Source organism: Emys orbicularis, chromosome 3 (assembly GCF_028017835.1).
Source record: "Emys orbicularis isolate rEmyOrb1 chromosome 3, rEmyOrb1.hap1, whole genome shotgun sequence".
Taxonomy (NCBI): domain Eukaryota; kingdom Metazoa; phylum Chordata; order Testudines; family Emydidae; genus Emys; species Emys orbicularis.
This window is the reverse complement of record NC_088685.1, coordinates 77,700,343-77,844,521: the sequence shown is the minus strand read 5'-3', so window position 1 is coordinate 77,844,521 and position 144,179 is coordinate 77,700,343. Positions and strand designations below refer to the sequence as shown.

The following is a 144,179-nucleotide window of genomic DNA, read 5'->3' as shown; positions in this document are numbered from 1 at the left end:
CGATCGCCAGCGACCTTTTAAACGGCCAAATGCACATTCTACCACCATTCTGCACTTGCTCAGCCTGTAGTTAAACAGCTCCTGACTCCTGTCCAGGCTGCCTGTGTATGGCTTCATGAGCCATGGCATTAAGGGGTAGGCTGGGTCTCCAAGAATAACTATTGGCATTTCAACATCCCCAACGGTCATTTTCTGGTCCGGGAAGTAAGTCCCTTGCTGCAGCCCTTTAAACAGAGTAGTGTTCCTGAAGACACGAGCATCATGAACCCTTCCCGGCCAGCCCGCGTTGATGTTGGTGAAACGTCCCTTGTGATCCACAAGTGCTTGCAGCACCATTGAAAAGTACCCCTTGCGGTTTATGTACTGGGTACCCTGGTGCTCCGGTGCCAAGATAGGGATGTGGGTTCCCTCTATCGCCCCACCACAGTTAGGGAATCCCATTGCAGCAAAGCCATCCACTATGACCTGCACATCTCCCAGAGTCACTAGCTTTTGTAGCAGCACCTCAGTGATTGCTTTGGCTACTTGCATCACAGCAGCCCCCACAGTAGATTTGCCCACTCCAAATTGATTCCCGACTGACCGGTAGCTGTCTGGCGTTGCAAGCTTCCACAGGGCTATTGCCACTCACTTCTCAACTGTGAGGGCTGCTCTCATCTTGGTATTCTGGCGCTTCAGGGCAGGGGAAAGCAAGTCACAAAGTTCCATGAAAGTGCCCTTACGCATGCGAAAGTTCCGCAGCCACTGGGAATCGTCCCACACCTGCAACACTTTGCAGTCCCACCAGTCTGTGCTTGTTTCCCGGGCCCAGAATCGGCGTTCCATGCCTATAACCTGCCCCATTAACAGCATGATCTCCAAAGCACCGGGTCCCGCGGTTCGATAGAATTCCATGTCTATATCCTCATCACTCTCGTCGCTGCGCTGCTGTAGCCTGCTCCTCGCCGCCTGGTTTTCCAGGTTCTTGTTCAGCATAAACTGCACAATAAGGCGCGAGGTATTTACAATGTTCATGACTGCTGTCTTGAGCTGAGCGGGCTCCATGCTTGCCGTGGTATGGCGTCTGCACTGTTCACCCAGGAAAAAGGCGCGAAACGGTTGTCTGCCGTTGCTTCCTGGAGAGGGGGGAGGATATACCCAGAACCACCCGCGACAATGTTTTTGGCCCCATCAGGCATTGGGATCTCAACCCAGAATTCCAATGGGCGGAGGAGACTGCGGGAACTATGGGATAGCTATGGGATAGCTACCCACAGTGCAACGCTCCAGAAATCGACGCTAGCCCCGGTACATGGACGCACACTGCCGAATTAATGTGCTTAGTGTGGCCGCATACAATCAAATTTATACAATCTGTTTACCAAATTCAAATGATATAAATTCAGATTAATCCCGTAGTGTAGACATACCCTTATTGACCTTCAAATGTCTGATTTTAGACTAGAAGTAAACTAGTTTGGAGGGAGCTAGCTGAACATGGAAAAAAACACTGATTGTGACCATTTGTTTTTCCCTGACAGAAACACAGGATTTACTGTACTGAATCAGATCCTTCAACATCTGTCCTGCAACTGGGTGTTAGCTATGGAGACAACAGATAGAAAAGGCAGGTTATACATGTATGACTGGGTTGTTCTTTTTCTCTAATACATATTAATGAAAAACCTTAAAAAAATACAAACAGGAGATAGCTGTGAAGTGTAGCAATAACATTCTTAATTTGTAGGTGTTGACGATGAGATGGGGTCATCTAAAAGATAATGCAATTGATTTATACATTTCCCAAAAATTTCTATGGCTATATACAAACATTCTCAGGGAACTGGAAAGGAGGCTTTATACAAAGGTGTTTTTTTGGCTTTCTTCAGGATGGTATCCTAGAACTGGCTATAGAAATGGCTCTGTATGATAAGTTCCTCATTTTATTCCCACACATGTGGAATTGAACAGCTAATTGACTATAATTTATAATGAATCTTTCAGGAAGAATCCAAAGAGAAGATGGAATGTTCAGAGTCCTACTCAGAAAATTGACAATATAGTCATGTAGTGATTTTTTTAAGGAGTTTGTTTCTATTTTGACCATGAGAGTCACATATCTACACACACAAAATAGAGCAAGATCACTAAGCAAGCAATTTGTGAACTCTGCCTGTGTTGGTAAGGAGCTGAATCCAAATTCAAACTAGAGCCAAATGAAATATTTATGAGTATGAGTAGACAGATATTTACACAGAGAGACATGGATGTGGACAAATTCAGATATCTGGGAGTTTTTTCTATGATCAGAATCTTCCTGGATTTCTCACTTTAGATATATTTTAAATGGTTTATATTTATATTCATGGTTTTATATTTATGTTCTTGCTGGTTTAGATAGATTTTAAAATATCATCTTGAAATTTCACATAGCCTGATAAAGTCAGATGGCAAACTCTTCCCAATAAAATGACATGTTGTATAACATTGTAAAGGGCTATAGAGCTATCTCTTAACTTCTTTAACTTCATAATTGTGTGCACAGTGTTGTTTTCTTTGATTCTTAGGAGCAGGTTCTCTTAAAGACACCACCACCATTTCTGAACCCTAAAATATATTCAATTGTTATTTAGAACCTAGTTACCAAGAGAATCTCAGTGAGATGAAGATACCTCAGACCAAATCCTCTACTAGTGTTTTAAATGGGTGCAGCTCTAGTGACTTCAGTGGAGCTGTGCCAGTTTATACAAGCAGAGAATTTGGCCTCTTTTCTCTTTGTGCATTCAGATTACAGAGATTTACCGAATTTATACTTCAAATTTTAGCATGCAGGGGAGAAAAGGAGAGTGAAAATAGTGAAAGAAAAGACAGCACTTACCCCCTTTGACTTTGTACCCTCCTTTTTTTAAAATAATGTTTTATTGATTTTCCCCCCCAGTAATAAACAAAGAAGCCAAGCACATTATAGAACATGTCCAGTATACAAGAAAAACAAATATGGATATATGTAGTGAGGAGGCATGGCCACCCTCAGAGGCTGACACGGAGGGAACACCGCAAGCCTCCTGGTGAGCAGAACCGGAAGCAGAGGGGCGGGACAGGAAGGAGAAGTTTAAAAGGCCGGCCCAGCAGCTCAGTTGGAGGAGAGCTGCTGAGGGAGACATATGCTTCTTCTCCACTGTTGGAGCAGGATGCTGAGGAGAACTGTGGCTGCCCAGAGGATCTGCCTCAGCTTCCAAAGGGCCCTGCCACTCCCGACGCTGAGGAGCTGCTACCATTACCCTTGGCAGTGTATCCCAGAGAGACTGAGGATGACCCCTGGATGCAGGTAAACCTGAGGGGGAGACTAGAAAGGAGCCCAAGGGAACCAGACTACTCTCTGGCTGTGGTGCCACTGGAAACATGGTCAGCATGTTGCAGAGTAATACATTTATACAAATAGGATGACCATACTCAGTAGATTATAAGCTTTTTAATGATACCTTACAAGAGACCTTTTGCATGAAGCATATTCCAGTTACATTATATTCACACTCATTAGCATATTTTCATAAAATCATATAGAGTGCAAGGTTACAGTCATGACCAGAACTGTTCCCACACTAGAGACAAGGGCAGCTCCTGTGGCCACTGATGCCGTATCCTTACCCTCACTGGCCTCCTTGGAATCCCTGGGAAGTCCCTCATTTGGCTAAATCCTGGTCGTCTGCTTGCCTGCCTCTCCCATAGTCTCCCCATGAGAACCAGCAGTCCTTCGGCCACAGGCAGAGGGTGCTCCCTCTGTATTAGAGTATCCTGAACCCTTGGGACTGTTGGAAGTGATACCACAGGAAATCCCTTTGGTTCCACCACCAACATTCTCCTCCTCCCCAGACAATGCTGCAGTGCCAGATTCCTCCTATCCAGTACCAGAAGATTTCAAATCATATAGGACATTCTAAGATAGATGGCCTCAGCCTTGGGGATCCAGGCCAAGTTTGTTCAGGAGAACATTCATAAGTTCGTGGATATCCTGCAACTGTCAGCTCCTGGGAAAGTTGCTCTCCCTGGAAACAAGGTGATAGAGACTGCCTCATTAATGCCTATGACAAAATACATGGACAAAAGACACCATGTGTCTATGTAGAGTTTCAAATGCTTTTTCTCTCATCCACCCCAGAATTCCCTGGTTGTCATGACAGCAAATGAGAAAGTGAGGCAGGGCAGATATAAATCTACACCTAAGGACAAAGAGTTGAAAAGGCTAGATCAGATGGTGAAGAAAGCTGACTCCAACTCTCCCTTGCAGATGCACATTGCTAATGAGCAAGCACTAAATATGGCTTTGTGAACTGGGATGCTATGTCCAAATTTGTTGATAAGTTACCAGAATCCTCCAGGGAAGAGTTCAAGGTTTTTGTGGCAGAAGGCTGCAAGAGGCCAAGATGTTGTTACAGTCAGCTCTGGATATAGTGGTTGTTTCATCCAGGCTCATGGCCTCAGCCATTATGATGAGAAGGATCTCATGGTTGCAAAACTCTGGCATAGCTCCTGAGATCCAGCAGAGCATAGAGGACTTGCCATTTGAAGTTGCCTTTTGTTCTCTGAGAAAACTGACAAGAAAACTGACATTGCATTCCTCTATTGATTCCCTGAGCCACCCTGTGCTCCTTGGGGATTTATATCCAGGCTACAAGGGGGGAAAAAAAGTCTCATTCAATTACATCATGTAATGGGAGACAGCTAAAAAGTGACAAGTTTTTAAAGTGCTTATAAACCAATGCTAGAAGTCTAAATAATAAAATGGGTGTGCCTCATATTAAATGAGGATATTGATATAATTGGCATCACAGAAACTTGGTGGAATGAGGATAATCAATGGGACACAGTAATACCAGAACACAAAATATATCGGAAGGACAGATCAGGTCAAGCTGGTGGGGGAGTGGCACTATATGTGAAAGAAAGTGTAGAATCAAATGAAGTAAAAATCTAAAATGAACCAAACTGTTCCATAGAATCTCTATGGACAGTAATTCCATGCTCGAATAATAAGAATATAGCAGGAGGGATATATTATCCACCACTTGACCAGGATGGTAATAGTGACTGTGAAATGCTCATGGAGATTAGAGAGGCTATTAAAATAAAAAACTCAATAATAATGTGGGATTTCAACTATTCCCATATTGACTGGGTACATATCACCTCAGGATGGGATGCAGAGATAAAGTTTCTTGACACCTTAAATGACTGCTTCTTGGAGCAGCTAGTCCTGGAACCCACAAGAGGAGAGGCAATTCTTGATTTAGTCCTAAGTGGAGCACAGGATCTGGTCCAAGAGGTGAATATAGCTGGACTGCTTGGTAAGAGTGATTATAATATAATTCAATTTAACATCCCTGTAGTGGGGAAAACATCATGGTGGCCCAACACTGTAGCATTTAATTTTGGAAAGGGGAACTACACAAAAATGAGGAGGTTAGTGAAAGAGAAATTAAAAGGTACAGCACCAAAAGTAAAATCCCTGCAAGCTGCATGGAAACTTTTTAAAGACACCATAATAGAGGCTCAACTTAAATGTATACCCCAAATTAAAAAACATAGTAAGAGAACCAAAAAAGAGCCACCATGGCTAAACAAAAAAGTAAAAGAAGCAGTGAGAGGCAAAAAGGCATCCTTTAAAAAGTGGAAGTTAAATCCTAGTGAGGAAAATAGAAAGGACCATAAACTCTGGGAAATGAAGTGAACAAATAGAATTAGGAAGAATTAGGCCAAAATTAGAATTTGAAGAACAGCTAGCCAAAGACTCAAAAAGTAATAACAAAAAAAAATTTAAATACATTGGAAGCAGGAAGCCTGCTAAACAACCAGTGGGGCCACTGGATGATCGAGATGCTAAAGGAGCAGTCAAGGATGATACGGCCATTGCAGAGAAACTAAATGAATTCTTTGCATTGGTCTTCATGGTTGAGGACGTGAGGGAGATTCCCAAACCTGAGCCATTCTTTTTAGGTGACAGATCTGAGGAACTGTCCCAGATTGAGGTGTCATTGGAGGAGGTTTTGGAACAAATTGATAAACTAAACAGTAATAAGTCACCAGGATCAGATGGTATTCACCCAAGAGTTCTGAATGAACTCCAATGTGAAATTGCAGAACTACTAACTGTAGTCTGTAACCTATCATTTAAATCAGCTCCTGTACCAAATGTCTGGAGGATAGCTAATGTGACGCCAATTTTTAAAAAGGGCTCCAGAGGTGACCCCGGCAATCACAGGCCGATAAGGGAAAGGTCATGAGTTCCCCTACATATACTGCTAGGCAAAATTCTCTGGCTTTGGTGTGCTGGGTGCGCACACACCTGAGTGGCATGCTGTCTGCACCCATATCTTGAAGAAAAATAGTTATGATATAGGTAAGTCATATTATTTTACATTTTTCCCACTTTTTAGCCCCACTGGATTATGCTGCATTATAACAATGAAGTTACAGGTAAATCTGGGGTCTGTGATATCAACGCTTTGGCTCCTATTGTGGAGCCCAGTCATCTAAGCAGACCGTGGTGTAGTTCCGTGTTTCCCAACCAGTATGCCATGCCACACTGGTGTGCTGTCAGGCCCAAACAGGTGTGCCATGGAATTTTTTGAAAAACCATGTGCAGGGTGGGGGAGGGGGTATGAAGGAGGAAAGCTGCCTTCTGATTGGCCATCTGCCTCACTGTCCCACCTCATCCAGGAGCAGAGCAAGCAATTGGAGCTCAATCTCTCTCTCCTTCCCACTCTACTCCTGTGAGCAATGGGTGAGCTCCTCTGCCCCTCCCTATCCCTCCTGCAGCCGCCAGCTGGGGGCAGGGGAAGCATCTGGAAGGGGAGCGGGGACTCTGCTGCAGCCCCCAGGGTTGGGAGGAGCAAAGAACCTCAGGAGAAGCAGAGGTGAGGGGGGGCTGAATGTGAAGTGGGGGAACTGGAGGGACAGAACTGGTGGGGCATGGGGGGAAGAACTGGTGTGAGGTGGGGGCTGGACTGGTGGAGGGTGAGGACAGAACTGATGGAGGCTGGGGCAGGAGTGCCATTTAGTGAGGGCAGAGGCTAGGTGGTGGGGGGGCAGATTTCTGCCTTCCATTTGGCCCTGCTACATGCCGTGTGGGGACTTGGGCTGGCCAGAGCTTCCTAGGGGCACGCAGAGAACGTGCCTGGGGGATCAAGCGGTGACATCAGGTACTCTGTGCGTCTAGGTCACTTTCCCCATGTCGGCTTGGTAACAACCGCTGCACGCTCCAGTCTCAGGTATGTAGTCCTTGGTTCCTGCAAAGCACTGGGTGCTGGTGGCCACAGTGACCGTGTAGGACAGCATGGCCCGGTCTGGCCCAGCGCCCACACAGTCACAAGTAGTGGATCTGCCCCCACTATGCCAACTAGGGAGCGTGCACACAGCCAGGCCCCGTAGCAGCAGCACCCCACACAGCTACTGCCTGCACCCTGAGCTACACCGCTCCCAGCACACAGCCCCTAGCTACCCCCTCCCTGAACCCTGAGCTACCCCTGTCTTGGTAATTTTAGCCTGTGAATGTGAAGCTTCAAAACATGAATATCAACTAGGCCATTGACAATTTTGCCAACATGAAACCATGGTGTCATCCATTGTTTTAGCTTATATCTGGAGTGTGTTTTGTTTGTTTTCATTAATTTATTTACCTTTAAACATTCCTGGAATAAATTAACTGTCCCTTATTTTGACAGTTTGGAACATAAGACATTTAAAAAACAACAATTGCAGAGGTAAGCAGATTTTATTTTTATTTATCTCTATAAAGTATCAAACTTGTGTTTCTGATATCTGCGTTAAGGCTCCAAAACTGATACCTCAAGGCTTGGGATTGGGAATATCTTGCTGTATTATCTCCTGATTGTTCTAAATGTACATATAAGTTTAAAATATGGCTTTAATTGGTGTTTGTATATTTTTTTCTTTCTTAGGATAGGAATTAGATACAGTGCTCCTGTCAGCTAATTTCTAAGTTAATATCAGCAAAAAACTAGAGTTTTGAGGTACTTAAGTAGCCCCTGGAATCACGGTTAAAGTTGCCCCTCCCCCTCCTTACCAAAATCTGAAATGGTGCCCCTGGCCAGGGTGCAGGGGCAGAAGAATTGATTTGGAGACTGGAGGAACAGGATTGATTTGGAGGTTGGGGGCCAGAATTCATTGCTGGGCAGGGGATTGACAGATTTGAGGGTGAGCACTCTTGCAGCAGGGGCCAAAATCCTCATACCCAATACATTTGGCAGCATGGGCAGCACTAACACTGCCTCTCTCTGGGGTTGGGCAGGGGCAGTTCACCAATCATAGACAAACTGAAAAAACAATATAATCTCCACGTTTGGGGGGGCAATCTCCTGATTTGTTGGGGTCTGACTCATCTATTTTTTGACCTCTTGAGGTTGGCAATACTCTGAGTGGAACTTAATTAATTATATTGCATTTAAAAACAGCAGAGAAAGTTGCACACACTTGGGAAGACTATTTTGGGAATGAGAAGAAATGATTATTACTTGCTTGTCATCCCAAAATATTATTCTCCAGTGCATGTCCTTTTTTCCACTGAGCATGCTTTTGTCCAGAGTTCTCATTTAGCTTTAATGTTAGCTTTCACTGTTTAAAATGTTAATTCTGGAACAAAAGATCATGATCTAACATTCGCCGCCATGGTTGTTTTGATTTCAACTCTACTAGCTTTGGTCTGGATTGGCTTATGAATATTCATGAGTTCATTTGGAGACAATATGGTGCTGTGCCTCAAAATAATTAAAGGTATCAAGGTGTGCAGTGGCAGAGAACAGGTTGGGAACCACAGGTGTAGTTCCCGATCAATTTTGGCTAGAGAAAGTTGAGAAGGGTAGTTGATGTACAATAGTGAGAAAACTTCCAAAGTTGTCATGAGAGCCTTAGGTTTCAGATGTATTTCATGCATATGAATTCTATGGCTGAATGTTTTCCTATTGCATTTATATTATGGTTTTCATTTTCACTATACACATTGATTTTAAGTATTTTTAAACACATCTACATATTAAAGTAACACATCAGTGAGTATAACTTAGAGGAGTGAGTGTAACTTATGCTAATTTAGATTCCCTGATGAATTTATCTGATTATGTGTTGTAAGTAGAAATGTTCACTATATTCAAACTACATTAAGAAACATAAAAGCAGCTTTCTGATAAAGATAGAAGGACATGTCTCTTATACATAACACTCTATTTGCTAGGTAAAAATGACAGTTTCCTTCTCAGCATTTAAGATGTGCAACAAGACAAAGAGGTGTTAAAAATACAAAATCCACTTGACCCTCCAGAAAAGAATGAGGTGGAGTATTACATTTTGTGGTGCCTAGGCTGTATGCTGGCCCTCTGCAGAGGATGAATTTTACCCTTGAAGAGAATTCAATACTAATGAGGAAATCAAGAAACTCAGCTTCTTTAAAATGTCTGTTATTTGAAGTTGTATGTCTTAGACCACGTGTGAGAGGCTGTGTCTTGTGGTTAAGGCACTGGATTGACACTCAGGAGATGTAGGTTAAAATTTTGTCTGCCACTGTGACCCTGGGCAAATAATACATGTCTCTGTATTTCAGTTCCCTATCTTAAAAAATGGGTTAACATTTCCTTTCTCACACCCTCTATCTTATCTAGTTACATTGTAAACTGTGTTAGACTCTTTTACTATGTGCATGTACACCACCTAGAATAATGGGGCCCTAATCTCACTTGGAGATTGGGCACTATGGTAGTACTAGTAAATAATATGGCAGGCTCCCTGCTGCACCCGTTCTAGGCATAAATACAGGATTTTCCATTACAATCAGTCTAGTGCCTTTTAGGAGCACTATGGTATGTTCATTCTAAAATATATATAAGAGGTCTGTTTCAAGAAGTTTTCCACAATTTGCTTAAATACAGAGCTTTATTTATTGTGCTTGTTCTCTATAATATGCACAGTGTTGGAACTGCTATCTGTAATCTCTTTGTTGATTTTGATTCTCCTGAAAAGAATTTTTTTTATAATGAAAAATAACCAATAGGGCTTTCATTCAAGAAAATATGACAGGCATTTGAAAGTTTGGTATACGTAGGAGTAATATCCTTTTGTACTGCTGTGTTTAGAGCAAATTGCATTTAACTCTTTTCTTGCTGTATAATAATCTTGAACTAAATGTGGTAGACACTACGGGTCAAATTAGAGATGCAGCATCTTGATGCACTGTGGGAAGAAGGTGCCTATCCACACCCCTCCAGTGCTCCCACAAAGAGGCAGCCATTATAGAGCTGCCTGCTTTCCCAAAGTGTATGGGGGTGAGGCTATTAATAAGCAGTGCTGAGACAGCAGTGCTCAGTGCCCCTGAAGAGACATGGCTAAGTGGAGTGAGAACCTCTTCATAGAATCATAGAAGATTAGGGTTGGAAGAGACCTCAGGAGGTCATCTAGTCCAACTCCCTGCTCAAAGCAGGACCAACACCAACGAAATCATCCCAGCCAGGGCTTTGTCAAGCCGGGCCTTAAAAACCTCTAAGGATGGCGATTCCACCACCTCCCTAGGTAATCCATTCCAGTGCTTCACCACCTTCCTATGAAATAATGTTTCCTAATATCCAACCCCACTGCAACTTGAGATCATTGCTCCTTGTTCTGTCATCTGCCACCACTGAGAACAACTGAGCTCCACCCTCTTTGGAACCCCCCCTTCAGGTAGTTGAAGGCTGCTATCAGGGCCGTAGCAACAAAGAACGTGGCCCCCTCCGAACGGTGGCCCCTTACAATGCAGAAACTGGAATGCGGTATTTATTTTGCCACTTTTAGGGACCCCCTTCCTTGCGGGGCCCCCTCCGGTCGGAGGGTATGGAGGGCGCTCGCTACGCCTCTGGCTGCTATCAAATCCCCCCTCACTCTTCACTTCTGCAGACTAAACAAGCCCAGTTCCCTCAGCCTCTCCTCGTAAGTCATGTTCCCCAGCCCCTTGATCATTTTGGTTGCCCGCTGCTGGACTCTCTCCAATTTGTCCACATCCTTTCTGTAGTGGGGGGCCCAAAACTGGACACAATACTCCAGATGTGGCCTCACCAGTGCCGAATAGAAGGGAATAATCACTTCCCTCGATCTGCTGGCAATGCTCCTACTAATGCAGCCCAATATGCCATTAGCCTTCTTGGCAACAAGGGCACACTGCTGACTCATATCCAGCTTCTCATTACTGTAATTCCCAGATCCTTTTCTGCTGAACTTTTCTGCTAAGCCAGTCGGTCCCCAGCCTGTAGCGGTGCATGGGATTCTTCCATCCTAAGTGCAGGACTCTGCACTTGTCCTTGTTGAACCTCATCAGATTTCTTTTGGCCCAATCCTCCAATTTGTCTAGGTCACTCTGGACCCTATCCCTACCCTCCAGCATATCAACCTCTCCCCCCAGCTTAGTGTCATCTGCGAACTTGCTGAGGGTACAATCCATCCCATCATCCAGATCATTAATAAAGATATTGAACAAAACTGGCCCCAGGACCAAGCCCAGGGGCACTCCGCTTGATACCAGCTGCCAACTAGACATCGAGCTGTTGATCACTACCTGCTGAGCCCGACAATCTAGCCAGATTTCTATCCACTTTATAGTCCATTCATCCAATCCATACTTTTTTAACTTGCTGGCAAGAATACTGTGGGAGACCGTATCAAAAGCTTTGCTAAAGTCAAGATATATCACGTCCACTGCTTTCCCCATATCCAGAGAGCCAGTTATCCCATCATAGAAGGCAATCAAGTTGGTCAGGCATGACTTGCCCTTGGTGAATCCATGTTGACTGTTCCTGATCACCTTCCTCTCCTCCAAGTGCTTCAAAATGGTTTCCTTGAGGACCTGCTCCATGATTTTTCCAGGGACTGAGGTGAGGTTGACCAGTCTGTAGTTCCTCAGGTTTGCCGTCTTCCCTTTTTTAAAGATGGGCAGTATATTTGCCTTTTTCCAATCATCCAGGACCTCCCCCGATCACCACGAGTTTTCAAAGATAATGGCCAATGGCTCTGCAATCACATCAGCCAATTCCTTCAGCACCCTCGGATGCATTAGATCTGGACCCATGGACTTGTGCATGTCCAGCTTTTCTAAATAGTCCTTAACCTTTTCTTTCACCACTGAGGGCTCCTCCCCATACTGCGTTGCCCAGGACAGCAGTGTGGGAGCTGACCTTGTCTGTGAAGACTGAGGCAAAAAAAGCATTGAGTACTTCAGCTTTTTCCACATCATCTGTCACTAGGTTGCCTCCCCCATTCATTAAGGGTCCCACACTTTCCCTGACCTTTTTCTTGTTGCTAACGTACCTGTAGAAACCCTTTTTGTTACCCTTCCCATCCCTTGCTAGCTGCAACTCCGGTTGTGTTTTGGCCTTCCTTATTACACCCCTGCATGCACGAGCAATATTTTTATACTCCTCCTTAGTCATCTGTCCAAGTTTCCGCTTCTTGTAAGCTTCCTTTTTGTGTTTAAGCTCACTGAAGATTTCACTGTTAAGCCAAGCTGGTCGCCTGCCATATTTGCTATTCTTTTTGCACATCAGGATGGTTTGTTCCTGTGCCCTCAATAAGGCTTTTTTAAAATACAGCCAGCTTTCCTGAACTCCTTTCCCCCTCTTCCCTGCACAATAGCTTGTGCTATTGGGAACATGTGGTACCCAGCTTTTCCAAAGGCATAGCAAGGACAGCCTCTGTGAAACTGGGAAGCCTTTGCAGGCATGGAGGTCCAGCTCCTCAACTGCTTCATATCAATCTAGCTTCATTGATGCCAGCCGAGAATCTGGCTCAATGTCTCCAGTAACTTTCTTCATAATACATCAGCTCTCCATCCTTTCCAGCACAGTCCTAAATCTAAGAGGTTTACCAGAGTCCTAAATCTAAAAGTTTTAGAAGGAATGGGACACTGGGCCATTAAAGAAGATAAACAATAGGGTGACTCTGTGCCACCTTTATACATTCTTTATTCTGGCTACTCTATGGGCCATCATGCCCTCCAATCTAATTTAGAGCCATCTCAGGGGCTGTTCTAATGTATGACAGCCTTGCATGCTGCTTATAGTCTTCAGCCCAGGATAGCCATAACACTGTGAACATCAGCCCACATTCTCCCAGCCCTGATCCACAATGTCCCGCCTCCGCTTCACCCCTTGCATGCCCCTACACTGGAGGCTGCACAGAAGGGTCGCATAGGACTGCCTACATCAGCCTTAATCATCCTTGTGCTTGGGAAGTTCCCCAGGACTCACTGCAGCCTCTTTACCTGCCAGAGTGATGTCAAGGGGCAACAGTAGGGACCAGAATTTGGCCCATCATCAGAAAGAGTTAACTGAGTTAACTGAGGGATGTACCATGAAGGAGTCAGACAAAGTCTTTCATATAGGGTTTCTTTCCACTAGAATTCAGTAGTTTATTCCAAAAATAGAGGTATTTTAGTATTTATTTATTAAAAGCACACTTTCAAATTTTTTTACATCTAAAATCATGAATCCCTTCCTGGATTTCAGCAAGGATGAGTTCTGTAGTATGGTCCTCAGACTTTCAGACTCATACAAGGACAGATTTCCCATTTCCAATCAAATCCCCAACAACAAAACCGTTATGGCTTGCTTAAACAAAGAGAAGGTGCGGTTTTTAAATTGTCACTGTGTCTCAGACCATAAGACATGGTAGCTTGTTTATAGCAAGGTGGCAAATCACTTTCCAGTGCCTCTGGCCATAAACATGTATCATTTGCAAAAAAACCTCCCATCTTGATTTGGAAAAGTTTGTTTCCTATGTGAGTCACAATCTCCTGTTTTCTCACTTCCTGTGGGTAAATCTCACCAAAGAGGTCATTTGAATAGCCTGAGGGTCTAGAAAACTGAGAATTAGTCAACACACTCACTGTATTCAGTACTCTGAGTGCTTTCTGGAGAAACTAAATGTATTGCTACAGGAGAACCAGAATGTTCAAGAAAATGTTATACTGAAAAAATAACCTTTATTTTAAAAGGTGAGTATCAGACAAATAGCTGGAAGCACAGTAAGGTAAGTGATAGACCAATTTGAGCTTCATAAATTCTCTAGCACCATTGCAAACTATGACCTTCCTCCAGTTAAGATCAAACAGAATACAATGACAAATGTCTTGCTTTTGGGAGTAGAAAAATAAAAGGAAGTTACTAATTTTATAGTTTCAGAGAGCTGCTTTCTAAATAAAGATCAGTTTATTGACCTAAAAATTGACTCACCTTAACATTCATCTCACAGCACGCAGTAGCTCATGTCTTTAAAGCCTCAACCAGTTCTTGCAGCACACTGCATGTGTGTATATGTATGTGTGTAATAGACAAATAGACTGATATATGTGTCCCATATCATAATAGGAGATTGTCAGACAGATCCATTCTAATGAAACTTTGTCATTCACCCTAATTGGGAGTTTTTATATTATACCTGAAATTTAATTTCATTAAATTCTCCTAATCACTTTGGGAAAAGATTGCACATAAGATACTGTGGTGTAGTTTGTGACAACTAAAGGTGAAATGTAATGTATTGACCATATGACATTTAATGCTTTGAACACACCTTGGGTGAAATCCTGACCCCACTGGACGCAATGTGTTGTACATGCTGGCAATAAGGTTTCCTGTGAAATCTGCTACATTGTAGAACATTCTGCCTATGTGTACAAGGCTCTACGAGTGTCACTTTCTGGAAATACATCTAACATCCATAAGACACTGAAAAGATAATAGGCCATATTTTGCCATCAGTTTTTCAGTAACCTTCCCAATGAAATCAATAGAATGGAGAATACTGCTTAAAAATTAAGGATAAATATGGCACATTTCACCTTAAAAATGAAATGTATGCCAAACTTGTTCAGTAGTTTGTACTATAGCATATTACATATCCCAAACAAACATCTTTAAATGGGAAACAGGGTTTTTGGATATCAGTATATGATAAAATTACATGCTGGATATCATTACAGCTTCATTAAAATGCAGCTTGAAAGAGCTTGAATTAAATTCTTTAAAAATGGCAGTTCTGATATGGCAGTTTTAGGGTACTTTGCAAATCTAGTTTAATTAACTGATTTCACTACAGATATTATAACTGCAAGTAAAACACGTTTACAAAAAGCTGTTGTCTTTAGAATTTTAAATCTACTGCTAAAAACCTTGCCAGATCTTTGGAAAATAAAAAGTTGCATTTTCTTATATAGCATGAGTGTTAATTGGATTTTTCTTGACATGATTAAAAGTAATAGCAGAAACTGATCTAAAACAGCTCCTTACAATGCACCTTACTGGTACATTGATATGACACTTTCACTACTACTGCTGGCCTGATTTACTCTTTTCACTAGGTTTGCATAGTACTGCTATGTTTATCTGTTGCAGAAACAAAGACCAATGATAAATAATGCAGGAAGTGTCCTAATTATTAGGGGAAAATACTGACGGAATTTTAAATATTATTTTTCCAATGGAGTGTAGCCATGTTAAAGTGAGGAGATGTAATTGCTTGATGAACTAAATTATGTAGTCTAAGCAGAACATAGTGAGCTGGATGAATAACATACAAGTTATTTGAATAAATAAATATTGTTCAGTGACTAAAACTTCAGAGACTAATGGCAAGTAGAAACAATGATTATTTTATTTAAAAGGTATTACAAATACCTGACTTTTAGTCTCTACCAGAACAGAATGGAATGTAACAAAATGCTATAAAAATTAGTTTATATAGCTACATTTTTACAGCTGGAAAATTGAATTCAGCCAAGGAAAATGAGTTTGGTTTCATCCTAATCATTTAAAGTTGTTTGCCTGTAGCTGTAAGGGATCACGGGCCTTAAACCTGAGCCCTTAGATCCCCAGGCCACCACTGCCATCCAGCAGCTCACTTGGGTAACTAGGGAAGGGTTAGCTCACAGAGGGCCCCACCCCTAAAGCTCTCAACTGGGGGAAACATCCAGCCCCCTGATTAGCTGAGGGACTCTATCTAAACCAGAAAGTTACAGGAAGTTGGCCGAGCAACTAGAGGAATCCCTGGCTGGCTGTTACTGTGACCCCCTCCTACTTACATGACTCCTGAGCCCTGCACTTCTGTCTGCTCCAGGTTTCTGCTTTCCCACCTGCTCCTGGCTTCTGTCCCAGGCTCCTGTCTACTCCCAATTCCTGCTGTCCTGCCCTTCTCCAGGTCTCTGCTCCTCCACCTTACCTCTGATGCTGTCTCTGGCTCTGACCTTTGACTTGGTACCTGATGCTGTCTTTGGTTTTGACCCTTGGCTCTGACCACTAGGACCAACTCTGGATCTGACCACTAGGCCCGACTGCCCATGCCTCGGTCATCACAGTAACACTTAACTACACATTTTGACACAACTGTTTGTGTTTGCCGAGGAGAATCCTAGGAATGGAGCAGACAGACAGTTCATAGTATGCCAATGATGTAGTGCACTGGCAAAATTTGTGAGTACTGTAATCCATTCCTGGAGGGAACCTTAAACTGTGCACTAGTTCTAAACTTGAGCTAAATGGGAAGCTCAGATGGTGAGACCATCGCACATTTCTCCCACTTTAACAGAATGTCTGACTCTCACTGCATAAGCACACAGCTGCTTCAGTGCAGTGTGAACTTAGAATATGTACTGTACAATCTACAAGCAGCAACTTTCAGTGGAAAGAAGCTTATCGTGGCTCTTACTTGACTGGCCAGAAGGAAGCTCTCTCCTCGTTCACTTGCTGCCTTAGAACAATGCTGGTACTTGTTGGTGTCCAAACTGTGGTAACCTAGTCTAGGATGTACATAGTGTGAGTCCAGCCATGGGATGAAGTACTCTAATTGATTGTCATCTCTAACATCTGCCCTCAAGGTAATAGAAGCAACATTTATAGTTGCAACAGGCAAGTATTAAGTAGCTATGGAATGTAATCATCACAAGGATGTTCAAAATTCAAACTGTGAATTGAACACTAGTGTCCAGGGTCTGTCCCTGAAGGCATTTAAACAGACTGTCCTGGAATCCAAAAAGCAGTAGTAACCCTATATGATCTAAAATAGAATCTCTGTTAGCCACGTTGCAGCTATGAACAGCTATCTTGTTTTAGGTCACTGGAAAGTGAGACTACCACAGGCTGTGGGAAATGTGTGCAGCACTTGGTCATATTACATGTGGCTCCAGCCAGTTCTGTTTTTCCCCTCAGTTCTATAAACATCAGACTGCACTAGAATTTTAAAATATATATCTACCAAATCTGAGTGTTAATGGGATTTCTGCATCTCATGTTGGGCCTGACAAGCCAAAGAATGAAATGAAAAACAGTCTATGTAGTCTTGGAGCTGCTACAGAGTAGACAAGGTGGCAGGATTAAAAAAAAAAATGAACAAGGTTTAACCTGAATGGTCTTAACTGTGTGGGAAATAGCAATGGAAAGATTTTAAAAGGCTAGCTTTTAGCTAAGTGATTTATACCAGTGGTTCTCAAACTAGGGCCGCCGCTTGTTGAGGGAAAGCCTCTGGTGGGCTGGGCCAGTTTGTTTACCTGCCGCGTCTGCAGGTTCGGCCAATCGTGGCTCCCACTGGCCGCGGTTCGCCGCTTCAGGCCAATGGGGGCTGCAGGAAGTGGCGTGCTGGCCGCTCTTCCTGCAGCCCCCATTGGCCTGGAGCGGCAAATTGCGGCCAGTGGGAGCCGCAATGGGCCAAATCTGCGGACGCAGCAGGTAAACAAACCGGCCTGGCTCACCAGGGGCTTTCCCTGAACAAGCAGCAGCCCTAGTTTGAGAACCACTGATTTACACAACTCGGTCCAGTTTTCAAATAGAGACAACTAAAATATACAATCTCTGTGGGTGTTTTAATTGGCAATTATCTATGGGTATGTAAATCTGATGTACCATTTGGGCTTCCTATTAGGGCACCTATGTTGAAAAGCAAGCTCTGAGTATTTGCATTATCTCTCGATAATTAATAGATTTTACATTTTAAGAAATGTCCTTTTTGCATTACAAGTAACACCTATTTTTAGCTCTTTTCATGTGCACTGAGGGCCCGTTACACTATGGAAGGTAAGTAATTTATGCTCACTTTAAGGTCCCTTTACACTGTCAGATTGGTGTAGCGAGACCATAGTGTAAATGAGAATCAGGACCACATTGTTTTATTTCCGCATGAACCTCAGGGTACCAAGATTTTTTTGGTCAGTTTGAGATGGTTGCTATTGTTGCCCCTTTTACCCAGCTCATCACTTTGTGTATAATTTGAAAGTGAAGCAATATAAGAAACGGTTACTAACCTGTTCTGTAACTGTTGTTCTTAGAGATGTAGTGCACACATCCATTCCACTGTAGGTGTGTGCTCGCGTAGTGCACAGTTGTCAGACTTTCCCCTCAGCAGTACCCGTCAGGGCAGCGTGAGCACCTTCTGCTGCCTTGCAGCACCATGTGTAGGCTGCCCCTGACTACCCCTCAGTTCCTTCTTCCAGAATAGACTCTGATATAGAGGGGAAGGAGAGTGGGTTGTGAAATGACATATGCAACACATCTAAAAGAACAAATAGTTACAGAATAGATTAATAACCATTTCTTCTTCAAGTGATTGCACATGTCCATTTCACAGTAGGTGACTCACAAGCAGTTTAAAATGGAAACAGACTCATGGTCTAGTTGAATAAGGATTGGAGGACCACACGACCAAATCTGGCATCATCTCTGGATTGCTGAGAAATGGCATAGTGGGAGGCAAAGGTACAGACTCATGACCAAGTTCCTGCCCTGCTAATGTCCAAGATGGGCATGTGAGTCAGAAAGAAGCCGCATGAGATCTGGTTGCATAGGCTAATATCCTACTTGAAGGTGTTACTTTAGCCAACTGGTAACACAAATGAATACAGACAGAAATCCATGAAGAGATTGTTTGGGAGGACACACGACTGCCCTTCATTCTGTCTGCAATTGCAATGAGCAGCTGTGAGGTTGACCTAAACAGCTCAGTCTGATCCAGGTAAAAAGCCAGAGCCCTTCTAACATCCAGAGTATGGAGCTTTTTCTCATCTTTGTGTATGAAACTTTGGAAAGAAAGTCTGTAAGTTATTTGATTTAGTATGAAAATTGGAACCCGCTTCATAAGGAACTTTGGGTGAGGGCGAAGGTAAACTTTGTCCTTATAGAAAACCGTGTAGAGAAATTCTGCTGCCAGAGCCTGTAACTCCCACACTGCCCTATTTAAGGTAATGGCTACCAAAAAGGCTACCTTCATTGCAAGGTGTAGCAACAAACAGGATGCCAGCGGCTCAAAGAGGGGACCCAGCTTTCTTAGCACTAGATTCAAGTCCCATGGGGGAATAGGCTCTTCCACCTGTGGGTACAACCTGTCTTGTAAATCCAATAGATACTGGAGTGGAAAACAGAAAGCGGTTATCCACTGAAGAGTGAAAAGCCAAAATCACTTCCTGATGAACCCTGATGGAACTAATGGCTAACCCATGTTTCAGAATTAACCGATAGTCCAAAACATGATGGCTAGGAGCCTGGGGCAGGGAAACACCTTTCTGATGGGACCAGGTGGAGAACCTTTTCCATTTTGCCAGGTAAGTGCTCCTAGCAGAAGGCTCTCTATTTAGAAATATTTCCTGCACCTCCCTTGAACAACCCCTTTCCAAAGAGGTTAGCCGTGAAGCATCCACACTATCAGATGGAGGACCTGCTGGTTGGAAGAGAGAAGGTATCCATGGTCCTGGGAGATCACATCTGAATCTAGGGGGAGAAATAGTGGAGGTTTGACCAATAGGACCATCAATGCCAAAAACCAGTGTTGTCAAGGCCACGCTAGGGCTATTAGCGTGAGATGAGCCTTGTCTTGGTTCAACAAGACTCTGGGTTGGATCGGGATTGGAGGGAAGGCATATAGGAGGTTGGTCAACCAGAGAAGGAAGGCATCTGTCAATGAACTGGCCTGTGACCCCTTCGGGAAAAAACGGATGGCATTTTCTGTTGACTCTTGTTGCAAACAGATCTACTTGGGGAGTCCCCCAGGGCTGGAAGATGTATCTGGCCACATCCAGACAAAGAGACTACTTGTGGTGATTGATGCATGACCTGCTCAACTGATCTGCCAGGGTAATCTGCACTCCTAGAAGATATGCAGCTCTCAAGTGAATGGAATTGGTTATGCGGAAACCACAGGAGAATTGCCTCTTGGCACAATCGAGAGGACTAGGCTCCTTTTCCCATCTGTTCACATAGAACATAACTACTGTAATATCCATGATATGGAAGGAAGGCCAAACAAGCTAGATGGATAGCTTGCAACTTCCTGATGATTATATGTGTTTTCAAATGTTGAACAGACCAAAGACTTTGAGTCTGGAGAGATCCCAGGTTGGCTCCCCAACCTAGGGCCAATGCATCTGTAACTAAGGTAAGGTTTAGCTGTGGGGAAGCAAAAGGGAGCCCCATGCAGACATTCACAGGTCTGTCTATCAGTCCAAGGAGAACAAAACTTGCTCTGATACTTAAACCACCATAACTAGAGGGTGACAGCTCAGGAAATACTACCCATCCTTGAAGTTTTCTGAGGTGCAGTCTGGCGAGTTCAACTACGTACATGCATGCCATCACATCCCCCAGAAGTCTGAGGCAGTTGCACACTGTGGTGACAGGATGTGCCTTCAGGAATCTCAGCTGTGGTAAGAAGGCTTTGGTCTTTGTAAAGTCTAGAACCTCTCTGATGAATTCTATTTTCTGCACAGGCATCAACATTGATTTGTCCATGCTGATTAGAAGTCCTAGAGTATCAAAGTTGACTGGATAAAGGCCACATTGGACAGTACTTGAGACCTGGAACAGCCTCTAACCAACCATTTGTCCAGGTAAGGGAACATGTGGACTCCTGACTTTCTCAGGAATGCTGCTACCACTTCCATGCATTTTGTAAATATGTAAGGTGCTGCTGACAGCCCAAATAGTAGCCCTGTGAATTGATAATGGGACCTGTGGATTACAAACCTGAGGAACATCTGGGGGCTCTGATGGATTGCCACATGGAAATGCATGTCTTTTAAGTTGAGGACAGCATACCAGTCCCCTGAGTCCAGAAAAGGAATAATGGAAGCTAGAGTTACAATCTGAAATTTTATTTTTTCCAGTGATTTGTTTAACTCCTTTAGATCTAAAATAAGTCTGAGACCCTCTTTTGCTTTTGGGATGAGGAAGTAGCAGAAATAAAAACCTTTCCCCTTAGATATCGGGGAACTTCCTCTGTGTCCCCCACATGAAGGAGAGATTGGTCCTATTGCATTAGCACTAACTTGTGAGAGTGGTCCTTGAAGAGGGATGGGGAACCAGGATGGGAATGGGGAACAGACAAACTGAAGGGGTATCCCCGTTCCACTGTGCTTAAGATCCACTGATCCAAGGTGATGTGGGACCAAGCACTTAGGAAGTGGGATAAACGGTTAGCAAATAAAAGGGAAGGAGAAGATGGTACTCTCAGGACTGATAGTCTGTCCTCAATCAACACATCAAAATGTTTGCTTAGACACGCTAGCTTGTCTAGCTGAACTGGTAGCTACAGAAAAGGAAGATGGTGGTCGTTGTCTCCTGTAACATCTGCTTTTTTCCTTGGATAGGTCTTGAGAATGAGGAATAGACCCTGGGTACCATTGCAACTGTTGCAGTCAACACTGCTTCCTTTTTGTCGCCTGCATATAGATACCCAGCGACTTAAGCATCACCCTTGAGTCTTTAAGGCTATGCAGGCTATTATCCATCTTCTCTGAAAGAGTGATGGACCCTCAAATGAGAGGTCTTGGATGGTCTGCTTGACCTCTTACTCCTGACAGAATTCTGCACCCCTGCGGGAGCACAGAATTCATATGGCCCGCATATTTTTGTGCCCCCCGCACAGAAAAAAGCAAAAGAAAGCTGCAGGGGGACACGCACCTCTTCCCAAGCAGCCCATGCAGCGTGCCTGGAGTAGCCTCAGAGACGCAAATCACTGTAGGGGGAGTGGGTCTGGGCGTGTGTGCCTGCAGGGGAGACATTGATCACCGTCAGGGGGGCGGGGCAGGGCGGGGCATGCGTGCCTGCCAATAAGTGAGAGAGACCCTGTCCCTCTCGCTTGCTACTGCGGCTCTCCGGGGGGCCGTGGAGGGTTAGGTCTTTTTATTATGCATGAGACAGGCTCTGTCCCCCAAACATAAATGTAGCAGCCTGCCTGCATAGTAACATTGTTAATGTTGCTATTGTTAGTTAACTGTTCCCATTCTCAGTCAATTCCCCCAGGAGCATAAACCCTGTAAAAGTTTTAAGGCCCCTACATTGCCAGAGTGATGTAAAGCCTTATAAATGACAGTAAGGGAATCATCTAGGAAGATCTATGTGCTTTCTCACTTTTTTCCTGTGCCAAAGTGGCACAATGGGGTTAGATTACAGCTCAGGATTTATTTTACTTACCCATTTTTAAAAAAAGACTTTGAGGGCAAATAAAACATTTACCAAACAGTCAATAAAATGTCAGGACAATCAGAAACAAGCACTTCCCAAAGTACCCAGCCAGGTCCAGGACAATGATTAGCAAAACTGTATGACTTTCATGTGTGAAAGTCTGAGCAATTTATAATGAAATTATACTTTTTTTTTTTAGTTTTGCTGTTTGGTGTTCTGTAATGTAATTTAAATGAAAATCCAGGATTATAACTGGAACGCAGGGTATTAGTTGCCAAGTGTTTGTAACTTAACTTTCATATGTTTAGGAAATGCTGAATAGTTATTGTGACTTTTTTCTGTATTGTAGTTTAAATAAATTACCAAAACAATTGAAATTAGTATGATTATATTGCATTATTTTGACAAATAAAATATGCAGAATTTTGCAGAATTTTTAATTTTTTGGTGCATAATCCCCCCAGGAGTAACCAATGTAGGGAGACTGGATGACTGCAGCCAGGAACACTGCTACATAGTAATGGCCAATGCCATGTCACAGGCTGCAGAGACCACTGCATCCAAACTGGCCTGGAAAGCTGTTCTGGCCACTAGTCTGCCGTCCTATACCACAGCAGCAAATTCCAGCCTCACCTCATCCATTAGCCTGTCCATGAATTTAAAAACATTATCTCACAGGGTATAGTTGTACCAACCCAGCAGAGCCTGCTAGTTTGCAATTCTAAGTAGTAACCCTCCTGTGGAATAAAGCTTCCTTCAAAATAAGGCCAGCTTTGTTGATTCCTTCCACTTCGGCATCGACGTCTGGTGACCCTATCTCTCTCTCTCTCTTGTTAGCCATTGAGACCACTAAGGAGCTCCGAGAGAGATAACTATATAGGTGTTCAAATCCCTGAGAGGGGATGTAGAACTTCTGTTTTACTGTCTTTGCGGTAGGCAGAAGGGAAAACAGGGTCTGCCACAACACCTTGACAGGCTCAAAGATAGCCTCATTGTTTGGGAGAGCTACTCTGGAGGGTCCTGCTGTGGCTAATATATCTACCAGCCTATGTGACTTTTCACAGACCTCTTCCACTTGAATATCGAGCACCACAGCCATCCTTTTCAACACCACTGATTTAGTCTTATAGTCATTGGGTGTGGGAGAAGTACTGTTCACTATCACTCACATCAGGTAAGGAGGAAGAAGAAGCCAAAGGCTGTTGAGAAGTAGCCTCCCCTAATTCCTCGATGGATGGACCTCTTGGGGGAACTTCCTCTGGACTGGTATTGGTCTTGGTACCCAGAGCAGGCAGCTGCTGACTCTGGCTTGGATGCTTCTGATGCCTATCCCAAGAGGCAGATGGTGGGGGTTTGGGGGATGAACTGCATTCAGTGGGAATCCCTAATTCAGAAAGGCCACTAGTATGGTACTGGGATCCAATTATGCTTAGGCCACTGCTCTTTGTGCAATTGGCAATTTGTGGCTCCAATGTGTACATAGGCACCTGGCCTGAAGGCATGGCCAGAACCACATGGTGTATCAAAGCCAGAATATTAGGCATCAAAAAGGTAGATACCAGGCATGAAGCACTCTGAATGGCTGGGGAAACCAGTACCAAAAGGTTTAGAAGTTCTCATGGCACTGCATATGCCTCCAGCATTGATGGTACCAGGATCAAGTCCTGCACCAGTGGTTGGACATTTAATGCTGCTGCCATCCCTTCAGGGCTCAATCTCAATGGTCCCAGCTTAGGCTCTGGAGTCAATGACCCTTCCTTGATCCAAGACCTGCCTCAAGGAGTGCATCTTCTTTCAGTGCACTCCAGTGCCCTTGTCTCTACTAGATCTTGGTGCTGAAGATTTTGAAGATTCTGGTACCTAGTCCCTGAAAGACATGTAGTGTCACTTCAGCATCACTGGGGACACAGAATGGCCTCTTCGCTCCGTTAAAACAGGGGAAGCACTCCTCACCAACTCGGACTTGCTTGATGCTCTGTCTGCAAGAAGGCCCTGGAGGTGGATGAAGAGCCACTAACATGAAAAAAATGTTTGGGCCTGGTTGTTCTGTCTTTTTTAGAACAGGGATTAACACCACTACAGATGTGACATCTATCACTCATATGAGATTTCCCCAGGCATTTGAGAAAGCTGGGGTGTGGGTCACTCACAGGTATAGGCTTAATGCAAGAGTGGCAAGACTTGAAACCCAAAGACCTATGCATGATCATAGTACTGGCACTGGTACCCATGCAGGAACCAGAGAAGTCACAATCTTAAAAGCTAACCGATCTAATCTATTATACTAATCTAAAAGAGACAAAACAACAAATGGGTACTATATACCCAGACAAACAGGGAAAGGCTTTCAAAGGCAAGAACACATGCTACAACAACTGTCATAGGTGGTAAGAAGGAACTGAGTGGAGTGGGGGTCACTAAGCCCTTTATACCTGTGCAAATTGGCATGAGGTAGCAGAGGCTGCTCACACTGCCCCAACGGGTACCACTGGTGGAAAAACCAACAACAACTGTGCACTAGGTGTGGCCACCTAGAGTGGCATGGACAAGTGCAGTCACTCAAAGAAGAAATTTCTTAAGCTGGGAGAAAAATATCTCCCTTTCTGTTGACTATTTCTTTGCAGCTAAGAGATGTATACAATGTGCAATTTAATCCTGTTTAATCAATCTTTGTTACAATTAAGATATTTGTTACATTTAAGATAATATTTTCAGACACATACGTGCACAAACAATACCACAGTGAAAAGGAAACACATTCATACATAGTATGATATCCATAGTATATGTGCATACATTGCACCAATTCAACTTTATTAAAACTTTCTAAATTATACATGACGGAATGGGTGTAAAAAGGTGAAAACAGGAACTCCTGCTTGCCCAGTGCTATGCATCTGGCAATGCACTGACATCATGCCTATTGCCATGCACTATAGAAGATTATAGGGTATAATTGTTGCTTGCTCATTTGACTGAACTCCAAAACTATATCAAATAGCACTTAATTATACATATAAATACCATTACAGAAGAGAACTCACACTTGAACCGCTCAGTGTAAGCAAGGACATTTAATAATTATATTACTGCTGTAGGTGCAAACAGATAAGTTGCTGCTGTTAATTAGTCTGGAGTTTTATGCTTGTGATATCAGAAGTAGATCTGACAAAAATTTGTTTGGAGTTTGAGTATGTAATTTTACTCTAGCTCCATCTGGTCCATGCCCTCTGATTACCCAGAACATTGGCTGGCAGTTTGAGGGACACATTTGATAACTGGCCAAGTTTAAAGGTCTACTGGAGGTAAAACAATGCCCACCCTTTTACAAGAGGATCATTGTTGCTTAACAAAAAAGCTCTCTAGCTTATTTGAATGTCAACAATTCAGAAAAGTTGATGTTTGGAGCCATCAAATAAAATGTTTTTGTGAAACAGTTTATTATTTCAGTGGTAATTATTTGAATCATTCATGGTAAAGGATGTTTGCTAATGAGAGCTTGGCTGCTGTAAATTCCAGGGAGACTGAATGCTCTTTGTGCTGACAAAAAGGCCCAAATCACTGGAGAGCGACTGACTGGACAAATCATTCATCTATGCAAATGCCAGCTGAAATGGTCAGATGCATTTATTACCCTGCTCATTATAGTAAACAAGGCAGGAATCGTGACTGGCAGTTATCAACTTGCCCTGAAGTATGATTTGTTCTCCTACCACTATTTAAATGAGAAGAAAAAAGGCATGCCACCAGGGACTTTGTCGGTTTATAAAAGAGTAAATGTCACATAGCCCAGTGCTTAAAGACTTTTGATTGACAAATGTTTTATTTGACATATCAAACAATGATGGTTTTTATATCTAATAGTCCATATTTGTTAGCAAAAGCTTAACCCTTTGAGGAGTGACAACTGACTTCTCACGATGCTCCAACACTGGAATCTAGATAAAAAGTTAAAGTACAAGTAAAATTAAATAACTCTGCACCTAATGTGAAAGCAACTAAAAATACTCTGCAGCTGGTGACAGGAATGACTCAATGTTTTATCACAACACATACACAGTACTGTAAAAAGTTGTTCTTAACAGAGGCATCAAATAAACTGTTGACCTACTTTAGTAAGTATTGACAGGTTTCAGAGTAGCAGCCGTGTTAGTCTGTATCCTGTTTTTTTAGTAAGTATACTACTGGTGTTCATGCCAGAAAAGCTAAATAGCATATGTCATAGTGAAATGTAAAACAGCTGATCTTTTTTCCTAAAAGAAAAAGATATAAAAGCATTATTTGTTCAATAGTATATAGTTAGATGATTAATAAATTATCTATAATTTACTCTCCTAACAAACAAATATTTTCCATAGTTAAATTCAAAGGGGTCTAGACTGTTCTAAATAGGCCCTATTCTGTCCTCAAACTGCATAAGAAACTCTACTAATACCATTGGGAATTGTATGCATTTACCAAGGGCAGTATATAGCCCAATGTGTGTAGGGAATTTGTGTTTCTTCAGTGACTACTTATAGGTGTTACTGTAAAAAAATTAAAAATAACGAATGGAACACTAGAAATCAAGGAGTATAGAAACCACTAAATAAAAGAGGTCTTGAATTCTCAATATTAGACTCATTTGTTGATTACTATATGTTGTGTACTCAAGTCTCTGCAATGAGAGCATCACATAGTGCACAAGCCAACACACTACATGCTACTGTGTTGGTGATTTGTCATTGTATTTTGGCCCCTTTATTACATGAGTGGTTTGAAGATAATTTTTATGCTTCTCAGACCCTTTTACATGTTTCCAAACTGATACGTCCCATGTTATTAAATGGGAATGAAATGACATGTAAGTAAATGACGTACAGCATATCATTCAGTTACATGATATTCACCCATTGTATATGGCACAATGGTCATGTGGGGAACACTCTGTACCTCTGCACCGCCATTTAGCAGGCTGGTGCTTACTTCCCATGCTGAGGGTGTGGAAAAGTTTGCATACTACATCCCTGAGAGGAAAGAAACCTTTCATCAATTCAGAAGTGGTATGACAGACTCCAAAGAGAACCCGTCCAAGTGATATACATGCCCGAAGTCAAACAGGAAAATTGGCAGAGCCAGGAATTAGCACCCAGATCTTCTGATTCCCAGTTACATGCTCAGTTCACTAGAGCATCCTAGGACCATTCTGTCCTCTACTTTCAGAGAGTTTGCTACATACTGAACATGGCTCATCCAGGGCCGGCTCTAACTTTTTTGCCGCCCCGGGCAAAAAAGAAGAGCGCCGCCCCGCCGTACCCCCCCCGTCCCCGAGAGCGCCGCCGAAATCCCTGCCCCTCCAGCACCACGCCACCTGAAGCCCCGCCCCCTCCAAGCGCCGTGCCGCCCGAGCACCACGCTGCCCGAAGCCCCCCCCAAGCGCCGCGCCGCCCGAAGCCCCTGCCCCGCCCTCCGAGCACCACGCCGCCTGAAGCCCCGCCCCCCGAGCACCGCCCGAAGCCCCGCCCCCTCCGAGCACCACGCCGCCCGAAGCCCCTGCCCCCCCTCCGAGCACCGCCCGAAGCCCCCGCCCCCCCTCCGAGCGCCGCCCGAAGCCCCCGCCCCCCTCCGAGCGCCGTGCCGCCGAATTAAAATAAATAAATAAATAAATAAATAAATAATCGAGCGCTGCCCTGCCCCAAGGTGCCGCCCCAAGCACGTGCTTGGTCGGCTGGTGCCTGGAGCCGGCCCTGGGCTCATCATAGCATCTAGATGTTACTATTTATCTATTTTGGGCCCAATTTCTGTTGGTGAGAGAAACAAGCGTTTGCGCTTACACTGAACTCTTCCTTAGGCCTGGGATGCACTCAGAGAGGATGTCAGCACTACAATTAAAAACGCTTGGCTGGCCTGTGCAAGATGGCTTGGGCTTGGGGAGCTGTTTAATTGTAATGCAGGGGTCGGCAACGTTTGGCACGCGGCTTGCCAGGGTAAGCACCCTGGCGGGCCGGGCCAGTTTATTTACCTGCTGACGCAGCAGGTTCGGCCGATCGCGGCCCCCACTGGCCGCGGTTCGCCGCTCCGGGCCAATGGGGGGAGGGGGGGGGCGGGAAACGGCGCTGGCCAGGGATGTACTGGCCGCGGCTTCCCACCACCCCCATTGGCCCGGGACGGCGAACCGCAGCCAGTGGGGGCCGCGATCGGCCGAACCTGCCGCGTCAGCAGGTAAATAAACTGGCCCGGCCCGCCAGGATGCTTACCCTGGCAAGCCGCGTGCCAAACGTTGCCAACCCCTGTTGTAATGTATACATTTAGACTCAGGCTGGAGCCTGTGCTGAAGGACCCTGCAAGGTGAGAGGGTCCCAGAGCTCATGCTACAGTCCAAGCCTGAACGTCTGCACTGCAATTAAACAGCCCTTTAGTTCAAGCCCTGCCGTAAGCCCAAGTCAGCTGGCACTGGGCCATCTGCAGGTGTCTAAGTGCAGTGTAGACATATCCAGAATGTCACAGCTAAATACAAGGTGGAACAGATTGTTTAGCATAAGTAGTTAACATATTTCAAGGGACCATTCAAGGTGAGGTGGCCCATTAACACCCCTCCAGTCATGGGGGGAAGGAAAAAAATATTTATCTATTTTAGTTAAGTACTGGAATAGGTTACCAAGGAAGATGTGGAATCCCTGTCATTGGATGTTTTTAAGAAGGTTAGAAAAACATCTGTCGGGGATGGTCTAGGTATACTTGGTCCTGCCTCAGTGGGGGTGGGGAGGTTGGACTAGATGATCTCTTGAGATCCCTTCCAGCCCTACATTTCTATGATTCTATGCTGTCATCATTTGAAGGCCCGTTACCATAACAGAAAGGATTTTTTTGCCATGTTAGCTATCATCATTATTGTTTGGAATATAGGATTTGCTATTCCAGACTGAACCAGTTTTCCATCAAATCTAGTATTCTCTTTCCAGAGATGGCTAGTCCTGATGCTTCAGAGGACAATCCTAGTAACCTACTTGGCCAGTCAAGCAATACTGCATTGTACGTGGGAGGAAACAATTCCTTCCTGAACTCTGCAGCAATCAGCACACATTCTGAAGCATTACATCTGATTATACCCATCTTAGTATATAGAACTACAAATGTTCTCACTGGTCATAAAAAAAACCCAGCTGCAGTATTTTGCTTTCTAACCTCCTGAAGTAGTGAATTTTGGAGGCTGACTACTACCAGTGCGAAAAAGGATTTCCCTGCATTGGTTTTTAATGTAGCTCCCATTTACTTCAAGTGACTTCTTGTTGTGCTATGGGGTCCCTTGATCTCATATCATCATCTCTTGTTTATTGGTGTACCTAGAATATCCCTTTAAATTCTCAACAAACCATTTATTTACAGGAGTTCCTTCATCCCCCAACTTATTCCCCTCTTGCCATCATCCTGTGCTCCATTTTCCTCTATCTTTCAAAAACAGGCAGTGTTTAAATATCTCCATCTGTCCATCCCTGCTGGATGCCCTCAATCTGCTTCAGACCTGCCACATCATTCTAGAGCTGCAGCTTCTACAAGTTTTGAGGTGCTATCATAGGTTGCTGATTTAATAGAGTGGGAAAGGCAGACAAATGGTGGTTAGCAGCAGAGGTAGGACAAGCCAACAGAGCCCTGTAAAAACTATAAATAGCATTCTTGGCATCAAGGATTTTAAAAAGGAAAAGGAAAGGTACTAATGAGCCTGGGAGGACCACCTGCTCTTCAGTGACACTGCTGGCCTCCACCTTCTTCACTGGAAAGAAAGTTAAAGGAGCTGATTATTATAATTCAGGAAGGTTTCAGGATTAATTTTCAGGAATGTGAAGTAATTAAAATTTTCTCAAGGAGTTAGTATGTTCAGTCAATAACAATGCCACCTTCAAGACTAATTGTGTGCCCTGAATAAGTGCTAATCAACAAGTCAGGGACGGAACAGCCACTCTTATACAGGATTATGGTATGGGGGTGGGGGAACTCAGCTATCAGGCTAGTGATGAATACTTTTTTAAAATTAGTTTTGTGGCTAATTGCAGACAGTAAAGAATCAGGGCCTTTGTTGGTTAAGTGGAATGTCTTGGTGGTCCTTTTATGAAGGAGGAAGCCTGAGTTCAGATACAGGTAGGCAAGCAGTCCATTTTGGATCCTGATTCAGCTCTGCTCATGCAGGGACTGCAGAAGCTATTGCATCTCTAGGGCTGCAGTCACTCTTATGTATGTCGTCCTAATGAAAAGAAAGAAAATGTCTTTGCTTAGGAAACACTACTATAGCGCAACCCAGCGAGACACAAAAAAAACCCCCATTCCTTTAGTCTTTTGGTAAATTAATGTCAAAACCCTAAAAACGAGGCCTCTAAAAATAAATTGTAATAAACTTTGAATGGAAAATTCTTTGGCTTGTTTTGCGTATTAACTAATTAATCGTAGCATTAGCAAAAGTACCTGACTTTTGAGTCTCAGGCATGTAACATGTTTTGCGAGATGGGGAAAATTAAAGGAAGAACTGACTTGACTATGATCTTGCTTACACAAATTTTACATTTGTGTAATGCCCATCACTTCAGAGGGGTTATTTCTAATTTAGATGGGTATAAATTAGATAAAAATCAGTTCCAGTATTTTCTCTGTGTGGGGGAACCAAGTAAAATGTTAAAACTCGTCATGATTATGTGAAATCCTTGGCAAAAGTGTTGAATAGCCTATAACTAATGGTTTAGGACTTGTTACTTTGAGCACTAAGATTTAGTTTTTTGAGGTGTTGTATCAAAGTAACATGTCCCAGCCATGAGTTAATCATGAAAATTATACATAGGTCTTCCTGAACTTGCCAAGAATCAATCCACAGATGATGAAATCATCGAATACACAGATTTATAGGTGCATGACTCTGTCCTACTTAACTCATTCTGAACACATCAGTATCTTTAAAGTTTCACAAGAATGGTAGTTTTATAGATAGGACACAACCACCACCAAGTCCCCCTTCCAAAATGATGATGATGTATTCTAAGATTAGATGGAAATATGATATTCAGATTTTATAACCAAAGTAGAAAACTCCAGTGTAATTAAAAGTGATAAAGTAACAAAACAAGGTACTCTATAGTTTTTAAAATGGCATGGTTCCTTGGCATTTATGGTCCATTTTTTTAAATGCGTGCAAATTAGCTGTAGGGCATGCAAATTAGCTGTAGAGCAAGGGTGGTGATTGGTTGAGTTACCTCTGATATCACAGTAGTCTAGGAGGCTTGGCATGCCATAGATACATGCCTTACAAATGTAATTTTGTAAAGTCAAAATGGCTGAGAACTTAAAAACAGGATGGTAACAGACTGTGAAACCCAGTGATGATTCAACCTGGTCATATTCGGAAGAAAAAGAGCCCTCAACCATGCTTGTAGCTCTTTCCGTCACTTCACACTGACTTTACTGCCATACTAGGTCATACTAGGCTCCAGTATCAGGGGGTAGCCATGTTAGTCTGTATCCACAAAAACAACAAGGAGTGGGGAGGACGAGGGGCTCTGTCCTTCTCTCCCTGCGCTGCTCCCTCAACACGTTTGGCCGCTCTCCCTGGCAGCCGAGTGGGGAATGTGACAGAGCCACTTCTGCCTGAGAGAGCCTGGCTGGGAGGTGAGTGTGTGTGTGTATGTGAGAGTGAACCTCCCAGGCAGGTTCTCTCAGGCAGAAGTGGCTGCCAGGGAGAGTGGCCAGATGTGCAGAGGGGGAAGCGTAGGGAGAGAAGGACAAAGAGCCCTCCCTCGTTCCCCCCTCCCCTGCGGGTAACATGGGGTGGGGACAGTGCTGCGGCCCAGGGCTGGGTGCAGGGCGGGAGGGGTCACTGGGCAGGGGAGATACATGGGGTGGTCACTGTCCTCCCCTTTAGCTTGTGCCCCCTCCAGTATGGGGAGGTACCAGTCGTCTATGCTATCCCCCAGATCTCTTTTTACAGTACTACTGCCTAGGGAGTTATTTTCCTCATTTTATAGTTGTGCATTTGGTTTTTCCTTCCTAAGTGCAGTACCTGTCTTTATTGATTTTCATCTTATTGATTTCAGACTAATTATTCAATTTAATCAAAATCATTTTGAGTTGTAATCCTGTCCTCAAAAGTGCTTGCAAACACCCTCCCAGTTCAGTGTTATCCTCAAGTTTTATAAATGCACTGTCCACTCCATTGTCCAAATCATTAATAAAAATATTGAATAGTACTGGACCCAGGACAGACCCCTGTGGAACGCCACAGATTCTTCCCCCCCAGTTTGACAGCAAACCATTTATGAAAAACCAAACTCAAAGAGTAGTTTAACCAGTTTTGCACCCACTTTATAGTAATTTCATCTAGCCCCTATTTCCATAGTTTGCTTATGAGAATGTCAAGGGAGACTATGTCAAAAGTCTTACTAAACTCAAGATATATAATGTCTACAGCTTCCCTCCTATCCACTAGGCTGGTTACCCTGTCACAGAAGGAAATTTGGTTGGTTTGGAATGATTTGTTCTTGACAAATCCATTTTTGCATTACTTATCCCCCTATAATCCTGTACATTTGAACAAATTGATTGTTTAATGATTTATTCCAGTTTTCTTCCAGGTACTGAAATTAGACTGACTGGTCTATATTTCCCCAGGTCCTTCTTTTTCCCACATTTTGAGGCTAGGTACTTTATTTGCCCTTTTCTAGTTCTCTGGGTCCTTTCCTGTCCTCCATGAGTTCTCAAAGACAATCACTAATGGTTCAGAGACTGCTTCAGCTAATTCCGTAAGTATTCTAGGGTGAATTTCACCAGGCTCTGCCAGCTTGAATACATCTCTTATCAAAATATACCTTAACCAATTCTTTCCCGAGATCCTCCACCCTTGTTAATAGTGTGTTAAGCATCTGCTGACAATTAACCTTTTTAATGAAGATTGAAGGGAAAAAAAGACATTCAACACTTCACCCTTCTCTGTCATCTGTTACTTGCTCTCCTTTCCATTAAGTAATAGACCTACACTTCCCTTATCTTTCTCTTACTTCTAATGTATTTATAGAACCTCTTTTTAATGCCTTTTATGTCCCTTGCTAAGTGTAACTCATTTTGTGCCTCAATCTTTCTGTTTTCATCCCTATATGCTTGCATTATTCTTTTGTACTTCTCTTTAGCAATTTGTCCAAGTCTCCATTTTTTGTAGGATTCATTTTTCAATTTCAGGTCATTAAAGAGCTCCTGATGAGCTATGTTGGTCTCTTACTATTCTTCCTCATTCCTTTGGATTGTGATAATTTGCTCTTGGGCGTTTAATATTTGTGCTTCCGCTGTTGTGCCTAATAATATTTATGTATTTACACCATGTACAGTAAAAGCTGTTTTATCCAGCATGTTGGAGGAATGGGGGGTGCCGGTAATTGAAAAATGCCAGTTAACTAAGAGGGAGGGAGTTTGGGTGTGTGTGTGTGGAACTGCAGGGTGAGGCGCAGGAGGGGGTATAGGGTGTGGGCTCTCGGAGGGTGCTTGGGGTGCCAGATCCGGGGAGGCACTCACCTTGGGCGGCTCCCCGCAAGTGGCAACCTGTCCTGGCTGCTCCTAGGTGGAGGCACAGCAGGCGGCTCTGCGCACTGCCCCTGCCCCACCATGAGCGCTGGCTCCGCTGGCCGGTAACTGCAGCCAATGGGAGCTGCAGGGGTGGCACTTGCGGGCGGAGGCAGCATGAAGAACTGCCCGCCGCGCCTCTGCCTCGGAGCAGCCGGGACAGGTCGCTGTTTACAGGGAGCTGCCCAAGGTGAGCGACCCCCGGATCCTGCACCCCCTCCCGTGCCCCAACCTGCTGCACCGAGGCCCCTCTCACACCCAAACTCCCTCCCAGACCCCGTGCACCGCACCTCCTCCCGCGCCCCAACCCCCTGCTGGCCACATGCCAACTAAACTGGGCTTTCGATGAAGATCAGAAATGCCGGTTTATAGAGCTTTACGGTTGGTGAAGTGCAGGATAAAACAGCTTTTACTGTACATAAATCCTGTTTCATTGAATAGGGTGGTAACAAATGACAACATAGGCCACTCCCTTTTACACAAACCTTAGGTAAGGCAACTATGCCCTGTGCCCAGAAGCAGCTGTCTTGTGTACTTCTCTTTCCTCTAGGCCTCACACAAGTCTCACTGCTTCACAAGCAGTTTTCTCTTTCTGCCCCCATCCCTGAGTTTTAGATCGACTGATTTTATACAGACCACAGAACAGCCATCTGATGAGGAAAAAAGGAAATTTTGGTCTTTTACTATCATTGGTTGAATTTGAGACAGCAACCTGGATATGAAAGTTCTGTAACACATTAGCAATCCCCTGATCCATCCAGTACTTCTTTTAAAAAATACTAGTTACATCTTAGTTTTAAAATCATACCTATAGATTGACAACCATCATGAATACTGGTAAAGTGAGTTCTGTACCTGGTATAGCATGGTAAACATTTGTGTGTGTGTAATACTAGCAATCCAGATGTTTGGCAATGATACACTATTTATATGAAGGTACTGAGGAAATGACTTGCGTCTTTCAGTCTTTTATTCAGAAACTGGTGTTTGAACAAATCCACATATTACAGAAATCATAGTTATCAATGGAAATAACTTTGTTGCTTAACAGATTATTCGAGCATTGCAGTGAGTTACTCTGATTCTTGCTCTTTTCTCCCCCTACCTCTAGGCTTCCTTTTTCTTCAGGCTATTAAAAGACGAGGGACCCAATTCAGAGGGGAATCTAAGGTAATGTAACTTACACTTTCTACCAGCATGTAACTTACATCAATTTAGACTCTTACTCCCTTAGACTCATCTCTGATTTTGCCCAAATATTCTGACATTCTCCCAAAGTAATCTAATGTTCAACACCACCACTAACAGGCTTTCGTCTGTTCAAACAGAGAAAGAAGAAAAGCAGGGTGCTGAGAATCAGTGGCAACACTCACACCAGATTCAGTTCAGTAACAGCATCTGCAGAAGATTAAAGAGATGGTAAATATTTTGTCCTTTCTATCAAGAGTTTAACATGTTTTGCAAGATATTATATAAATATTATGTTGTGCCAAGTTATGCTATAAGAGTACAACAAATATACATTGATTTTATGTTATGAAAGTGAACCCAAATTTTGTATACTGTTTATATATAGTAAGTGTCCTAGTTTACTGGCAACTGAAATTCTAGGATGCTTTAAATACATTTCAAAACTCTTTGGTACAATCTTTATCTTTCTACATAAGTATGGTATTGAGAACTGTTTCAAAATGTAGGTACTAATATTTTCTCAATATTATGAGATCCTCATTTCATTAGTTAGCCAGACAATAAAAATATCAAATTAAATTATGCAAAAAATACTTTTTAAAATATAAGTTTAGGGTTTCATTTCTACTTCCAAGTTATATGCACAATCTTATTTCAACCTCAAATATATGTCCTCTATCTCCCTTAGATCCTTGTACATATTTGGGAGTTCTATAATTGATTTCAATGGGAGCTTAGCTCTTGTCTGCAGCCAACCAGCCAACCTCCCCTCCCTCTGTGAATGGTCATGTAATCAACTGCAAATAAAGTATAGCTTTGCTGGACAATGCAGGGGAAGCTGGGCTGTGGCTCTGTCCTCTCCCCACCCAACCTTCTTTGGACAGTCTAACAAAACTATCTGCACTAGACTGCCCCAGTCCTCATGAGCCACCTGTACAGGGGATGAAAAGATCAGGGGGAAGGCTCCTTACAGCCTCCTCTCTCACACATCGATCCGCACAGGGCTTGGCACAAACTAGATCTTCATATGTAGATGCTTTTTTAAGTAAGAGAAGAAATGTTGCTATCAACAGTAACCTCAAAACCTCATCAAGGAGAAATCAATTCCTCATTATAGGTTCTGTGGAATCACTGGTAGTAAGTTAATAAGCTGCCAAACTGTAAAGATAAACTTCATTCCTTATGGGGTTCTCTATATCTCTTTTCTAGTAAGTTCGTGCTGCCGCAACAGAGGAAGCACAAAGTTGACCAATAAAACTTATTCTTAGAATTATGAAGGCTTCGCTGATCTTTTTTTTTTTTTCAGACTAGGGAAACTACAATTAACTGTGATTCATGTTGGCTTGTTTCCCCATAAGAATTAGAGGAGGACTTTTGCCGAATGGAAAAAGATAACATCAGTAGGGAAAGAAATATTTTTAAAGCATCCAAGAAGGTATTACAAATAATATAATAACCACCTCCCCAAAAGTACAAACTATGGCCCTGATCCTGCAATTTGTTACATCAGTGGGTTCTCTGCTAAAGAAGCGGTCTGCCCATACACAATGAATTTCAGGATTGGGACTTATAAAGATACTTGGCAGTATTCTTTATGGAGATATTCCAATTTCTGAGGTAAAATAATATATTAAAATACTTTGGCCATTTTTTGTTTATTTTAACCTTTGTTTGAAGAAACCACTCTTATTAGGTTAAGAGACAGACAATTCATGCTAGATTTATGTACAATTATGTAAGGGAAAAAGAGAACTGCACCTTTGTTCTTTTTACCTTCCTTGTATTAGATATAGGTTTGAATACCTTACACCTCCTGACTCAGCAGTTGTCCCTAGAGATCGAGTGGAGTACTTCTGTTAACATTATTTTAAACCTTAGGTCTAATTTTCCACTATCTTGTATGTGAAATGGGTCTAAAATGTCATTAAATAAGAATTCTCCATTCACACTAATGGTAATGTTTTATGCCCACTTTGCACAGGTGCAAGTAACTACACAAACTGCAAGGCATAAAAGAATCAGACCCCTTATATTTTCACCCTTTACAACTCTTGCATGAAATTTCCAGTTGCTGGGATGCTTGAAATACACAATGAAAGTAACATATAAAAGGAGACATGAAGGTTCAGCACCTGTTAGGAACATGTGAGGATGTTGTTGGCATTTATTTACTTCTAGGCACTTTTAGCAATGCTCTATACCCACACTTGTAACTAGGATCTGGGGACTAGAAACCATATCTGCAGAGTCTGGGGCAACTGACATTCTCACTCGGGGGCTATGCAGAGGCACAACCAGGAACACTGTGGAGAGTATGTGCCGCAAGAAGTACTGCCCAAGAGACCCAGAGTGACAGTACCCTGCAGCCCTCTGATTGGCCAAGTGCCCCTGCTTAGCCCAGGAAGTTGTCTGGCCAACCACACAGATTTTGGCCTACTGTAACACCAGATTTCACCTTGTCTCCTCATCTCTGATTCCAACCTGACTTTGACCCTGATTCTTGCCTTTTGATTCTAACCTGATATGGTTCTGGTCCCCGACCTGACTCTTGTTTAGGGTTACCATATTTCAGGTTCCCAGAAAGAGGACACTACCGGGTGGGGAAGGACTGGGAACTGGAGTGGGTATTTGGGGGGTGCTGGAGGGGTGTGGGTGTACTGAGGGAGTACCTGGGGGTTGCTGAAGGGGGTACCTGTGGCCTCATTCTTCAGGTAGGGGGCAGTGTCGCTCCCTGTCATGGTGGCAGAGTGGCTGGAGCAAGCCCAGGACACAGCAAGAGCTGTCAGTCAGTGCCTCCCTGCGGGATCCCCTCCCAGGGCTGGGAGCTGGATGGGCAGGATCCAGCATCTGTGTCTGCAAGGGAATGGACCAATCAGCTGCGGATACAGGGGAGGGACCAATTGGGAAGTGGACCAATCAGGGCTCTTTCTGAGCTACAGCATCTGCTCTGCAAAAATCCAGGACATTTCCTATTATTTGAAAAATCCCCCAGGACAGAGGATGAAGGTGCAAAAAAAAAAAAAAAAAAAGGGAGGGACCGAGGAATGTGCTGGCCGCTGCTTCCCGCAGCCCCCATTGGCCTGGAGTGGCGAACTGTGGCCAGTGGGAGCCGCAATCGGCCGAAGCTGCGGATGTGGCAGGTAAACAAACTGGCCCGGCCCGCCAGGGTGCTTACCCTGGCAGGCCATGTGCCAAAGGCTGTCAATCCCTGTCATAGAAAACCAGGACATAGACTAACCATACTCTTGTTAACAGGATCTGGCCTTGCTATTCCTCCAACTCCTGGCTGGTGACTCCTGTCTTTGGTGGGCAGACAACAGCCCAGCTGTCACTGCTAGGCCTGACTGCCAGCAACCTGGTTCCTTATAACACTGCTGCAAACTAAAACTGAAAACAGCTTACTCAAGTTATTTAGATTTTTTAAAAAATCTTCAAAATGGCTGTAACATGGACCTAAATATGGTTCTGTGAGTTTGTTCAAGAGCTCTTGTAAAAAAATAAAAAACATTCTCTAACTAAATTATTACAAAAATAAATCTGTTTATTTAGAAGTACGACAAGAAATAAGTTACTCCCATAGGCTCATTAGTCAGTGGTCAGAACTTTGAGAAGTGTACACTAGATAATAGATCTCTAAGTCCAAAACTGTCCTAAATTCTGATTGCTATAATACTAAGAGCCAGATTCCCTAGTGTACCAAAGCAGCACTCAACACATCTGGAAACAGGAGGGAAACGTGTGGCTTTCCAAAACTCTTCTCTGACCTCCTCATGAAAGTTGGAGCAGCCTCAGGAAGGCAGTCCATGGCTGGTAGTGTGATCTGGAGGAATGATCACAAAGTAGAGACTACGAAGATCTTGGCCGTGGGCAAGTTCCTTCATCTTTTGGTCTTTTTTCCCATCTGTAAAATGAGGATAATGGTACATACCCACCTATCTCAGAGTCGCAGTAGATGTTATGGGGATTAAGTAGTTAAGAAACATAAGAATGGCCATACTGGGTCACACCAATGGTCCATCTAGCTTAGTATCCTGTCTTCTGACAGTGGCCAATGCCAGGTGCTTCTGAGACAATGAACAGAACAGGTAATCATCAAGTGATCCATCCCGTGTCGCTCATTCCCAGATTCTGGCAAACAGAAGCTAGGGACACTTCAGAGCATGGCTTTACATCCCTGCCCATCCTGGCTAATAGCCATTGATGGACCTATCCTCCATGAACTTATCTAGTTCTTTTTTGAACCTTGTTATAATCTTGGCCTTCACAACACCCTCTGGCAAAGAGTTCCACAGGTTTACTGTGTGTTGTGTGAAGCAATACTTCCTTTTGTTTGTTTTAAACCTGCTGCCTATTAATTTCATTTGATCCCAGTCTTGTGTTATGAGGAATAAATACTTGTTTTACTTTCTCCACACCAGTCATGATTGTATAGACCTCTAACATATCAGCCCTTAGTCGTCTTTTTTCCAAGCTAAAAAGTCCCAGTCTTATTAATCTCTCCTCAGATGGAAGCTATTCCAAATCCCTAATCATTTTTGTTGCCTTTTCTGTACCTTTTCCAATTCCAATACAACTTTTTTGAGATGGGGCGACCACATCTGCACGCAGTATTCAGGATGTGGGTGTACCATCGATTTATATAGAGGCAATATGATATTTTCTGTCTTATTATCTATCCCTTTCCTAATGATTCCCACCATTGTTAGCTTTTTTGACTACCGCTGCATATTGAGTGGATGTTTTCAGAGAACTATCCACAATGACTCCAAGCTCTTTTTTGAGTGGTAACAGCTAATTTATACCCCATCATTTTATATGTATAGTTGGGATTAAGTTTTCCAATATGCATTACTTTGCACTTAGCAACATCGAATTTCATCTGCCATTTTGTTGCCCAGTCGCCCAGTTTTGTGAGATCCCTTTGTAACTCTTTGCAATCTGCTTTGGACTTAACTATCTGGAGTAGTTTTGTATCATCAGCCAATTTTGCCACCTCACTGTTTACCCCTTTTTCCAGATCATTTATGAATATGTCGAACAGTAGCGGTCCCAGTACAGACCGCTGGGGGAAACCAGTATTTATCTCTCACCATTCTGAAAACTGACCATTTATTCCTAGCCATTTTTTCCTATCTTTTAACCAGTTACTGATCCATGAGAGGACCTTTCCTCTTATCCCATGACAACTTACTTTGCTTAAGTGACTTTGGTGAGCAACCTTGTCAAAGGTTTGCTGAAAATCTAAATACACTATATCCACTGGATCACCCTTGTCAACATACTTGTTGATCCTCTCAAATAATTCTAGATTGGTGAAGCATGATTTCCCTTTACAAAAACCATGTTGACTCTTCCCCAACAAATTATGTTCATCTATGTGTCCAATAATTCTGTCCTTTACTATAGTTTCAACCATTTTGCCCGGTACTGAAGTTAGGCTTACCGGTCTGTAATTACTGGGATCTCCTCTGGAGCCCTTTTTTAAAATGGTATCACATTAGCTGTACGAGTCATCTGGTACAGAAGCTGATTTAAATGATAGATTACATACCAGTTAGTAGTTAATTCATATACACAACTTTGAATATACTGTGTTATATAAAAGATATTGTTCTTGCTTTTCGGAGACTACTGAAGTTGAAATATGCTCTCCTGTATTTAAAGAAACACAGTGGAAGATTAACATGCAGGTGATTAATAAATTTCATCCTGAACAAATTTTCCCTAAGGGTGTCTCTGTCCTTGTCCTCACAACCTTTAATCTTCAGGTTATTTTTACCTTTGCAAAAATCACCATATAGCTTCCTCAAAAAATTATCCAATGGTCCTTTTTATGGTGGACTGGATGGCATGCTGTCCCACAGGTGGAGTCATCATAGATGTGACAAAGTCAGAGTTTATATCCATAAGTATGCTGGGGAATTGTTGGGAAGATGGCACAAATAGTTCAGAGTAAGGGGACCTCAACCGCCCCTCCCCCTCCCCCTCTGACTGCTATGGAATAACCTCATATTTTCCTTTCTGTAACTCCCAAACCAATCACTTTCTTTTCCTTGCCCCAAAATCCTTTCATATTTTAAAAATATATTAAGTAAAATGAATATGTACCTTTGAAATTACACATTTCCTATAATTATATATGGCAACTATTTATATTCAGGTTTCCTCAAGTAGAAAACTTTATGGGCTGGGCCCTATATATATGTATAAATTGAACTGTCTTGATCATAATGTGTGCAGATGTTCCAGCGGGTGCTGATAGGTGGCTGCTTGCTTCTTGCTAGGTCCCACTAATTGGTGTTTGCTCCAAATGTTTTCAGTTTTTACATGTTACCAGTCAAAAGCATGTTAATAGATATTGGCTCAGAAATCAGTTTTAGAGCAATGACACCCAACTTCATATATTCTACCATAATTTCTTAGGTCTCAATCCTGTAAACTGCTATGGCCACAAAGAGCCCAGTGCAGTCAGTGCTGTACCTTTCCCTCTGAGGATGATTTTAGGGGTCTCAAAATATGCCTCACAGAAGTCCAGATCTACCTAGGAATTAACTAAAACTGAATCTCAGCAAGATTAAAATTATGTTGATTGGTTTGTGTAGAAAATATGAGAGCAGTATTTCACTTGGCCTCTCATAGTATCACTTCAGGTGACTCATGCAGGTCACAGTCTAGACACTGATCAGAACTGATATTACACAGGATTTGCAGGTAGTCACAGCTGCTTATGATCATCTTCAGAATATTAAACTATCTGTTTCTCTTATACACTAATACAATGACTGTGGTGTATGCCTTTGTAACACTTGTGTTGGACTACTACAGTATACTGTAGGCTATAAAAGTAGGTTGATTAGATGCTACAGCAGAATATGGCAACTTGATTATTCGGAGGAACAGGAAGGAGTGAGAGGAGAGTGCCAAGAAGCTTCTGTATTCACATCACTTGCCTATTTGGACCCAGAATGTGTTCAAATGTTGGCTTTAAATTTTAAAAATGGATTGGGACCCAGCTGTCTCACAGGGCTTCTGACTCCCAGCATATCATTTCAACAGCTAAACTGCACAGGGATGGGGCTGCTGGATGGGTTTTTTGGCCATGCAAGAGGGCATATTGTATTTTTGCTGCTGCAATCCCAAGACTATAGGATATCTTCATGTTCCACCTAAACAGGCAGAACTGCAGATGTAGCAGCACCTTTTAGTTCAGATTTAAAAATCTTATGTTTTAAAATATTTTATATGGTGCTGTGATATAAATATGATTGTATATTGCTTTTATTTAGTTGTTTTAAGTTGTGTAATGTACTGGTGCTTTTGCAGACAAGCAATAAATAAAATTAAGAATAAAAACTTGCTTCCTCACTTATTAAAGCTCTCTTTTCATCACCTGTTCAAAACAGAATAGGTTATCGGTCTCTTTTCTAACATGTCTGACCTCAAAGCAATTGGGCAACTGCTTGTTTCTACACCTTTGCATTACATTTCTTCACCTGATTTTCAGTTGTCCATTTGTGCTAGTCACTTACATATGAAATGAACATGCTTGTTCACATTCAAAAAAGGACTGATCAGTTAAATGGATAACAAGTATAGCCAGTTATAATAGTAAAGATGTTTTAATTTTTTTTTTTTTTTAGAATGTAGACTCCCAAGCTTCGCTGCACAAGCCAATCTACAGTAGGGGTCAGGAGGAAACTTCCCTGCGGGCAAGTTGTCCCATAACTGCAGGCTCTCAGGTACCTTCCTCTCAAGTATCAAATGGCCACTGTTGGAAACTAGATATTGGTCTAAATGGTCACTGGCCTGATCCCACATGGTAATTTCTATGATCTCTCCTTCACAACTTAGAATTAGCAACAGCAGTTCAGAAGGAAAAGAGACACATGCTTGGTATGCTACCAAATTCAAGCAGAGGGGAAGCAAACCATGACATTTATTATGCAACTGCCACACTGAGACCTAAGAGAGGCACATCCAGTCATTGGTGCATTTACTCATCTTCATGAGTTCAAATCAGGGCGGGCCTTATGACCCCCGGGGCCACTAAGCAGCAAGATAAAACAGGCCCAGGAGGGCCTTTGAGCCGATCGCGCCCAATGAATCCCGCTTTGACGAGATTTGGGAAACCACGCCGGGGCTGCTAGAGACACGCAGGGTCCCGACAGTTCACCCTGTTGCAAACCTCCCTAACGTTGTCACTGATCTCGCAGGGTTTGGGGCTTCCCTGGGCGCTTGGCCCCGGAGTCAGGTCACCCCACCAGAGTCCCGCCTGCTCCCAAGAGCTTCCGCCTCACCGCGGGGCAGAGAAAACCAGGAGCACGTGACCCAGCCCCAACGGCAAATAACGGGACGTGTTGGGGCCGGGGCAGGTCGCTGAGCGCTGCGAGGGGTGGGGGCAAGAGCCTCACACGCCCCGCCCGCTGCTCTGGCTCAGAACGAAAGCAGAGAGCAAGCTTGAGCGGACCCACGTCATCACTGGCGTGGGCAACCAATCAACGGGCTACCCCTCCCTACGGGCCCGATGGCCCCAGAGCCACGGGAACGCGGCTGCCCCTCCTTGAGTAGAGCTCCCGCCTGTCCTGGGGTGGGCCGGGGTTGTTCCTCGTCGGCTTCCGTCGCGCCCCTCTTTCCATCTGCAGCGGCAGCAGGGTTCTCCGTGAGAGCGGGCGGCGGGTCGCGCCCACCCAGATAGAGAGCCCCGCCCACGCCACCTAAACAACAGTCGAGTGCCCCCCCCCGCGCTCTGGCCACGCCCTTTGGGTCCCCCCTTCCCACCACGCAGAACGTACTGATATCATGTCATGGCCCCGCCCACCACGCTCTCCCCTCCCCCCCTGCTAGAGCGTGATCACTCGTGTCCCGCGGCGCCTTCTGCCCGGTGGGAGCCCCGCCTTCGCCCTGCGGCTGCCTCGCCCCTGCTGCCCGGGACGCTCGTGTGGCTGGTGTCAGCGCGCGGCGCAGGCCGCTCCGCCCTGCGGACGGGTACGGTGACTTCTATTCTCAGGCAGGGGCGGAGGGCTCGGGCGCGGCCTGCTCGGCTGCCGGTCCCGGCCGTTGCGTGTCTGTTCGGGGCCTTGCCCTCCCTGTGCCCGGGCCTCGTAGTCAGTGCCACGCTCGGCCTCTGCCAGCCGGGACCCCGCGCCCCCCTGGCTTAGCCCTGCCCCGCCCGGCCCACTGACACCACCACGACTCCGTCCTAAGGTTGCCTGCGATGGGCCCGGCCTGGCCCTCCGCTTTGCCAGCGATGAGTCCCGTATCTTCAGCCTGGCTGTGCCCCTTGCTCCGGAACAGGCCCTGCCACGCTGACCCCTGCCCGAGGTCCATCAGTGATGGGTCCACCCTCACACCATGCACTGGCTATCTCAGCTGCCAAACCCGCCTACTCCCAGTGCCAAACTCCTACCCGCCCCCCACACCCCTGCTCCTTCCAGCTGCCCAACCCACCTAGCTCTCTTCCCCGCCCCTTCCTTCCAGCTGCTGAACTAGGGTTGCCAACTTTGGTTGGATGAATTCCTGGAGATTTCATCACATGACATAATCTTTAATTAAAAATTAATCTTTAGTTCCTGGAGATTTGGCAACCCTGCCTGTCCCTCCCAGTGCCAAACTCTTACCCTGCCTCCTGGGTCCTTCCAGTTGCCAAATCCACCTCCCCCACCCCAAGTGTTGAACACCTTCTCCTCCCGCTCCTTCAAGCCACCAAAACCATCTGCCCTTCCCAGTACTAAACATCTACTCCCCGAGGCTCTTTCCAGCTGCCAAACCCAGCTGCCCCTCCCACTCCCCTACTGCTGAACATCTATCCCACCCTGGCTCTTTCCAGTCACCAAACATTTCCAGTCACTGCACATTCCAGTGCTGAACACCTGCCTACCCACCCAAGTTCTTGTCATCTGCCAAATCCATCATCCCAGTGCTGAACCCGAACCTACCCAAGTTCTATCCGCCTGCCATATTTACCCACACCAGTGACAGTGCTCATCACAATAACTCCATCTTTTTCTTAGGGAAAGCTAATCCTTGCATTACCAGTACAGTACATAGTCAAACCTAATGTGCTTTCTTCTCCTGATGTGATGCATCATTTTAGCAGGCATGTGTATGTTTCATGCTGTTAATGAAAGTAGATCACTGTTCCATAACAGACTCCATGGAGAACTAACATATGGCAAAATGCACATTGTGTTACTAGTGTTCCAGTGAATGCTAGAATTTCATAGATCTTCACACAACAGCTGTGGGCAGTAGCAAAATGGTTAACCTGATTGCTCAGAGTTTTGTTTTTGTTTTTTATATATATTACATTGATGCCCAGAGGCCCCAGTTGGACCCACACTGTTCAGGGGTACAAACAGGCAGTGAAAGACAGTCTCTGCTCCAAAGAGCTTGTAAGCTAAGATGGGACAAGGGGGTATGGAACACAACAGAGGGAGGGGAGGTTAGGCAGAAGATGAGTTTGACAGTAAAAGGGATACAAGATTGTACATATTCTTAGCAATGTGTAGAACTTGGAAGCTTCACATTTTTTAATGGCTGTAAAAAGACTGTAGGGCTTCCAGATTTTTATGTCATGGCCCCCCTTACCCGTAATGGAATCTATCCGTGTCCCTGCCCCCCGCTCAGGGGCTGTGGCCGGGAATTGGGCTGTGGTTGAGGCCGGACCTGAAGCTGGGGCTGCGTCCAGAGTCAGGCCTGTGAGTGGAGCTGTGTTGGGGCCGAGACAGGAACTGGGGGTGGGGCTGGGTGGCAGTCCCTCCCCGTCCCCTGTGGGGGCTAGCCCGGGCCCAGCCATGCCCCTCCAAGCTTTCCTCCGTGCCTCCCTAGGGGGCATGCCCCACAGTTTGGGGACCACTGCTGTATATTTTGAAGTATTTGCTTTTTGCTAATGTAATTAATATAAAAAAGGATTTATCCAGTGTAGGTGGTTAGTTGACTGTGTATAGGTTTTTAAAAATAGCTAAGTCACTTTTTATATAGTTGTGTACTTCACTTTATGTGAATTATTATTTCTTATTTAAAGGTCTGTTGGTCTACATGTTGCTGAATGGACAGTTCCCAAGAGCAGGGAGTCTGCCCCTGAGAGCTAACAATCCATGAACCGTGCAAATACAATGCTACTGAGCAACAGGTAAAAATATCCAAAACATTAATTCACAAACTAACTATTAAAGAAAAGCAATGCAATAACTGGAAGAAAAGGTGAGGACATAATTGTGCTAGGGTTACTAGTTAAAAGAAGTATTGAACCAGGTGTGTGTGTGTGTGTCTTCCCCCCCCGCGTCCGAGAGGGAGATTTTGGTTTGCAGTGACTGGGAGGATATTCAAAAATGAAGGGTGGTGGTGTATAGGTAGCCTTTTAGGTCTTGTTGAGGATAGCCTAAAAAGCTTTTATCCTAGTGTAGACAGGGCAAGTTGTATTTTAACACATTAGGTAGTTGAGGTAAACATTAGGAAACAGGCTTGGGTTCACCTTGACCAGATAACACATGTTAAAATACAACTTGTCCTATCTATACTTGAGTGTTAAAACATATTTATTTTTATTTTAATTTATTTATTTAATGTCAACTCTCGCCTTAACGGGAGGAGAGAGTCAACCAATACAGAGGTTTGAAAAGAGGGATGTGATAGAAGTTATACATTCTGAACAGTTTGACACTACAAATAGTAACCCACACACTTCTGAATAGTTCTTGTGATGTTACATTTAGGATTTTAAATAGTTAAGATTGTCATAATATTGAATGTTAAAATAGTTTTTAGGATGTGTGAAACAGCTGCCTTTTTATGCCAGAACACAGTATATGAAATTACACAAATGATGTCTGACTTTGAAGTATTTAGTATGAATCTGTTATACACAGTTTTTTATTTCAATATGTTACATTTAGATGTTCCTGGAATCTGTAATTAACATTAGGTGATGCTAATCTGTGGTAGGAATTTAGTATGGAAGGATTTAGTGTCCCCTCTGTGCATCCATGTGTAATGATAATTAACAGATTTCCCCTTTGCCATCTTTTATCTAAGGTGTACATATTAAGTTCCATTAATCTTCCTTCATAGGTCATGCCCTCCATTCCTTTTGTCATCTATATATTCCTTGTAATTTATCAGTGTTGGTAGGGGTATTTTATAGCGAGCAGAACAAAACCCTGCATAGTACTCCCAAGTGTGGTATTAGCAAGGCTGGTGTAAAGAGGAGTTATTACTTCTCTGGCCTTAAAAAAAAAAAAAAAAAAAAAAAAAAAGTTTTCCCCCACTACATGTACATACTAGTATATATAGTATTCACTTTTCTTGCGATAGCATCATCCCTCAAGCTCATGTCTAGGAAATACACTGTAGGGAGCAATCCTGCCCTGGCATGGGGATGAACTAGATGACCTCATATCTTTTCAGACTCTAATTTCTGTGATTTGTTGTATGCTATCACTCCAGATCCTTCACTTTACTGCTCTCAAAGCAACAATATTCAATTTTTTTCTTTTGCGTGGTGTTCTGATGGGTCAGTGACTCATGTTGCACTCATATGACCTATTTTCCCCTTGTACATCAAAAATGATTTGAAGGACTGGTAAACTGACTTTGAAAGATTAAGTGAATTAAGTAGATAAATTGGTCACTGATATGGGAGGTCAGTCAGAGGCCAGAAAATAACTGTGTATATGTAAACCCCAAAGAAGGGGCTAAAATTGTCCAAAGGAGTGTAACTAAACATAATCTTACCTGGTGTGAAGACTGGATGAAAATTATTATCGTGCAGCAGTGACTTATTTTCTCTTGAATGCTGGGTGTATAAAGTTTCTGGAGTACATCTATTCTGTCTGACTAAGGGAAACAATAAATTCCAGATTGAAATGGCATTCCCTGCAGAGAATTCTGACCTTACTATCTCGCTTATACAGAATGATTTTATAACAACATGTAATTGTTCAAATTACTTAATATTAACACAAACATTTAGAAAATAAAGGATTTTGCATAGAAATTGTATTTCACATACTGTTTGACTAGTAAAGATTAGGAGAACCAATAAAATCAATAGATTGTAACATGTTACCTCTGTCAACCTGAGTGGTTAACCAACAATTTGGGGTCTTGCAGGTTGTTCCAGTTAGGAGGAGAAATGGGTGATGAAGTCAAGTATTTCTTTGATGCAACTCTGTCTACTTACAAAGAATGTGCAAAGATCTTGTTTCCCTGAGTACAGTAGGAATCGAAACTTCGTATTGTGTTTTGCTTACAGTTCTAAGCTTCTTTCAGCCAGCACTGAGCTGAGAAAGCTTTCTCTCTTGGTTTTTTCTAAGGGCACGTCTTCACTACCCGCCGGATCGGCGGGTAGCAATCGGTCTATCGGGGATCGACTTATCGCGTCTAGTGAAGACGCGATAAAATCGATCCCTGATCGCTCTGCCGTCGACTCCGGAAATCCACCGCGGCAAGAGGCGGCAGCGGAGTCGACGGCGGCGCGGCAGCAGTCGACTTGCCGCCGTCCTCACAGCCAGGTAAGTCGACCTAAAATACGCCACTTCAGCTGCGCTATTCACGTAGCTGAAGTTGCGTATCTTAGGTCGACCCCCCGCTGTAGTGTAGTCCTAGCCTAAGGGCCATGCTCCCAGTGCTTTTGCAGTGTTCTTGGCTTTCTGCTCCTTCTCTGGTGTTTGTCTATCTGTCACAGACATACAAATCCGCACAAAACAATAACCAGCAAAACCCCTCAATGCACACACAACTTGCCTGTGCCTTTGTTTTGGGTGGTGACATGTACCTGTGTTTTTGGTGGAGGTTGCTATTGTTTGTTATCTTGTTCCATAAAGATGCTTAATGGCTGCTTACAACTGTCTTTAACTGAAGGGCAGTGATTATGCCTAACCCATAACAATATTTTGCAATAATACAGCATCTCTCATTTGGGGATTTCAAAATACTTTACAAGGGGAATTGACTCTCAAGCATCTACAGTAGAATCTCAGTTACAAACACCTCAGGAATGGAAGTTGTTTGTAACTCTGAACAAAACATTATGGTTGTTCTTTCAAAAGTTTACAACTGAACATTGACTTAATACAGCTTTGAAACGTTACTATGCAGAAGAAAAATGCTGATTTTAACCGTCTTAATTTAAATGAAACAAGCACAGAAACAGTTTCCTTATCTTGTAAAATCTTTTTTTAAACTTTCCCTTTATTTTTTTTAGTAGTTTACCTTTAACACATTACTGTACTGTATTTTCCTTTTTTTGTCTCTGCTGCTGCCTGATTGCGTACTTCTGGTTCCAGATGAGGTGTGTGATTGGCCGATCAGTTCGTAACTCTGAAGTTCTACTGGATTCTAATCCAGGAGTCTTGACGTCAGTTTCTTGCTCTAACTACTAACTAACGCTTTATCTCCACAGAAGCATAGAACTTCCCCATTAACAGAGTCTTTCTCTTAAGATCCTGTTCCAAAATTTTAAAATGCGTATTTCACTAATGTTTTCAGGGTTGCCCTAGGCAATCTACGAGAAGGACTTTATAGGGCACATGCTCTACATTGCTGTTGTATCTGATATTACTAAATTCTGTATTTTTGCTGTATCCTCTACAGTGTTTCCAGTGTCTTTCTAATCTGGTGTTATAGGAGAGGGCTACAAAATTGGTTCCAAGTAGGCAATGACAAGTTAGGACAAAGGCAGTAGGACAAAGTAAAAGCTGACACATAGGCAGGGATGGATTTACACAGAATCTTAAAAGTGGGAATGAAACTTACTGTCGAGAGCAAGAGGAAGCCAATTGTAGGAACTGAAGAGAAGTGTGTTGTTTCAAAGCAGTGGAAGGGGAAGATGTATTTTAGCAGCAGTATTTTATACAGGCTGGGCTCGGGCAAGAGGAGATGCTGGCAGGCCAAAGATGAGGAGACTGTTAATACTTGAAATGACAGATGACATGTGTGAGCAAGGATTTGGAATGGAGAAAAAGTTCAAGGAAAAAACAGAAGGATTTGGTGACCACCTGAATGCAGGGTGGGGAAAGGAGTTAGAAGTCTAATATGAAATTGAGGTTGCAAATCTGGATGATGTGAAGGATGGTGAAAGAATTTTGGAGAAAGGATACCCAAAGTGTACCCATAGGGATGGTTTAGGAGAAACATATGAAATTCACTGACTTAAGGGGTATCAGGCAGGACAGTTGCCCACCATGCTACAGGGGTCCCCGCAAAGCTAAGTTGCTCAGGCTTCGGCTTCAGCCCCAGGTGGCAGGGCTGGGAGCCCCGGGCTTCAGCCCAACATAGCAGGGCTTCAGTTTTCTGGCCTGGGCCCCAGCAAGTCTAACACTGACCCTGCTTGGCGGCCCCCCTGAAACCTGCTCGCGGCCCTCAGGGGGCCCCGTCCCCCCAGTTGAGAACCGCTGTTGCACATGACACATTTTCTCTGGGGAGTTGTCTTTCCCATTAGTGATCATTTTTGTTAAATCATCCTATTTCATGGGGTTGATAGCACCCTTGAATAATTGCCTGACAGCCCTGTTTTTGATTGGTTTTTGATGGTCCAAATGAATAAATCTGTCAGCAGCCACTCAGACTGCTTCAGTAGGAAGATGTGATGATGTACATGCATGACAAACTGAAAACTTATGCAGATTAAACTGACATTTTATAAATAAAGATAAGTAGTCAGAAAAGTTTATTTTAAGAAGTTAACTTTTACTCAACAGATCTGTTCTCATTGTATATTCTGAATCACACAGTTTCTTCTGTTGATAATACTTACTGCTTTTTACTCCTGTTAGCTTTCCAGAGCTAATACAGTAATGGGTGAATGGCTAGATTATTTCTAGCTTACACATTAACAGAATTGTTAATGAAGTTCCACTTGCAGAATCTTTATTGGGGATTAGCCAGAAAGAACACGGGTTAACATTCAGATCATGGACTCAATTTGCAAAGTTGGCAGTTTAAAAAAAAAGTGTCTTTGTACTTAAACTGAAGTGGGCATAATTGAGGGAGGGAAGGTACCCTAATATACCATTTTACAAATAATTTTTCATAGCATACCACATTTTAAGGGGTTATTGCCTGATAATCAACCAATCGGGCTCTAGTGCTTGTGGCCCCCAGTTAATCAATCAGGCTTCTGTGCACCTGGCCCCCATCATTCTGATTACTTTTGCCTCCAGCCTCCATCAGTCATACACAGGATCTCCATTATAATACAAATAATGTCTACAGTTGACCCTATATCCAGCATTTGCCCCAGATCTCTTACGGTTTGTCTCTTTACTGTCTGATGTATCTCTTTTAAAAGATACCAGTCAACAACAAAAAGTAGGACTGAGAAGGAAAATTTTCAACCAGAGCCCAGATTCAAAGGCTTTTATTCAAAAATTTAAAGTTTATTAAGAAAAACAAAGCAAAAACGACATTGAAAATTCAGAGGACATAAAAGCTTAACCTGTGTGAAATTTGGCCACCAAGTTCTTGAGAAAAATCAGGAATTTATTTTAAGCGCATTTTAGAATAAACCCCTACCTATCGTGCTTCCAAAAATATTCTCTTCGGGTCCTTATATCGTACTACTTTTATCTCCTTTAAAAATGTAAATTATTCAGCTGATTTTTGATAGGGGAATGAAAGCTGTGCCACGTTTCTGGAGACGTTATAGCCAAACATCTACCAGAACACACATACTGTCAATGTTACAAATACAGTCACAACTATGGTTTTGCAATCCGTTTGTAACCTCTTATATAAAAGATTAACTCAATCTTTCTTTCTTTTTGGTACCGTATATACTCGTTCATAAGGTGAATTTTTTTGGTAAAAAAGTGAAGCATTAAAGAGCGGGGGTCGGCTTATCAACGGGTCTACACCAATATTTGACGATTTTAAGTTCTATTGAATTGAATATCTAATACACTGTAGTTTTGTTTACTTGGAGCGTTCGCAGGCACGGAGCCCCTCAGCTCCCAGTGGCTGTGGTTCGCCGTTCTCAGCCAATGGGAGCTGCGGGAAGTGGTGGCCAGCATGTCCCTCGGCCCACGTCGCTTCCCACAGCTCCCATTGGCTGGGAGCACAAACCGCGGCCACTGGGAGCTGAGGGGCTCCATGCCTGTGAATGCTCCAGGTAAACAAAACGTCCCGACTTGCCAGCAGTTTATCCTGACGGACCGGGAGCCAAAGTTTGCCAACTCCTGAAATATAGGGTCAGCTTATGAAAGCATCATACAGTTTTTGCCATTTTTACCTATCCATCTTGGGGGGTCGGCTTATAAACGAATGGGTTAATGAACGAGTATATACGGTATGTCCACTCTGCAGTCTTTCTGTGGCTGAACCATTTGCATGCTATACCCACCATGCTACCTAATTTTGTTTATATCAGTTAATTCTGGGAAAATCTCGACAGTTATTCCATACCGCCGAGTGACCAGATAGCGCACACATTGATGAGCATGGATCCACCAGCGTCTGGTAAATTCACTCTTGGGTGTCCTACTGCACAGAGAGCAGGACGGAAAGAGGAGCAGTCAAATTTTTTTGTGGATGTTTTTCTAAGAGATATGCTCTAGGGTTATTTTGGGGAAGTTTTGTGGCCCATTGTAGAGAACATCTAGATCAGTGGTTTTTAAACTGCGGGTCGCGACCCAGTACTGGGTCGTGGAATGTAAGGCACTGGGTTGTTGCAGCTCTGGTCAGCACCGCCGACCGGGCCATTAAAAGTCCTGTCGGCAGTGCTGCCCGGCTAAGGCAGGCTAGTCCCTACCTGTTCCAACACCGTGCTGTGCCCCAGAAGCAGCCAGCAGCAGTTCCGGATCCTGGGGAGGGGGGGCCCACGGGGCTCCGCGTGCTGCCTCCTCCCGAGCACCGGCTCCGCACGTCCATTGGCTGGTTCCCGGCCAATGAGAGTTGGGGGGGCCGTGCTTGTGGGTGAGAGCCGCGTGGAGCCGCTTGTGCGTCTCCGCCTAGGAGCCCGACCTGCTGCTGGCCACTTCCGGGATGCAGCACGGTCTGCGGTGCCAGGACAGGCGGGAAGCCTGCCTCTGCACCCCGACTGTGCCGCTGACTGGGAGGTGCTGTAGATAAGCCTGCGCCCCAACCCCCTGCTCCAGCCCTGAGCCCCCCCAAACCCAGAGCCCCCTCCTGCACCCCACCCCTCATCCCTGGCCCCATCCAGAGTCCTGACCCCCCTCCTGCACTCCACCCCCTTGCCCCAGCCCAGAGCCCCCTCCCAGACCCTGAACCCCTCATTCCTGTCCCCACAGCCCTCACCCCTGCACCCCAACCCTCTGCCCCAGCCCTGAGCTGCTCCCACATCCCAAACCCCTCATCCCCAGCTCCATTGGGTCGCGGGCATCAACAATTTTCTTCAACTGGGTCGCCATAAGTTACTGATCTAGATTATCATAATGGTCCCTTCTGGTCTTGGAAATCTATGAAATCAGTTACACAGCCATGATTACAAAACTGTTTTGAAAAAGAAATAAAACTTTATATATATGCATATGAGTGACCCATTGATCAGCCTCAAATGAAAGTCCACTTACATATATTATAATTTGCTAGTGTAATGTAATTTAATAGGAAAATTGTGTATACAACATTATCATGAAGTAGTAATTATAAATACTTAACAAAACATTCTGTTTGATAAATGGGAATTATTACCAATAAGTACATTTAAAAATTCTTTTAAAAAAAAATACCTAGGTACAGAAATTGAGATAACAAATGCATATAAAAACCCAACAGTCCATTGAAAAGTTGATGTGATGAAATACTAATTTTTTTTATAAGTGATAAGGATGTTTGTTTACTATTGGTATTGTAAAAACTTAGTTAACTGTTAATTTGCTTGGGGTTTTGTAAATTACATAAATAGTAAAGTACTTTGGTGCTTAGCAACCAAAATTTGTTGGGTGAAGCAAAGATTTTTTTGTAATTTTGGTATGCTCATTTATTTTTGTACTTGTCTAAAAAAGAAAAAATATAAAAATATTTAATTGAATCCAAACTGAAGACATTATCTTTTATCTGAGGTTTACTGACTGGCGCACAAGAGAAACTGCACTCTAAGGCCTTGGCTACACTTGCGAGTTACAGTGCAATAAAGCTGCCCAGAGCGCTGTACCTCACTCCCCGTCCCCACTGGCAAGGCATGTACAGCGCTGTATCTCCCTGGCCACAGCGCTGCAGGTATTCCACTTCCCCGAGAGGAATAAAAGATGCAGTGCAGTGGCTACAACTCCCGGGTGTCAGTGTGAACGAGGCGTTAATTTGCTGCGCTGTGATAATCCCCTTATCAAGTGGCCACTCTTCTCATTGTTGTGATCAGCTCCAGGAAGCTTTCGTGGGCTAGAACCCACTTCATCAAATGAATGAAGTGAAAAATACAGGAGCAGATATAAATACATGAAAGGATGGGGGTTGCTTTACCAAATGTGAGGTCAGTCTAACGAGATAAATCAATTAACAGCAGGATACTAAGGGAGGAAAAATAACTTTTGAAGTGGTAAGAGAGTGGCCCATTACAGACAGTTGACAAGAAGGTGTGAGTAACCATAGGGAGAAATTAGTATTGGGGAATTAAGTTTAGGTTTTGTAATGACCCAACCACTCCCAGTCTTTATTCAGGCCTATTCTGATGGTATCCAGTTTGCAAATTAATTAAAGTTCTGCAGCTTCACGTTGGAGTGAAGAGTGAACAGTTCATCAACACACGTTTTCTCACTGCCAAATATAGGAGCAGAGGCTGCAGCCTGCCTTTATCTTACAAAACCTGCGCTGTCAATTGCTAATAGTATTCCAACAAAAAGGGGGCTCAGTGGATGCTACCCATATATGTATGGGGGTTGTTTTTTGGGTTGTTTTGGTGGTTTGTTTTTGAGGTGGGAGAGAAGTGAGTTACTCCAGAAAAACAAAGATTTTATGACTAAATAAAGTACAGTATTGTCCCAACTGCGACCTATTTCAAATGGTAAATGTGCAGTTGGCCTGCTAGAACAGCAGAGGCATTAGGTTAATGATTTGTCCTGAAGTAGAAATGCAGCCACTGTCAGCCCCAGTGATTAATAAAGTACACGCCCAGTAAATGTCTGCTGCAGAAACACTTCATCTATTTTAGGAGATTCTTAGTCATCCTTGCTCTGGACTCCAACACTGCTCTTCTCTCTTTGCCATTGAGCAACAGTTAAACAAGATTTCAGTGGAGCAACAAAGTTAGTTGTATTTTTTATCAGGGTGGGGAGATTAATTTTGGTATATCTTGCTTCTTGATAAGCTGTAAGGAAATATTTTGTTTGTTACTAATAGAAGACTGTGATTATATTGGTAAATCTAACAGTTTTTGCCTTATAGTTGTTTTGTGCCTGCTAACTACGCAGTGGGGTTTGTAAGGTAATCTTTACTTGTAGGAAATCTAATATGGACATGCCCATTTCCTTAAAGTGACAGATTAAAAATTAAATGTTTTCAAACCGATTTATTTACCTGTGTTGATAGTATACCTTAGATTAGTAAACTGAAGAATTTTTAAAACCTAACTCTTCTACCAATTGTACTAATTGTTTACTTTTTGCATGCCACTCAGTCTGGACAGTGAAAACATACTCCACTTTTCTAGTTATTGTCAGATTTTAGTCACCTGAACTTTATGGTTCTTGTGTACTAGTTCAGTGTTTTATTGTTTGGATTACAGGGGAATATTTTTTGTTAAATAAACAAAACAATTTCCCACTGCAATAATTTTTTTAAAAAATCATTGAAGCATTTCTCTTCATCTCATGCTCTCTTGTTAAAGCTTACTTTTCTAGGATATATGTTATTTGATCAGAAAGTAATCCAGAATAAGCATACAGTTTACATAAAGTACGCTCTAGTGTAACTGCTGAAATGTGGTTTTGTTTGACAGATTAGACTATTGCTGTAGGTATTATACTTGTTTTTTGTCAGTTCTAGTTAGCAGAAATAGTTTTCATGGCTGCAACGTCCAGGTTTAGCAAATTTTGAATCTAATACAGTAAATATATGAACCAAAATGTCTTCTTTTTTCAGATATACAACACCGTGCATATAGACTTCTGCTTCTGACACCGTCACAGAACCCTGAATACCTACCTTGTGTCATGGCTGTATAGAAGACCTCCAGCTGACATTATTAATGGACTCCAATGAACATCCTTTTGGAGTCCACTGACTTTTATATCAGGGATGCATGCTGTCATGGACAACATGAAAGGGTAGTGCTGAAGGTTATACATTGACAACAAAATTTTTGTTACTACTGCAGGCTGGTGATCTAACATGGAAAATAGTTAATTTAGTTTTTGGCTCAATTTAACTTCCAGATAACTGCCTTTTTTAATTCAGTGGCCCTAAGGAAACTACTTGATTTTAGATTTTTAATGACAGCGTTGTCTTAAGATGACAAATTAGAATGAGTAAAAGCAAATTGGTTTCCTTCTGGAAAAATTTTCTCTGTTGACCATGTTTAACCGTTCTGTTTTATTCAGCTATTTTTTTTAAACATCCCCCAAAGAGTTAATGCACCTTATATAGGACACCTGACCTTTTGCAGCTTCATAATTCATATCTAGATGTCACCGGTGTTTCCCATGTTAACAGTTCTCAGCATGTTTTACTATATCTGCCTTCGGCGCCGAGCCAGGACAGCTACAAGGGGAGAAATGATGAACAGCCGGAGAGCTATTGAATCAAACAGCCGAGCCTTACCTATCAATGTTGAAGTAGTCCAGTATGCCAAAGAAGTGTTGGATTTCAGTTCTCATTACGGTAGTGAAAACAGCATGTCCTATACAATGTGGAATTTGGCAGGTATTCCAAATGTGTACCCCAGTTCTGGTGACTTCACTCAGACTGCTGTGTTTCGAACTTATGGAACTTGGTGGGATCAGTGTCCTAGTGCCCAGTTGCCATTCAAGAGGACTCCACCTAACTTCTATAGCCAGGACTACGTAGAGCTTGCTTTTGAGGAGCCAGTTTATCCCACAGCAGTGCATGTTCTGGAAACATATCACCCTGGGGCTGTAATTAGGATTTTGGCTTGTTCTGCAAATCCCTATTCCCAAAATACACCAGCTGAAGTAAGGTAAACTTTTACTGAGTATCTCTCTCTAACTTACTAAATAGTACAACCACAAAAGAACTTTTAAGTTGGGTTTCAGTCTTTATTCTCAATGTTGGAGTACTTTATATCAGACCCACAAATACTTTGTTTACTTCAGTATATGTTTAAAGCAGTTTTATTTAGGGTACATGTGTTTTGGTTTCCAACATTGTTTAATATCAATATTGTAGTTATAGATTATTTATTGAGACCATTTTAGGGTCAAAGCTCATTCAGGTTTCATTTGTATAATAATAGTTCTTCTAACAGGCCAAACCTCCAAATAATCTATATGGAACTTTTGATAAAAAATAGTTACTATGCATTTACAGTAACTTGTTAATTAAATGACGCTTCTCTGGAATTTTTACTTTCCCCCAAATAATGAGGGCAAATTGTTTATACAGTGTTCCATTTTGCAGTGAAGATTTTTGGATTTACTGTGTTGTAAGGCAAAATGCGCCTATTGCTCAAAATTTATTTTTAATTTTTGAATGTAATCCTTATTTGCCAAAACAACCTAAACTAAATTTGAGTACAAACAAAATAAAAGTTTGCGTGTGAGGTGAACCTTTGTATGCTATGTTTTATCTTAGAGTGACTATTTAGGCTAAAATAATATGTTCCTGAAAATAGCTTATAATGGAAATGCAGGAATAAGTATGTCCAACTACCGAGTATTAGCACTAGCCAGTTCCGCCAACATTTTCATATCTCATGATATTAAAAACTTTCATAGATGTGTACGTACTTCCTTATATTTAAGATCTTGAGCTAATTACCGGTAAATAAGTAGAAACTGCATGATTCTAAGTGAGGGCAGCATTTGGTCCTTAATTTGTATTTTATAGCCCTTATTCAGTTTTTTAATCATTCTCAGTATCTTGTGTAATCATGTTGTATTCAGGGACATCTCTGTAGACAAAGTAATACCTGTAAGCTATGGACATTAAATAAGGCCTAGTGGCTGCTTTCAAGGTATTGAGTTTAGATTCTGTGGAGTTACAATCTTCTTAAGCATTTCTGGTAACTCTTTTGCATTAATGTTGTTACAGATGTTTATTCTTTACCATTCAGTGTGGCTCACTAGATGGGGCATTGGACTGGGACTTGGGAAACTTGGGTTCTGTTCCTGGCCATTTGACTGGTCTCTGTGGTGATCTTGATTAAATCACGTAGTTGCTGTGCCTTCTGTTTCCCCATCTATAAAGTGGGGATGATACATAGCTCCTTTATGGATGAAAAGTGCTATCTAAAAGCTGAGTGGTGAGGGTGGTAATATTATATAGCAAGAATGAAAAGGAAGAAATGCTGTGTTTCACATGCAAGCTTAAAAAAGAACATATCAGCCGTATGAAGATGCAGGGCTAGATTTTCTCTAGTGTCAAGAACCATTTGGCACAAGGGTGGGAGTGGGACACTGGATGGTCAGTTATATTTCCCTAATTTTTAAACTGTAGCTTCTTCAGCTCTGGCATAAATTAGAGCAGCCTTGTGGAGCACAGCTATGCCGATGAGCATAGCCTGATTGGGAGATGGTTGGCACAGGAGCCAGCTCAACTGGCTTTATACTAGCTAAGAGTCTCTCTACTTTTCTGAAGTAATTTTCAGAGAGTCAATTATGACCAGATTCTAGCACTTTTGAGCCACCTGGGACTGCAGTAGAGAATCTGGCCTCCAACCATCTCTAAAAGCAGCCATGTTAGAAAAATATTAGCCATTTACAAGTCTTGGAAAAATCCACTCCCTGTCGTGTACAGAGCAAGAAGCTTTCCTGGGCAAGTGCCATCAGCTTCTGTAGAACTGAAACTTTAATGTTTTTGGGGAAAAAAACCCTTAACCTCTAATACACTGTGATTGCAAAGATAACTTTCCAAATGTGAACCTAGTGCAAACTGATGCAGTCTGTTGTTCCTAAATGTTCAGACAGATAGTTTGTGTCTCTGCTGCTATTTATAGCTTTGTCAAACACAGCAGAGTGAAAACTAACCGGAATCTTGTCAGTTTTCACTTCCACTATTAGGAACTCTGGGCAACAATGAAACTTACATTCTGCTTCTGGAACTTGTAAAAGCTATGTGTGATAGTAGAATCGGCACAATGGCCCTTGGGTGGACCCAAAAATAGAGAGTAGGATGGGATGGATTAGGTGTGTGTTTGGAGGGTGTGGGGTCACCACTCGTCTCTATTTTTGGGTTCACTCCCCAGTGAAGAGATACAGCGCCTGATTCTGCAGTTGTTCATAGTTTTTAAAAACTGCAGAAACAGAATAAAACTGACCTGATTTTTGCAGATTCACTGCTGCACTCAGAGTTCTCAATTACAAAAACTAAGGTGGTGTGAGAGATTAAAGGGGAACAGTAAGAGAAACAAAAAAATATAGGGGAGGAAGTAAAGCACACACTTTAGGTGAAAATAGGTGTAAAGGGCTACAGGAGGCGAGAAAGATAGGAGGAAGAAAGTGCTGAAAACAACATGGGGCAAAGCTATATAATGATCAGTGTAGGAAAGAGAAAAAGTGGAGTTGGGCCAGGACCGGAAAGAAGATTTAACAAAAGCAACAGAGATACTGTAGTAAGTTCATTTTAAAAATGCATTAAATTTAAAATAATACATTACAGTCTAGTATATTACACAGTAAATAGTACACAAATATTTTATACGCTGTACCTCTAAATTGAGGACTTTGGAGGGGCCTGGCTGTGCAGGTAGTCCTTGGGTTAGTAGGTTTTTATGTCCTGGCTACTTAAGTGATTTAGTTAACCAGTACATTTTGGGGGCTAATTGGTTCCCCATCCTCCCTAATTAAGACTTTTTATGTGGGTGCATAAACCGAAAAAGGTAGATAGGGGTGTGTGTGTGTGTGTGTCATGATGTGTTCAACTGTCACAATTTATTTTGTGTTGTTATATCAGTGTGTTGATGCAATTCTGTTCAGTTGTTTGTTTACATTTTCCCCATTTATTGAATAAATATCTGTATACTTAAAAAGTAAGAAATTTGAGTTCAAAGAACAGCAATAGTCCAAACAGTTAACATTTAATTCACTACCTTTCTAATCATGAAATAAGAAAACTCAAAGCATTGTAACATGCAAACCATTTGTGGGTGGGTACACTGAAAAATCAGCTATCAGTCTTTGTGAATTTGGGATCCAGACTAGAAGCCATTCATGGTCTATCAGTTTGTGTTAAAATATTTTCAGTTGTCTGACTATGCACTGCTGATGTTTACAAAAATAGATTTTTTCTTTATTTCTCTTTGTTTTAACTACTCATATATGTCACCCCGAAATTGGTTTACTAATTTGTTTGGCAATATTGTGCTATAATAATATTATCTAGGATAGTAATGAAAGGATTGAAAGGAAATAATGATAGTGTTTTTATTGATATATAAACTAATGGTATTTTACCAAAGCATCTAAACTTTGAATCCATTTAATTCCTTTGCTCATAAGAAATAATATGCCTTTTAATTTTAAAAAATATTTTTAAAAAATTCCCTCTTGAAAACCTATTCCTTGATCAGATTGATCTTGGCTGAATAAGCTAGTTACTGAGGTAGACTGACATAAAAGGAATGAAAGTTGCCTACTAAACTAAAGGAAGCTATAAAAGGAGAAAAAAATAGTGAAAATAATTTACTCAAACAGAGCAAACATTTAATGATAGGTACCACTTTCCTCTTGAGTTTATGGCATATTCAGCAGTTACTTCAGTTTGGTAAATTAGGGTGACTGAGGAGCGATTTTCCCCCCCCCCCTTTTTTTTTTCCTGAAAAGCCTTTCAGATGGGATCTCAACAAAAATAATTCTTCCAGTTTTCTCTGAGACAAACCAATCCAGGCCTGTTTACTCCAGAGGAGTCAGAATTAAAATACATTTATTTTTATTGAAAATCATAATGTAAATCATAATGAAATGTGTTTGTTTAAAAAGGTAGAATGGATTATGGATTGTGCCTAGTTACTTCATTAACTATAGATAATTATTGGACAAATGTAAACGTTTATAAAGTTGAAACATTGTTCACTGAGGTAGGAAAATAAGGGTCTGATCCTGCAAGCGCTTGCTATCAAGTGTAGTGCTTGTTTTCAGTGAGACTACTCAAGCAGATAATCTATGAATTTTTTTTTAAGATACAGACACACCCACAACCTGATGAAATGCCTCAAGTACTGCTAATTGAGGAAATTATAGCAAAAGAGCTTTCAGGTACTAAGCTCAATTTTTTTCCCCAAGAACTTAATTGGTCAGCATTCATTTGTGCAAAGCCAAAACCAAGAGTAGCAAAGTGTTGTCCGGATTGGACCTTAAGTTTTGCTGTGTTTTATATGATTTATCTTCCCCAGATTTACATAAAATGCATTTTGTCCTGTGTGGGTATTCATTGTTCTCTGACTACTATCGCTGGACCAGTTTCCCCATCTGAAAGGAGATAATGATACATACCTCATTGGTAATGCACTTTGATATCTCTGAATGAAAAGCTCTGTACAAAAGTTAAATATTATTTCTGTTGGAAATTCCCTTCTTGGAAGTAAACAGAAGATCCCTCTTCTGATATATTTGTTTTTAAATCAAGCTGCTTTTTGGCTCCACTTCTGGCATGTTTGAGATACTGCAGTCACATTGACAACCTAATCTTTTGCCTCTGTGCAAAGCCGATGAAGATTCCTCAGGATTTTGTGGCCCTCTGTTTTTTCAGGCAGGAATCTCCTGGGTTTTGGCTTCCTCCAACCTAGCAGCAGTTTGGTAACTAGAGGGTAAGTCCTTCTTTAGGATATCATAGGAACTAGAGAATTTCCTTGTTTTAGAATTCCTTACAGCTAGCAGCAGCAGACGGAAGGAGGCAGGGCACTAAAATCACAGAAATGTGGGGCTGGATCTCAAGGTCGTCTAATCCAGCCTCTTGCACTGAGGCAAGACCAGGTATACTTAGACCATCCTTGACAAGTGTTTGTTTAAGCTGCTCTTGAAAACCTCCAGTGATAGGGATTCCACAACCTCCCTTGGAAGCCTATTCCAGAGCTTAACTATCTTTATAGTTAAAGAGTTTCTCTAATATCTGACCTAAATCTCCCTTGCTGCAGATTAAGCCTATTACTTCTTGTCCTACCTTCGGTGGACATGGAGAATATTTGATCAGTGGCCTCTCTATAACAGTCCTTAACATATTTGAAGACTGTTATCAGATCCCCCCTCAGTCTTCTTTTCAAGACTAAACATGCCCAGTTTCTTTAACCTTCCGTCATAGGTCAGGTTTTTTAAACCTTTTATCATTTTTATTGCTTTCCTCTGGACTCTCTCCAATTTGTCCACATTTTTGTTAGTGTGACACCCAGAATTGGACACATTATTCCAGCTGAGGCCTCACCAATGTCAAGAAAAGAGGAAAATTACCTTCTGTGTCATATATACGACACTCATGTTAATATACGTCAGAATGATATTAGCCTTTTTCCCAACTGCATGACCAAGTCTTCAATTTGTCAAGGTAGTTTTGAATTCTAATCCTGTCCTCCGGCCTCTCCCAGCTTGGTGTCATCTGCAGATTTTATAAGCATACACTGCACTCCATTATTCAAGGCAGTTAATGAAAATATTGAATAGTAGTGGAACCAGGACAGACTCTTGGAACTCCACTAGATACTTTCCCCCCAGTTTGACAGCAAACCATTGATAATTATTCTTTGAGTATGGTCTTTCAACCAGTTGTGCACCCACCTTATAATAATTGTATCTAGACCACAGTTCCCTAGTTTGCTTATGAGAATGTCATGTGGGACTGTGTCAAAAGCCTTACTAAAATCAAGATACATCACGTCTACAGCTTCTCCAGTATCTACTAGGCCAATAACAGATAAAAGTGATCTGGGCTGTGTCTCCACTATTCAGCAGTCTCACTGAAAATGGTTGTCGGGGCGATTTGGGGTCTCTTACATAAGCAGGCCCTGGCTTTTCAGATGTACACAGCCAGTTTATCACCTGCTTTCTTTTAAATGAGACTAAACATGACTGCCAGAATTAAAGAACAGATCAGTGAGAGGGGAAATAATGCTAAAGGTATGGGCTCCCACCCAACTGCTACTTACGTAAGCTTTTTTTGCCCGAACTGTACAAGGGAGGATGAAAATCTCTGTAGTTTGGTCTATCTTCTGCTCAGAATCTCAGACCCATGCTGTCTCTCTTGATTAGTTTTCAAAGATGTCAACTAAGGTTTCTCTTTCTAGGAGCAGTGCTGTTAGGCATCCATCCCTAAAGCCTCAGATTATTCTATTATTTAATTGAACCTATTGAGCCCCATCCCATACTCTTAGACAAAATAGTTTGTCTCAATTCCTCATAGGAAAAAAGAAGGCCCTTCTTCTCCCCGACCCTGCCCTGTGAAGCTCCTTAGGCATCCAGATCTTGTGACTTACAAGTGTTCCTGGCTGCTTTGTTTTTCATTAGTTATCCTGGATCTCCTTCTTTCCAAGTACCATCATAAGAAGGGAGGAATTACAAAAGTTCCAACCAGCCTCTTATCTGAGCAGTTGTCCAACTATCACAAGCATTTGCCCAAGTTATCAGTGGTGAAGAATGAACTGTCCATGTCATACTTGGACCTATCCAGGTGAGGAGGGTTGCCTTTTTGTGCAGAATAAGGTGGATGAGCTGATGAATCTAATTTTCTCTTCCCTATACTTTTCCCCAGATCCCATTTGGTTAGAACCCTTCCAAGATGTAAAGATGGAAGATAGTTTCTTTTGACTTTCTTATACCAGAGTCTCTGGAGAAGACTGTGCACTCTGAATGGCCAAATCCAGAGTAAAAAAGATCTACCCAGAGAACGACTCAAAAATGCTATACTAAGGGCAGGTCTACACTTACTTCCTGGTCCGGCCGTAAGCAATCGATCTTCTGGGATTGATTTATCGCGTCTTGTCTAGACGCGATAAATCGATCCCGGATCGATCCCGGAAGTGCTCGCCGTCGACGCCGGTACTCCAGCTCGGCAAGAGGAGTACGCGGCATCGACGGGGGAGCCTGCCTGCCGCGTCTGGACCCGCGGTAAGTTCGAACTAAGGTACTTCGAATTCAGCTACGTTATTAACGTAGCTGAATTTGCGTACCTTAGTTCGAAGTGGGGGGTTAGTGTGGACCAGGCCTAAGTGTAGCTAGGCCAAATGAGTAATTTTTTCCGCCTCTTCACTTTTAACACCACCTTCCTTCAGTTTCTCCAGGACCACTCTCTGCACTGAACTTTCTAAACCCAAGGTCCCTTAAGGATTTTGTGGACCAAAAGATTAACAGTTTATTCAAGAGAGGCTTTGTGAACATAGGAACATCCATGCCCTGAGTAGTTTCCCCTCATGTGGCTCTGTAATCACTTCGTGCTTCATGCACCACTAAGAAGTCCTGTAGTTGTCTAGAGAGAGGTTCTCATCCATGACCTTGGAACCTCATTCTGCTCTTTACAGTACTACCCATATTGAATCCCTGCAGGAGGTATTGTTATACTTCCTATCCATTAGAGTAGGCTTCCCAATAGCTACTAGCTCCAGTCACTTGAGGTTTTTTTATTGAAGGTTGGGAGTTTTCTCTAATGAGATCTGGCATTGTATTTTTAATTCAGACAGGTAGTCTTTACTCCTGTCATAGCATTCATTCCTTAAATAAATTCAAGAAATATTCCTCCTTTGGTTAAGCATCAAACTCCAGTCCTTAAGAGCACTGACAATCTTAGAGTAGAGTCTTCTGTAGTGAGATCTGCTAGGTGGTCATTAGTTCACCAAATTCTGAATGTTGGTTATCCAGTCTTAGACAATGCCATTTCTTTTCTTTTGGCTGTCTTCTCCAGGCCATAGTGTCCAGGGGAAGATAAAGATAGTTATATGTAATTGACATTTCAGGGTGCAATTCAGACCAGTCAACCTGGGCTCCTCACAAACAGCCAGACAACATGCTGGTTACACCCCCCCCCCCCCCCAAAAGTGTGTTCTGCACTGTCCAACTCTCTTCTGAACAGTCCAGATACATTAGGTCCATTGCCTCTCAATGTACAACAGTTTGCTACCATAAATGGAGTTACCCACACATTTCCCAATACTGGATTAGTTTTTATTAGGGCTGTTGATTGATCGCAGTTAACTCACACGATTAGCTCAAAAAAATTAATAATGATTAAAAAAATTAATCGTAATTAATCACAGTTTTAATTGTGATTTAATTAAACAATAGAATACCAATTGAAACTTATTAAATATTTTGAATATTTTTCTACATTTTCATATATATTGTATTCTGTGTTGTAATTGAAATCAAAGTGTATCTCTTTTTTTACAAGTATTTGCACTGTAAAAATGATAAACAAAAGAAATAGGAATTTTCAATTCACCTCATACAAGTACAGTAGTACAATCTTTGTCATGAAAGTGCAACTTACAAATATAGATTTTTTTTTTTTGTTATATAACTGCACTCAAACAAAACAATGTAAAACTTTAGAGCCTACAAGTCCACTCAGTCCTACTTCTTTTTTAGCCAACCACTAAGACAAACAAGTTTGTTTACATTTATAGGGGATAATGCTGCCCTCTTCTTATTTACAAGGTCACCAGAAAGTGAGAACAGGCATTTGCATGGCACTTTCGTAGCTGGTATTGCAAGGTATTTATGTGCCAGATATGCTAAATGTTCATATGCCCCTTCATGCTTCAGCCACCATTCCAGAGGATATGCTTCCATGCTGATGACACTCGTTCAAAAAAATAATGCATTAATTAAATTTGTGACTGAACTCCTTGGGGAAGGATTGTATGTCCCCTGCTCCGTTTTACCTGCGTTCTGCCATATATTTCATGTTATAGCAGTCTCAGATAATGACCCAGCACATGTTGTTCATTTTAAGAACACTTTCACTGCAGATTTCACAAAACGCAAAGAAGGTACCAATGTGAGATTTCTAAAGATAGCTATAGCACTCCACCCAAGGTTTAAGAATCTGAAGTGCCTTCCAAAATCTGAGAGGTATGAGGAGTGGAGCATGCTTTCAGAAGTCTTAAACGAGCAACACTCCTATGCGGAAACTACAGAACCCGAACCACCAAAAAAGAACTTCTGCTGGTAATATCTGACTCAGATGATAAAAATGAACATGCATCAGTTCACATGGCTTTGGATTATTATAGAGCAGAACCCGTCATCAGCATGGACACATGTCCCCTGGAATTGTGGTTGAAACATGAAGGGACATATGAATCTTTAGCGCATCTGGCACGTAAATATCTTGTGACGCCAGCTACAACAGTGCCATGCAAACGTCTGTTCTTACTTTCAGGTTACATTGTAAACAAGAAGCGGGCAGCATTATCTCCTGCAAATGTAAACAAACTTGTTTGAGCGAGTGGCTGAACAAGAAGTAGAGCTGAGTGGATTTGCAGGCTCTAAAATTTTACATTGTTTTATTCTTGAAGGCAGGTTTTTTTGTACGTAATTCTACATTTGTAAGTTCAACTTTCATGATAAAGAGATTGCACTACAGTACTTGTATTAGATTAATTGAAAACTACTATTTGTTTTTTACAGTGCAAATACTTGTAATCAAAAGCAAATATAAAGTGAGCACTGTACACTTTGTATTCTGTTGTAATTGAAATCAATATATTTGAAAATGTAGAAAAAATCCAAAAATATTTAAATAAATGGTATTCTATTAGTGTTTAACAGTGTGATTAATTGCGATTTATTTTTTTAATCACTTGACAGCCCTAGTTTTTATTAATGAATAAAATATGTTTATTTAACTACAAAGAGATATTTAAAGTGAGTACAGTTATAAGGCATTAAAGTCAGAAATGGTTACAAGAGAGAAAAATAAAATGCTTTCTAAATTTAACAAGCTAGACTTGGTTCAAGGTGAAGTTCTTACCACAGCTTCCCAGAAACATTTCTGACCAAATGCTCAGGCCAGAATCTGCTAGCAAAATCCAAACGCTGTTTCTTTTGTTGTTTTAGGTGAAAAAGAGAGAGATGAAGAGGGAGAGAGAACTTGGGGTGTTTTTGCCCTTCACTGTTCTAGTTCAGTCACTCTGGGAAATGCATTTAACTTTCCTAGTTAAAGTTCATTCAAACAGTAAAGAAGGCAACATGGTGTCTGGTGGTGAAAGAGTGTGCATGCTGTTTCTTCTCCCATCTGCTGAAATGCACGTTTTCCTTGTCCCCTGTCTTAGCCTGTCTTAGGACCCTGTTTACAACTTTTATTAAATTGAGATGCACACACTTCTGTGTTTAGGACTTTTTCTGGTGCAGGGCTCTGATTTTTGATCATGAGCTAGTAATATCATACAGGGGGATTTTATAACTTAACACATAATGTTGCTACATACTTTTTATCATGATATTATTGACCAGCAAGTTAATAGTTTTCAAATGATACATTACCAGGGATATTTTGTACAAAGATTATTACAATGGTGTGTAGGGTGTGAATACAAGGATGCATTCAATCACAATAATCCAGCATGTTTTAGATGTCCATATTTAAAGAATGCTGCTGCTTTCCATCCTGGAGGCACACTGATATGAAAATCCTGTTGTGACAGCTCTGTGGACCTTAGCATGAAGGAGAATAGAAGAATTTATCCATGTTTATCTGAAAATTTCCCTTTGAGTAATAAAATCCATAGACACAGCCCACCTTGAAGACAAATGGATCATTCAGAATAGAGATGGAAATTGGCATCCAAGGATTTGGATTTGTTGTCATTAGGTAGAATTTACCATACTCTGCGGTAGGAGAAATTGTATATTTAACACAATCTGTAATTTTAAAAAGTAGATTTGAATGAACCTGGCTGGAGTAGTAATGACAATTACAATGTCATCGTCAGGAAGTGGGGAATTCCCCCACTGCCAGTTACTGACAGGTCTAGTTCTGCCGCCAAGCTGAAAGCAGGCTGTAGTAACCATTGTAACAGATCTGTTGACCTTATTATTGAAGTAAGGAAATTTTCTGGTAAGCATGGATATATGTTCCTATGCTGGATTTTAATTTTGTCAAGTGAAATGTCCAGGCCTTATTTGCACTGAGTTATTTTTTTTTAGTGGAAACATTGCTTACGTTTTATTTTCTGTTTAACAGGACAAGTTAATTGTCCAGTATTGGTATGAGTAAACAATGTTTTGATTTGTCTAAATATTCAGAAGTAGTTTTATCATCAGCATACACTTGTTACAGATTCAGAGTGCTGATAGCTTCTATCAGAAAGGGAGCCCAATTACTGCAGAATCAGTGTCAGGTCTCTGAGATCAGTGTGACAAAGGATAGCCAAGCTGTGTGAGATCTTTGAAGGCAGGACAAGGATAGTCGGAGTGCGGAGGGAGCTACAACTGGTGAAAGTTCACTGGGTTTGTATATAGGGTGCTGAGAATGCTGCGGATACGATGCCATAGGAAACAGCAGCAGTAGCTGTTGTAGGTTTCCTTCCCTGTCATCAATCTACCTGGTCAAGGAAGCAGAAGGAGTGGGAGCAGTGTGAAGTAGCAGCTGTGACTGGAGCACCTGCAAAACCCCTCCCTTTGGCCTGGAGTATGCAGAATACATTTAAAGAGCAGACCTCTCTCCATTCCCAGGCCTGTCTACAAGGCTGGGGAGCACTGCAGGCTTGGTGAGGATGGGGCTTTTCTTCTTTCTCTAGACTACTCCATGTGTGGTTTGCTGCTGGTGACTCTGCCATTCACTGAAGGAGGTGCATCAGAGAGGATGTATGAATGGGAATTCATGCATGTCCTGGGAATCCTGCCATTGGGTCCATGTACAGCCAGGGAGGATAAAAATGTTCAAAAAATGCTTGTTACCAAAAGAAAAAAAATCAAGAAATTTACAAATGATCAAAGATGACTTGAAGTTTGTTTGTTTTTAAATTCTTATCCATAACATTGCACTAATGAGTAGGGCTCTGCCAAATTCATGGATGTGAAAAATATGTCACAGACTGTGAAATCTGATCTTTTGTGTGCTTTTACCCTATACTATTCAAATTTCATGGGAGGGGGGAGTCCAGTGTTTCTCAAACTGGGGGTCCTGACCCAGAAGGGGGTTGCTACCTTCAGAACTGGGTGGCTGGAGAGCAGCGGCTGCTGGCCAAGGACCCAGCTCTGAAGGCAGCAGCACAGAAGTAAGGGTAGCATGGTATGGTATTGCCACCCTTCTGCGCAGCTACTGGCGGGGTGCTGCCTTTAGAGCTGGGCGCCCAGCCAGCTGCCATCGCTTTCTGGCTGCCCAGCTCTGAAAGCAGAACCATCGCCAGCAGCAACGCAAAAGTAAGGGTGGCAATACCGCAACTTCCCTAAAATAACCTTGTGATCCCCCCACAGCCCCTTTTTGGGTCCAGACCCCTACAGTTACACCACCATGACATTTCAGATTTCAATATCTGAAATCCATGAAATTTACTTTTAAAAAAATCTATGACCGTGAAATTGACCAAAATGGACCATGAATTTGGTAGGTCCCTACTAAAGAGGCATTTCACAATGAATGACTTAGAAGAGAAATTCTTGCTTAACTGCTCAAAAGTCAACAAAATAGAACTTAGACACTTTAAAAATTGTCATTATTAACTGGATTATTAACTATTCCTATTTTAATGACTTTGTTATAATATTTAATATATAGTTTTTTTGTTAAAAAGGTGCTTGTGGGGAGGGGAATTAGAAAGAAGTTTTGGCTAAGTATTTGTATGGTTCTTCATGTGACCCTCTGTTCTCTATTTAGTATATTTGCACTAAAATATGAAGTTTAATATACAAGCTTATTCTCCTTTTTGCCACACTTGCATAAATTGTGATATGTTACAAGGATTTGTACGTTTGTGTTAGTAAAAGAGCACATTTGTATGTTCATGAGCACACATCCTGTTCTATCAGTAGTGCAAAGGAAGTACAGTAATTGTATAATCCTAATATGTGATGAGCCTGTTAATTTTTTTCTTTTTCAGATATTTATTGAAGTCTGGGGAAATAAAGCAATCTTAACTGACCTCTTAGCCATGTTCCTAACTTACTAAATACTTGTACTTTTGCCAGAGTAGCACATTGTGCGCAAGTTCAGAGCTTACAATAGTAACTCATCTTTTTGTATTAATCACTGTATTATATGTGCAATTTTTCTTTTGTAGGTGGGAAATCCTTTGGTCAGAAGCACCTACCAAGGTGAATTCTCCTCAGGCTCGCCAGTTCACACCTTGTATTAAACAGATTGACTTTCCCACAAATCTAATTCGATTGGAAGTAAATAGTTCCCTTCAGGACTATTACGCTGAATTAGATGCAGTAGTACTACATGGTGTGAAAGAGAGACCTGTACTTTCGCTTAAGACTTCGATGATAGATATGAATGATTTGGATGAAGATGATGATGAAGAAAAGAATGGCTGTGAAATGGATAGTCTTAATAAACAGTTCAGTGTTGCAGCCCTCAGGGAATGGACAACTAATGGGTATTTTGATAAACTGCCTTATGAGGTAAGGAAAAAATGCTTATTATACTAAAATGGAATTGTCTCAACCAGAGGGCAGAAATGCTGTATAGTTACTCATCCAAAGCTATATTTTTTTCCTCACTGGTTATGCAATTCCTTGCATTCTGGTTGTGGGTGTCTGATTTACATAATCATTGTCTAGTTATTTCTCAATGGTCATATAATAAGTGACTCTGTATACTTTTGGTGATTGTTATTGGCCAATCAATGTTCAGGTAACCAGACTCTGAGCATGTATATTTCAACTTAGCTACTACAATCCCTCAGTTCTGCCTCTTGAACTCAGAATTTTTCATCTGTTTCCCAGAACATGCACGCTGTGGCTTTTCATTCCTTTCATTTGAAAAATTCCAGACTTTACAGTACATGAAAGAGAAGGAAAATTACTAAAAATCAAACTACTGAAATAGAAATCATTTTTAAAATAGTTTAAGCCCTTCATCTTTTCCATTGTCCCTGTCTACATAGGGCATCAGGACTCTTGTCCCTAAAATAATTACCATACAGCATATTTGTATTTATTGTTTGTATTGGGGAAAATCTCGGCATCTTCCACCCAATTCAGTGTTGAAACACAACACAAAATACACTAAAGCAGCGATCTCCAAACTTTTGCATATTATTTTGAAAAAGTCAAGAGGTCACAATCAGATTCACTGTCCTATTCTAGAGCCTTTGCAGATCCTCTCCTTTGCAACACGGAAGACGCCGGAACCACCTGTAAGTTCCATGGGAAGAATACACTCAGCATGGGGGAGTCACCAATGGCTTTAGGGCCAGCATAGACAGCTCCTCTCCCTTCCTCCCTGTAGTCCCCAATGCAGAGGGTATATTGGCAGTGGGGATTGGCTGGAGTACACTGTGTTGGGGACTATAGCCTTCTGCTCAGATTATAGCCATCTGTAGGCTTCTCTAATCTGTAGTAAGGGAGAGAATTGGGGAACCATAACTGATATTGGTTCTCAGCTTTTCCTTTTACTCACCTCTTTGGATGCCCTAGCTGGTTGTGTGGGGAGGAAAAGGAGCCTTCCTTTGCTAGGCATTCCCCCGGGACCCAGGGAAGCTCTCCTTGGGGTTCCCAGACCCTAGCAAGGAAGAAGGCAATAGAACAGGCAGTTACATTCTCCTTCCCCTACAGTGCAACAGCAGCTACTGAGAGTGCGCCTAGCTGGAATCGGAGCTGCTATTGGGGCTAAAGGAGAAATGCTGGGAGGTGGTGGTCTCTTCTATCACCTCCCCAAGTGTTGGAGCTGGTTCAGTCACTTTCCATTTTAAAATTGCAGGGCATGGCTCAGGGAACAAATTTTCAACTCAGAATCAATTACAAAGGTTTTTTTTTCTTAATACAGTCACCTCTGAGGGCCAATGTTTAGAATCTAAAGGACCAAGCTGGGCACCAGTGCATTATAGCTCTTCTGCGAAGAACCTGGCTGAAGGGAATGAGTGGGGAGAGAGAGGGAGATAAGAGCGAGGATGTAAGAGGAAAGTAGTGGAGATTCTGGGAAGGGGAGCAAGGAGGAGGGGCCAAAAGGGTTGAACTTTTAAAAGAAAATAGTTTTCCTCTCAGCTCACTTTGGTTTTTGTAGTTTTTCTTTTCATTTAAAGTTTTTAGTATTAAAATACAACATTCAGTTTAAAGAGGGGTATTCATAATAATTGTGTGATATTCAAACTCTGGGCCCCATTCCTCACTGTTTCCTTATTCTAATCAGCTCAGTATTCAATTAATGAGGAAATAGCTGTATTCCGGCCTGAAACATTTTCAGGCTATCACAACACACATAGAATAGTTTAGTTTTATATAAATGTTGTTACTCCTAATATCTCAAATGCACAAAACCCAGGCAAAACATTTTATTGTTTTGAGTGTACTCTGGGACACTGTCTGCCCCAGAAAATCTTGTCATGTATTACTGTGTTCATTATATTTTTCATCATTTAAAGAAAATACTTCTTAAACCAGGAAAAATGTGTTTAAAAATAGGTCTGTTTTAGAAAGGATGAGCAAACTGATTTGCAGTCTGTTGGATTAACAAAAGGTTTCTTTTGGTGATCTTATTCTTATCCAAGTCCTTAAAGGTATCAGCGAAGAAATGTTTTGGATCCATTTCTGTTGTGCCTATGAACTCCTGTCTCCTATTTGTGTGTCTCCATTTTTCTCTCCTTTTAGTGTACTGCTTTTCCCTTTTTTTAACCCATTTTTTAATATGTTGGGTTTCATGAATACATTTATATGGTCTCTCAGGTATCAAGGACATTTTGTTTTGTGTGTCCAGCCCCTGATCCACCGAACACTTGCAGTGTTCATAGATTTGCTGCTACCAAACAAACAGAACACCCCAGCTTACCAGTTCCACCTCAGATCACATCTCTCTGCTTTACTTATATGTATATAGTAAAATCAAATGTAAGTTTATTTAGCAAAGCACAGATTCAAGTAATAACAAGTAGAAATATTGGAAACAAATGGTTACATATAAAATAAAATCATAGCATGCATTCTAGAGCCTAGACTTAATTAACAAGATACTCTCATGCCTTGTAGAGTATTGTACATCCAAAATCCATGTAGCATTTTACAGACAGGTTGGCTGTGACCCTCCTTTCAAGGCAGTCCATTTCCCTCCTATGTGAAGAGTTCCATGTGTTCCCTTGCACCTCAAGATATATGAGAACAGTCATTTTTCTTTATGAATAAGCAGGACCCCTCCCTCTTGCTCTTTGTTTCCTCCTGCAAACTTCCTCTCTTGCAGATTTTGCAATCTCTCAGTTCACCTGACTTAATATGCAGATAGACCTATATTTTGAGACAAATAATACACACATGACTGGGAGAAAGGGCGATAGGTGTCGTTACCTCCTGCCTGAAAATAACGTTTCAGAGGTATATCACCTCCTGGTGATCTGCCTTAACTCCAACACCTTGAGAACATAATTTTTAGTATAAATAAATAACTCTTTAAATATCATCCAGACACATTTTGCAATGATTATGACCACCAGTGGGCTATTGGCTCTCAGTAGACACCTCACGTGCCACCCTTTGGTCAACTATTATGCAGATATCCAACCCAGGGGATCCCTTTAAAACTCTATGCTTCCTCTCAGCCAGTTGGCACCAGGAAGTCCATGGGTCATAAGAGAATCCACTGGGCCCTGGCTTTTTCCTTTCAAGGCTCTAGATTATTTGATTCCTGTCTCTGACAGGAAGATCCTTTTAGAACAGTCCCATTCCCCCCACCGCCCTTTGTGTGTTCCATTCTTTAACTCTAGAAAGGACACTGGAAATTTTGCAGTATGTTTTTTCCACATTGATCAAAACCTGCATCCTGAGGCACATAGGTGATGGAAGTTGCTTGCTCAGTAAGAATGAAAGCCCGCTCCACCTGAGTGGCTTTGGCAACTTAAGTAAAGCATCAGTTGACAAATTCTGCAAAGCAGTCACTTGACACTCTCTCCACACATTTACTTTGCATTAAATGTACATGCATTTGCTGATAAAACCTTTAGTCACATGGTACTTAGGGCTGCGTGTTCCCTCTTAAGGAGCCATTTGCTATAAGGATAGGGAGCTGGAATATACTGTCTCCCCTTCCTGTCTTTTTCATCAGTGATTCTAGTACATACTTTTTTCCTGATAGCTTGTCCACGCTCCCTTTTTCACAGCTTAGGTGCTTGCTGAAGTACTGCTGTAGCAGACCTGGTCATGGAGATGAAAAATTATGCCATTTACCTGATAATTTCTTTCTGGCAACATAGACTCTCATCCAGAGGAACTTTGTTCTGAATAAGGAGCTAATGTAGGTTTACACACATTTTCTTTCGGATTAGAAGGAATCAAATTGGAGAACTTGGTGGAGATTCCTAGAAAAAGCAAAAATTGTAAGATTTGATTGGTCCCCACACCCACTTGTCTGGCCAAGGAGAAAGGAAGAACCCAGAGTCTGTGCAAACTTGACTCGGTCTTGGAAAGGAAATTATTGGTTAAATGAAGTTGTAATTTGCTTTTGCTCATATTAAAATGCCATTGCTGAACAAATTTACTGTAGATAAACACAGTGCATTTAGTGGTTACAGTATTGTTAAAGATATATTCCATGCATTGAAGAGCTAAAAATTAGTGTAATGGGAAATCGGTTCTCCCCTGTATGAACCAGTAGATTCTGATCAGCTCCAGGGAGTTCAGAAGACAAACACTAATGTGACTTGTGACCTCCAGCTAAGCCCCAAACACAGCTCCAAATGTTACCAAGTCTGATGCGCTAGGATGACCTGACCACCACCAAAAGGGTCGTGGTGGGGAAAGGGTATCAGAAAGAATGTAGGGATATATATATAAAGGGGTGTATTGGTAATTTATCATGATCTGCACCTAAAGTTTTAGTCCCATTTCCCGTAAATTCCCTTACCTTTCTGGCAGTTCCACAATTTCCTTGGGAAGCAGTCCTACCTCTGACACGAAAATGTGAAGTGAGCTGTCAGGTGGGGGGAGAAAAGAAAAATGCAACTAGCTGACTCCAATTAACCAGCCCTCCCAGAGGATGGTGGTGAGAGGGGCCTGGAGTTTTATATAAGCGCAGACCTAGCTCATTCCAAGGGGGAGAGAGCAGAGTCAATACCCAAGGAGACTGGGAGGCTGAAGGAGTACCAAGGGGAAAAACAGCTCCAGAAAGAGGTAGGAGGGGAGAGACTGTCACCTTGGGGAAAAGGTACTGAGTTTGGATAGAGTTGAGGGCTGCCTTTCTAAGGCCTGGTCTACACTTGCCCCCCAAGTCGAAGTAAGGTACGCAAATTCAGCTACGTGAATAACGTAGCTGAATTCGACATACCTTACTTCGAACTTACCGCGGTTCAGACGCGGTCCACACGCGGCAGGCAGGCTCCCCCGTCGACTTCGCGGTACTCCTCTCGTCTAGCTGGAGTACCGCAGTCGACGGGGATCACTTCCTGGTTCGATTTATCGCGTCCACACCAGACGCGATAAATCGAACTCGGAACTTCGATCCGCAGCCGTCGAAATACCCGGTAAGTGTAGACTAGCCCTAAGAAACTGGACTTGCCTGAGAGGTAAGAGAAGTTATTGGGAAATGGGACTAAAGACAGGGTGTAGATGATGATGATGATAACCTGATGCACCCCTTTTTTTAGTTTCTAAGTATTCTTACATTCTCTCTGGTGTCCTTTTCCCTCTCGTCCTTTCTGGGGTGGTCACGTCATTCTGGCTTACCAGCCTCGGTGACATTTGTAACTGCAGAATTTGAGACTTAGCCAGAGGGCCAAGTCATGTTAGTAATTGTCTGATGAACTCCCTGGGGTTGGTGAGAATCCATCAGTTCATAACTTTATAAACACCCTGTGCCTTAATGGAGGAAGGGAAATGTTCTGTACTTTTTTCTATAATCTTATATATACACATCTTGAGCTCATCGCAAACAAGTGAGTTGCTGCAATGTGAGAACATGGGATATGATGACAAAATGGAGACATAGAATAGATGATTACCTTTACTGTGTATAAAGAATAACCTTTTCCTTTTTTTCTTTTTGATTTTGTTCACTGATAATTATTTAGAACTGCGAGTGGAGACTTCCAAATTGGTGCTTTGAATGCAGGTCCAATATTTTAATGTCCATGCTGTTGTTCTAGCATATTTTGATCTAATGAGTTATCCTCTTTAAAAGCAGGGTACTCTGTACTCTTTCATCTTGAAAAAGTATATATCCGATTTGTTACAATTTTTTTCTGTCTTATCTTAAGAAAACAACTCTTTTTTTTTGTATTCTGTTTCCTTTCTGTTGAAATCATATATAAGTTTTAAATACCCTCTATGCTGTTTCTCTTTGTAACAAAGATGGCAGCTGCCATAATTCTTCATCAATGCATAGTAACAACAGTTTGAAGGAAACTCCACATGTTATGAGATTAGTTTTCGAAAGCAGATATTCAGGTCAGCTGCATTCTGGGAGTTATCCTGAACACAGAATAGTATAGCACATCACATATTCATTATAGTATCAATTTGTACTTTATGCTGGGACACACACACACACACGTTTCTGACAGACAGCAGACTCTAGACTAGCAATGATTAATGGTGGTTAGCCTGTAGGCTTAGACCTTGTTGTTTTGTTTAATCAAAAGTGAGCAAAAAGTATTTACATCTCAATGTCATAATCTTAGTGACATTTCATTATACTTTTTTTCATTTTGGATATTACAAAATAGTCTAATTTTAGTAAATAAAATAAAATGTTGGGATTAACTTTTCTGGTTAAGAGGCTGATGTAGTAAGAGATTTCATCTCAGGTGGTATAGAGGTAGTGTTCTGTAGGTTAGGAAATACTTTTAAAATAATTAGTTTAAAGGGACATTGGTGAGCTTTTCATAGTCTTGCCACTGTTTGTAGTGCTCAGAAGTCAAAATATTTTTTTCCATTTAGCCAAACTTTGATGTTCTCCATCTCCAGTTTTCATTGCAGTCGAAATTAATGTTAATTTATCAGAAATTATGTCAGCATAATTCTGGAAGTAGGGTTTGCTGACTTGTATTCCCTTTGTTGGTCAGCTTGCCTGTTCAACGGGAGAGCACTATAAGTCACTAAAGATCTTAGATGAACAGTGGATATTTTACTGCAGTGGAAAAAAACTTGGAGGGAGTAGTGAATATTCAGAAAATATATATTTATGGTGGATTATAAAAAATGGAATAGCTGAAAGCTTACAGTGCCTCTATAATTTTAGTGAAAGCCTATGTATTAGAGGTATAATAGAACCACACAAAGAACTTTGTTAAGCAACTGTAGCTCTAAGTGCATTTCTTAACAATGCCAAAATCAAGGAACTTTAGTTAAGCCAATATTAATGTCATGCCACCTCGACTCCCATGGAAGTTATCATTCATATATCACAATACCTAAAAGCACTAACTCCTCAGCTATGCAATATATTTCCTTTCTATTGCAACATGTAACCGACCACAAAATGCATGTTCAGTTCTTCACAGTCTCATTGAAATGCACAACCTGAACTACAACCTCAGCTAGTTAAAAAGAGTTTCCCTCTAACCATGTGTACTAGTGAAGTCTGTTGTTTGTACATGGAAGACTGAACATTAAGACTGCAGTTAAAGTTGTGTGGTTCTAAGGAACTGAATGTGTGCACAAATTGTATTGTTTGTATGTTAGAAATTAAAGGACATGTGTGAAGCCAAGGAGTCTGAGAGTGAGTTTGTGTTTATTATATCTGAGTACAGAATCTAGAGCTGGGTGGGAACCAGATGTTTCATTTTGCAGGGAATTTTGTGACTTAGAAATTTCTTCCATTCTGAAACAGAACACACAAAAGTGTTGAAATGTCCTGTTAAATGAAATTCTAGGGGGTGGAATTCATTTTGGGTTCATAGAAATATTTTGTTTTTACAAAATTGAAATGTTTCCTTCCTATTTTGATTTGATAATATATAACATTTAAAAAATTGAAATAAAAATCAAAACATGTTCAGTAAAGGTTAAATGGAGCAAAACATTTATTTCAGATTTTGTTTTTAAACAAACTTTTGTCAAAACTGGCACATTGCTTCTAAATGTTTTGCTTTCAACAAATCTGCGTTTACTGGCCGAAAAAAATTCTGTTGGAAAATGTTTTGACTGTCTCTAAATCATTTGCCTTTAGGTGTTTGTGTGTGTTAATGTTGTCTTAACTGGAGATTTCTTTCATTGTTAATGAGTGTAATGATTGAGTGCATTTTCTATCAATCTCTAATCTAACAAAGTTTTTGTGTGGCAATTTTCCTGTTTTTTTCCTTTTTAAATGAGTATCCATATTTATATTTATCCACGTTTACAAGTGGAACACGGTAGGGAAAGCAAGAGTAATTGAACTAGGGCGTTATAAGGTGTGTAGTAGGGTTGGGGAGGCAGATTGGGGAGTATTTTGGAGTCATGGCTGTTTGCTTTGGTACTGGCTAAAGAACTTCTCTTTAGAGTTACATCTGGTACAGGGAAGGGATGGAACCCCAAGCACAAAGCAAGAGAGTGATTAGGTCTAGGAAAAAAAGAGTCAGAAACTGGGAGTTATACACTGGTCACATTTACTTAGTTGGACTGCAGCCAGAATCGTGGGGCCTGGGAGGTGTATGGCTGAGGCTGAAGCATAGTTGAATCTTACAGCAGGGAACAGAGAGCTAAATCCCAGGAAGATCAGGGAATGGGAAGTTTGGAGCAGAGCAGGGGTGCTGGAACAATTTGTATAATGGAGTTGCTGAAAGCCATTGAACCAAACTGTAAACCCTGTATATGATGGAAACCACTTCAACTTCAGGGGTGCGGCAGCACTCTTAGTTCCAGCACCTGTGGAGCAGAGTCTAATTGTTGTCTCTTGCAAATGTGCTACTAGCTGAAAAACAAATGCAGGGAAGAAGAGAGAGGATGTCAATTCAGTGTCTGGTCAACTCAAAGAGCAGACTATGAAGGAAGCTGTGGAAACATAGGGTTTACATTTATACAACTGTTCAAATTAGCTTGGGTAAGAAGCTTCTTAATAGTTAGAAAGCTTCTGTTTCTTTTATATGCTGTTTCTTTTCCACTGTTGCTTAATGTTATCTAACTGACAAGGTGGTGATTTCTTATTTAATTGTTAATCTATGGGTTTATTTGAGACACTACTTTAAATAAAAATATTAACTTTGTAATTACAGTATATTTTCTTACTGCTTGGCAAATTTCCCTTCACATTTTGAATTCTGTGATCTGTTTTTTGTGTTTTTAATGTAGCTCATTCAGTTGATTTTGAGTCACCTTACAGTACCAGACCTGTGTAGACTAGCACAGACTTGTAAGCTACTACATCAGCATTGCTGTGATCCTCTACAATACATTCACCTCAGTTTACAACCCTACTGGGCAAGGATAAATGACACATCTCTGGAATACCTACTGTCTCGCTGCACTCTCATCCAGTGGCTGAATTTATCTTGGACAGGAAACAGGGGAGCCATATCTGTTTCTGGATTTAGCAGGTCAGTGCTCAATATACTGAGGTATTTCAGCAGGCTCTGTTTTCTGAGCTGCCATTCAGTAGTTTCGTTATTAAATATCTAAAAGCCTTTAGACCTCATGCTTGTATCAAAAGGCAGGCATGCAGCGTCTTTTTGTTTTACCATGAAGGGCAGGATTTTTTGATGTAGGAAATCATTCACTTTAATACATTCTCCAGCTAAAACAATAAGAGAGATTGCACGCAACTATAGAAGTCAGTTTAATGTGATAGATTACATATATTTAATGACAGGTTTCAGAGTAGCAACCGTGTTAGTCTGTATCCGCAAAAAGAACAGGAGTACTTGTGGCACCTTAACAAATTCATTTGAGCATAAGCTTTTGTGGGCTACAGCCCACTTCTTCGGATGCATAAAATGGAACAGATATTGAGGATATATATATATATATATATATATATATATATATATATATATATATATATATATATATACATACAGAGAGCATGAAAAGGTGGGAGTTGTCTTACCAACTCTGAGAGGCCAATTAAGTAAGAGAAAAAACTTTTGAAGTGATAATCAAGATAGCCCAATACAGACAGTTTGATAAGAAGTGTGAGAATACTTACATGGGGAGATAGATTTAATATACCTCATCTGCGCATGCCAAATGGTACCTACAGAAAAGTTTCTCTTAATAAGAACTCATGTTAACATTCTTCTGTAATATTGAGGCTCCTATTGTAATTATGCTATAAATTTTTTTTCACAAATAATACCTTCAAAATGTCCTTGATATAGATGAAGCCATTAAATGTCAGTATTTTGGAATTGCTATGATATTGAACTGATTATATTTCTCACTGTGTACTGTATGAAAGAGAACTGTCAAAAAGCAGTCCTGTAAGTTACTAAAGCACAAACTCAGATATATTACTGAAGGTCTGCTTTCAGTGAATTGATAAGTTTAGTTTAAACTCTAGTGACTAGCTCATGGACAGCGCTAGTAAGTGATGTATGGGGTTACATTTTCAGATCATTCATTAGGCCAGGATCCAGCAAACTGCTTCATATTGGGGGTGAGTCCCTGAGCCCATGAAGAGCCCCGCTGAAGTAAATGAGTCTCCGTGTGGGCAAAGGAGTTGACCCATGTGGAGCAGCTTGCAGGAGTGGGACCCTAAGTAACCACTGGAGTGTAATGTAAATTAAAGTATCTTCACATGCACCTTCGTGCCAAATTGGAAAACATGACTATATAGTAGTTCATTAAGAACAGCTAAATTGCAGGGACACTTTTCTGTATAACCACCATGTTCCTGGCTTGCTAATGTATCGTTTTCTGCTTTTTTGCTCATTTGCCTATCAGGGCACTTCACTGTAAACAGAAAATGACTTCTTTAAACAAAAGATAACCAGCAGATGAAAGCTGAACTTCACTGATAAAACAGGAATGTTTAGTCTAATGTAACTTTTTTTCTGTATATTCTCTCCACTCACATATATTCATTTCTGATACATTTTTGCAGTATGCAACTACTTTTCCCTTTCGGAGTACAAAATACTCTGAAAATTCCTCTTTTTTTCTAAATATCATTCAAGGTGCATCTCTCCTTATATGTAGATTTGTAGGAAACAAGACATTACATAATTTAATATACAAAAGCATTTCCTAATGCTGGATGTGCGGTTAGATACATTTGTGTCTGCAGTCATATAGATGCTCAGTAGTGTCATTCCTGTTAACTCTGCCTGTTGAAAACTAGAAGTGTGTGCAAGTTCAAGCTTATATAGATATACAGTGCAACTTTCATTTTTTACATGTGCAGTCCAGATTAATCTCTGAAAAATCTAATGCATGATATTTAACTGTATTAGTTAGACATTGGTGTGATTGGTAGTGGAATAACTGCCCAAATTCAAAGGATTACAAACTCTGCAAAATAACAACATGGCATTATTGGTCTAGGATAGGGTTCATTTACTGATTGGCCCTTTTACTTGTCTGCGGAAGTGACAGCTGCAGTGATTTGTAGTCAGCATTCCCAGAATAAACACTAAGTAGTCATAACTTGATTAATGAATAATCTGAATAAGCATGTCCTATTTATGTTCATAAGTGAACAAGATTTATTTAGAACAATTTTAAGAAAAAAGTGTTCTCTCAGACCTTGGAGATGATTGCTAAATGATCTGTATTTTTAGGAATCATGCAGAAAAAGTGCATGCAGCCAGTTGGGTTTTTGGGAGTTTTTTTTGGCCGAGGCTTGTTAGTCACGCAGCTATACGATACCCTTTAGAATCAGGACTAGTGAACTAAATTATTGGGGTTTTTTTTAATATACCATTTACACAGGATTTTCACTCTTTTATATGTTTTGGCCAGTTTTTTTAAAGATTTTACTGTGAGGGCACATATCTTGAAGCGCTGTCTGTTGTATCTCTTTTGCTCTGTAGAGATGTCTTTCTGTTTTTATAAATAATTTTAAAAAGACAAAGTTTTCTGTTTCATCACTGGGCATTGACCTGTTTCTGTCATTTTCTGGCACCAAGAAAGGGAAGTCTGCTTCCCATTTGGGTATTGCTAAATGAATTTGAGTGTGTTTTAAGGGAGCATAGATGTTAGAGGAGCTCTTATTTCTCATAGGCATTAGTGTGAATTCCTTTTGTAATATGGCCACTTCCTGGATAAAGATGGACCTTCCTCAACAGAGGAAATCTATCAAGTGGCCTTTTAGCATTCCACACACAGCTTCACGTGCCTCCATTATTTGGATGTTGGACCTTCCTCTGATGCAGTTTAAAAATCATATTGTAAACAAATTACATTCTCTATCAATTATACTAACACTACCTTAGATAACTTAAAGGGAAATATATTTTAAAAATCAAATATTTTGATAACAGTGGGTGAAATTCTGGCCTCATTTCAGCCTGTGGCAAAACTCCCATCAGGGTGGATTTGATTTAAATCACTAGTCAGGAAGACTCGATTTAATCACGGATTTCTACATAAAAGTGCATTCTTGTTAGTTGTTATAACCTTAATAAATATTCTTCACAACTCCAGAGATAGATGTAGGTTTCATTTTTAGAAGGTGCACACTATACATTTTTTAAGTGATTTATTTTGAAAACTTTTCAGATTAGTTTTACAGCTATATCAGAAAATGAACGATTGGTTATTTAATTTACCAAAGGTAATTGAAGTAGATATTTATGAAGTCATTGGGAGGATTTTCTTGCCATGCTGTATTAGGAGGAGAACATCACCAGAGAGACATTTAAATTCTTTTATTTAACTAAAACAACAACATTATGTATTCTGGATTTTTTTTCTTCACTAGCAAACATGTAATATTTTAACAAAACAAGCATATGAATTTTTGAATTTAGTTAAACATTCACGTTTTTTAAAATCGGGTTGGTTTTTGTTAAAATTGTTTTTAACTAAAATAGTTAAATGAAATATTTAAAAAACAAAACAAAAATTAAATCGACTGTATCAGCCAGGTCAACATGAGGAACTTAAAATATTGGCTTCTGCAGCTAACTCAATCGTCTTCACCTTTATTTTCCTGTTTGTTCATAATCTGGAAAAGAAAAACAAGCTTTCCTGCTTTTTCAGGTCCCAAACGATTTCTCAATTTGGAATGATTAATCCAAAGGAAGAAAATATTATTTCTACACCGGCAGAAATAGCTACTGCTGTTAAAAGTGAGATTATCACTTCAACACTCTCTAAATCTAAATGCTTAACTGACTTCCACCAGTTCACTGGTGTGACTTACTTTAAAACATCATCAGCAAACATATATTTCTTGAGTGGTTCACCCTTAGCTCTGAAGTTTATTATAATTGACATTATGGAGGGATGATTGCAGGATGTCCATATCATAGCCTACTCCTCTTCTTCAGCAGTTAAGGTTTGACCCTGGTACTGAGTATTGAGAATATTTGTAAGAAAATGAGCTGGAGATAGTGCTTGTCCCATTCATTTTTTTAATACTTGTAATTTAACTCTGTCGTTGCATATTTCGCTTTTTAAGATCTCATTCAGTTCCTTCCAAATTTCAACAGCGTCAGCAATAAAACAGCTATTTCCCTGCATTTTGTTCAAGGCTACAGAAATAGGCTTCAGGGTACTCCGCATGTGTTCAACATTTCTCTTAAACCCAATGTTGAGAACTTTGGCTGTGACAGTGCCATCTATTTTTTCATTATTTTGTTCACAAACTGTCATCAGATTAGGCCAGTTCTTGATATAGTGCTCAAAACAGTCCACTACTGAGTTCCATCGCACGTCTTGTGGGATAGTTAGTTTGGTTCCTCCCACTTTTTTCAGAGCAGCTGCTGCAAAGTGGTTGTTACGGAAGTATTTTGCAATTTCAACAACATTAGCCTTTATTTCTGGAACACTGAAATCTTTGGCTAAGAGGTGCATCAAATGAGCACTGCAACCCTATGTTATTAGCTTGGGACTTGCTTCTAAATAATTTCTTCTCATCTTGGATACATTTGCATCATTGTCTGTGACCAAACGGCGTACTAGACATTTGAATTTTTTTTCACAGTTTGTTATAGCTTTTACTGCTACTTGTAAGTATTCTGCTGTGTGTGCATTTCCTGATGTCTCAATTGTTTCTGTAAGGAAGACATTCCCTTCTTCTGTTGTCACACAAGCACGTACAACAGGATCATTGTGGATATTGCTCCACCCATCAACACTCAGGTTAACAATTTTACCCTCTAGACCTTTTGCACACTGCTCAATTTCTCTTTCATATACTTTATCCAGCAATTTGCCTACGACATCTGCTCTGTTGGGTGGACTGTATTCTGGTCTTAATGACTGAACCATGTTAATGAAGTGTGGGTTCAACTTCTAAATCATATGGAAAGGAGAGTTTGTTGCATAAACAAACCAGGCAATTTTTTCATCAATTACCTCTTTTTATAATCTGCTGGCTCTTATCACAAACTTATCTATGTTTTTTTCTGAATGATGGAGATTTTTTTTCTTTTTGCTACAGGTGATATACTGTGGCTATGTGACATACATGATGTGACTGAAACACTATCATTGGCAGATAACTCTGAAACTATAGAAAATGATGGTGATCTTGAAGGTGTATAGTCTTCAGAATCCTGTATGTTGAGGATGGATTCTCCTAAACAAAATAAGTTAATGCAGTTGTTTAATTATTATTACCATACTGCTCATTTAGTATTATTCGTTGCATTCACTGACACTCAGTACTACTTTAAAGGTAAAATTGTAAAATGAAGATCTGCCTATTTCAGCTATTTGTTTTTTATCACAACTGCATCTAAAATGATAGTATCATAGAGTAACAACTATATTTTTTGCTCAAACATGAGAATTCAAGAATAGTCCAGAAGGAAGACAGGCAGTCCTTAAGAAAGAAGTATGAAATAAAAAAGTTTACCAACCTGAAGATCCTGCATGTTCAGGCATGTTCCTTTCGTCATCTTCAACGCAGCTTCTTCCTGAGAAGGAACACTTCTCGTGATTTGGTTTCATTCGGACAACTAGGCCTTGCATTTCTTTGTTGCACTGTTTGCATTTTGCACGCATGCCTGTCTTACCCACAGGTAGAGGAACTTCATTAAAATATTCCCAAACGGGGTCTCTTTTACAGCCTGCTGCCATGATAGGTTTTCCCTTCTAGTGAGAGAATGGTATGGTAGATCGCAAATCAATGAAGGCTACACTCAGAAAGACCTCAAGACTTCTGGAATATGCTGCTCAAACAGTTTCACTTTTGTTTCTACTGCCTGTCCCTCCCTTCTCACATTTATCTCCAGACTTCTTTTCCTTGTCCAGGTCTATTCCGCCTACAACAATCTTCTGTTCATTGAACTTTTTGAAACTTTGCACTTTTAGAGAGAGGTAAGGGATTGACTTTGTGTACACAAATTTGCAGAGGGACAATAGGGTTGAGGTCTGTTATTTCTCACATCTATATTTTATTTATTTATTTATTTAAAACATTTTTGCTGTTAACAAGCATGTTACCTCTGGAGACACAAATCCACAGTTTGAGAACTGCAAAACTAAGCATCTCTGATGGTATCTTCTAGACTGAGCACTGAGTCCCATTGGGTAGATAGAAACATTAACCTAAATAATCTATACAGAACCCCCTGGAATCCCATAAGATTGGGTCCCTAATCCATGAACTATTGGAACTCATTTACAAAACTTTTCTTAAACATTACATGAATATATCTCATACTATAGAATTAGAATTTATAATCCTTATTCCATGATGAGGTATCTTTGAGCTATAATGTATCATAATTAAAAATATCTTTAGTTAGGTTTTTTCCTCAAAAAGTATTTTATCAAAAATCCAATTTAAATAAAAAAACTAAGATTTTTTTTTGGGGGGGGGGATTTTTTTTTTTAAATCCTTGATTTTTATCCACCCTGACTCCCATTGACTTCAGTGGGGCCAGGATTTAATCATATGTAATTTAAATTGACAGTGTTCCTCTAAAATAACCATATATAAATGATATTTAAGAAACATTCTTTGTTTATACTTTGATCAGTTAAACAGGTAAATATTCTTGGAAATCATTATTTTAAAATGTAAGGGTCTAGAAAAAATGGAATAATTTAAGAAATCTGACTAAAGCAAACTGTATTGTCATGAGACGATAGAGTGCTTCAGGCATGTGAACATCCTGAGGCAAAGCTGACGGTAATTTAACTTACTGATAATGTCCATTAGGGTTATAGAAGAATATCATAACTGTTTCACTTCAGAGTATTACAGAAAATAACTAAACTCCTATAATTTGGGTAGAAATAAAGGGGGGACGGGAACTGAAATGGAAAAAAGGAGACACAGCAGGTATTAAAAAGTGAGATGAGTATTTGAATAATCTTAGATGTATCGTGACAAAATGACAAGTGTGGTGTGTAAGCAGGAAGAGACTATGAGATGTCTTATAACATAAACAACATTATTATTCAGTTGGTGTTAGAGACATTGTAGATTAATTCACACAACTGGAATGTCAGTGTAGATGGACATGACCTGCTCAGGAAAGTAAGGCAAGGGATCAAGTGATGCTGTGAAATATATCAAGACTCTGTACAAATGCTTTGAGGTGAAAGAGGAAAAATCCCTCTGGATTAAAGGGACCTTATCAACTAAAACTTAATTTTTGAAAATAGATTACTTTATCTTTATACATTAGATTAGAAATTTCCACTGTTTCACTTTAATAATTTATATGTTGGCCTTTATGCTCTTTGTTTACTTTTTAAATTTGTGTTGTACAATGAAAATCATTAAATTGGTTATATTTTCAGTTCTTAGTGTTGCCATATTTGCGTTTCATGCACTGAAAAAAACCACACAAAATTGCTGACCGATATAGGGACAGTTGTAGTACCTGAAATTACTTTTAACTTGCTTTTTGAATCTGTCTCGATTTCATAATGTCTAGATTTCATAATGTAATTAAAGTCCCTTAAGTTTTCTAGATATCTGTTGTAAAGCTAGCATAGCCACACGCAGAACTGTCTGTGTTCTTGAATTCTAGGGACAACTTTTTTTTGTTTCAGAGGGTAGAGGAAACATCTAAGGCTAGCTATTTTAGAGATGATATTAATAGCCTGGAAATGGTATATAATTTAGCTTAATTGTGGGGAGTGCAAGTGGGTTTTTGTTTTTTAAGGAGGAAAAAAAGATCCAATGAACTTTTTTCCACTTAATCCTGTTTTAAAACCTTAGTGACACTCTGAAGTATTTACATGAATATAAGGTATGCAAAAAAATTTTGACACTAAAAAATTCAGGATTTTAATTACATTCAGTAGGGGAAAACAGAGGACAGTCCCAACCATATATTTACTTGGTGCTTCCAAAGCTCCTAAAACTGAGGAAAATTATGAGCGAAATTGATTGGGAGGACAAATATGGACAGAAAAATGAAAATTGGGAGTTCTTTAAGAAGAGTTTATTAGATGGCTAAAATGCCATGATTTCATAACCAAGAAAGCCCAGTGGTCCAGTGGCAAAGACAGCAATTAGAAATATAAAAGCAATATCTAGTATATGGAAGAAAGGAGAAGTAGATAGCAATCAATATAAACGAAGTTAAGTGTAGAAAATTGATAAGGGAAGCTAAAGACATGCAGGGAAAAGCCCTGCCAGCCATGGATAAGGACAATAAGGCATTTTTAAGTATATTAGGAACAAAAGAAATCTTACTGCTGGTGGTATTTATTTTATATATTTATTTATTTTATTTGTATTGCTGTAGTGCCTAGGAGCCCTAGTCATTGACCAGGATCCCATTGTACTAGGCAGTGTACAAACACAGATTCAAAAGAAAGCACTTGCCCCAGGGGGCTTACAAACGAAGTACAAGATAAGAAACGGCATATGGATATACAGATGGGGGAGTAAACAGTGAGACAGTATTGGTCAGCATGAGAGAGAGTGTTCTCTGCACACTAGCAGCCTAACTGTTGTCAAGTTTTTAGTAGGCATCACAGCAAAGGAGAGTTTTGAGGATGGATTTGAAAGTGGATAATGTGGTGGCTTTGCAGATGTTTATGGGGAGCACCTCCCAATCATGTGGGATAGCATAGGAGAAAGCATGAAGGTTTTCGTTTGAAAAATTAACAAGTGAGCAGTAGAGGCTGGCATCATGGAGAGGCGAGCACTGAGAGTTCAATAGTTAATGAAAGATGATTGGTAAAAGTGCTTATTAACTGTGAAGGCCTTGAAAGTGAATACAAGTTGGTGCTGTAAAGAAGGGGGAGCTATTGGAAACATTCAACGAAGAAGGTAATGTGCTCTAAGTGACGGGCCAGAAACATGATTTTTGTAGCAGCATTGTAAATAGATATGAGCGGGGCAAGATTACAATGGTATAGACCCAGTATTACATGGAGACGGTAAAATGATTAATAATGCAGAAAAGGCAGAAGCGAAGTCTTCAATAAATAGTTCTCTTCAGTATTTGGAAAGTAGGATGAGGTACTCATATCATATGAGGACGATAAAGTATTTTTCAATCCATTAGTAAACAAGGAAAATTTTAAACATAATTTACTTAGAGATAAACATTTCTAAATCATCAGGCCAGGACAACTTGCACCCACCGTCCTAAAAGAGTTGGCTGTGGAAGTGTGAGGGGGGGTTGGTTTTATGAACTTGCCTTGGTACCAGTAAGATTTTAATGCTGAAATCTAACAAACCAGATTTGCCAATTTTATAAGCATTAAAGCCAATATTAGAATGTAGCCTAATAAGATAAACCCTCTTTAGTGAATCCAGGGAGCGTTAGTTTACTAATTTAACACTAGGTTCTTTTTAGGTCAACTTTCATGTTGCACAGTATTTCTCGGATGAGGACACTTGGCTATTCTTAACCAGTCAACAATTTATTAATTTTCCAAGAACCACATCAATATACAATCAGCAGTTCACCAGTCAAGTGTAGATACAAATCAATGTTCTAGATATGTACTGAGCATGCCAAGACAGTCCCATAAAGCAATTGTTATAGACTAGGATTGAGGCTGAGAAGTTATAGGCTCAGCAGGAACAATGCACATCACTACTGGCACTCTTAAGAGTATGGTCCCTGTCCTCAGACTTTCAGCACAATTCGTTTCTCAGAATTGCGTTGTAAGTCGAAACGGCTTTTCCCATAGGAATCAATTGTATGAAGGGGGGATTGGTTACTGAACTAAGGCTTGATACACTATTTTCACCACAATAACCCAGATTTTTGTACTAAATGAATTATAGATGACTAATGTTGCAACATCAATGTATTTACTGTACACTGTATTTTGTAAACAGCATTCAAATAAACATATAAACTCCCATACGCTACTCAGAATGCCGGCAACACAGGCTCAGAAAGCTGGGGAAATGGCATGCATGCTGAGCCTCAGCCAATTACTGTTCAAGCTTTCTGATTGGCTGAGCCCGGGGCCGGGAGCCAATCAAAAACAAGTGGCAACCCTACATGGCAACAAGCTACCCTGCTGCCTCGAAGCCAGTCAGAAGCGACTCCTTCCAGCTCCATACCAGCACGTATAACACAACCAGGAAGTGATTTCAAGCAAATTTTATGCAAATTGAGCATCATAAGGGTGAAACAAGCATTGTAGGGGTGAAACGGGCAGTCAATTGAAAAGTGTCGTAAGTCCGAGGACTCCCTGTAGTTTGATAGTTTAAATTTGTCCCTTTCCTATCAAAGGAATCACTTAAAATTGATTTCTCTCTCTCAAGCCAGTTTACTTGGACTTATAAAGGAGAGCACGCATACAGAATTAGTTAGTTCTAAAGTATGGTTACTTGAGGTCTCACTAAAGAGTGTAAATTCAGCAAGACAATCTTTAGTTATTTATATTAAAGATAGAAGGAGAAATACAGGCTTTAAAATCGGCAAAGAGTCCTGTGGCACCTTATAGACTAACAGACGTATTGGACCATGAGCTTTCATGGGTGAATACCCACTTCGTCGGATGCATCCGACGAAGTGGGTATTCACCCACGAAAGCTTATGCTCCAATACGTCTGTTAGTCTATAAGGTGCCATAGGACTCTTTGCTGCTTTTACAGATCCAGACTAACACGGCTACCCCTCTGAGTCTTTCAAATGAAATCTCACCACTTCTCCCTATCTTGGTAACCCTGCGACAGGGGAATAGTCCTCTCCGCAGGGCTTACCTGGGCATTAGTTGTACTTCTGGATTTTGCAGTTTACTCTGGGGTCCCACATGGATGGTGATCTTCGTTTTGTATACCTTGATTCCAAAGGGCAACCCTCCAATTTCTATTGGACACTTTCTGCTCTGTTTCTTTGCTGCTTCCATCAATATCCAGTAGATGGCATTGGTGTGGAACAAGTTTGTTCAATCATATTCTTATCGGAGGGTGTTTGTTTGATTCATTTCAAAGATTGTATTTCAGCACTAGCCCCCATTAATTGCAGTTTTCCCCCTTTGTAAGCAGTTTATTTTAATTCAGAGTTTTACTCTAGTCCGGTGTCCACCTCTCTTAATGTTCTCTTTCCTTCTTGCACCATACAACTCATGCCACTTCTACGGGGAAACACTCATTCAGAAAGAATACAAAGAAAGTCCCCTACTAAACCTACTGGACATGGTCCATATGTTCTTTGATTGTATTAAGCATTTCACATCATTTAGGTCTCTCAAGAGAAGATACTATCCACATAGAGAGAGAGAGAGAGAGAGATCTGACTGACAGGGCAAACGAATGCACAGTTTGGGGTGAAGGCAAGGTGGTTTGGATTTCTTGGGGTAACAAACAGTTAGACCTATGTGACCTTCCGTTTTCTGGGTTTCACAGCTGTTTTCCCCACCCATCTCTTGATCCACTTGGATTGTACAGTGGGCCACTTTGCCTAGAAAAGCAGGGTATTACTTTGTTTGGTATCCTTTTGAGACTTTTTTCAGCTACATTGGGTGGGAGAAAGAGACTTTGTCTGTATGTAAATTATGAGAAATTCTTGCTCATAGTATTCTCCTTTAGCTCGCTTTTTGGTCTCTCTTGCTGGGGAGTGGAACTCATAACCTTAGCTGATCTGTAGGTCCTTAGACAAAGTGTCTCACGTGATGTGAATCATTTTCTCACTGTCTTTACTTCTTAGGTGGAGTTCAGTAGTAGGTGGGTCCTATTTGGGGATAAACAGAGGTGGATAATTTTTCTTAATTTTGAGGGCCATAGGGAAGTAATAGTTATCAGTCATTCAAGGAATATCTGTTATCTATACTCCTTACAATTGATAAGATCTCTGGCCTGCTGATCTTAATTTTTAATAGATCTTGGAGTACCTTGGCAATACCAGGAGACTGGAAGAGTGCTAATGTTGTGCCAGTGCTCAGAAATGACAAGTAGGATGACCTGGGTAACACTAAACTGGTTAGCCTCAAATCAGTCCCAGAAAAAATACAGTTACGAACACCAGAGTTTTGAACTGACCGTCAACCACACACCTCATTTGGAACCGGAAGTATGCAATCAGGCAGCAGCAGAGACCTAAAAAAGAAAATACAGTACAGTACTGCGTTAAACATAAACTACTAAAAAAATAAAGGGAAAGTTTAAAAAAAAATTGACAAGGTAAGGAAACTGTTTCTGTGCTCATTTCTTTTAAACTAAGATGGTTAAAAGGTGCATTTTTCTTCTGCATAGTAAAGTTTCAAAGCTGTAGTAAGTCAATGTTCAGTTGTAAACTTTTGAAAGAACAATCATAACATTTTGTTCAGAGTTAGGAACTTTTCACAGTTACGAACAATCTCCATTCCCGAAGTGTTCATAACACTGAGGTTCTACTGTAGTGGAAAAGCTGATACAATATTCAATTGATAAAGAATTACAGGATAGGAATATAATTAATCACAGTCAACATGATTTTATGGAAAATAGGTCTTGTCAAACCCGGTTTCATTCTTTGATGACACTACGAGTTTGATTAATAAAGATAACTCCTTAGATGTGATATATTTAAACGTTTGTATGGCATTTGACTTAGTACTGCATGGCATTCTGATTAAACAGTTAGAACTATACAATATCAATAAAGCACTCATTAAATGGATTAAGAGCTGGCTAATGGCAGATCTCAAAGAGTAGTTGTCAGTGTGGAGTGGTCATCAAATGAAAGTGTTTCCAGTGGAGTTCTGCAGGGATTGGTACTAAACCTGATGCTATTCAACATTATCTGGAAGTAAATATAAAATCACTGCTGATAAAAATTTGTGGATGAAAAAGATTGGTGAAGTGGTAAATAATGAGGACAAGGCAGTCATACAGAGCAATCTGTATCACTTGGTAAGCTGGACTTCAAACAAAATGTATTTTAATGCAGCCAAATGCAAAGTTATACATCTAGGTACAAGGAATGCAGGCAATACCTACAGAATGGGGATTTACTGTAGGTAAAGCATTGACTCTGAAAAGGGGTTAGTGGTCATAATGGACAACATGTGCTCCCAGTGCAATTCTTTGGCAGAAAAGACTAATGTGATCCATGGATGCATAAATAGAAATAGTGAGTAGGGGTAAGAAGTTATTTTACCTCTGTCTGTGGCATTGGTGGGACTGATACTGGAATACTGCATACAATTCGGGTGTCCACATTTTAAAAAGGATGTTGAAAAATTAGAGAGAGGGTGCAGAAAAGAATCACGAAAATGATTTAAGAGTTGGAGAAAATGTCTTTCAGTGAAAGACAAAGAGCTCAATCTGTTTAGTTTATTAAGTATCTTCACAAGGAGAAAATAGTGGGTACTAAAGAGCTCTTTAGTAGAAGAAGGCATAACAAGAACCAGTGGCTGGAAGCTGAAGCTAGACAAATTCAAATAGAAAATTAAGCATTTTTTAACCATGAGGATTAAACTAGAACAAACTGCCAAAGGACGTAGTGGATGCTCCATCTTTTGATGTCTTCAGATCAAGAATGGATGCCTTTCTAGAATATATGCTTCAGTCATACAGGTTATTAGGCTCAATACAGAGGTAACTGGGTGTAATTCAATAGACTGTGATATATAGCGGAAGTCGAATGAGGTGATCTAATGGCCATTTTTGCCCTTAAACTCTATGAATCTATGACATGGTCCTAGAAAAGCCTACTTATTCTTATTTTTAAGTCATCAGTGTTGAATTTGCTAGGTGGTTGTTTCTCATTACAACTGTAGTGTATGTGAAAACTGCAAATGGGTAACAGGTGTTTACCAAAATCGGATTTTACATAACAGATGACTCTACAGAGAGGCACTGAGGTTGCTCAAAAAACAATTGAAGAGGTTTAGAAAGGGACCTAACTAGGGTTCCATCCTAAGCACCACATTTGTACAGCTACTTTGTTGACAAGCACCTCCCATAATGGTGGGGCTCCTCCTTCCTTTTAGAGGGCTGTGGTACTTCCAGTCCAAAAGGAAGGTGCCTCATTTTCCCTCTTAATCCACATATTTCTTGCACTAACTAGTTAGGGGAAAAGGAAATAGACTCTAGGGCCTCCCCTTTCGTCTTGCACGCTAATGGAAAAAATGAGGAAGAAGGGGGCATGGAATAGGGAGAAGGAGAAAGTGATGGACAATGAAAGCGAGAGTGAGGGAAAAGGAGAGGAGGGTGATAATGTAAGGTATGGAATAAATGAGGGAAAATGACTCATTGGAGAGAAAGAAAGGGAAGGAAGGGTGGGATGAATGAGTGAATGGCTAGATTAGACTTTGCCAGAAAGAGAAGGCTTGGAGATTTGATCGTTTAGACACTACATGAAGGAACCAGGGAGTTCAAGTGTCATATTGTTTAGGATGCTTGGAGCATGTCCCCCTGGATCCTGCTTCTCTTAAGTGTCCAGCTTCTTCTTAACCCTCAGCAAGTTTAGCAAAAAAAAATAATAATAATAATCCTACTTGAGCCAACACCTGTTCAGCAGCAGCAGTATGAGCCTTGCTGTAGAAAAGGCTCTGATAACTTAAAGCATTTTTCCACTATATCAATTAAACATGTTCAGGAGACTTTAATTGGCTTGATGCTAAAAATGTCTGAAGCTATGGCAGCCTTAACTGCACTAGGCTTTTCATGGTGCAACTGCATTAGTGCTACCACCAATGGGAATATTTTTTCTAAAATACTCTAAAGTAGACAAATTTCCAAAGCAGGCATCTGCCCCCTACTTACAGGGACTCCATCACTCCAGGAAGCACTGGGGTGGGCTCAGCTAGTCTCTTCTGTTGGAGAAACAGTTGAAACTTAGAGAATATTAAAATATATATGATTTTATGCAATATCAAACTTGTAAACCTTGTGATTGATTTACATTTTGAAGGTTTCCTTTGCAATGAAAAGGAACTATGAGCTTACTACTCTTTTAAAGAAAGCTTAGATTAGATGGAACAGAGCTTGTAGAACTCAACAGACCTCCAACATAAGTTGTTGTAATGCATGCGGAGACCCTCACAGTTTCTAGGTGTTTTGAATATTTAGTCTCTGATAGTTTAAACCTTTTCACACCAACCTACTCCTGTGGATTAGTTCTCCTTGAGGATTAGTATATTGTAAAACAAGCTTTAAATTTTTACATTGATCATTTGACTTATTTGTGGACAAAACGAAATAGAACAATTTTTCTAACAGTGATGAAACACTAGTTTTTCTCAGATCCCCTAGCTTTCAAATGTCTTATCCAGTTAACCTCAAACTTTCTCTCTCTCACATTTTTCTCATGGGCAGAGACTTACTTCAGGCAGAAAGTTGTAGGCCAATGTCAAAATCAGAATTACAGTGGTCATTTAAAATTGTAACAAAACAGGATCTCTGTTATATTTGGTTGCATTTGAAGTCAAGAGTAACTGGTAAGTCACAAGAAAGGAACAGAGTTCAACTTTCACTTCCTAAACTTAGTTTGCAGGGCTGGTAGTAAGAAAAAAAAAAAAAAAAAGTTTGTAATTTAAACAAACACAACACCTTTTTTCCAAACCCTTTTCCCAGTAGAGTTGTGCTTTCGGGCTGCTCTAGTAAAATTAACTTACCACTACCAGTAATTAGTATCTTCTTCTCTTCTTACCTTTGTTAAATGTAAACCTTATTGCAGGCCCGCCGACAGCAATTCCGGGCCCCAGGGCAGAACAGTCAATGGGCCCCCACTGGTGCCCAGCGAGCTGCCAGCTGTGCTGCTGGATGCACTCTTCCGACACGGCCAGGGCTTCTACATGCACCTGCCTCACCCCCGCCACGTTCTGCTGCTCTCCCTCTTGGGCAGGAGCCCAGGCAGGGAGCAGGAGGGAGCCACTTTTAACGCCGGCCCCTCTCGCTCGCTGCTCTGCAGCCTTGCCCGGCAGCTACCAGAGAGAGCCTGGCTGGGGAGGAGGTGGCTTCTGCTCCCCGCCCGGGTCGGCTGCCGGGGACCCCAACACCCGAGCCTGGGCAGGGAGCGGAATTCATCTCCCTAGCCAGGCTCTCTCAGGCAGCTGTTGCACAGGGCTGCGGAGCAGCATCTCAGCGGCTGGAAGGGGCTGGTCCCGCCCCTTCCACTCCTGGCATCTGGGCCATGCATTGCCCAGGCCCGTCCCTGCCCCGCCTCTTCTCACCCCCTCACTCCTCCCGCTTCCCCCAGTGCCTCCAGCATACCCCCAAACAGTTGGCGGCGGACGGGAGGCACTGGGGAGGATGAGGACAATCTGATTGGCGGGGCCGGAGGGACCTGCCAGTGGGTGTCCCACCCAGGCGATTTAAAAGGGCCTGGGGCTCCCAGCTGCTACCACGGCAGCAGTGGTGGCCACGGGCCCCAGGCCCTTTTAAATCGCCCGGACCCCTGGGCAATTGCCTTCTTTGCACCCCGCTGTCAGCCTTATTGTATGATTCATTGGAGAACACCAAAAACTATTCAGGATATGCAACATGTTTGAGTGAATGTTGATGGAGTAAACATAACTTTCGGAATATCTTCACTTTTGAGTGCTTGATCTCTTACCTTGACATCAAATTGACCCATGATTTTTTTTTAGTTTTTTTGCCATTTAATAGATTTCCTCAGGTCTGTTACAATCAACTTACTTTAGCCTAACCATGCATATTTTTAGTTTGCAGATTAATTTAACAGTATGTAAGTAATGCAGGTTGTACATTTTCCTTGCTAAAAAAAAACATTCTTCAACAGTATCCACTTGTTTTTGACAGTGTTCCAAAATTTCCACAGAAAACTATAATTCCCCCCCCCCCCTTTTAATTCATATAATACATGCTTTTTACAGGTTCCTGAAAGTTTGTGGCTCTGAACTAGTGCGCCTTGAGTTGGCTTGTGGCCATTTTCTCAATGAGACTTGCTTGGAGGTCATTGCTGAGATGTGTCCAAACCTTCAGGAATTAAATCTCTCCTCCTGTGATAAGCTACCACCTCAGGCTTTCAACCACATTGCCAAAGTGTGCAGTCTTAAGCGTCTCATCCTTTATCGAACAAAAGTAGAGGTAGGAACAACTATTTTTAACCTTTACAACAAGTATTTTGATTCCTGCTAAAATTGTAAGTGGTTTAATTAACAGTTAACAAATTAAAATCGTATGAATAATGCAAATAAAAAATGATATATTTTGTGTTTACCAAGGTAGTTTCTGGATTTTTAAAAAATAGTAGAAATTTACTTTTTTGGTCACTTTATAATCCATATACAAAACTGGTGGTCTTTCCTGACCTTTCCAAAAAAAAAAAAAAAAAAAAAATTAGAGTACCCTATTGAAATCTTAGTAACAACTCCTTACTGTTACAAAATATACTGGAGTGCTACTAGTACATTTCAAAATATCAGACCATTAATTACAAACTGCAATTGACAAAATAAATGAGCAAATCACATTTTGTGATGTACCAATCTTGTTTAGTAATTAATTTGCTAATTATCAAAAATCACGTATCTAGAAGGAGTTACTAATAAGTAAAGTTCTACTGTATTTTTTTATTGTCAGGTATTTAATTTAGGTATTGGACCTGAAATATTTTTAGACAGCGTTTTCACATATAATTATCCCCATTGCAGTTGAGTAGTTCTATAAAGTAAGCAACACTGCCTAATTCGTGTTAGTTCCCATAACAAAGGTAGTGTCACATTTTTTAGGGCCTATATCACTGTCTTTGTATTTGTTTTTATGTTTGTGATTCTCTAAGTCAGAACTCATTTTCTAGTCTGATTCTGACACTGTGCAGCTATGTCCCACTTCTTATTCACACCACATTGTAAGGTTATAATCTAGCTCTTTAGCAATACCCCTTAAACCTGCATGACCTTAACCCAAGAGACCAGTTTAAACAACTAAGCATGCACAGCATTCCAAGTTGCTCTATGTTTTGAGCATTGTAATGAACAAATGAGAGAAGGGAGGTGTGGGGGGGAGGGAATTTGAACACACGTATATGTTCCAACTTGACCAAATTCATCCTTGGCATTAGACAGTGGAACTCTCACTGAAGTCAGTAGGAGTGGTACCAGTTTATGGCAGGACTACATTTGACCCTAGTGTTAACTTTACACATATTGAATTGAGTTTGTTCACACTTGATTTTCTTCAATGAGAACTATAAAGCAAGCCATGCTTGAAGTTCCTAGCTTCAGTTGTTTTTTTAAATATTGCGTTTGCATAACTCCGTTTGAGGAGAGGTGATAAAGGGCCACCGAAATGGAGGAGAGTAAGGGAATGAGTTAGGAAAGGGTGGTATTGTGGCTGTGCTATTTGCATCCTGCCAGAAGTGCAAGTTTTTCACCTCTAAACTGGATCAAATACAGCTAGGCTTGGAAGGGTTAGATTTTTATTGGTAAATCTTAATTTCACCATAGACACAGACTAACAAAAATATTTATATTGATAATAATCAAAAAATGCAGATAGGCAAAGTAAGAAAAATGCTGTTTGAGAACTTATCAGAGCTGGTTTTAAGAATATTTACTTTGTATATTTTGACATGGTGTTACCAATTTGGGTTTTAATGGTTATAAGGCTTTAACTTTTTGAATCTCAGCGTCTCCTGTCAATGAATAATTGACTGACACCCCCTGTTGCCTGATAATACACATTTTTAATTATGGGGATAATACAAATAAAAAATGCTTAAAATCCATAATTTTGTGCAACTGTGAATTTAAATAGATAAAAATAGGAAAAAAATGCTTAAGAATAAACATCGATGTTATCCTTCAAAATTATATTATAACCCCCAAATTTTGCCAAGCCTAAATACAACATATTTATCTTGCATGTATGTCCAGGAACCATGGGACTTGTGTTAGTGTCCACTGCAAAGTCTCTGCATGAACTATTAATTTTCCACTAAGGTGGGGTTGGAGACACTAAGGCTAATAACGCTCAGTGACTCTAATACACCTCTACCCTGATATAACGCTGTCCTCGGGAGCCAAAAAATCTTACCGCGTTATAGGTGAAACTGCGTTGTATTGAACTTGCTTTGATCCACCGGAGCGCGCAGCCCCCCTCCCCCGCCCGGAGCGCTGCTTTACCACGTTATGTCCAAATTAGTGTTATATCGGGGTGGAGGTGTATCTTCATTGAGGATATCTCTTCTGAGATAGTTCAGGATTTCATAGCCACTATCCCAGGTAGTTTCTGGCTCAACTTATTTATCTGGCCACATTCTTCACTGGTGTTTGCATTTGGGAGTGGAAGTGGGACAACTGAAAATTTTACCCATGTCATCGGCCAGGTGTGGTATTCTGCAGTTTCAGGTTGCAGTCCTCTCCATTTAGGACTTATTTTGATGGTCCACTCTTGGAGGTTAGTTGAACTCTGAGTGTTTCTGGATGGCTGTGAGTGGAGATATTTTCCCAGCAAACTCAATATATTGATGGCTTAATGGGACAATATATTGATCTTTTGTACTCAAACATTGATGAAATGCCCCTTAAACATTGTCACCTTCTAAGATTTGTCCCCACCCCACCCCCTTATTTAAAGTACCCATGAAGAGGTATGGATTGGGGTGTCTACAGAATACTGACAAACATCCAGTTCTATAGATCCTTCATCTGACCCATCCAATGTTTTCAAATGTTCTACCTAGTATTTTCAGTAGAGATTGGAACGTGGATGAGAGTTCAGTGGCTTAAATTCCATCTGGATAAAATGAGAGATGTTGGTAAATTGGGAGAAGGAATTATATGGCAGGGGTTATATCTGCCATTTTAAAGAAAGGTATGTTTCCACTATTTATTACTATAGTCTGAGAGTAGTGTTGGACCCCTAGCTGCTGTTAGATGATCATTTAAGACTCATATATGTCTGATGAGAAGATACTAATACCTAGCTCATATATAGCACTTTTCATCCATAGAGATCTCAGTGCTTTAAATCCCCATTTTACATATGTGGAAACAGAGGTAAATTGACTTGCTTCTTGGTCACCCAGGAAGCCAGTGGCAGAGCTGAGAATAGAATCCAGGTCTTCTGAATCCCAGTTCAGTGCTGTCTGCTAGACCTCACTGCCTCTCTGAGATTGCAATAATTTATTTTGGATGCAAACCACTTGCATGATCCATACCTTTGTTACAATGCACTGCAGTAATCTAATTTTTACTGTATGTGGGACTACACCATATATCAACTCAAGAACTGAAGCTAGTGCAGAATGCGGTTGCTCACTTCTTATGTGAAATTTCTCACTCTGAGCTCATGATCTACACTGGCTGCCTGCTGGTTTCTGGGTGGAGTTTAAAGTGGTATTTTTGATTTATAAAGTTCTAATTGGCTTGGGACTGTCTGTCTGAGAGACCATCTCTCTTTCCAGACCATATTGCCACAGTTATGATCAGTGGATGTGTGTGAGCCAGAATCCCTTTTATTTAGAAGAGATGGAGCTGCTAAGAAGCCTTTAGCTTTGGAATTCATGCACCACTCTCATCTTCCATTCCAGAATAGCCCAAAGCTGTTGATCTTTGGGGCATACTTCAAGGCTTTTGGGAAGGAAGAGGTGATCTGAGGGCAGGGATCTGTGTGCCAGGAAGCTAGTATTTTGGGATGGGGTGGCTTTGTTCTTTTTCTAATTTAGGTAGGCTGATGGCTTTGCTTTTGTTTAGATTAGTGTGATTGCATTCTTAACATTTAGCAAGGTGCATTGAGTTTTGGATGGGTGCTCTTTAATAAATGGTGAATAAGTGTAGATAAGAAATTTTGTCAGGGTCTGACAAAGCGTGTTGTAGTTTAAAACTAATGTTTTGGTTCGGTGCCAGAAAGGGGCATACAATTGAAGTTGCATAGGGAGCCATAATTTGTGTTTTGGAGGTCCATCTGAATATTGTTACATCCCTATTATCAGTCAACATCCGGTGATACAGTAATCAAATCTTAGATACTTAAATAGATCTTCGTTAATTTATGGAATGAGAGCTGTGTGTTGAAGTGGTTAATTACTACTTTATATAGTCTTACTGACTCTCTTGTTCCTCGTTAGCTAACATTTAAAATCTGAGATCAGTTGCTGTGGAATTGTAAAAAGCTAAGGTATGATCTGAAAACGACAGGGAATTGTATTGTTCCTGGCTAAAGTTTTGTGGAATGTAATTCCAGATAAATTGTTAAGATTAAGTGTAGAATTGTCTGAACTAAGTATATGCTAAAAGATCACTAGAATTGTTAAGGTTAGTTTTCGTGACTGTCTTTTTCTATATGACTGTATATGTAGGTAGTTGAAAAGAAATTTAATTTAGAGGCAAACCTACCTATGTAGACTGTCCTATTTTGTGAGTAGTGTGTAGATGCTGGTCACAAACTATTTACATCACACAAGGTAAATTTTCTAATAAATTACATGAACTAATCAGGCAGGAAACTTATATGTTACTTATGGTATAGGAAGTCATTTATCAACTCAAATTTCTTAGCCTACAGGAGAAATACTTTCAAGGGGTAAATAAAATGAGGATGAAGATATAGCACTGGCACCAGTGTGCAGAGAATATCAATTTATGAATTAAACTTCAGGAAGTTTTATGACTAGCACTAGTGTGTCCAATAAAAATAAAAAAGTTTCTGTGTGTGGCAGAAGTACAGTGCTGTCTTTTTATAAAAATGGCCCCCTTTTAAACAAATCTTCTACTGCATTTACCATAAGTAAATTTTCCTTCAGTATTTCTCGAGTTTGAATTGGCGTCTCATTATACCAGCTGCTGTACAAATACACAAAAAGACATGGTTCCTGCTCTGAAAAGCTTATAGTCGAATCTAAGGCTAGGTCTACACTAGCGGGGGGTGGGGGGATCGACCTAAGATACGCAACTTCAGCTACGCGAATAGTGTAGCTGAAGTCGGCGTATCTTAGGTCGATTTACCTGGCCATGAGGACGGCGGCAAGTTGACCGCTGCTGCTCCCCCATTGACTCCGCTTCCACCTCTCGCCGCGGTGGGAGTTCTGGAGTCGACGGCAGAGCGATCGGGGATCGATTTTGTCACGTTTACACTAGACGCGATAAATCGATCCCTGATTGATCACTACCCGCCGATCCGGCGGGTAGTGTAGACGTGCCCTAAGATGCAACAAGTGAGCAAAAGGGTAAGGCGTTGTTTACATTCAAGGTTTTCTGCAATTCCCTTACTGCCACCCTAGCCGTGTTGCGGCTCCACTAGTGCTAGGAATAATTGAATGCTGGCGTTTTTACCACTGAGTCATCTAGACTTACTCTGAGATAACTGTTGAGACTATGAGGCAGACAGGAAGATATCAGTAGTATGTTGCTCCTAGTTTTTGTCAAGAAGCTTGATGTTGAGATAACAATGACGATGTTACCAAAAGTCCCGCCTTATATCCATGTCACAGAAAAGGACGTTATAAACTAAATATTTGCCCTTCCAGCATCTGGACTAACCCCTCCCAACTTCTCACCCCCAGCAGGAAGCCCCACCTTACCTAGAGAGGGAAAGAAATAGGTTTTGATGTCTGGTGTGGAACCCCTAAACCAGTGACATAAGTAGCAGCATCCCTAGAAATGATAAAGAACTGCAGCTAAAAACATGAAAAAATCCAAAATGCTGAGAGAGCAAAGAGCTGTTCAGAGAGACTTGTTAAGGAAGAGGGGATATTTGTAAATCTAAATGTTAACTAAAACACCCAATGTTCTAATTGGAGATGCTCTTACCCAAGCCGCAGCTAGCTTCCTGAGACCCTCTTTGCCTAGGAAAGGTAGGGCAGAGAGTGGTGACTAAAATGGTTAATGGAATGAGTGGAACAATATGACAAGATTGCAAAAACTAGAATAAATTATTAGAACATGTTTTTAAAAAAAGGAACTTGACTCAATTATTCAAAATTAGGAAGAGATAATAAGAGATGATCATTCCCTCTCTTACCTCATTGTACACTGTGGGACAGTCAGTAAAATTGAAGAGCAGTAAAATTAAGTCAAATGAAAGGAAATATCCTTTCATACATATGGGCAACTTACAGAATTTACTGTCGCAGAAAAAGTGAGCATTAAATATTATATGAATAACACTTGGCTATGCAAGCAAAAATGAATAAAATATTTCAGAATTCAAGCCATAAATGAATTTGCTGCAATCAGAAAGGAATCTCTCCTTACATACGGCTTTGCATAAGTGTCTAAGAACACAGTGAGAAGAGTGGTCATTTTCCACTGAAGCATCAGGTATTTGCCACTGTTGAAAGCCAAATACTGTATTAGAGAGATCAGTGGTAAGGTGCAGTATGACAAATTCTGTGTTAGTCAATGGAGATCTTGGAAATATGCTTAAATAGCACAATATACCGAAGGATTCATTGTCCTCGCTATACTTAAGTTTATGGATTTTGCATGCCATTTCATGGGTCTGGACATGGTCATTTAGCTCTGCCTGGGAATAAGTGTAGTGCAATTAGTTCTCTAGTGGTACCTGTCTTGGATTGTCTTCAATAGCATGTTTTGTTTTGTTTTTAATTTCTGTGCCTTTAAAATTAGAATAGTTGTACTCTGTTTGCTATTCTAGGTATTATTCAGCATTACACATTTATAATAATGGTCATCATAATAGTGAATAATTTGTGCGCAAAGCTGTGGGTGATGGTTCATGATTTGTTCCTAATGTAAAAGTATAGAATTTGGGGATAAGATATAATAACAATATAATAAGATTAACGATATATTATACAGTATGAATATAAATCTCAAATCTTATTCTCAGTGTTCATGTTTTTCCTTGAATGAATAATGTGTGTTTGTGTTTAAAATCTTTTCCCACTGTTTCTGAATTAAAGATTTTGTTTCTAAGGGCATCTCATCAGTTTCAGTGTAGTGGAGAAATGGTTAGCGTTGGGAGTTTATTATTTGTTTCTCATTATTTGTATTTGATCACAGTATGCTATGCAAACATATTCGAAAACAAGGTTCACGTCCAAAGGAGTTTATAATCTATGGTCCTGATCCTGCAAATACTTACAAACGTAAGTAGTCTCATTAACTACTCAGGATCAGGTCCAAAGTTTACGACGTGAAGCTCACAACACCCTTGTGTGTGTAGGCATTCTTATTTTCCACATTACTGCATAGTGAGGTTCAGTGATTTTGCCCAAGATCATACAGGAAGATATTCTCCGTCCTGTGCCTTAAGTATAAGACTATCGTTCTTCCCATCTAATGAAAAATATGATATTTCCAAAATGCCCTTTAAACTTATTGTAAATTATTTGTTCCTAAAGCCTGTTAAATTCTGAAAGTGCTTGAGTCAATTTGTAACTTTGCCCAAAGAAGCTTAACAGTAACATTTAAAAAAAAAATTATATTCTGCTAACTTAAGACCACCATTATGCTTCTGGGATTTTTGTACTGGTGGTCTTGGTATTTGCTGATACATGTCTCTTTAATGTTTATTCATTGAATACTCATTCATAGCATAATTTCAGCGCTTACTGGCACTGATGCATTTCAAGTGCACAATGAACAATGAAAGTATTATTGTGTGAAATAGTTTGACAATACACATCATTATGATTTGGGCATGAACATTATCTTGATCCAGTGAATATCTGAAGTATTCTGTAGCCAAAATTATATTTTAGTTAGATACCAAATCCACAATTACAAATTAGAAAAAATTGTGACAGCATCCTTGTTAATTAAATATTTGTAGGATGTAATGTGAGAGTATATATTTCATTTTACAAGATATTCTAAATACTTTTGTAGGTTATGAGTGGTGAGACAGCAAAAGTTTTCATTTTTACTGCGAATACAATTTTATAATAGTTGAAATATATGAATTCGCTAAATTAAAATGCCTGTACAACACACACAAACTTTTTTTTTGTTTTACATTTAATATGATTATAATACTTATGAATGGTTCTCAGTTGGCAGAAAGGCCTGGTGCAACTTGGAAGTTTCAGCAGCTTGTGGAGGGGGCAGTTTGGGCTTACGCCACTGGCATAAGGCATGAGAAACATGTTTTCTCTTGTTTTTTCTTAAATGGTGAGCAGTTAAATAGGTAATATTGACATTAAAATTTTTCTACTTACATTTCAGAGTTAACCCATTTACCTGAATGGATCAATTAATACCTCTTAGAGCTATTGTTTCAGGCTGTCTTCAGATTTAGTCAGACCTAATTAAATAGTTTGTTCACGTTTTCAAGGTTATCTTTACAGCCAAAAGGGTTGTAGACAAACAAAAATTAATAAAAGCTGCAGCATAGTTTCATAGCAAGAGGTGGATTCCATAGGAAATAAATCAATCATGGAATTCATAGGGCCTGAATCATGCCCTTGGTGTCACCCATATGACCCTACTTAAGGCTAATGGAGCTGCCCACTGTCACTAAGTCCCTAATCTGAAGAGGATAGATGGGGATTACACAGGCGTAAATAAAGATATAATTTAACCAGCAGAACAAAACCAAAACACTGATACCTGGAATATATGTAGAGATCACAACGGCTGTTGAAATAACTCAAGTGTTACCTGGCACTTCTGTGGTGCTAAGTAATTACAGAGCACGAAGGCACCTATTACGTATCACAAATATTAAGATTCAGATTATACCCAATAGCAGGCAGGCACATGTTTGGTTTTAGGGCCCTGTAACTGTGTACAGTGATAAATGTAAATGGACTAGATGACCTCCTGAGGTCCCTTTCAACCCTGATATTCTATGATATTCTATGAAACCCTCTTCCATGTTCTGTGTCCTCCCCAGTAATGTCCTTAGCTCATCCGTTCCTAAATCTGTGACCAAAGGTATTGGAAGGAAGGCCACAAAACTAACTTCTACCACAAGAGACTCCTTTCTGTCAAAAATACAACATTAATAACAAATGGCCTACTAGTCAAAGTGCACCATAAAAGGGAACTTACTTGAAATGGGAGATTGCCCATATGCGACTTTTAACTAGGGCTGCCACAAGCCCATCTTTCACCAGTGTCTCAAACATCTTCCCTTTAATCCTATGCACACTAGTATGGTCCCAAAGGGATGCTCCAGGGAAAGGCAAACCTCCCTTCCCAATACTAACTTAATCAATTTCCTGTAAAGGAAAAAGTATGGCTACTGTATTCAGCCTGAGCAAATGATTGAGAATTGTCCATAATGATCTCTAGGTCCACAAACTAATAACACACAACCCTAAAGTGCAATTTTGTATATGTTAGCCCAGGGAAAGTCACCCTCTACAAACTCTAGGGTGTACAGCAAGGGAGTAAGAGTAATTCCTATGTCCACTGGCATTGGGAGAGGTCTTCTACGTCTGGGAAGAAGGATGATCCAGTGGCGAAGGCGCTAGCTTGGGGCTTACAAGATGTGTTCTATTACCTGCTCTACCACAGACTTCCTGTGTGGCCTTGAGCAGGTCCCTTAGTCTTTCTGTGCCTCATTTCTCCATCTGTAAAATTGGGATAATAGCACTTCCCTGCCTCACAGCAGTGTTGTGAAGATAAATACATTGAAGACTGTGATGCACTTAAATACTATAATAATGGAGACATATAAGTATCATAGATAGATGTATGGATACATACTTGGAATTTCTGCTGCCCCCTTGATGCAAGCACTTCTGGGTTGCTGGAAGGCCAGTCAGTCTCCAAGAGGCCAACCTCCTCCCTCATCAAGCAGCAACAAAAAGGGGTGATTAAAGAGTGTAATTAAGATATATGGAGCAGCATATCACAAGTCACAGCAAGGCAAGAATAAAAATCATTTTGTAGAAGAAGCGCTACACAATATATGAATAACAAGTCAATCCCAAGAGAAGTGTTATCCTATTTGGTGCTTTAATACACTCATTGATATAGGCAGCTGTCTTGGTGAGGTCTAAACGTAGTTCAGCAGTGCCATCCATAGTTGTGAATGCTTTTCTTCCCACTGAAGTGAATTTAACCACAAGGATGTCAGAATGTAAAAATGAGAACTTTTTAACAGAGAACAAAAAAACGGTGTGGGGTCACAATACCAGGTAGCTCTGTAGCATGTGTCTAAAGCATTTTTGCTATATGCAATATATATAGCTTTGATTGCCCCCCCCCCCCGACTAGCCCCCTGCATGTTAGATCAGAGAATATAATGGCTTAAATGTAAAGCTGGCTTGGCCACCTCTTAGTTCTTAGTTGGCATGTGGTTCACTGCTTGCAACATGGCTACTGAAACAGCACACACAAAAGTAAAAACAGACTAAAATATATTTCAAATCCTTTCTAGTTCATGTATTCCTCACCAAAGTATAGTGCTGAAAAAGGGAGGGCAACATTGATAGCTATGCAGCAATCTAGATCCAAATTAGGTTTACAGGAACCAGGCCTAAGGGTATCTAGTTTTCATCCTTGAATATTCCTGTAGCACCCAAGACCTGCTTTTTATGTCAGAATTACTCAAGTGTTCTATCCAGGGGACACATGGTATTGAAAATAGTTTTTAATTGAATGCTGCTCTATTTTTGTTAGGCAGCCAAACACTATGTAAATTTCTCTGAAATTAAAAAAAACATGCTGAATTACTAGCTTGCTTTAAAAACAAAAATGGAACCTAGTGATTCTAATATCATTAAGGTTCTGTATGTTTCCTTTATAAAACACTCTCATTCCATCTTTAACTAGCCTACTTGTTTCTGAGTATTGTAATACGTACAAGTATGTAACTTCAAACTGACCTTTGCCTCCTACAGTATCTTGGACTCAGTAGGATGAATTAAGCTCAGACTGGAAATCTTAGTTTCCTTGCTTGAGTGGTTTTAAACTAGATCCTTATTTCACCTTTAATATTCTTTGTATGTCTATTGTTACTATATTCTTCTTTCAATCAGAGTGGAATTTCCTTTTGAGAATATCGTTAGTGCTACCAAAATTGTTCTCTTAGAAACTAAGATACAATGGTGATAGTTGCCTTAGAAATACCTATGGTATATAACAAAAGTGATATAATGTGATATAACTATACTGATTTACCCATTGTGACTTTAAAATAAAAGAGGCATTTCAGAGAAACTACACAGCATCTGCTACTCTGGTTTAGTAACTAAAAAAATTCAGACAAAAAGCCATAATTCTTTCTAAATCGTCTCTTAACATACAAGTTGTTTCATAAATTCTGCCAACTCCCTTCCCCTCTCCCAATTTTGGCATTGTGTAGTAATGAGTAGACAGCCAAAGAGTGGGAAGAAATTTAGTTCCGAATTACTAAATTTATTTAAATTAATAGATTCTGGATGGCTTCAGATAATCCCAACAAGATTAGCTTTTAGAATAATTGTCTAGATTCTTTTTGTCTAAAATTTCACTATTTGCATGTTTAAAATCATCGGAGGTATAATTGTTTCTTCATGATGATAATAATAGCACCTTTCATCTTGAAGTAGAATTGTCTACTGTCTGACCTGAGTTCCTGCACATTGGCATTTGCAATGTGGTGGAATATGTTCTTTGCTAAATCTAGGAAATAAAGATTCACTTACTTTAGATAAGGATCAGTAAAAGCATCACAGATTATGATTGTCTGTTTTCAAATTACTGTGTTTTGCTAGCTTCTTTCCCCAGAAATGCTTGTTTTAGTATTTTTGCAACTGAGATCCAAAATAGGAGAAGGATTTTTTTTTTTAATATTGTGGGATCGTGTATGGAAAGGGGTATTTGCATGTGATCTTATTGAAAACTCCCTATGTCCAGTCTTAGCTGTTCCAGATTTATATTGATTTAGTGTGGAATTATATTTTTAAAAAATGAAGCCAGAAGCTTGCTGCCATCACAGACTGCTCATCTGAGAGCTGAACTTGACATAGGAAAAGGAAAGCTGTTGCTATTCAGCAAGATACTTCTAGATGTCCAAAAAAGCTGAATTAATGCTCTTAACAGTTTGGTTAACAGATTTGGTGAGCTTTGCTGGAATTTGATTTATTGCTTCTCTGCAGTAGTATGGCAGAAATTACATACATTTGCAATAAGGCGTAGAGGTTAGAATGCCTTATAAGACAGGCCAGTGCTTCTCTCTTGAACAGAATTTTCTCAGTCCCCTCAGTGTCACATTTTCACAGTAGGGGCATTCCCCATTTTATCTGCCCCATTTGCTATAGAGATCTTTGCTCTGAGCCTGGGCTTAGGATCACCACTCAGAAAGAATACTTCAGTATTCTGTGCCTCCAAGCAGCACACATGGCAGACTCCAAGTCTTCCCTTGTAGCAGAGCTTTCACAAAATGCTCAACTAAATGTCTACGTTTCTTCATTGCCTTTGAAGTTTATCTCCTCAAAGCTGCTAAACTAAAAAAAAAAAATCATCTTTTGGCTTTCTGAGGAGGGTCTGAAGGACGGCACCTCTTTTCCTCACCCCCTTCAGAAATGGCAGACAGCAAGCCAGCTCCCAACCAGCATATGGGCAGGGTCAATGTTGAGAAAGTGGAGCAGGCTACAGGAAAGCCTGGCTTGTGCTGGTGTGTGGGTGAGATTCATGCTGAGATAGTTGAGCAGCGTGCATAGAAGCTCCCTTCACTGAGACCTGGCCAGAATCGGGGGCATTCAATTGAAGGTAAGGGTTGTTTTTTTAAGCTCCCACTCCATAGTTATGGGACTCCTATTCTCACAGCTTGTAAAACCAGGAAGGAAAATTTAACTGGAGTCTTCTGAATCTTAGGACAGAATCTCAGGGAAAGAGCTGTGACTGTCCTCTCCCCTCCCCCCCGGGTGCAACCTGGAACTGGGGTACAGCTGAGCCCTCTGTCTTAACAAACTGGGTTCCCTCTCGCACTGTGACATTGTGATAAGCTGCAAAGTCCTGCAAGCTTGCACTTACACCAACATGCATGGGTAGGGACCACACCCAGCTGTGTTCATGAATGCTCTGGACAGCCACTGCATGAACCAACAATAGAGAGACTTCAACCAAAATACCCCCCAGCTATGGACCCCGGAGCTGTATCGTCCTGCCCTGGTCAAAAGCCTGACCAGTAAAGATTATTACAGTCACCCAGTCTCCGCTCCCACTCCCACCCGGCGCGACGTGGAGAGGAATATGCACAAAACCTTTAACGGAGCTGAGATTTTTCCCAAACACTTCACTCAAAAACACACCGGTTAAGAGAAAATATAAAACAGGTTTATTAACTAATATGGCGTACAAATTGTCACAGAGCCCCGTAGCGACCCAGAGGATGAAATTCTTGCTCCCAGCCAGCACATAGGCATGGTACATGCTGAGATGGCTGAGAAGCATCCCTCCTCCCACAAGCTATTTTACCTGAAATATTTCAGATGCCCTGAAAGGTGCCAGCTCTTGTGACCTTTCTTATACTAGTGAGTTATTTTGTCTTCAGTTGCTCCAGCTCTGTCCTTGTTCTCAGCGGTCAGACCAAGCGGCAGGGATCACCTTCCCTGGGAGAATCATAGGACTGGAAGGGACCTCGAGAGGTCATCTAGTCCAGTCCCCTGCACTTGTGGCAGGACTAAGTGTTATCTAGACCATTTCTAGCCGGTGTTTGTCTAACCTGCTCTTAAAAAAATCTCCAATGATGGAGACTCCACGACCTCCCTAGGTAATTTATTCCAGTGTTTAACCACTCTGACAGTTAAGCAGTTTTTCCTAATGTCCAACTTAAACCTCCCTTGAAACGCCTGTCTCCTCTCCCTTTCCAGTTTCCAGTGATCCCCACAGGAGCTCATAAAGTTGTTACTGTTTTCCTTAGGAAGACATTCAGGAAATGTGTCGGCAGACTGTCCTTTCAACTCTCCCTCACACAGGTCCCCTCCCCACTTCTCTCAGGGTTTGGCCCAGGTACTGGTGAAGGCTGTTGCTCACAATCAGCTCTTAAAGAGACAGTGCTAATTTTAAAATCCCTCATGAGACTCTCCCTTCTACTCTAAAGAGAAGAAGAAATCTCTAAAGCTGTACTTTTGACACTGTTAAACCAAGCTTTCCAGAAATAAACTTAAGGGGAAAGGGTCTTACTTCACAGGTGCTTATGATTTTACAAAATGAATCACTAAAAAACAAAACACAAACCCCTTCCCTACCTAAAGAGTTGAAGAAATGCTGAGTAATTCCTCAGGTAGTTAATGACAGTTTGATTAAGGTGGAGTGGGAATTCTCTATCAAGGTTTACTTATACTTAAGGTAGGACTAAAAGGCCTTCATTAATCTGCATAAGGCTAAGCCTCCTTAGTAGAGGGCATAGTCGTACCAGCTGAGGGAGGATTTCCTGCCAAACCCCCATACAGGAGAATAAGATTTTCACTCAGACTGAATTTGTATACAGCAGCTTTAGCCCTGAGAATATTGGCTGCAGTCTCTGTGCATATCTATGCTCAACTGGGAGGCAATTGTGAGCATGCACATGCATGCATACACACCAAAAAAAACCCTACTACATCAAACCTACCTTACATTAGATTTCCCTAGGAGGTTTCTGAGGACTGATGCATCACCTGACTCTGATTTACTGTACGTTCAAAATGTCAAAAGACTTGCTGGGATATCCTTGAAGAAATTGGAATTGCAGACTGACATCTTATCTTTCTGAACGTTTTGTTGGTAAGTCCTTTGGAGAGCATGGAGACAAAGCTGTCACTGAGACTTTAGACAAGGGGATAAGTTCCTCCTTCCATTGAGAGAATCATCTACCTTATCTCAGCAGATGTTCCCTTTGAAGCTGCTGTTCCTCCAGATTCCAGCCGAGAGATTGCACATTAAGAGGGAGGCCATTGCTGCCTTTCCTGAGAGGTGGAAGACCAACTCTGTGATTTTCTGGAAAATGATCCAACTCCAAAAGAGTCTTTTGATTTTGAATTTTCTACATTTGGGCAGATCATCTCCTCCCACCTGTCTACGAAGATTGCCTTTTTAGATGCTATTACATCTGCTCAGGGGTCCTTTTTTAAATAATTATTTTCATTAGTCTGATTTAGTAGTCAATAGTAGACCCCTACCATGAGGTTACCCATATTTTTTTTATTTCTTTTATCTTTACCCACAGACTCTCAACTGGTCTGCTCCTTCTGGACCTCAGAACAAGTGTGTGTGTGTGTGTGTGTGTGTGTGTGTGTGTGTGTGTGTGTATACACACACACACACACACACACACACACCAAGTCTCAGTGATGCCAGTTGTCGTAATTTAGTTTATGAACTAATACTTCCAGTTCTTCCTGTTTATTACCCATACTCCTTGCATTTGTGTGTAGATATGTAAGATGTTGAGCAGATTCCCTCACTGATTTCCATCTTGTTGTTCCTATGACCCTATTGCAATTTTCCATGTCCCCTGCCCAACATCTAACCCTTTTTTAAAGTTGTCTTTTGTTTATTGTTTACTCACCCGCCCCCATTGAACCTAGTTTAAAGCTGTCCTCACTAGGTTGGTGAGTTGGTGTGTGAAGATGTTCTTCCCCTTCTTGGTCAGGTAGGCCCCATCTCTTCCCAGCAGACCACCTTCCCAGAACAGTATCCCATAATTGAGGCTTCTGATGCTTTCCCATCGACACCATCTGTGCAGCCATGCATTCATCTCCAGGACGCACATGTCCCTTCCTAAGCCCTAACACTTAACTGGGAGGAAAGATGGACAAGAACCCAGACATTTTTCTTCTAAAAGTTTAGTACAGAAAATAAATTAGACTAATTTTATATAAATTACTAATATACATACACAGATGGTAGACCAGTTCTCCTTTAGCCCTCTACTTATTAACAAGTTGTTTTGTCTTTTATATTCCGCTTGTTTTATTTTCCTCAGTGAAGAACTACTACAAATACTGTAGATTTCCAAATATTATGTTGTCAGTATGTTGTGATATTTATTCCTGTTTATGAACTCTCATAGGTTTCAGAGATTACGGCATACAAATTGTCATATCTTTAAAAGGTGATTAAAATGTTTTAAATGTAGCTCACATTTATTTGTAGTTCTGTTTATCCACAAATGTATGACAATTTTGGTTTCTTTTGCCCTTCAGCTGGAGTATATTTCAAAACTCCAGAACAAAATAAGGCAATACAGTGCAATATAGTGTAGTAGAGTGGTTTTTTTTTTTTTTTTTAGAAGCAGAAATTTTCATGAAAACACGTAGCCTCACCTTGTCGTATGGAAATAAAACTGAATATTTAAGCATATAAACATTCTGCAAGGTGCACCTGATTCTAATATAGTTTCAGATTCTTTTAGTTGTGTGGCAGTATTCTGAACAGAATGGCCATGTTAAAATGGCAGAAACATGACTGTAAAGTAAACGTTATATTCATTTCAGTCTGCATGTTGCTAGTGACAGGTGCTCAATGGTTGTCAGTACCCTTGTCAGCAAAGAGAATCCTTTGACATTAAAGTCCCCAGTTCAATCCTGGTGCTGTGTGACTCTATTGGCAGGTCCATCAGGCTGTAGCTGATCAGTGAATGTCAGAGATGCTGCTGTTCTTCTGGGATGTCACCTGTCCCTAGTGTTTTTGGTTTGGCCTTGCTTGTTGTTTGAACTTACCACACTTTCCAACAGCTCTCCTGTGGGAAATGAACTGATAGGTCATGGGAATATAGGTATCTTTAGGGCATGCAAAATCTCATCCAAAGTGACTTACATAAAGGCTTGTAATGATTACCTTGACTCTAAGCCAATCAATGGTTAGCGCGCTTAGGGACTCATTAAATGGCATTTGTGGTGTCTGTAACCTAGGTTTTGAGCTGTATTTCAGGGAAAGTGGTGACAGCCTTTAATGTCTAATTGACCTCTTCTCTTTGATTCACTTTCCATATTTGCCTATGATGTGGTCCCCAATGGCAGCAAACAGCACTGCTCAGCATTCTGAACTTCTGTTCAGAGCTTCAGCACCTCAGCCTTGGTAGCTGTGTCATGGTAAGTAATTGAAGTCGTGTTTGTGTGTGAGAGAGATGACTGAGACTGAACTTACTTTTCTTTGTTTACAAAAGTATTAAAAGATAGTTTACTTCATTTGCTTATCTAATATTATCCTCTATTCTTATAGGGCAAAAATGAATGTGTGTGTGTTTAAAGGAACACTGGCCAGTTTTGTAGGCCTAAAATTTAGCTCACCATCTCCCTGCCCCTGACTGTTTGTAAAGTGAATGCAGTTCTTTATATGTTTAGTGTTCTTTTGCTTCCAAAACTAATGATTGTTCATTTTTATTTAAAACAAATATTCATTATTGGAAGCCTGGCACTCATGAACAACCCCAACAGTAATAAATCTCTGTGTATGCAGAATGAGTTAGTTTTATGGAGATATTTTTAGTCATAGGCTTCCCAGGGCTATGGGCTTTTTGTTACTTTTTAAAAAAATAAAAAATTGGAATTGCTGATGAAGAGACCCTTCCTAAACTATGTTGTACCTGCATGCAAGAGGCAGACATAGAGGGGGGCTTATTTTGCAGCTCTCTGTGGCTATAAATACAGCAGAGTACTTAATATGCGACTTGATGGGCTTCTCTACCTAATCAGGAAGCAAAAGACAAAGGAAGAGCTGATAGACCTCCCCCAGTTGGCTCAGCAGTACCAACTAGCTCTTCCAAGAGTCTAGACTTCCTATCACTCCTTTGATAGTGGGTTATACTGCCCATACAGTGGGTCACTTCTTCATTCTCCCTAACTTCCACAGTGGGGACTGGCAGTGCTTCCCTGAAGGCTAGATCCAGGTTCAGCCCTTGTTCAACCTTGAAAAGGGATGAGACTTAATTCTTCAGTCCATATGCAGATATATGTGCACTGTTTATTTTATTAAGTGCCGTTAAACCACCAATAGCTCTGTTGTTATCCCTCCAATTGCCCCTTTATATAAGTAGGGCACACCACTGTCAATGAAACTTAATTACCCTTTGGGGGGGAAAAGGCTCTTACAAAAATTGCGTTAGCAATGCAAAAAGGAATATTGGGAAGAAAATCAGTTTTAGTTATAGATTTTAATTGGTCTTTCTTATTCAGTGTGTAAATTTAAAAACAAAAGTTTAAAAACTGATGGAAAATTTACCTTGCTGTTGTCTTTTTTTAAAAAGCAGAATGAGACCTGTCCAATGTGGTGATGAACTCCTCTCCAAATTCCTTAGAAATGAAAAACACTGAAGACAGATCAATAGATGTATTAGCAAACAAAGCTGCTTGGGTATAACTGGGAATAACGATATATAAGAAATAGTGCTTGTTCTCCTCACAGATTGAAGACTATGACCTGATAGCGAGTATGATGGGAGCAAAGTGCAAAAAACTGCGTACTCTGGATTTGTGGAGATGTAAAAACATTACTGAAAATGGAATAGCAGAACTGGCTTCGGGATGTCAGCTCTTGGAGGAGCTTGATCTTGGCTGGTGCCCTACGCTACAAAGCAGTACTGGCTGCTTCACAAGCCTTGCGCGTAAGCTCCCAAACTTGCAAAAGCTCTTTCTTACAGCCAACAGGTCTGTGTGTGACACGGACATTGAAGAACTTGCCGCTAACTGTACTCATCTTCGGCAGTTGGACATACTGGGTAAGGAAACACATGAATACTTGCATTATTGTTTTTTCATATGTTGTAGGAAGCGAGGACTAGATATTGCATAAAATAAGACTTAGTTCCAGATCTTAAATATTCTTTAAAAAAATAAGTCCCAATACAATAAAATTAAAAATGACTAAATTGCTCTAAGGTTCCATTTTGACTTAATCAGCCATATGGCTTGACTTAGTTTGATAAGCAGTTTCATAAAGGTAACATTAGTGTAATTTACTATTCTAATAAGTTGATCTTTTTTATTAGGGTTTTTAAGAGTTATAAATTCTTAATGCTTTTTTGGCTGAAAAAAATCTTTGTGGTTACTGTTGCTGGTTTTCCTACGCCTTTTTTTTCCCTTTTATGGTATTTGTATGGAGTATGATAGACTATATTTATAAAGCGTGAGTCTTTTGATCAAATAAGCAGACTTTTCTTGCAGAATACACATCAGGCAGAACAGAATAATATTCTCCATTCTTTTTGTCACTTTTACTAGAAGATAATGTCTCTTTTAAAGTTAAAAAGTACTTTACAATGCAACTTAATTGTGTTTTCCACTGATGCAGAAAGGAAAAAAAGTAACTTTTTGCAAAGCTTAAATTTCTAGCCCTTTGTAGCTCTTGCAGATGGCAGTACCTTTTGCAATCTGAAGTAAAATATGCTTTAGACTCTTGAATGAGGAATTTGTGAAGGGAAAAGTATCTCTACAGAACATTACATTAATCCTGTTAGACTGCAACACGTGGTTTCATTATTTAAAATGGTGGAAGACTGCATGCATTGCCATGAGCCAAGATTTCCTTTAGGGACAGGTTCTTGTACATTTGATGGATATTTTCATGGGTTTAGTTGAAAGAGGAAGATAGAAACCTAAAAGGAAGCAATTAAATTAATTCAATATGAGTCATGAGAAGAACAAGTTTTAAAATTGATTCTGCAAGAGGCTGACAACCCTCCGTTCACATTGCCTTCAGTAGGTGGTTAGAGCTATCATTATCTCACAGGCTTGGGCTTTACATGTGCAAGAAAATTTACAACATGGCTTCTAATTGTTAAACACCCCTATATAGCTCATACATAAATACCATAGAACATGGTTTCATGCTGTTGACCTATGGCCAACATCCAACTAGCATTAGGAAGAAAGGAAAACAGGTGCAAGTTCACTCTTTCTAGAACAAATTGATCAAAACCTAAACTTGTATGTGCTTTGTAGTCTGTGTGATGGGTTGCCCCCCTTAGGATGCAACTGAGTCAGCCTATTCTGCCAGCCTTGGTCCTCTTTACCTGGCTTTTCTGGGTTAGGCTCAGAAGCCTCTTCCAGCCAAGCACACAGGCAGGGCCACACCCAGCTACACAAAGAGACAGAGATTCGCTCTGGAAAGATTCAGCCTTAGGGGCTTGCTCCAACACGCCAGTGCCCACTCCTTTTTAGGGGTACAAACCCAAAGGTTTATGAAATTCGCCCCCCTCCCTCAATGTGGAGGGAGATATGCACAACTTCTTGCCCCCCCCAGTTAGAAATTACATAAACTGGGTTACATTATAAACAAGAAATAAGTTTATTAACTACAAAAGTGAATTTTAAGTGAATTTAAGAGATAACAGACAGAACAAAGCAGATTACTGAGCAAATAAACCAAAGTCCGCAAGCTAAGCTCAATATACTTAAGAAACAGGTTACAAAATGTAATGTCTTACCCTAAATGTTATTTTAGGCAGGTTGCAAAGTTTCTGTGGTTCAGAGTTCCAATTATATTTCTTTTGAGACTGGAGCCCTATCTCAGTCTGGACTTCCCCTCCCCCCACCCCGTCCCGCCTTCCCTTCAGGTGGCTTTAGCAGTCTTTCTTCTTGGGCAGACAGGCCATGGAGAGGAGGAGCCCCCTTTGCCTTCCTCCCCACCCTTAAATAGGATTTACATAAGGCAGGACTCCTTTGTTTCCCAAACTTGACACACACACCCCTCCCTTTCCAGTGGAAAGTTACAAGAATTCCCAGGTAATGTTTAGTATCAGGTGACAAGCCCACCTGACTCTAGTATCACAGCATCCATGAGTCAGTGGCTGTATGGAGCGACCTCAGGAAGGACTTTTCACAGTCCATTGTCCTTGCTGATGGGACATGCGTCCTGTCTGGCTTTTCCATTGTTGTACCTGAAGTGTTAGCAGTGGGCATCACCCAAAATACATTGTTGAAATACAAATACATAATCAATATTCCTAACTTCAGATACATAAATGATACAGGCATACAAATTGGATAATCACATTCAGTAAATTATAACCTTTCCAATGATACCTTACAAGACCCATCTTGCATAGAGTATCTCTGTTATGTCATATCCATATTACAAGCATATTTCCATAAAGGATATGGAGTGAAATGTCACAGTCTGTTTTAAGTTAATCTGTTTTGCAGCTAGATTAGAGAAGGCATATTTCCTGGTCATACAAACCAGATCTCCAAAAGGCTTACTGAATAAAGCATTTTATAAACATATACGTTCTTTTGGCCACCCACTCTTGTGCTTATCTATTATGATGGCATTGTGTCGGCCCACAAATCGATCTGACCTTTTCACTAGAACAGAGAGGCCGAGAAATGAATAGTACGGTTGTTTACCCGGCATAATGTCTGCAGGCTGTGCTTCCTCTTTGCCAGCAATAAGGGTTTGCTGCCACATTCTCCCTTAATATTTGAATTCACTTCTTGACACTTACATGCAAAATAATATCTGAACAGTGAAAAGAAAGGAACTAAGCTCCTGAGCACTTACTGCTGTTAACAAGTTAGATGATATTATTGCATATATTATAGAAGACCTTTCATGGTGAGACCACATGTGGTGTAATATCCAATCCACCTATTCTGAAACTGCTGTGGTGTCCTATTCATGGCAGTTGTTATGGAGACAACTTGCTAGGAGAATCTTGGAGCCCAGTTACCTAATGTAGCAAGGGATGCTTCAGCACTCTCCAAGTACACTGCATCAGCTCTCTGTGTCAAAACAGCGAACAAGTCCCTTCTATTGTAGGCATTACTGAAAATCTGGTGGTTTCCTCGGGCCAGTCCTCCCACTCCCTGCAGCAGCAAGGACCTTAAATCATATAACAAGTTGGCAGCTCAAAATTAATGAGTCAGACCCCCCCAAAATCATGGAGTTTTCTTTTTTTAATGATCAGACTGTGTTTTGGGACCTAATTTCTGAAATTTCCTTGCACATTCCCAATGTGTGTGGCAATTCTCATTGTGCTAGACACTATACATACACATAAAACGACAGTTTCTGCTCTGAAGAATTTACAATCTAATGTAAAGCATAGTGGTGAATTTGTGACATGAGAGATAAAACTGACACTCAATAAATTTATCTCATATATGGCTACCATTAGATGGGAAAACTTTTATTCTCTGCTAAACTGGGCTGGGTTCAAGCTGATGACTTACAAGTGAAGGCTCCACAGCCCACTAGCAATGCTCAGATTTACCTCATCCCCCATAAGTGCTAATGTTAACGTCTTCATGAATGAAGTTGTTTTATGGAAAGATATGTTTGTTAAATCCAGTTCTGAGCTTTTTGGAGCTTACCTCAAGTAAGGTCCTCCTCTTTGACACACAGGCAAGATCTCCCACACATTGCTCTTAGTCTCAAACACAGACCTTAGTTTTAAAGGGAAAACCTCCCATTAAGCAAAACCAAATAATAAAAATGCAACATTAAAATACGTAATAGCACAATATCCAAAATAACTTCTACATTCAATGTTTTGCGATATAAAATCATTCCAACAATTACTCCAGGGTTTTTACACTAACTTTTATACATCTATGTGTAATTTTTTTTTCATTCCTACCCGATCATCTGCAAATTTTGTATAAAAAAACCTTCAGATCCACACCAGAGACCTCTTCTATTTCATCTGTAAGAGTAACTAGTAATAGAAAGCATGTGGCTGTCTTCTGTGGACTAGCTAAATACAAAGATTCACAGCACACACATTGCCAGTGAATTACACAGGTACTTGTGACACAGCAGTGGAAACTCTGGGCATTGTGTGAGAAACAGGGCTGGCTCCAGGGTTTTTGCCGCCCCAAGCAGCCCCCTCCCCCCCCCCAAAAAAAAAAGCTGCGATCGCGATCTGCGGCACTTCGGCGGCAATTCAGCGGGAGGTCCTTCACTCTGAGCGGGAGTGAGGGACCCTCCGCCGAATAGCTGGACGTGCTGCCCCTCTCCGGTGTGGCCGCCCCAAGCACCTGCTTGCTAAGCTGGTGCCTGGAGCCGGCCCTGGTGAGAAAATCTCTTGCTCACTCCTCCAGAATTGTGGGAAGGCTGCAGCTTTCCCATTCTTGTGAGACTGTCTAAGCAGAGACCAAAATGGCATTTCTCACAATAAATTCACAAGAGTTGGCAGCATTGACTTGGTTTCATTCTGATATTGTTAAAGCCTATAAACTCAGCAGGGAAAACTCCTCCTGTTCAAATTAGAGCATTTAACTCCATGGTGGCTTTGTGGGTAGACAAAAATGAAGCCTCTTTTGAGGAGATTTGCTGGGCTGCAACCAGTTTGATTCATTCATTTACGAAGCATTATAAAATCAATATCTTGTCCAAATTGGATGCTGTTTTCAGTTTCTGGGTCCTGCAATTTTGTTCCTTACCTGCAGGGCCCCATGTATCATGCAATTATGTGACCATGTAAATTGCTGCTTAACTGTGGATTATGTTTAAATGGGTGCATAACATGCTCCAGAAAATAAATTCCCATTAAAAACAACATTAAGGCCATGATCCTTGTCTGTGGTCTAGCAATTCACAGTGCAGCTTTGGAGGAGGTGGTGATATAAAGGTAGGTTTTAGCCACCATTGTGCTTCCTCAGCAAGCTGTGTGCTGGGGCTGGTTCCCCAGTATAAGAGCACCACAAAGGGACCATTATGGGAGACGGAGATCACAGGTGCACAGGAAAGCCTCAGACACATCCCCTTTCCCTACCAGCTGCAGGGGATAGATGGTGTAGGAACCATCGCACCAGCTTTACACCACTGGAGGATCCCCCTGTACAAGGATCATCCTACTATGACTGGCTGTGTAAGCATTTGAGCTACAATGTACTTGTCTTAGTGCAGCTAGAGTCTGGCCTGAAGCCTCTAGGCCTTTTAGTTATGAAGATAGCCTCCAGAATGTGAACCATACGCTGAGCAATTGTCACATTCTGGGGTGCAATGCAGACCACTGAGGGGTTGTGGCAGCACCTGCCCCACAACATTGTGTTTGTCACAATGCTTTCCTGTTGTAGCTCCCAACCTGGACCACTCTCAAAAAGCCAGACAGCACTCAGGTCACACCCTAGTCCAGCACTCCCAGTCCTGGATTTTCCCAAAAATGTGTGCTTTGCACTATCCAGCCCTCTCCTAGGCAGTTCAGATATTAAAAGTTTGTTGCCCCTGTAAAGGATCAATATTCAACAGTTTGCTACTTTAACTGGCGTTACCAAACAGTTGAGTTGAAACACAACACTGGATTAGTTTAGATCAGGGATCGGCAACCTTTGGCCCGCGGCCCGCCAGGGTAAGCCCCCGGCAGGCCGGGTCAGTTTGTTTACCTGCCGCATCTGCAGGTTCGGCCGATCGCGGCTCCCACTGGCCGCAGTTCACCGCTCCAGGCCAATGGGGGCTGCGCGAAGCGGCGCGGGATGAAGGATGTGCTGGCTGCTGCTTCCCACAGCCCCCATTGGCCTGGAGCGGCGAACCGCGGCCAGTGGGAGCCGCGATTGGGCAAACCTGCGGACGTGGCAAGTAAACAAACCAGCCCGGCCTGCCAGGAGGCTTACCCTGGCAGGCCGCATGACAAAGGTTGCCGATTCCTGGTTTAGATTAAAAAAAAAAAAATTTATTTAACTACAAAGATATAGTTATATAGATAGATATAGTTTTCAAGCGAGCACAAGTATAGGGTCATAAATGATTACCAAAAAAAAAAAAAAAGATAAAATGCTTTCTAGTAGCTAAAACTTAACAAGCTAGACTTGGTTCAAGGTAAAAATCCTTACGGCATGTTCCCAGCAGCGTGGCTAGCCAAATTCTCAGGTCAGAATCTTTCCCCAAAGTCAAAAGACTGGTTCCTTTGTCGTCTTAGATGAAAGAGAGAGAGCGCTTGGGGTTTTTTCTTCTTTTCTTTTATAGTCCAGTTAACTTTGAAGTGGATTCTTCTGAGGGTTACCCCTCAAAGCAAAGTTTATTCAAACAGTAAAGAAGGCCAACATGGAGATGAGGTGGAGAATGAGGCTCCATGTTCTTTCTTCTCACCTGTGTTTGCTGAAATGCAAATTTGCTTGGTCTCTTGCCATCTCCTCTCCCTGCTATCTCTTTAGGACCCTGTTTACTTCTTATATACAAATTTAGGTAAATACACATTTATTTATTCAGGATACTTCTGCTCTGGCAGGGCTGTGTGGTTTTGAGCACGTGATAAGAACATCATACAGGGGGATTTTGTAACTTTACATATAAATGGTGCTACACACATTTCACCATGATAATATTGACCAGCGAGTTACTGGTTTTCAGATGATACCTCACGTGGCAAATTTTGTATAAAGATTATTACAGTAGTGTGTAGTGTCTGACTACAGGGGTACATTTGGTCGCAGCAATGCAGTGTTGTCTGCCTGAATCTGCCAACAGCCTGAAATGATAACTCTGAGAGATGGGAACTGCTCTCATTCATCTCACTGTTAACTCTGAAGTCAGTCAACAGTTTGAATGTCAACATTGCTGATGGTTTTAACAGAAGCCTCAAACTAGTATGTTTATTTTTCATTGTTGTAGGTATTGTCAGATACTGACGCAGGATGCACTGGGGCAACTATTTACTACCAAAGGTTCCTGGCAAACCCTGCTCCCCAAAATTTACAGCCACCTTTGCCCTGCGCAAAAAGGGGTGATAAAGAAAAGCTGAATACCCTCTTTAGTGCCAAAATAATCAACTCCCTCCTAGTTACCAAAACACCTCCCACACCTTCCTGTGTGCCAAAAGCCCCAACTGTCCCCTACCCAGCTGTCAAAATCTTCAGCTTTCCCCTGACAGCTTCAACATATAGTTAATCACTTAAAATACAAAAATTTGCAGCAAATTTAAATTTGAGAGCAGTGTAAAATAAATTGAATTGAATGTAAAATAAATAACAAGGAATACTGTGCAAATTGGAGTGGCCTGGGGAGTGAGGTGAGAGCATTTGTGGGAGCAGTGCCAGATAATTCCAGGGTCTCTGCTACATAACTTAAGTCTAATATGTTGCATAGGACACAGGGCTCTTTGTACATTAATTGGTCGTCTTAGTTTTGTGCTCTCTAAAATTATTGCTAATGTATCTTTGTTGTTTTATGTATTAAATAGAGGCAGATGTTTTCAATTAAACTTTTGAATCATTTTGTGGGAGTGTGTTGAAGTGTCCCCTGCCATAGAATTTTGGGCTTCAATAATTTTCTTGAATTACCTCTTTGACAACTACCATGCATGGGTCTTCCCAACAGTGCCAGGATAGGTGGATCGGATTCATGAGCACATATATGGGAATGCTGATTTACAGCTAAGGAACAAAATTGTCCAACTGAACATTTATTGCTCTTAGGCACTCTATTGAGCCAGTGCCAGAGAATTTTGCCAGGGAACAAATTGAAGAACAAAGTAAAATGACAGATTTTTAAGACACCTGCTGTGCATTTGCACTAAGCAATGGGCACTTAATCGAAGTAACAAAACTCTAGTAAATAGAGATGGGCCCAAACTAAAATCCCATGTTCAAATCCACCCTCCCGTCAAAATCTCATACCAACCTGTAAAGGTAAATATCATGATAAGACATCCCTACAGAGGAGAAAAGGTGTGCTGTACATATCCTTTTAATGTTTTTAATTTTTTGAGAAACATTCCTAATTGTACACAGCACAGGTAATGTTAAAAACATAGAAGATGTCATATCTGTCATCCCACAGTCATGTGTTGGTGGAGCTTATTCACTAAGATGACTTTTTTAGCCATAAGAAATGTATTTCTATTACAGTTCATTGTATGTAGGAAAAGTTCACAGTTCTTTAAGAATCCTGATGTGTGTTAATATTCTTTATTATCTGAATCCAGCACCCACTAAAGCCAATAAATTCCAATGACTTCAGTTAGCATTAGACTGGCCCTTAGTAGCATGCATTTGTTGCAGCATTATATTACAGTCAGTGAATGGTGTCCACAATGTAAATACATGGATTTGGCATGATCTTTTGCTACAAACTCATTCGAAAGTGGTGGCGTCAGAGCACAGAATCCAGGCAGATTGGGGGGGGGGGGGGGAGCCATCTTGCTTTTGCAATGTAGAGTCAGATCCTGCAGTCACTACTCAGAAAAAGTTCCCATTGAAATCTTAGAGTTTTTCCGGAACAAGAAGAAAACTGTGGATTTTTTTCTACACAAGTTAAGCCATGGCAATCCCACAGACTTTCTGTGGTCAAAAGTGTGCAAAAACTTTCCCTGAAAAGAGCCCTTCATTTGAAAGGTAGTCAAAATAAATGTAGTGAAATAAACTTTTAATGAGGAATAAGGTGTAGAAGATTTCTTGCTACAACATAAATTGGCAGCTTTAACAAAGGTTCAATTCACATTAACTTTTTTAAGTGATCTTTTCTTTTTTGTTTTTAAACAGGGACAAGGATGGTAAGCCCTGCATCTTTAAGAAAATTGCTGGAGTCTTGTAAAGATCTTTCTTTACTTGATGTGTCCTTCTGTTCACAAATTGATAATAGAGTTGTCCTAGAACTGAATGCCAGCTTTCCTAATGTGTTCATAAAAAAGAGTTTCACTCAGTGACTCACTACGTATGCCACTATGGAATTCATTTGACAGTGTTGTTTCCTGTGAATTTGTGATTACATTTTTCTTCAAAAAAGAAATTAAAATCTTCCATAAAATGGAGGGAAAATGTTAACGATATTCATGAAATGAGTACATACTATGTATTTGGTGGGGAGCTCTTATTCTCCTGTACCTAGTAATTGTTTTCCCTTTGTTAATTGATGGCACTGCATGTGTTTAAATAGCCACATATGTGGCCTAAATTAGAGAAGATGAAAAAAACATATTCTTGATGCCCTTTTAAAGAAAATTTTATACAATAAGATACATTAAAATCCAGGGAAAAGTGAAGTTCTAACATTTAGCAATAGAGAAATGATGGGAGTTTCTCTGTCTTATAGGTTGTAGTGTTTTAGTTTTGGCCTGTGGCATAAGACCTTGTGATCTGGTGTGTAATGTGCTGTTTGAAAAATTGTTTAAGCTAGTGTAAGATCAGACTAGTCTGAAAAGCCACTTTTTTCTCTCCTTTTGTTGACAGTGACTGGTATCTATTTTAAAAACTCTGATGTGTCTGCTAAGAGTTTTTTTCCCCCTTCAAATGGATGAAATGTGGCAATGTTTTATAGTCCAGCTTAAATGACACAACAGATAAATACAAAAACCCACCATATGAGTTTATAGCAGAAACTAAAAAGAAAGAAAATTACCTGCTTCCTCTTGTACTGGATATAAAATTTGTGTCAGATACTTCTTGTCATAACTGATAACACATAGAAAACCCAAAAGCAATTTTCTTTTCAAATTTCTGTTATGTCAAGGTGTGTTGACTTGTGGTACATCTGCCTTTCATATGAAGTACAATAATAGTGTTACTCAGGATAATGTATTAGAAACTCTTCCTTAGTTGAATACATACCTACTATCAAGTTTAAAAACAAATATTTGGTGTTCAGTAAAATCATGATGAAAATGTTGAGTTTGTAAACCAAAGGTAATGTGATTTGGCTACGTCAGGGGTAGGCAACCTGGCGTCACGCGAGCTGATTTTTCAGTGGCACTAACACTGCCCGGGTCCTGGCCACCAGTCCACGGGGTTCTGCATTTTAATTTAATTTTAAATGAAGCTTCTTAAACATTTTAAAAACCTTATTTACTTTACATACAACAATAGTTTAGTTATATATTATAGACTTATAGAAAGAGACCTTCTAAAAACGTTAAAATGTATTACTGGCACGCGAAACCTTAAATTAGAGTGAATAAATGAAGACTCGGCACACCACTTCTGAAAGATTGCAGACCCCTGGGCTACGTACTAATTTATTCTGAGATGGGTTGGGTTTTTTTCACCAAAAGAGACAATATCTTTGATAATCTAAACTCTCTTAGCTGCTGTTAATTCTTTGGAGGAGAGAGATGATGATGATGGTAGTGGATGAATGGTTTTCTTCTACTTTTTGCGCTTCTCTGAATGAGACATTCTTTCCTCCGTGATGGCACCAATGCTATTGTGAATTGGTATTTACAGCATGTACTCATATTTGCATAACTCCTGTCTCTTTAGACACTACTAGTGAACACAGACCCCCAGACATGATCTCTCATTTGGGATCAGCTCCATTATTGCCACCTTTATAGCAGATGCTGTACAATGTTTCTTCCTGTCCATTGGAAAAATAGGCATAACATTTTGCATGGAAGAAGGCCATCACTATACAGAACATCATCAGCAAATAAAATGTAAACTGATGCAGTAAATACCTGTCCACTGGAAGAGAAGTGCCTCAAAGCATCAATGAACCAGTGACCTCCATGGACCTAAATTAGCATTTCTGAACTCTCCACACCAATGCCAATGTTTTATAAATCATTTCGTGAAACAACTAAAGACCATTTTTCTGCTTTTATAAACCTCTATTCTGATTTAAATTGTACAGAATCTTGTAGAAAATTCCAAATCCAAAGAAAAGTGCACAGATGTCTGTCATTCACACACAGATGTCACCATGTGATTTTCAGCTAGGTGCCTCCATTCTATTTGTCTTTCAGGGTACTGGAGCTACTTAGACATGTTTCAGTCTAGACATCTCTTCAACTGACAGATGTCTGCCCTAGAGTCATTCTGTGCAAGATCTCATTTTATTTTGGGAGTGCTCACTTCTTTCAACAAAGTTTTTACTTTAAACTTATTTTAATATAATGTATTTACAATCTATTGAATAATGTCCAATGTATAATGTAAACTTATTTTAATATAATGTATTTACAGTGTATTCATTGTAAATGAGAATTAAACATTTATGTCCCAGTTACAGGAGAACTCAAGTTCAGATTATGGGTGTTTACAGATATTGATGTTTTAAAATAAGTATCGTTTTTGTTGTGAAATTTCACTCCTCGGGGTGCATATGAATTTTTATCTTTATTTTTCTTTTAAAAGAATGTTTTTGTTTATAATTATAACTAGAATTAGATTTGTTTAGTATAGATGTAGTGGTATATTTTATGCCTTCCAAAGTACTAAAGTAGGTGATTAGTCTAGTCTTACTTCTGCACATAGGAATCTTTTAAAAGATAACATGTAAAGGCTCAGGGGAGGTTATCAGTCTTTTTTGCTTCATTATGAAGTATAAGGAAGGTCTGATTTGATTTTTGTTTTATTTCTGTTCTGTCTAGAGGATCTATTTCTGCTTGTCCCTTACATTCAAATTTCAGTGTGTGTCTGGAACACTCTGCGGTGACTGGAGATCTCATTGGATTATGTTATCACACTTTCTGATAAAGTGGAACCTAATTAATTAAAGGGAAGTGATTTTTTTTCAGACTGTTTAAAACTTTTTGGGTTTGCTAACACATATTTAATTTAAATAATTGAGAAATACCTGGGGGAAAGGACATCTTTGTTTACAATTTGATACCCTTACTCTTCAGTTAATGGCTGAAGCACATTTTTATATCTCCAAGAAGTCTTCCAGCAAAAAGAGGGGACACCAGACTTGGCATTCCTGATATTTCTAAGGTAAAAAGCAAAAAAACACTTTCAGGCCTTCCTTATACATCATAAAAAAGCAAAAATAGACTACAATCTCAATTTTAATTGATGTTACCTCTTAGGATTTTATTACTGATCATCTTATTAAAAGTTGTTCAGCAGATTTTTATTTTAGAGTATTTCTGAAACATTGAAATTGGGTATAGAGCCTGGTAAAGCTTTTCAATCAGCTAGCTACTGAGAACAATCTAGGAATTGCTATTATAGTGTCACACTTGCATCATAATAGTTAACACTGTCAGCATTTCCATTGTAAAACATTATTTCACGACACCTGGGGACTGGAAAACACCTGGAATTCCTCTTTATCCACAAATTGAGATCAACCTGGTCAACAGTTGTGCAGACTTCCCATGCTACTTTGCCAGTGTGCTTCAGGGCCTGTCTACATGACTGCTACTCTGGAATGAATTAGGGTGTTAATTTAAAGATGAATAGCTATTCCAGAACGTATTTCTGACCTTACTGTGTGTTAAAGATCCATGCAACCAAGTGATGATGCAAACTTCTGTAAAATGCTCAAACTAAACAAACTGGAAAACATAGAAAATACTATATTTGTCTTCTAGTCTGTCATTTTGACATGTATGATTTCTATAACAATAGCAGAGATGTGATATTTAAGTTAAGTGTGTCCCTACAATCAGAAACATTAACTGTTGTAAAGTTGCAAAACCACAACTGTGTGATCCCATGACCCCCAGGACCATTGGGTTTTAGTACATAAATAACTCAGTGTAGACCTCTTAAAGGGTAACTATTCTGATCACTTCTGCAGGATCTTTAAATCTACTAAAGTAAGATAAAATGTGGCGCTTGCTGCTAATACATAAGGTTTGTCGTTTTGGTATGTGTATTCATTGCTACTCTTTTCCAGACATTAAGAGAACTTTGCTTTCAGATATACTCCAGCTCCATATTAGCATGCAAAAAGTGTTCATATTTTAATGCACATGTAAATACCACATTAAATACTTTAAACATTTTCATAAGGAAGGTGGTTGGTTTTAGGACCTCAGTAACTTTACCATTGAGTTGAAAATGATGAAGCCATCTGTGTACTTGTGTTAGTTGTCATGAGAGCATGTGCATCATATGTTCTTTTATGAGGTGGAAATCATTAAAGATGCACCTCAACTCTGCCATACATTTTACAATTTTTAAGAGAAATGTTACACCCATTTGACCTTTTTAAGGTTCTCAAGTTAATTGAAACACACTCTTAGGGTTTTGAGCTACTTTTTAGTTTTTCTTTAAATATACATCTTATCTGAAATGCTGCCATCTTGTTCTGCTGTGAAAAATATAAAATTTAAGCTTTTAATTTGTATTTAATTTAAATTCCCATTGATTGTGTCACTAAGGGTGAAGAGGGAGCCTATTAATTTGCACATCTTTTTGTGTCTAAATTTCTACCTATTTGCCAGAATTGATATTTCTCTTTATAGATGAAGTGTAAAGAGGGAGAACAGCTGCATAAAATCTTGCCTCATTGGGTTTCTTTTAATCAGAATCCTAAGAGCTTAATGATTTCAGTAATTACTTCTAAAACTAGCCACAGTTGTTAAATTAAATTGTAATAATTGTGTTACCTTGGGGTCCAATCATGGAAAAGAACCGTGGAAGACCAAATGGGAAGAAATGTTGTGGTTCCACTTTGTGGGGAATGAGAGGGTCGTTACCCTATTGCTCTCGGCTAGGGGGGAGAAAATATGGCCAGTAGTAGATTCATCACTCTGAGAATCTACTGGTCAAACACCTTTCATCCCATGGAGGATCAAAACAGAAGCTGTGTTTGCTGCTGCTATCCTGAAGCTGCTATTGAGCAGGTCCACTAGTACTTTGCAGTTTGTGAGAGAAGAATTCCATCCCTACCACCATACAGAATCTCTTCACAAAGCTCTTATCTGCAAGAAGGAACCTGCTAGTCTGGAATGAACTGTTCCTCATTTCCTTGAATACAGCTAGCTCTGCGCTTCTTGGTAGTTTGCACTCTGTTCCCCTGTGCCAGTCTGTCTCTATCTTATGGGTCAAAGAGATCTCTACTACTATGTAGATTATCATGATGGTAACACCTTTAAAGAGAGAGAGACAGTGACACAGGACCTGTGGATTTGGCATAGTCCCTTTCATGGCTAGCTTCTTCTGCTCTGTCTATTGCCTGAACTCATCCCCTATCCCAAAGAAGTGTCTTTCTTCTGTTGCGACCACCATCTCTAACCAGGCAAACTGACCACTGGTTCACAGGACCAAAACAGGAGGAGAAGGTGCACTCCGGGGGGCTGAGAACTCCTTTTTCATCCCAATTGAACCCATCTATCAGCCTGCTGACCTCTGCCTTCCAGGAGGCCTTCTGGGACATAAAAAGATCCTCTTTTCCCTTCACCCAATCTGCTCCTTCCTCAGGAGCCAGGAATGGGTAAAGATACCTTCTGTATATTTTAGGAGACTTTAGAGTACCCTACACCCTTCCTTTTGTCAAGAATGTACAAGCAAAGGTCCAGGAAGCAACACTATTCTCTCTACCCATTGTGGGTGAAGCAGGAGGTTCTCTCTCACACTGAACATCAGAAAAGATGCATCTTAAAGACCATAATGAGAACATTAGATCTGTTATCTAGTGCAATGGATTCCATGCTGAACAAAAGACAGATGGCAATGATACCTGCCCTGAGAAACTTGCAGTCTAAAAAGACAGCCCCCCAAAATCAGACTCACTTGTTGAACCTAAAGGAAGTTTCTGTTAAAGGTTTGAGGATTTTTATTTTTTTTTGGTGAGAAGCAGCACTTTTTATTGGCATAGGTTAACATGAGTAGATATTTTCTGATAGTATTATGCATAAAACAATTTGATAACAAATTACATGTTTCCAGTATACTGCTCTGTAATGTGCTAAAAATTACCATAATTATGTTGTACAGTAGGGTCATAGTGTCTCTATATAATATGAAACTTAGGCCCAGGATTTAATATAGAAATCCTTATCTTTGTATACTAGTATTTTAAACCTGATTGCGCTTTGTATGTCTACCTTAAAAACCCACTAATGCTTCATTGAGAATTTTGAAAAGTATTGGATTTTGAGACAAGTTTGGATTTTGAGACAATATCATATTTTCAGTATTTGTTTCTCTGTATTTTTTACTAGAGGCATTTGTATAAAACAGGATAACTATTGCTCTGGGTCAACTTTTTTTGCTGCTTAACCTCTCATGAAACCACAGTCATTTGTTACATTAGAAACATTCAGCTCATTGCAACCAGTGTAACCAAAGTGGTACCAGACTGAATTTGAGTTCAAATGGAAAAAAGGACTTGAGGTGTATGGGCTGCCATCCTTTGCTCTAGTAGGATCTTTTGGGGGAGATGCTATGGGTTGAGCTATTGCCAGCGAAAGGTCAGGGCTAATAAGCAGGGATATGTGGAGCAGCTGCCAATCTGTTTCCTCTTCCTTCAGTAGATGTTATCCTCTGTGAACCATTCTGCCTCCCCAGTTTTTCTTTCAATTTGATGTGACAAATTTTTGCATGTAAGCCTTGTTTTGAAGTGACATGAGCTAAATTCAAAATAATAGCTTTATGATTGTGATTGCAAATTATTACCAACTCTCCACTGTCTAGTCACCTATGTAAAATGGTTGACAGTCTCAGCCTCGTTCCTACAGGTCAGGTGCCCACATCACAAAACCACTGTTATATATGGTATTAGGATGAGATCCACAAAGGGATTTAAGCATCTAACTCCCATTGATTTCAATGGCAGTTAGGAGCCTAAATACCTGTGAGGATCTGGGCCTTTGTGGCTCCTCTCATTGACATTCTTGATAGAAAGATCAAGGAATAAATGGACATGGAGACTAAACTCATCCTTAGTGGTGGTCCTTCCAGAACACAGCTGAGGCACAGCCAGTTGCCTGGGGAATGTGGGGAAGCTCGCTGCCCATATTTATCCTGCTTTGTGGATAAAGAATTGCATCTTCAGGCTTTTCAAAGCCAACATCTGAACTGAGCACTAATTCACTTTAAAAAAGAAAGCTTAAAATAATATTTGTGATTTAATATGATTTGTTCTATTTTCTTTTGCAGCATTAATATTTGAATAATGTTACAACATTATTGTAGGGTGGGGAGGTTTGAGCATTGGCCTGCTAAACCCAGGGTTGTGAGTTCAATCCTTGAGGAGGCCACTTAGGGATCTGGGGCAAAAATCAGTACTTGGTCCTGCTAGTGCAAGGCAGGGGGCTGGACTCGATGACTTTTCGAGGTCCCTTCCAGTTCTATGAGATAGGTATAGGTATATCTCCATACTGTTTTAAGTGGACTAATTTATACAGAAAGTAGAAGAACAGCAACACAGAACAGTCCTGAGATAAGACTGCTAACTCTGCTAAAAGCTCTTTTATACACATTAGCACAAATGAAACCCTTGTGTAATAAGCAAGGGAAGGAGAAACAAGGTATAGAGGGATAATTGCTTCTAAACATTGTCTTTAGTGTTTTCCTTGCAACATGTAAAGCACATGCTGGTGGACTGCATGTTTCTTTTCCACTTTTAAGATTCAGAAGTTCAAGAATGCTTTAAAAAATATATGTATGTTTTAGATCTTGTATAACTTTTTTCAAAATACCCCACTTCTTCCCATAACCTCATATTCCATGCCCCAAAAAGTACTTGCAGACTCATATTTTTATTATTTTCATCCCAGAATGGTGATTTGTAGCCAATTTATAAAATACTATTGGGAATATGTGAGTGAGGTTCCATGCTAACTCCAGTTAGTTTTAATGGGAGTTACCTAGCAAAAAGACCCTGAATGCCCCCAAAGAAAATAGACTCTTAAAAGTTTACATGGGAAAGGTTGACAGAAACTTAAGATATGGCTGTTTCAAAAAGCTGAGCAACACTGCAGGGATGCATTTTAAGGTCTCCAACCTGCTCTTAGCAACATGAGCATATGAGGCCAGTGTCCACTTACTGTGTAAAATTGGTGCTGGTGCAAATGCAATCAGTAATCCAAAGTACATAGTCATGTATTTCTGTATATTTCTAAAAACAGTTTTACACCCTAAAATTGTTCTCCATGCCATTAATTCAACAGTATTTACTTTCCTTCAGAGGACAAATTTCATCTAAGTGGGCTAATTATTTCTAGGATGACTAGCCCATCAACTAGGGCATCTACATTCTGCCTGAAGACCCTGTTTTTCATTTTGGGGTCTGCTTTTACTAGTGCCAGTAGTCATCTCAGCATCTTCTGTATGTTTAACTTTTAATTTCCTTGAGATTTGTGCATTTTATGTAAGTCTGGAAATACCTACCTACATTTTAAAAATGTGCTTCCTTCCCTACCCCTCATATTGTGTTCCATTTCACAAATAATAAGTTGGATGCACTATATTCAATTTGTTTATTTTTTTTATTTGGCTTTGAGTATTGCAAGAATCTCTGGGCCTGATATGCAGCCTGCCAATAGCTCTGTTATGCACATATTTATAAACTTAATACACAATTCATGCTCCATCTTCTGGCCTTTGCTTATGTGAATAATCCTTGCTCATACCATTGATATGGGCACTTTTCATGCAAGTAAAGATTACTCTTGAGCAAAGGTTAGAGTCATCAGCCCTATATTTTAAATGGCTTAATTTCATCTGGGGAAGTCTTCTAATGCCTTATATTACTAGCTTGAAACTGGTTTGCTTTTGTTGTCAAGAGAAGTGAATTACATATTTATGCAATGATTGTTTTTGTTTAGTAAATTAAGTCTATTTTATTCTGACATCATTTTGGACCGGCTAATGTCTTAATACTATCAGATGTTGTACAATTGTATTTTATTAATTTCAACTTCTTTATATTGCTAATAGTTTCATCACTTTGATTTGTCAATATCTGTTAATATACAGATGACAGAAGAAATGGGTTAAAAAGAAGACATTTATTCTACTTGTGGTGTTTACCTTACTTTACAAAATTAATTCATTTCCTTTTGACTATGTATTGCAAAATACCAAGTGTGCATAAAATAAATAAATACAAATCAGAGGAAAATAATTTGTCTAAACTAATTAACTTTTGAACATTGGATTAAAATGACAGAGAAATAAAACACTAATTATGATCTGGTGTTCTGAAGAACAATTTGAACATATTCTTACCACTTTTCATTTTAAAAAAACTTCAGCTATTCCAGATGTTTTTAGATCCAGGATTGCCTGAGAGCTAAATTGCCCTGTTGCTGAGAAAAAAAAAAATATAAAATGAAATGTGGAGATTACAATTCTAAGCATTCTGAGGCTTCCTTACAAGAAAAAGTAATTGTTGAAGTTCTTACAAGGACAAAATGTAATAGCTGTTGCAGCTTGCATCTGCACTGTGATAGCATCATTTGCGTTAATGTATTCCTAAATCCCTTTAATTTAATTATGTAGAGAATATATTTTTGAAAGAGTATTGTGGAAGTTCAAATAACTGTGATTTTTACTCAGGTGCTCAAAGTAGATTATCACAATGGGCCCTTCTGGCTTTGGAATCTGTGTTAGAAGACACAATGCTAACCATAACTGTAGTCAAAGACAAATAGTGTGCATGATGTTAAACACAGTTTTGTCCTGGTCTATACTAACTGTTGACATGATGATGACCAACACTTATCTAACTCATAATCATGTTGAAACACAATAAAATGATGTGATGTAGATTAGCCATTAACTCTATAGGGAATTGAGAGTACCCACTGCCTCACAGGAAGTGCTTAGCACCTTTCAGGATCACCATAATCCCTAGAATTAAAGCCTTGTCTATACTAGGCTTTGTTGCCAAGATTTCCCTGTTCCTGTCTTCTCCACCAGTGGGAGAATGGTGAGTGTGCTAGTGCAGATAAGATGCCAGTGATCCCTGGTGTTTTAACCTTAGTTTCGTACTTATTGTGAGCAGCGTTAGAGGAAATGGTGCTTAAAATGACGACTACTGCCTGGAGCCCTGCCTACACTTGCATTTCCACTGGAGGTGAATCACTGATAGAAATAATGTGAAATTCTTAGGAGAAAAAAAACCAAGCCCAGTGTAAACACAGCTACAGGATAGGGAGAGTAAGCTAGAGCTGGTCACATTTTCGATCAAATGAAATTTCATTGAAATATACAGTTTCATCAAAGCTGAAATGTTTTGTGAAGATGTAAACGTTGTCAAAACTGATACATCAGAGAGACAGAAACTGAGCAGGCCTGGTGGTTAGGGCACTGGCCTGCAATGTGGGAGATGTAGGTTCAGGTCTCTGCTCTGCCTTAGTCAGTGATCTGGGATGAAAAACTGCTCTGAAGCAAAGCAGGAACTTGAACCTGGATCTCCCACATCCTAGGCCAGTGCAGTAAACACCGGGATGGATAGGGACACACAACATACGCACACAGTTTTGGTCAGAAAACGGAGATTTTGACAGGTCCATTTTCACTAAAACTTTTGAAAGGTTTTGCTTTTGTTCAAATGCAGAACAAAACCAAATTTGAAACCCCAAATGTTGCTGCAGAATAGAATTGTTGTCCTAGTCAACTCTAGAGCATGCCGTCACTTCCCATCCCCTTCCAAACATAGGTTACAGTGAGTTCCCACATTTCTTTAATTCACCTGTTCCTGTTAATGGCTTAGGAAAGCATTAGTGTGCGAACTGTTAAACATTAAGTTTAGAGTTGTATTCTTGTGTCTCTAAGGAAACTTCTTAAAACAACTTTTCATCTCTAACATAGCACAGAAGTGTTCAGCCTCACTTAGGTGCTTTTGTCTCACAACTTTGCCTCAGGCCAATGTCACTTCAAACATGCCAAAACTATCATCCAACACCCATCTTACTGCTGTTACTGTTTCTAATTATAAGGAAACATAAATACAAGACAGAACCCTGCTTCTGCACATCTTACTTGAACAAAACACCTGGTGATTGTAATGGGTGTTTTGCCTGGATAAGGATGATGTTTGAGAACTTGGCTTCTTCCTCTCCTATTGTTATAGACTATTTCTGAATATTTCTTCTATGTACAGTATTGAGAAATCAGCACATGTACATGAAAGTTGTTGGTGTTTCTATATTTTTTTATATGGTGTGAGTGATAATAGAAATTGTGTGACAGTAACAGAGCCAGACTAACCTATTTAAAACATTGTAATTGTTTTTAATGCCTGATGGGTTGCAGCGCCATTCCTTAAATATTTAGTATAAATGTGAAAGTAATGGTAATGTGTATCTCAGTGCTGGGTCCTTTATATTCTATCCATCTAGAAGGATGGATGAATGAATTTGAAACAATTTTAATTTACCCTTGTACTTCCATATAAAATTGGCAACCTTATTTGAATTCATTTTATAAATAGAAAAAACAATAGATTTGATACAACATGTGTTGTAGCTGTTGGTACACATAGTCTATGATGGCATGTTTGATATTATCTGGCAATTTCTGTTCTAAATATGTTTAATATTTTTCCGCAGTATACAAGAACTAGGCATTCAAAATTATTTAACATTTGAACCCTGTGATATATGAAATGGCCATGTAGTTTTAAGCTGCCAAATTCCTGTAAGAGTAAAATAACTAAGGTTTTACCCACATTTCAAGTACCACCATATTTTTGTAATGAGGTTGTGACTCTGTCTTCTGATACAGTTACACAAACACAACATGAGTTGTATTTACACTTCAGCCTTTTTGCCTCACAACAATGGATCAGCCATATTTATGCCTCCACATCTACCACACTGCCTAATGTGCTTTCCCTGGTGCTTTCTGGGGAAAAGTAACCATCTAGTTCCTCAGTTGTGGATTGTTTACGTGTCCTTCAGGCCCTCTGAATTATAGCAGCAGTATATGCAGCAATGCATACTGCGATGTCACACCTTAGAGTGCTGGGATGAAGGATAAGCAGCCAAACTAAATACACAGGTAACTCAGGAAGTCCTGTCTCTGCTTCAGAAAGCCAGTATGCTGAACCATTTGCTGGCAGAGAAGCACCCACTTGCCTTCCTAGGCCTTTGACAAAGTCAAAACATTGTTAGCTATCATGTTTGCTATGTGACTTTTAGCCACATTGTGTGTGGACTGAAATATATTTAGAAACAACCATGCCACTAACTGGTTAGGAGTTAAGGGCCTGATTCAAAGCCCTCTGCAGTCAATGGAAAACTCTTCTTGACTTCAGGTCAGGCCCTAATTTAAAAGCTGTAGTGTGAACAAGCTCTAATTTAAATAAATTGTCCCTATTAAAGAGCGCACTAACTTGGCAAAGAGACATTCGGTATTCTGGAAAAGACACTTTGTTTTTCTGACATTTGTATCCATTGGCAGTTTAATTTATTATTTTTGTAGTTGCATTTTTAACATAGGAACCCTGTTACTAAAGGATGAAAAACACCTTTGACTACATGCACAAAGGGACTTGGGCATCCAACTGCCACTTTAGACACCTAAATCCAACATTTTGGCACCACTGAGATCCTCAAAACCCTTGCTCGGCTACTGCTTAATTCTAGATATCTAAAATCCCTAGGTGCCTGAGTTTCTGCCAGTAAGCATACGCACCACTCCCTCAGTTTAGGCACCCAGGCACCAGTAGCATAGCTGGGGGGGGGGGGGGAGCAGGGCAGCGGCCGCTCTCCCACTGAGCACAAGTGGCGCCTATCTCACAACTAAACCACACTGAGTTCCTCAACTAGGCATCTCCCCACCTATCAATTTGCAAGCAGGGCCTTCTCAGTAGGCACGCTCAGAGCATGCCTAAACTCACAGAACAGGTCAGAGGAGGAAGCAGGGGTGTACCTTATGTAATCTTCAGCCCAGTGGTTAGGGTACTCACCCAGAAGGTAGAAGACTAAGGTTCATTCTCCTCCCCTGAGCCTGAGGTGGAGACAGGATTTTTGAATTTAGTTTTCCCACCTGTCTGAAAGTGCCCTAATTACTGGGCTATAGAATCATTCTCTCTCTCTGTCTCAAGCCATATTTAACGATTTATATATACTGGAACAGCTACAAGAAGAAGATTGGGAGGGACCCACACCAGAATATGCCAAACCCAATGGCTGGGGTCCTCACCTGAGAGTTCAAATCTCTTCTCCATATCAAGTAAAGGGGGGGAGGGGTAATTGAGTCCAGATCTCCTGCATTCTGGGGAGTGCGCTAACCACTGGACTAAAATGTATAAAGTGAGTCCTCCTTCCAGCATTTCTTTAAAAAAAAACAGCTTTGGTGTCTAACTCTAGGAGACTGTTTGCAGCTGAGAATCTCAAAGAGCTAGATCCTCCATCCAGCCCAGACTTAAGTGACTAACTCCCTGAGTGGGCAGGTTGTAGGCCACACCGCTCTCTTTAGCATTTCCTATTGACCACTCCCCACTCAGTTTGCTAGCATTTATGGATCCCATTCTTAGGTACCTAAATCTCTCCCTTCCCTCCTGCAGAATTGGTGCTGCAGAGCTCCTCGCCACCACTAGGGGCTACTGGAGCTCTCCAGCTCACAAATACAAGGCACTGCCAGGGGGAGGAGGAGCTGGAGCAGTGATGGGCAAACTTTTTTACCCGAGGGCCACATCGGGGTTGCAAAACTGTATGGAGGGCTGGGTAGGGAAAGCTGTGCCTCCCCAAACAGCCTGGCCCCTCCCACTTCCCGTTCCCTGATTACCCCCCTCAGAACCACCGACCCATCCAACCCCCCCCCGCTCCTTGTCCCCTGACCGCCCCCTCCTGGGACCGCACCCCCTATCCAACCCCCCCTTCTTCCTGTCCCCTGACTGCCCCGACCCCCTATCCACACCCCTGCCCCCTAACAGGCCCCCCAGGACTCCCATGCCTATCCAACCCCCCCGCTCTCTGTCCCCTGACTGCCCCCCCCCCCAGAACCTCTGCCCCATCCAACCCTCCCACTCCCTGTCCCTTGACTGCCCCCCGGGACCCCGTGCCCCTTATCCAACCCCCCAGCCCCCTTACCATGCTGCTCAGAGCAGCATGTCTGGCAGCCGCGCCGCTCGGCCGGAGCCAGACACGCTGCCGCGCTGCCCTGCAGGAGCACGCAGCTCCACCGCCCAGAGCGCTGCCCGCGCGGCGGCATAGCTGCTGGGGAGTGGGGACAGCCGCCCTGGCCAGGAGCACAAGGGCCGGGCAGGACGGTCCCGCAGGCCTGTCGTAGTTTGCTCACCTCTGAGCTGGAGGGTTCCCAGCAGCTGCAGTTCCCAGCATGTCCTGAAGGAAGGAGGCAGCATGTAGGAAATACTGTATAACCCCGGGACCCAACATCAGGATGTTTCTTTGGATTCCTGGGGTCTGAGCATAAGGGGTGCAGGTATCTGGGCTGGGGAGATGCCCTGTGGCTGGGCTCTGGGGGGGAGGGGTGCAGTGTCTAGGCTGGGGGGTATTATGGGAGATAGGAAGTGTGGGTGTCTGGGCTGGGGGGTTACCTTGTGGCTGGGCTCTGGGGGGCTATGGGGAGTTGGTGTCTGGGATGGGGGGTGCCTGAGTGCCTAAACTGAGGGAGCCCCTGAGTCAGTACTGGAAATGGTTGTGTGTGGTCTACACTTGCACTTAATACAGTTTCAGAAAGTGTGATTGGTGTAAGCAACTATCAGTCTTGCTTCACTAAAAAGTACTGAATATAGTTGTCTGGTCTACACTATCACATTTCAACACCTGTTCAAGGGGCTCTATTGCTGAAAGCGGTTCCAGTTCCTAGCATATACAGGAGTGAAATGTCAGAGAGCTAAACTGTATTTGTAGCCATGTCAGTGCAGGAGCTCTGTGTGGCTCGAAAACATGTCTCTCTCACCAACAGAAGTTGGTCCAATAAAAGATATTACCTCACTCACCGTCTCTCTCTCTCGAGAGAGAGAGAGCTAACCTGTTGAATATGGCATTTTGAAAATAGGTAAGATTAACATTTCACTGGGGTAGGTAAACTATAGTACAGAAAACTTTTTAAGATACAATATTCCTAGCTGAGATAAATACATTTCATTATGATTTTGTTTGTGTTAATAAATTCCCTAAAGTATTCATGAAATGTTTGTATACAACGTTATCTGACCCAGCTACTGGGATGACTGAGGCTCAACATGTGCTGTTTGCAGTATTTGTGTATTTTTCATTTCTATGTATTTTATTGATTCTGATGTGGTGGTATAATTATTTAGGGTGACTTGCAATTACCTAACAACCATGCCTTCTATAAGGTGTACAGCAGAACCCTATACAAAGCATAGGCCAGTTTATTTTCTATGGATTGCATACTAAAAATTATATGAACGGTTTAGTAGTTAAAATTAGAGACTGGGAACTGGAAGATCTGGAGGGTTATATTGCTGACTGTGCTCCTGGCTTTGCTGTGTAACCTCTGGGCAAATTGCTAAATCTCTGCAACTCAGATTCCCTATCTGTGAAATGGGGAAATATATCTTCTAGTAGTGTCATTAAGCTTAACTGAGAAGTTCTCAGATTAAGTATGCTATACCAGAACACAGCATAATAATTATTTTACTATCTATATTAGGCAAGGAAAATAAAGATACCGTAAATTTAGGCACTGATTAAATCTTCAGAGCTGCATTGCAGGTATCTGTTTGTTTCTTTGAATTTGCCCCTTCTACTTTTTAATAATGTAATCACTGGGGAGGGGCCAACAGCAGCCTTCAAGTTAAACTTTAACCCCAGGCATTCTGCTATTCTCAAATAAACACAGGCCTTCACATCCCTGTGTCTCCCTCATTAAAGATGGTAGATCTCCAGAAAACAGGCACAGTTTGAGAATAATTAATAATTTGTCGAAGGAGTGAGTACTTCTTCATATTCTGTCACCTGATAGCAAGAAGGAAATCTTATGCTAAAATAAAGAGCTCTTTTGAGTCTCCTCAGATAGGTGGTCAATAGGGAGCTGGCCAGCTACAAGCACTTTCACACATCTTTCAATCCAATCCAGAGTCCAAATACAAACTCCCCTAGCCCAAGATATCATATAGATTTATGGCCCCTGCATGGAGGAGTTTAGGCCCATGCACCAATTAATAGATTACATTCATCCATATATGCAGTTTATCTGTGACAAATATCCTACCTATATTTTTTAATATTAATAGCAAATCATCCAAGTATACTTTAATGGAAGTTACTTATAAAAATTGAAAATAGTATTTGCTTTCCTTAAATGTTTCAGAACATAATTTGTGAGAGATTGTGAAAATGTGCCATTTCTTCTGCACTAAGAAGGAGAATAGAACTCCCTAGTAACTTTCCTCAGGGCAGCATTTTCCCCAGAAGCCTCTCTGGGGATGGCCCTTTAAATCTGGCAGAGTCAAGCAACTGCAGCCCTAAAGTGACCATTTTGTAGCTGTTGGCTGCATCTCTCTCCCAGAGGGAAAGTACCTGTTATGTTTTCCTTTATTGCTGAAGAGATGGGCACAGTCTTGTAGACCACAGCAGAGTGGAAATTGTTTATAGAAACAGTGATGTAGTATCTGTTGGTCAAGTAAATTGTAGTGCTGGACTACATGCATTTTGTGATTGTAACAGGAAAGAGAGTCGGGCAAACACACTGTATGTACAAAAATTATTCTTGCTGTGTTGGCTAAGGTGTTAAGATCCTGCTGATCCATCAGGATTGTTTGTTCCTCACGTTAGAACATTCACTATTGTCATATTTTACTATAATGACACTTACCAATTCTGTAGTGCTTTAAACCTGAGGCTCTCTGAGCACTTTACAGACATTTAGGTCCTGATTCAGTAAAGCTCTTAAACTTATGCTTAACTTTAAGAACATGCTTTAATTTCATTGATTTAAGAACATGTGCTCCCCATCTGTGTGTCTGTAGTCTCTTGTCTTAAACTTAGATTGTAATCTCTTTGAGCAGGGACCATCTTTTAGTTCTGTGTTTGTACAGTGGGGTCCTGGTCCATGACTGGGGCTCCTAGGTGCTATAACAATACAAATAATAAATAATAAGTTACACATGTTTAAGCACTTTGCTGAATTTGACTTTTAATCATTAAGGCCCAGACCTAAAATCTCTGTGAGATAAATAAGCATTTTACATTTGAAAAAGCCTGTGACTTGCCCAAAATCAAACAGCTCTAAGCTCTGGACCATACTTTTTTTTATGCTGTTTAGTAAAAAAAATTACTAATAATTCTAGTCTGGATTGGACAGCTGAAATCAGGCATGTAGACAAAGTTACTATCACTGGACCTATACGTTGCATAGGTATGGATTAAACACTGACACTATTTGCTAAAATTGTAGGGCAGGAAAGGTCAACCACATCCAGTTCCTCAGACTCACTGTGGAAATCCAAGGGGAGAGTATGTTATGAATCCTAGTGTACTTTTATCATCCTAAATGTTCCTGAAACTCTTTTTAGGCTCTTTTATTCTGCTTCAAAAGGGTGCATAATCATAGTGGTATCCTGTCTACTGAGAACTGAGCTATATTAACAGAACACATTTAATTTAGGGCTTAGATGGACTTGAGCTATAGTCCCTTTGTACAAATCAATAATTTATTCACTTTCCCCTCTCTGTATTAGGCAATGCTTTTATATATATATAAAATAAAATAAATTATATATATAATAAAATTGGGTGGAAATAATCAGAGTTGATCAGCTCAATATCAGTTATGGGCATGCATTACATATATACATATAATTACATGCATGCCCATAACTGATATTGAACTGATCAACTCTGATTATTTCCACCCAATTTTATTTAATAGTATAGTGCTTCTCCATTTGATTCAATTACCTTGTCTAACTAATCTTTCATTTTCTCTCTCAACTACTTAATTTTTTATTCTCTGCACCTCAGTTTGCTGCTTGAATTAGAGGGAGACTGAGACACCAGACTGAATATCACTGAGAGAGGGTGTAAAGTGCAAACAGTAACTCTTTTCTACCTGCTTTGGTGAACCAAATTCTGTCATAGCATGTTTGAAAAGGTTTTTTTAACAAATACTTATAATGGAAATAAAATAAACAGCTTAGGTAGTGTAACAAAAGCAGTAAAGATATGAAACCAATGGTATTATTGACAAAAATATCTGAATGGGAATCTGTAGAAAGGCTTAATAGCCACTGTAGATACAACTTAGCTCACTGATGAATTGGTAACTCTAAGTCTAAAGTCACTTGCCATAAATACACCTCTACCTCGATATAACGCTGTCCTCGGGAGTCAAAAAATCTTACCGTGTTATAGGTGAAACCGCGTTATATCGAACTTGCTTTGATCCATCGGAGTGCGCAGCCTCCCCCCCCCCCCCCCCAGAGCACTGCTTTACCGTGTTATATCGGAATTCGTGTTATATCGGGTCGCGTTATATCGGGGTAGAGGTGTACAAGCAAGAGATGAAAACTCCTGAAGAACATTTGCGTTTTAAGAGGGAGATTTATTAAATTCTAATAGTGTTTGTGTTTCCTTCGTATTGCAGAGTAGTTGGACAGAAGAGGGCAACTTACTTGTCCCAGCACCAGTAGACATGGGATGGAATCATGGTCCTATTGAATTCCATGTGAGTTTTGCCATTAACTTTAGTGAGGCAAGAATTTCACCCAACTCCTTCTAGTGAACTTGATAAATGGACTTCAGTAGAGATAGGCCAGCCCTCAGTACATTTGAAAATCTCACTCATGGAGTCCAAACTCAGAGAGGTTGAGCAAGCAGGACCTAGCTGGAGCAGGGGTGATTTTCTTAAGTAGCCCAGGAACATATGGTTGTCAGGAGATTTTGATATATTTGGTGAAGACTTAAGACGACAGCCTGGCTCAGAACCTGAAGACAGCTGCTTACCTGAAGTTCTGTTGTACTAAATTTGTGAGTTATCAAAATTATCTCAAAATCCCAGTTGGAGAGTGTAGATTCTTGACAATAAAATTAGACTTGGATTGCAATCCTGCATATTTGTCTACTCATTTCTCTCCCAACAAGGAAATAAACCACTGGGAACTGGCCTTTGAGCTTCAACCATGTGTTCCCCAAATTCAGGAAGCACTTAGATTGTGGTGCACCGATGGGTGTTATAGAAAAACTATAAATTGAGAGAAATTTAAAGAACACTTTATTTGTGTTTAAAGTTTCTTGCCCTTTTCCGAGGACAGATGAATTTGAAAACAGAAACCTGTATAAACTAATAAGGAGAGTTGAACAGAATAAGAAGCTGGATTACATTTCTGCAGCTGGGGTTAGAGAGTGCCGAAAGATTACACATATACCAACTTTGTGTGAAAAATGAGTCAGTCACATCTGGAGGATATCTCTAAGAATCCTCTTGCTCCCCCCCACCCACAGTTTTTAAACCAACTCTGTGCATGGATGGTTGTGGTGTTGTTTCTTGAGGGGAAGGATGTAGAAGCAGAGGGAATTGTTTCATAGGGCCTGCCCAAATATGCTAAGCCTGGCTATGAGTCTGCATCTTTCCTCCCTCCCAGAAAATAGCCTCTCAGCTCTTTTTCAAGAAAATGAACTTCATTTTTGCAGGGCTCCTGAAGGGGAGATTAACAGTTTGGTGGCTCTGGCTTGCACATGGACCTGCTGTAAATGGCCATGTAGAAGCTGCAGAGAAGGAATGGCCATCAGAAACGGCCCACATTCTAGGAACCCCTGAGGTATGTCAGTCTGTTATTCCTGAAGCTTGAAAGAAAATAAATCATTCCCCTCTTTTGTACTCAGACTTATGCTATTCATACAGGGAAGTATCTTGCGAGGAGAAAGCTGACTCCAGAGTGCTCAGGCTCTGTGGGGCTGGAAAAGGCCTTAGCTAGGTAAGGGATGCTCTTTTCTTGCTCGGGGTAGTCCCTACCTGAATAGGCTGCTGCTGGCTTCCTTCATGCCCCAGCCAAATTTTCTCCCTTGTCCCTCCGTGTGGAGGGCAGCACCGCTGCTGTGTATGTTACAGCCCAAAGCCGATTGCTAGGGGCAATGTTTTGCTGCGGCCAAGGTATTGATTCAGCCCCT

The 144,179-nt window shown here is 40.8% G+C and overlaps 1 protein-coding gene across 1 annotated transcript; it reads left to right on the top strand.

Moving 5' to 3' along the window:
* Positions 1-44,099: 44,099 nt before the first annotated feature.
* Positions 44,100-124,160, top strand: FBXL4 (F-box and leucine rich repeat protein 4). Its single transcript, XM_065400652.1, has 9 exons — positions 44,100-44,195; positions 46,234-46,341; positions 56,244-57,297; positions 70,480-70,825; positions 79,613-79,857; positions 96,626-96,839; positions 113,599-113,670; positions 114,983-115,295; positions 123,997-124,160. Exons 3-9 carry the CDS (start codon positions 56,786-56,788, stop codon positions 124,158-124,160), a joined length of 1,866 nt encoding a protein of 621 aa, XP_065256724.1. The 5' UTR covers positions 44,100-44,195; positions 46,234-46,341; positions 56,244-56,785.
* The last annotated feature ends 20,019 nt before the right edge of the window (positions 124,161-144,179 follow it).

Bases quoted from the DNA above. Each gene is read 5' to 3' on its own strand.
- FBXL4 (XM_065400652.1), top strand. From the start codon at position 56,786: ATGTCACCGGTGTTTCCCATGTTAACAGTTCTCAGCATGTTTTACTAT. The intron at 57,298-70,479 runs GTAAACTTTTAC...TTTCTTTTGTAG, and splicing joins AATACACCAGCTGAAGTAAG to GTGGGAAATCCTTTGGTCAG. The intron at 115,296-123,996 runs GTAAGGAAACAC...GTTTTTAAACAG, and splicing joins TCGGCAGTTGGACATACTGG to GGACAAGGATGGTAAGCCCT.